General features: G+C 43.6%; 1 protein-coding gene across 5 annotated transcripts; it reads left to right on the forward strand.

Moving 5' to 3' along the window:
• Positions 1–253: 253 nt before the first annotated feature.
• TMEM245 (transmembrane protein 245) lies at positions 254–95,792 on the forward strand. Of its 5 annotated transcripts, none has more exons than XM_077269582.1 (18): positions 254–940; positions 6,543–6,660; positions 11,889–11,990; positions 14,562–14,675; positions 15,589–15,783; positions 28,734–28,903; positions 29,411–29,434; positions 40,275–40,379; positions 40,578–40,660; positions 48,472–48,562; positions 49,949–50,047; positions 50,417–50,548; positions 51,098–51,220; positions 54,135–54,280; positions 57,539–57,639; positions 81,465–81,639; positions 89,314–89,508; positions 93,000–95,792. In XM_077269582.1, the coding sequence occupies exons 1-18, from the start codon at positions 302–304 to the stop codon at positions 93,043–93,045; spliced, it is 2,658 nt and encodes an 885-aa protein (XP_077125697.1). In that variant the 5' UTR covers positions 254–301; the 3' UTR covers positions 93,046–95,792. The 5 variants fall into 5 exon arrangements, 4 of the variants coding, with proteins under 4 accessions (XP_077125697.1, XP_077125698.1, XP_077125699.1 ...); XM_077269583.1 differs by having other exon boundaries at positions 15,592–15,783; XR_013216914.1 differs by lacking the exon at positions 57,539–57,639.
• The last annotated feature ends 48,387 nt before the right edge of the window (positions 95,793–144,179 follow it).

Consider the following 144,179-nt stretch of genomic DNA (forward strand, 5'->3'; position numbering starts at 1 on the left):
GATCACTCTGTAATGACTCTATATAATACATGAGTTTCACTTTTTGTATTGAAGAACTGAAATAAATTAACTCTTTGATGATATTCTGATTTTGCGAGCTGCACCTGTAGTATAGAGCCGGCCGGTATATGCTCCTTTTTGCAGGAAGACATCGGCAAATCCGCAATAGCAGACTACTAGTCTCCCGCGCTTTCTCACGCAAGTGATCAGCTGTTGTGGGCGGGGCCTTGCACGGTCTCTGGTGGGAGGGGCGTACCGGTAACAGTCGGGCCGGGGTAGCAGTGAGCGGACGGCCTCGGACATGGCAGAGAATGAGGATTGTTCTCACGGCTCCGCTCGATCCTGTAGTCCCGGACCCGACTCCCGGTCTGGCACTCCTGTCCAGCAGAGCAGAGCGCCGCAGCCCGAATCCCCCGCAGCGGCCAGGCATCCCGCAGAAACTTCGTCCCGCAGCCCGCCCGCTCTGCTCCAGCTGCCTCCCGGGCTGCCGCTCCGCTTTGATCGGAACATCAAGCAGGCTTTCTACAACACCGGGGCGCTGCTGTTCGCGGCCGGGTGCTGCGGGGCGGCGGTGCTCGTCTACTTCATCCTGGAGGCCTTCCTGCGGCCGCTGCTGTGGGCCGCCCTGTGCGGCACCTTCCTGCACCCCTTCAAGCACTCGCTGACAGGAGTGTGCCGCCGCTGGCTGTGCCGCCTCCAGCGCCGGGGCTCCCCCATCGTCTTGGCGACTCTGCTGCTGCCCGTCAGCTTCGTCAACCACAGCCTGGAGGCCCTGGGGGAGTTCATTGCGCGCAGGCTGCGGGTGCTGGTCCCCGTGCTGGCCGGGGCGCCCCTGCTCTACCTGCTGTACATGGCCGGAAGCCTTCTCGGGGTGCGCCAGCTGCTGGCACATGTGTGCGGCCTGATCTGCGCGGCTCTGGACTACTTCAGCTCACTGTGGGTGAGGAGGTCACATGTGCCGCCTTGTACTGCACACTGTCTACGTACACCGAGGGTAGTGCGCGGGGACTTTGTCATGCTCACACTGGTTGCTATGAGCAACAGCTGAACACTATATTGGTGATGGGCTTACTAATAATCCTGCAGATGGTACAATAGGCATACCCTATAAAAGAGGTAGTCGGGGACCACAGGGGATCGAGCAATGTCTCTTCTCGTGGATGTGATATTACCATAGGGAGGGCTTTACGCCTCCGGGGACGGGAGATGTTGCCCTAGGGAGGGCTTTATGCCTCCGGGGACGGGAGATGTTGCCCTAGGGAGGGCTTTATGCCCCCGGGGACGGGAGATGTTGCCCTAGGGAGGGCTTTATGCCCCCGGGGACGGGAGATGTTGCCCTAGGGAGGGCTTTATGCCCCCGGGGACGGGAGATGTTGCCCTAGGGAGGGCTTTATGCCTCCGGGGACGGGAGATGTTGCCCTAGGGAGGGCTTTATGCCTCCGGGGACGGGAGATGTTGCCCTAGGGAGGGCTTTATGCCTCCGGGGACGGGAGATGTTGCCCTAGGGAGGGCTTTATGCCTCCGGGGACGGGAGATGTTGCCCTAGGGAGGGCTTTATGCCTCCGGGGACGGGAGATGTTGCCCTAGGGAGGGCTTTATGCCTCCGGGGACGGGAGATGTTGCCCTAGGGAGGGCTTTATGCCTCCGGGGACGGGAGATGTTGCCCTAGGGAGGGCTTTATGCCTCCGGGAACGGGAGATGTTGCCCTAGGGGAGGGCTTTATGCCTCCGGGAACGGGAGATGTTGCCCTAGGGAGGGCTTTACGCCTCCGGGAAGGGAGATGTTGCCCTAGGGAGGGCTTTACACCTCCGGCATCCTTGGGACGGGAGGTGTTGATCCAGTCCAGATTTATTATCACATAAGATTACACTAGTCAGATTTAAAAAAAAAAAAAAACTTGGCCCGGTCACTAAGGCCCCTTTCACACATCAGTTTTTTGCCATCAGTCACAATCCGTTGAATTTTGAAAAAAAAACGAATCCGTCACAGATTTGAAATACTGATGCGACGGATCCGTTTTTTTTCGCTGGATCCGACTAGCTGATCCGGCTAATTGGATCCTAAAAAAATAGGAGCATGCTCAGTTAAAAAAAAACAAAACAGAATCCGTCGCCGGATTCCATCATTTGACGGATCCGGCGCCATAGGCTTCCATTCTAGCAAACGACGGACTGCGACGGATCCGTCGCTGTCCGTTTTATCGACGAATACAAAAAATGTTACTATGTCCGGTGTCTCCGGCCGCCAGACAAACAATTTTTGACGGATCCAGCGAACGACAGATGAAACGTGAGGCCATCTGTCGCTAATACAAGACTATGAGAAAAAACGGACCAGCGGCTGCAGTCACCGGATCCGTTTTTTTCTATATTCTACGGATTTGCGACAGATGGCAAAAAACTGATGTGTGAAAGGGGCCTAAGGGGTTAAGAAGGGTTTGTCCTAGTAGTGAACAACCCCATTAAAGGGAACCTGTCCCCCCCCCAGGCGTTTTTAAAAGAGCCACCTTGTGCAGCAGTAATGCTGCATTCTGACAAGGTGGCTCCTTTAGTTCTGGGTGCTGTAACTGCCGAAATAATCCGTTTTGTAATTTGTTATAAATACCTTTTCTTCAGTCCTGGAGGCAGGCCTCCCCCCCCCCCCCCCCCCCTGCTGCAGATGCCACACAGCCATCACTCAAATCTTCTTGGTGCCGGGCGCCGCCTCCTCACCGCTGTTTTCAAATGTGCCGGCGCCTGCGCTCTTTTCCCCTGCCTTGGGCAGGCGCAGTGAGCGCTGCCCGTCTGTCCTCATATGCAGTCCAGCTGACTGCGCCTGTGCGGCCGCCCTGCCTCTGAATCCCAGCCCCGCAGTGACTTATGATTTATTCACATTGCGGGGCTGGGATTCACAGGCAGGGCGGCCGCACAGGCGCAGTCAGCTGGACTGCATATGAGGACAGACGGGCAGCGCTCACTGCGCCTGCCCAAGGCAGGGGAAAAGAGCGCAGGCGCCGGCACATTTGAAAACAGCGCAGAGGGGGCGGCGCCCGGCGCCAAGAAGATTTGAGTGACGGCTGTGTGGCATGTGCAGCAGGGTTGGAAAGGCCTGCCTCCAGGACTGAAGAAAAGGTATTTAGAACAAATTACAAAACTGATTATTTCGGCAGTTACAGCACCCAGAACTAAAAGAGCCACCTTGTCAGAATGCAGCATTACTGCTGCACAAGGTGGCTCTTTTAGTTTGAAACGACTAGTGGTTTGACGGGTTCCCTTTAAAACAAACTACAAACCCTATGAAGTAAGATTGTCCTAGAATCAATTACCAAATATTTCACTTTGTAAAAGCATAAACAAGTAAACGTTATAATAACTAATCTGATCTCTTTTTAACCAATTAAAGTTGGATTTTATTTGCAGTGTTGGCACTTCTATGCATGTGGCTGGCAAAGTGCCATGGTAGTTTAATAAACTGAACGCTTTACTTGTAGTTGCAGTAATAAAGTCAATTGAACTGGCCTCTTATTTCTTATCCCAGTATTTTCTATGGAACGCTCGCTACGAGACAGAGCCCTGTTTGTCCCTTTTGATGTACATGAAATCTGCCCTTACTTAATAACTATTTGGAATCGGGCAACACAAAGGGATAGGAGTGGGCAGCATTAAACTGTTTTACCCTTAGGATGTAAAGTTACAGCAGCTGTAAGAAACAAGTCAGACTAGTTCTGTGTTTTTTCTCCTCGCCAGACCGTAAAACCATCATAGATGATGTCCCATCTTAAATGGGTGCTTCTGGAAAAGGAATCAAAATTCCTAAATACACTGAATGTCATTTGCTAATTTAACGTTTTTTGTTACATACTCACTATAACACATTGCAATTTCCACCATCTTGTTTCATTGACAGAAACTTGTCCTAGAATGTAAATAGGACCGGAGCCTGTGAGCATGTGCGGTAGGAGGCTCTACTGCTGTGACCTGGAGATGATTTTGGTGTAGACAATCAAGGTCACTGCAGAGGAGCTGAATACTGCGCACACTCCTTATCTTTCTAGGACAGGGCGTCGGTGTAACTTGGCAGCCATTTTTGTATGTCTTAGGCCAGTCTCACATGTCCAGATATTTCCGGTACCGGAAATATCTGTGTCCATGTGCTCACGTGGCACACGTGCGGCAGCCGTGTGTACTGCCTGAGGACCGCCGCAAGAGAGATAGCGCTACAGTAAGCGCTGTCCCCTGCGTGTGGTGCTGAACCCGGCTTTCATCCCTTCTCTCCTGCTCGGCTGAAAGCAGCGCTAGCAGGAGAGAAGGGATGAAAGATCAAGGGGTTTTTTTTGTTTAAATTAAAGTTTGGGGTCACCTCCCACCCCCGTGCGCCCGCCCGCTTGAAGAGAAATACCCAACTCCTGCGATGCCTGCTCTCAGCGCCGGTAGCTCGTCCTGTGTGAGCGGTCACGTGGTACCGCTCATTAAGGTGATGAATATTAGTGACCCAATACGTCTTTTTACTTATTTGCGATATAAAAGACTATCATTCCCCGATGGGTGTCAATACTGTAGCTGTCAGCTGTACAATATAGCTGACAACTTGCTGCATCAGTCACGATTAGTGTTGGTACTTATGATAGTCGTTTAACCCCTTAAATGCTGCTGTTAATAGTGACTACAGCATCTAGATGGTTAACAGTGTGCAGGATCCGTCCTTAACCCCATTGGCACCCTGAGATACTGAGTGTGTGGTCCCTGATGTTTGCCGTGACTGTTCATGGCCAAATAAAGGCCTTAAAGGGAATCCGCCCCCCGGGATGTATATGACCTATTAATATGGGCATATAGGTAATAGAAATGTTACACTAGTCCTACCTGTATGCCTCCTATTAATGGTCTTGTGGAGAAATGATATATTCTGTCTTTATGCTAATGATTTCTTCCAGGTTCTGCTGCCCCCTGTCCTCATTACAATACTACCTCCCCTCCCATGCATGTCACTTATGTCCCTGGAATCCTGAACCCTACTCTCCCTCAGAAATACATACCTCGCCAATTATCGAGGCGCACACCCGGGGTCACTGGAACAGAAGTGGCCTGCGCAGAAGATCCCTGAATACAGAGCCCTTAGAAGGGAGGATGAGGTATGTATTTCTGAGGGAGTGCAGGGTGCTGTGCAGGATCCCGGGGCCATAGCAGACATGCATGGGAGGGGGGTAGTATTGTAATGAGGATAGGGGGTGGGGATTTCTTCCAGACATCGGAGCCTGGAAGAAATTGTTAGCATAAAGACAGAATATAGCATTTCTTCACAACTCGACCATTAATATTTGGCACACAGGTAGGCCTAGTCTAACATGTCTGTTACCTGTATGCCCATATCAATAAGTCATATTTCTCACGGAGGGTGACAGATTCCTTTTAAAGTCATATAGCGGCCTGTTCAGAAGTTACCAACATTTTAACGAAAAAAATACATTTCTTCATTCCAGTTGATGCAAAGTGGCATAACTCCTGAAAAGCACCAGAAGGGTTAGTAAACTAACTGAAAACAAATTTGAATCTATTGCTGGAATCTGTATTTAAAACAGGATCACTTTTGAGGATTTCCAATATATAGAACCCCCAATATTACTTCAAAACTAACAGGTCCCGGAAAAAATAAGTTTTGTAAATTTCCTTAAATAAATGAAAACTTACTACTACATTTTTAAACTTTCTAAAATGCTAACAAAATAAAACCACATTTTACAAATGGTGCTGATGGAAAGCAGACATGAGGGAAATGTTATTTATTAATGCTTTTCTGTGGTATGGCTATCTGGATTGAAGGGATAACCATTCAAAGTTTGAAAACTGCTAATTGTTTTCAATGTTTGTAAACTTTTATATTTTTATACATAAATGCAGAAAATATCGATATCATGCTAAATTTATCATAAAGTACAATTTCTCACAAAAATCAGTCTCAAAATCAATGTGATATGTTGAAACAATCAAGAGTTATTACCCCATAAAATGATACTGGTCAGATGTCAAATTTGGCCCGTTCACTGAGGGGTTAAGAGCGTAAAATAATTATCTGTTCAATGCCCTGCTAGTCATGTGATATCATGTCAGTCATGTGATATCATGTCAGTCGTGTGACCGCTGGAGATTGTCACTGATCTCAACAGTAATGCTTGAATACATGCAATGTGACTGCCAAGACCAGTGATGAGCTGCAGCCATAATGTCACTGATTTATGTGATGTCTTTGCTGGAGGTGCATTTGGGGATTAAATTGGCGAGTAATAGCTAATTTAACACATTTCTTCCTCTTAACATTTAAAAAAACAATCCCAGACATATTGAATGTGTTTAGCCATATACAACTATATACAAAGAAGACCATATTACGACCACTGTGTGTGAGGCTTTATTCTTTATCCTGCTGGTAAATCTGTTTATGTGCAGTAAATACACAGACATGCCTGGATAAAGCGCCGCTCCGCTGTGGCCATGTACGATGGTCACACTTTTAATGCTACCATTGTTCTTGTGACCCATGTGTACTGATAGTTGATTTCTTTTTAGATTTGGACGCTGGTTATTGGGTACGCGCTGGCAGTCTCATTTAAGTGGAATCCAGATACTCAGCGCTACCTTACTGCCTTTTCTATTCCTGTATGGCTCATACTGCTCTTCCACTTGGGTAAATATTTCAATATTTTTATTAATGTGCTGCTACCATGACCTTTTCTGTGAAGATAAAAAAACATCAGCATGTTACTGAACTATTTGGTGAAAATGTAAAAATGTGTAATATCAGCTACTGCTACTAATAATGCTGCTCAGACCAACAATAGAAACTATCAAACAGATCGAACAAGCATTTGGGCAACAAAACAACTAACTAAGCTGCTTTTCCAACAATATATCACCTGGCGATAACAGGGACTATGTGATTGAGGCTTAAGGGGCAGGGTATTCACAGTTAATCAGTATTATATTGCTATCATGTGATTCCTAAGATTGTTTACATGTTCTAGGGATCTGGCTGCCTTAGTAGTTAAAAGGGCAGTCCGGGAATATTATCATTTTACCTAGAATACGGTATATGTAAAAAATAACAAACTCTGCCATAGTCCTCTACTGACGCCCACCGGAATTCAGTGCAGGCCACTTTATAGTCTGCGCAGGAATCTGTGACGTCGCCATTCTACCATCTACTGGCTCACTATGCACTGTGACTGCCTGCAGCAGTCAGATAACTTGAGCAGCACATCACTGCGCAATGTCACTAGTTTTCTGCAGCCAATCATAGGCTGAAGCTGGCTGGTGGAACGATGACTTAACCACTTCCTGTCTCTGCATAGACCACAGAGTAATCCAGGAGCGTCCAGGTAGGCGCGTATGGCTGAGTTTGTTATTTTTTCCATATCCTGGGTTTCCTGGACAAAAGGGTATTTTTTATTTTACCCAGATAACCCCTTTAAAAGGGTTGTCTGTAGGGCCCTGTTTGAATTGTATTTCTGGCTTATTTCGTTGTATAGTCACTGGATACCGCTCCTGATGGTGCTTAGTGTGTTCCTCTGGATCAGTCTAATGTCCCTTCTTCCCCTTGTCTTTAAACTTTAACCCCTTGAGGATAAAATTGTAATGGACTTTCAGTATGTTCAATTTTCGTTCTCACTTTTTCATAGTCTTATAATGCCAGTAGTCATTATTTTTCTTCATTATAGCTTTATAAGGCCTCTTTTTTGAGACTAATTTTATTTGCCTCACAAAAGAGACAAACAAAAAAAGTGGCAATATTTGATGTACAGTACTGAGAAAAATGCTAGAAAGTAAGAATGTTTTAAAAACTATGTGTTAATAGTTTATTTTTATCACTGAACCAAATGAAAACTGGATGCACACCATTTTAGAAGGAACTTGCTAGGAAGTTGTTGTAAAAATCTTGGAGAGCTAATCTCAAATCTCATATGGATGAATCCTTTTTGTATAGTCATGTAATCCTTGACAGACTCGATTATGTGGCGATAAGGGTTCTGTGCTGGCCATATCATCACTTACAGGACTCCATGTTTTCCATTACACTACATTATTGAAGATAGTTCTCAATGACATTGGCTGTATGTTTTTGGTCGTCCTGCTACAGAATACTATTGGAGCCAACCAAATGCTTCCCTGATGGTAGTGCATGATATAAACCTATAAAGAGTTGTTTTCAAAAGCTCTTAAATGAAAAAATATATTCATATTTTTATTTTATCAACAACATGATAAAAATTAAAATTATTTGGTTTTAAAAACAGAACCACAATGGACAAAGAGATGACCTAACGAACAATATAAATGCTGGAAATATAGAGCAATCGGTGATATACGTTGCAAATAATTTACAGGAATGGGACATAAATGGGCAATGATGTAATTGTAAAATGTGATATAAGTACATGCAAGTTCATAATATACCAAGTGGTTAGTAGGTGAACAAATGTCAGTTCTACATGTATCATGCGTTACTTATATAGTGACATATGGATCAGGATATAAAACACAAAGTGCATAACTACCGAAATGATCCATTGTTTATCAAGATTAAAGTGCCATATCACATGAACATCATTCAACATTCTAAACATGATTGAATCAAGTGCAAAAATGAACCCATACCAGAATGTGACCGTATAACTGCAATAGTATCAGTCTCAACGCACATGTCGGCGCTGCCTTTTCAGGTGGTCAGTCAATGGTAGTGCATGATGTAATTATTTGCCTGAATGTCTTAGCATTAATGACATATTAATCATGTTGCCAGTTTTGAGCTGATGGCAGTGCTGGACATCTCATGATTTCAAAGGAAAGTAAGCATGATGTGTATTTTCATCTGATGCACTAAATTTCCTGGGCTGACCACTTCATCTACTGTGTTGAATGTTGCTTATTTCATGATGCTTTTTCAAAAGAGCTTGAACAGCACATATTGAAAACCAAATCTGATTTCAAATCTTTGCCTGGGACACACTATGTTGATGGAGTATAACTAATGTTGAAGATTGGCAGATCACAGACATGGCACAAAACTAAAGTAATTTCAAATGGCAACTTTCTGGCTTTAAGAAACACTAAAAGAAATCAAGAACAAAAAAATGTGGTAGTCAGTAATGGTTACTTTTTTTTAACCAAGCATAGGGGAAAAATTATGGAATCACTCAATTCTGACGAAAAAATTATGGAATCGCCCTGTAAATTTTCAGACCCAAAAATAACACCTGCATCAAATTAGATCTGCTCGTTAGTATGCATCTAAAAAGGAGTGATCACACCTTGGAGAGCTGTTGCACCAAGTGGACTGACCTGAATCATGGCTCCAGCACGAGAGATGTCAATTGAAACAAAGGAGAGGATTATCAAACTCTTAAAAGAGGGGAAATCATCACGTAATGTTGCAAAAAATGTTGGTTGTTCACAATCAGCTGTGTCTAAAATCTGGACCAAATGCAAACAACGTGGAAAGGTTGTTAAAGGCAAACATACTGGTAGACCAAGGAAGACATCAATGCGTCAAGACTGGAAACTTAAAGCAATATGTCTCAAACAACAGGAAATGCACAACAAAACAAATGAGGAACGAATGGGTGGAAACTAGAGTCAACGTCTGACCGAACTGTAAGAAACCGCCTAAAGGAAATGGGATTTACATACAGAAAAGCTAAACGAAAGCCATCATTAACACCTAAACAGAAAAAACAAGGTTACAATGGGCTAAGGAAAAGCAATCGTGGACTGTGGATGACTGGATGAAAGTCATATTCAGTGATGAATTGCGAATCTGCATTGGGCAAGGTGATGATGCTGGAACTTTTGTTTGATGCCGTTCCAATGAGATGTATAAAGATGACTGCCTGAAGAGAACATGCAAATTTCCACAGTCATTGATGCTATGGGGCTGCATGTCAGGTAAAGGCACTGGGGAAGATGGCTGTCATTACATCTTCAATAAATGCACAAGTTTATGTTGATATTTTGGACACTTTTCTTATCCCATCAATTGAAAGGATGTTTGGGGATGATGAAATCATTTTTCAAAATGATAATGCATCCTGCCATAGAGAAAAAATTGTGAAAACATTCCTTGAAAAAAGACACATAAGGTCAATGTCATGGCCTGCAAATAGTCCAGATCTCAATCCGATTGAAACTCTTTGGTGGAAGTTGAAGAAAATTGTCCATGACAAGGCTCCAACCTGCAAAGCTGATCTGGCAACTGCAATCAGATTAAGTTGGAGCCAGATTGATGAAGAGTACTGTTTGACACTTATTAGGTCCATGCCTGAGACGGCAAGCTGTTATAAAAGCCAGAGGTGGTGCAACAAAATACTAGTGATGTGTTGGAGTGTATTTTTGTTTGTTTTTTCATGATTCCATAATTTTTTCCCTCAGAATTGAGTGACTCCATAATTTTTCCCTATGCTTGGTTAAAATTTACAGGGCGATTCCATAATTTTTTCCTCAGAATTAAGTGATTCCATAATTTTTCCCCTATGCTTGGTTAAAAAAAAAAGTAACCATTACTGACTACCACATTTTTTGTTCATGATTTCTTTGTGTTTCTTAAAGCCAGAAAGTTGCCATTTGAAATGACTTTAGTTTTGTGCCATGTCTGTGATCTGCTTTTTTTTCTACAAAATTAAACAATTGAATGAGCATCTTCCAAGGCCGGTGATTCCATAATTTTTGCCAGGGGCTGTATATATGCTGCATAAACTAGTGCCAAGTGAAAATAAACACGGCCCTTCTGGCAAAACTGTAGAACCAAACGACAATGGTATACAGCCTCTGCATCTGCAGTGGTTCGCCCGATCAGGATATAACAACCAGGTTCAGTACGGTTGAACATAAACACTTCTCTGGAGCTGCCGATTCCAGACACACCGAACCCTGAATGACTGAGAAGGCTGTCTATTTACTTTCAAAATCCAACCCTGGAGAGGAGATAAGGTGTACAGCCTACCACCCGCTTTTCAGCTGTTCACTAAAACCCTAGCCCTTAAAATTGCTGATTAACCCATCTCAGCACCTAGTGTACTGGAGCAAACTTCTAGGTTTCAGATCACTGAAGCTAACAGCCACAGTGAAGCATATCTCCCTTGCAGTAGTTTGCCAGTGACTTTACCACTTTGCCATACTACCTTGTATGTTGTTGCTGTTCTCAGTATTGTCATGGTGTATGACCAGAGACATGACACTGTCTTCCACAATCTCATCTTTGTAGCAGAGTTTGGCTGTTCCTCACCTAGTTTTAAGTTGAATCTGTCAGGTCATTTTGGTGATGCAATAATATGCCGTCTTTTGATGGCATGTAATTTGTAATTTTTAATGTTCATAAACTTTTTCTGTACATGTAATTCTTATTCCCTCCACTTTTGTCCTCTATAAGTTTGTGAAGCTAGTGTGCTCTGCAGCTGCAAGTAGTCGGCTTGTTATGTGTTGCATGCCTCCTAGTCCTCTATATGCTAATACATCACTAAGATGTTCACCCATACTTGGTGCTTTAAACCTGACTTTGTCAGTTTGTCTCTGTTTCCAAAATCTCACTTATTTGTGGTTAAAGAGAGCTCGGTCCTCAGACAGGTCTAATTAACATACACAGAAGTACCACAAGTGCTCTATAATAGGATTACACAAACTGTTATCCAGCCATGATTATTGGATATTGGCTGCTAGGGGTAACTTTGCCGTGAACTCCTTCTGAGGTTCAGCAGTACAGACACCCATGCTGGCACACACCAGAATACATGCAAAAGTTGTTATAAATGATAGCTCCATGTAGATTTGTTCTGTGTAATGATATCAAACACTGTTATTTGCTAGTTATTTTTATGCTGTGAATATACTCTCTACTTATGTGTTGTATTTTGTATTCTTTTTCAGCATCTGTTGCTGGGTCTTGGAAGATTCCAGTTTTTCTCATGATCGTGTTCCTGATGACAGTGGGTACACTGCATGAGAAACAGTCTGTTCAAGGGTCATCGGGTAAGGAAATACAGAAACCCCAAATTGTGAATTTTTATTTCTTAAAATGATGCAAGCAGACTTTTCAAAGTGATTCACAGATAAAAATATTTGGAGATGACCATGGAGGTACAATCTATATGGTTTCCACTTTTTCTTTCACCTATCGTTATAGATCGGCAATAACCCATTCCCGGCCCTTCACTGCCTTTTCATATCCTAATGGTCAGTTCTATTAGAATGTGAAAAGGCAGTGAAGTGCCAGAGTTGTAGTAGAGGGAATTGAGTGCTGCAAGGGTTTGCTGCTCTTAAGTAACTCTTTACTTGCTATGGTTGAAGCAACTGCTGCAAATAGAGTGTTACAGCATGAGATTGCTGCCTCTTGTCGCGTCATCGGTTCCCTGCAGTGTATTTGTGGAGTGCTGTTGCATGGTTTGCCAAAGATCACGGTCTGCTATTCTGCCTGTCCATGTAACATATTATAAAAGTGTATAATCATTTATCCTGCAGGGTGAATGCCATATAAAACAAAATATAAAAAACCATTGCAGAATTGCAATTTCGTTAAATCCGCTTCACATAAAATGAAATAAATAACGTAGCCATCCCAAAAGAGAACAAACCTACAGCAGTTATGGAAAAAAGAGAGCTCAATACTCGGGAAAATGAAAAACTCATGGCTCCCTGACTGAGATACTTAAATATATATATATACTAGACTGTGGCCCGATTCTAACGCATCGGGTATTCTAGAATATGCATGTCCCCGTAGTATATGGACAATGATGATTCCAGAATTCGCGGCAGACTGTGCCCGTCGCTGATTGGTCGAGGCAACCTTTATGACATCGTCGCCATGGCAACCATTATGACATCTACGTCGATACTGTGCCCGTCGCTGATTGGTCGAGGCCTGGCGGCCTCGACCAATCAGAGACGCGGGATTTCCAGGACAGACAGAAAGACAGTCGGACAGACGGAAAAACCCTTAGACAATTATATATATATATATATATATATATATATATATATATATATATATATATATATATATATATATATATACTCCAGTTTAAAGGGGTTGTCCACTACATGGACAATCCCTCCAGAATTCACATGTTTCCCCCTTATAAATAACATTTATACTCGCCTCCAGTTGTGGCACCGTTCCAGCAGTGCCGGCACGGTTTCTCCTGGTGATCTTTTTTTCCAGATGTATGTGATACGTCTGAAGGCTGAGGTGTGTGAAGTGACTGCTGATAGGCCACAGGGTTTGCGTGATGCCATACTGTTACTCGATCGCCAGGAGAGACAGTGTCGACATCACTGGAATGGTTCTGGTGCCATAGGTGAGTATGAATGTTGGTATTTTAAAAGGGAGAGACTTGAGGATTGAGAAGAAGTTATCTGAACAGCCGACAGCCCCTTGAAGAATGCTCTTTCACAATTACTTGAATCAGAAGACCATGGGCAGTGACCTGTCTGGCTGCACTTGTGCCTCCTTAGCAAATAACTTCAATGGATAAATACTGAAGAACACCAACACAGATTTCTTAAAAAACAAACAAAAAAAACCCATATAAATTTAATCTGCATTAAAGTGCCATTATAGGCATGTATTAACCTTAAAATCCAAAATGATTAGTTTCTGATACCCATAACTTTTTTACATTTTTCTGTAGACCCCTACAAGTAGGAATTAAATGAGTTGTCCACTGCAGGATAACCCCAATAGATTTAATTCAGGACATCATATAAAACAAAAATCATGTATTTCCTCCTATTGCAGTGGCAAGTCGTACCTCTGTTCTAGGAGACTGATGTGAGGTTGTTGTGTCGCATGCCAGTCACAGCCAATGAGCACTCACTCGTCAACTGCAGCTCATCAATATTCCTTCAGGGCGCCCACTCAGTCGGCTTCAGCCGATGGCACAACAATGTCACATCAGTCTCCTGGAACTGTGGTACCGATCTCAATGGAATGGCACCGACAGTATACACTGTTTTTATTGTTCATGGGGTCTTGAATCCAATAAACAATTGTTGTAGTTATATCTGCATTTACACTGAAAGATAATCATGAACAAGTGTTCTTAAAAACATGATAATCTTTCAGAGTAAACAGTCTGCTGATCACCTGAGGCATGAGCAAAACACTTGTTGATTGGGTAACATAATATGCTCAATGCGCATAATTTCCTTTGGTCTGCCTGTGTAAATAGTCATTTAAGCAACCGCTGATTGTTAAAGGTTTACTGATCAGCAGGCATATCGTGGCGCCAGGCGGTCCTTGTATACCCACTCGTATTCTAAAACTACTGCTGCACTCCCAGAATTGCATCGAGAATATCGATACTGGTATCATTTGAGAACTATTCTGTGCTTTAAAATGCTGTGATCTAGTCCGTGTTTTCTTTCCACAGTAGGCATGTAAAGTTGGGATTGTATGCATACGTGTTTGTCAGTAATTACTAAGAATATGATGTGTGATTGTAGTACCTATGCCATGTATATTTTTCATTTTTAGACATTAGAGTACTGAGTTTGAGACATTTACATTGTAATTTATTTTTTTCTACTTTTCATTTGTAGCTACGGTACTTCCTGGCCAAATGATAACCATTGCGGCATCAACTATTGCTATGGCAATATCCATCACAGGTTTTGAGGAATACCAGGAAGAACTGACCACAAGACAACCTCCAGGTGACTGAGTACTTTGTTACATCATGACATTTATTGTAATGTTATAATCAGAAACTTTCTAAGAATATTATGTTTTGAAAGTATTAACTCAGTTTTCACCTTCCTGATCAGGACGATATTTCAAATCTGACATGTGTCACTTTGTGCTAAGAACTTTGGAATGCTTCCACATATCCCAGTGATTCTGTGATTTAGTTTTTTTTTCTGTGACACATTGTACTTTATTTTAGAGGTAAATATAAATCGATATGATGATTTTTTTTTAATGAAAATAACTGAAATTTGACAAATATTTTGAAAGGTTTGCAATTTCAAACTTTGAATTTTCTTCCCCCAAACCCCTTCCAAACATGGCCAGTTTCTGTTGCCTTTTCATTTTTTCCTCCCCTTCTTTTTCTAAGATCCATAACTTTTTTTATTTTTCTGTCCACATTGACATATTAGCTCTTGTTTTTTTTAGGATGAGTTGTACACCATTCATTTTACCACATAGTGTACTGGAAAGCGAGGAGAAAAAAAATGACCAGCAGTGAATTTGAGGGAAAAAAAAGATTACGACGATATCAAACTTGTCCATTATCTTTTATTTAAGTGATTTAAAAAAAAAACCGATGACTTATCAGCACAATGACTTATACAGCCAATCAAAAGTTGACATGTCATCGTTCCCTGTAACTTTGGCTCTTCATACTTGGTGGATCTTGGAAAATTAGTTGTGATTCCTACTATTTCCTTGACAACCTTCCATTTTTTAGGGTTGAGGCTGGAGCATGTCCCAGCGACTGAATAGTTTATATCAAGGACATATTCAAAATTGTTTTCTTTGGGACAAACCATAAATTCACAGAACATGTTAACTATGCTATGATTTATTCATACTGTAATTTTGTAATTTAATTTTTTTATTTTTCAGAAGAATTTGTTACAAATGAGACACCGACCACACCCAGTTCATTTTCATTAGGAAGACAAAGAAGTGATATTGGAGCATTTCTTAAAAAAAAGAAAACCAGCGACATCTATTTTGTTTTACTTGTATGGGCCATAGTCATTGTCCAGCTATGGCTTCATCTGTGGATCGTACAGCTCCTTCCAGTGCCTATTGCTGGTAAGCGCTATGACATAAAGTTCATCAGGAGCCAGACTCCCTACACCTATATTTTATAAAATGAATAAAGGGATAGTGGAATTCCCTTACTGAGCTGATAGTGGGACCTGGTGCTATAGGTAGATCATTGTTACTGTCATCTCTTGTAAGGTAATTTAGGCTCTAACTGTGAAGAGATAATAGAAAGAATAAATGTATCTTGGGCAATATGGGGAAAAAAAATCTTTTGTGAACTTGTCATACACCTTTGGATAGACCCTAAAAACCATGTCTGACACCCCAATTCAGGTTACGAATCGAGGCTGAAGCACAGATCAGTCAGCAATTTTTCACTCTAAACTTGTGATGTCCAGAATGACAACCTTCATTATCCACCCTTGACCAACTTTACACTTTTTTTTACTTCTTCCTTCAGTGGACTAGAATTCTTTCTAAATCAGTATGTAGAAAAAATCAGTCTAATGCTGGCTTAGCAGAAAAATACAATTGCATGTTTTATTTACCTAATGGTATAAAGGAAGGTGCTTTTTCATGGATTTGATATGACTTGCTTGTATACTTATGAAGTTACAAAAGCAAATAATAGCTGCCTATTTTCAAGTATAACTGAAAATGTATATACGTGTGTGTGTGTGTGTGTGTGTGTGTGTGTGTGTGTGTGTGTGTGTGTGTGTGTGTGTATACATATATATATATATATATATATATATATATATATATATATATATATATATATATATATATATATATATATAGAGAGAGAGAGAAAGGTGAAAAAAGAAGCACAAAATTAATTATAGGGTACAAAGCTTCCCAGGCATGTACCAATCCCAGTAAGTATATCCACAAAAAGTGGAAGCTGCACACCACAATAGAGTCAAATCGCGTGCAGTTTAATTGCCCATCTGGCGACGTTTCGTGTGTAACACCTGGACATGTTGATGCATCAAGCACACAAAACGGCCGTCGTCCGTCTGTGTTCCGCGCATTCCTCGGATGGTACAATAAGGGACTCTGGTCACACAGCAATCCGGTGAGTGCTGCATCATTTTCTTCAATTTTCTGAGCACACATATGTTTTTTCATGCAAGCACCACATACCGGTTGCAGTATATCGACTTTCATCAGCCCTTTAGGATCATATCTAGACATATACCGTAGTGTATTCTGAGCAATCCGTTGGTGCCGTTCACTTTTGGAGCTTTTTGGTTACCATAGAAATGGTTGAGGCAGCAAAGAAAACTACACTTTTATTAGAAGATGGACCAAAAAATAAACAATCTACTAAAGAAATTTTAAAATACTAATTTATCAATTACATGTGTGGCCACATGTGTTTTTTCGCTGGTTTGGCAGCTGGAAAATTTAAGACAAGGCACTTCTAAAGAGGAAATTTTTTCCTACTTTTCTGTACATAAAAAAACCCACACAGGCTTCCTTGCAGATGTCTCCCAAAGTTGGTGAGACCTGCAGCCAGAAAAGTGGTGTTGTCTTTACATGGCAATACCGATTTTCTGAAAAAGGGGATTTTTGATGCCATCTCCAAATCAAAACATTGGCCTATTCCATTCTAGGGGGAATCTTTATATATTATTCCTAAACACTTTTTTTCGGTGATTGCTTTGTATCTCTGTTCATACTGCACCCACACACATAAGGCTACGTTCACATTTGCGTTCGGCGCCGCAGCGTCGGGCGCTGCAGCGTCGCCGCATGTGTCATGCACCCCTATATTTAACATGGGGGCGCATGGACATGCGTTGCATTTGCGTTTTGTGACGCATGCGTTGCTGTGGTGCATGCGTCAGGGCGCAGAGAACGCAGCAAGTTGCAGTTTTTTCTGCGCCCAAAACCATGCAAAAGTGGACGCATGTGTCAAAAAACGCTGCGTTATGCATGCGTTCACATTTGCGTTGTGCGTTGCGTCGCCGACGCTGCGGCGCACAACGCAAATGTGAACGTAGCCTAAATGATGCACCATTTGAAAGGTAAACTTGCCCCCTTCAGCAAGAAAATAGCCAAACAAACCACACATCCATGATGTGATCACAAGAATACTGTTAACATTCATTTTCATAAATCCGCAGTAAGGAAAAATGACCTGCAGGTGGCACCACACTACCACAAAGCTGCTTACAAACATCACAAACAAATCCTAACATTTGCCTAGGGGGCTTTCCAGCTTGTTGAACTCCTTGCCCAACCGATTTCAGGCAAATGGAGGATTGCACACTTCACTGCAGGTGAGTCACATATGCAAACACATTTGTAAGCATGCACTGCCTATTCAATTTCACACTTGCTCCGTTTATACTCCACCAACACACACAAATGATACCCCAATTCAAAGGTCAAATTACCTGCAGTTGGCATTTGCCTTGGGGTCTTTCCAGCTTGCTGAGGTGCTTGCCCAGCCTATTTCAGACAAATTCGAGGATTGCACACTTCACTGCAGATGAGTCACATATGCAAACATTTGTAAACATGCACTGCTTTTTTGGTGATTATTTCGCTCCACACACACAAATAATACACCATTTGAAAGGTAAGCTTGCCCCCTTCATCAAGAAAAGACACAAACAAACCACGCATTTACAATTTGATCAATAAATACAGTTTAAACAGTTATTTTCAGAAATCTTGAGAAAAACAGTAACCTGCAAATTACCTGCAGGTGGCATTTGCCTTGAGGTCTTTCCAGCTTGCCGAAGTACTTGCCCAGCCTATTTCAGGCAAATTAGAGGATTGCACACTTCACTGCAGGTGACTCACATATGCAAACACATTTGTAAACATGCACTGCTTTTTCAGTGATTACTTCGCCCCACACACACAAATGGTGAGTCACATATGCAAACACATTTGTAAACATGCACTGTTTTTTCAGTGATTACTTCGCCCCACACACACAAATAACACACCATTTGAAAGGTAAACTTGCCCCCTTCAGCAAGAAAAGACACAAACAAACCATACATTCACGATTTGATCAATAAATACAGTTTAAACATTCATTTTCAGAAACCTGCAGAAAATAACAATAACCTGCAGGTGGCACCACAACCTCAAGACATTTTTTTAGCCTCTACTTATCAAACCAATTTATTGTATTACCAATCTACATATATAAATACCTCTCTGTGTTCATCATCTCATTAAATACATTAACATTTGACCAGCTTGATTTTCCTGAAGTTGCCTGCGCCCCCGACAACCAATGTGCGAAAATTTTGCACAGGCCAACTAGTGTTTTTGAATCAGCATTGGTGAATACTGGAGAAGGCTACAAATAAAAACAAAATCCCTTCCAGAGCCAAAGGCTTCTAAAACGTAGTTTTTCTTATGACAACCACTATAGTATTAGGGTAGAAGGAAGATGAAATGCTGAAGTTACACTGTTACATATTTTCAAAAGTTGTCAGGTTCAGTTATGAAATGAGCCATTTTTTAATTATTTTTACCTCTGAATTCAAATCTGACAATGAAAATTTTTAGTTTGTTCTTGTTCCTATAGTATCAAAGAGTTTTCATTTTACTTCTACATATAACTAATAAATCCAAACAAAACACAACCTATATGGACTGCACTTCCACTGTATGCAACATTCAAAAATCAAAAGGAAACAAGAAGCAGCAATTAGATAAAGATACACAAGAAACACCTATTTAAAACCATGCATAAAAAAGGTAAAGTGACAGAGACCCCAAATACGAAGGTGATCAGTGAGACCTTGTTTAAAGAATACACAAGTTAGGTCCTTAGAGTAATCCCATTATCATATACTAGATCCAAAGTAGTTGTTTATAACCTCTCAGAGGTAGATGTCTATGCACTGTGGTGATGGAAATATATATCATTCAGAATAATTTTTTTTTCGTAAAGATTATACATACATTATCTAAAGCAAATTTAAAAGGTTCATATACGAGTCCTGTTGCAGAAGGAGGACTTCAGTCTGGAGGAGATTTTCACCAATAAGAACTGCCACATGCCCACGGAGAAGAGAAAATTTGAGACAATATATATGTAACCTTTTAGATTACCCCCTTCCCAGGCTATAAACATCTACCCCCAGTTGTCGGCTTTCCCTCTGCTCGTTACGAAAATTGCGCAGGAGCCCATGACATTTTTTCCCAAAAAATAATCTTTTATCAATTAAATATATGTCCAATAATTTGCACACACACTGTGCTAATTGTATTTGTCACTGACATCTATATATCTACCTATTCTATTTGTAATTACTGTACACTATGTTCCAAATTATTATGCAAATGACATTTTTCTCTGATTGTCCTAAATGGTCGGTGCAAATGACAGTCAGTCTAATAAGTCATCACCCGTTAGTGTATACATTGAATTTTATTGAAGAAACCTCCCAATGATAACAGTATAATCTCTAAAATTAATAAAAACTCAAAATGCACTGTTCCAAATTATTAGGCACAGTAGAATTTCTAAACATTTGATATGTTTTAAAGAAATGAAAATGCTCATTTGTGGAATTTGCAGCATTAGGAGGTCACATTCACAGAACAAAAAAGCTATTTAACTCCAAAACATCCTAACAGGCCAAGTTACATGTTAACAAAGGAACCCGTCTTTGATGTCAGCCTCACAATTCTTGCATCCATTGAACTTGTGAGTTTTTGGAGAGTTTCTGCTTGTATTTCTTTGCATGAAGTCAGAATAGCCTCCCAGAGCTGGTGTTTTGATGTGAACTGCCTCCCACCCTCATAGATCTTTTGATTGATGATAATCCAAAGGTTCTCTATAGGGTTGAGGTCAGGGGAAGATGGTGGCCACACCATGAGTTTATCTCCTTTTATGCCCATAGCAGCCAATGACTCAGATGTATTCTTTGCAGCATGACAGCATGAGATAGTGCATTGTCATGCATGAAGTTGCTTCTGCTCCTAAAGGCATGTTTCTGCTTTTTATGCCATGTTGTCAGTCAGAAACTCTATGCACTTTGCAGAGGTCATTTTCACACCTTCAGGAACCTTAAAGGGCCCTACCAGCTGTTTCCCCATGATTCCGTCCCAAAACATGACTCCTCCACCTCCTTGCTGACGTCGCAGCCTTGTTGGGACATGGTGGCCATCCACCAACCATCCACTACTCCATCCATCTGGACCATCCAGGGTTGCTCGACACTCATGAGTAAACAAGACTGCTTGAAAAATAGTCTACATGTATGTCTGGGTCCACGGGTCCACTGCAACCATTTCTGCTTGTGATCACTGTTTAGGGGTCCTACACCTTAAGGTTTGAGGGACACCAAAGGCACCAGCAACTTCAAATAACTTTTTGCTGCTTTGTAATGGTATTTTGGCAGCTGCTCTCTTAATTCAATGAATTTGTCTGGCAGAAACCTTCCTCAATATGCCTTTATCTGCATGAACTCTGTTTCAGTCATAAATCTCTTCATAGTATGATGATTACTCCTAAGTTTTCGTGAAATATCTAATGTTTTCAAACCTTGTCCAAGGCATTGCACTATTTAACGCTTTTCAGCAGCAGAGAGATCCTTTTTATTTCCCATATTGCTTGAAACCTGTGGCCTGCTTAATAATGTGGAACATCATTTTTAAGTAGTTTTCCTTTAATTAGAATCACTTGGAAAACTAATTATCACATGTATTTAAGATTGATTTCAGTGATCCATTGAGCCCTGAGACACAATACCATCCATGAGTTTATTTGAAAAACAAAACTATTAAATCTTTATGAAACTTAAATCCAATTTGCATAATAATTTGGAACACAGTGTATGTAATCCATCTCTTCTATCCTTTTGGCTACTGCAGTGATTTTAAAGAACACGACAGATGAATTACCGGCTTTTCTTCTATCTTCTATCTATCTCTATATGCAATATAAATATATATACCGTATTTTCCGGCGTATAAGACGACTTTTTAACCCCTGAAAATCTTCTTAAAAGTCGGGTGTCGTCTTATACGCCGGGTATCGTCTTGTACGCCGGGTGTATATGGTGGGTGGGGGGGGGGAGTGGTCCTGATGACGACGAGAGGGCGTCTCAAAGGAAAGTGCGTGGAGTATCCCCCATTACCTCATCGTAGCGCTGCAGCGTGGGGTCTCTGTGCTGGGAGCGGCGGCTGCTGCTCCTCTTTGTGCCGCGTGGGTGCTGTGCTGTGGGGCGGCGGCTCCTCTTCTGCAGTGTGGGGCCTCTGTGCTGTGGGGCGGCGGCGGCGTATCTTCATGCAGTCAGTCGGGGCTCCTCCGGCATCTCCTTAAAGCCCGGAGGCCCCGCCAGCAGCTGCATTGCTGCGATGCGGTGGCCTCCGGGAAAATGGCTGCTGCTCAGATTCAGATCTCGTCTCCCGAGATCTCGGGACGAGATCTGAATCTGAGCATGCACCGCCCCCGGCGGCCATTTTCCCGGAGGCCACCGCATCGCAGCAATGCAGCTGCCGGCGGGGCCTCCGGGCTTTAAGAAGATGCCGGAGGAGCCCTGACTGACTGCATGAAGATCCGCCGCCGACCCCGCCCCACACTGCAGAAGAGGAGCCGCCGCCCCACAGCACCCACGCGGCACAAAGAGGAGCCGCCGCTCCCAGCAGAGACCCCACGCTTCAGCGCTACGATGAGGTAATGGGGGATAGTCCACTCACACTTTCCTGTGAGTCGCCCCCTCGTCGTCATCGGGACCACTCCCACCCAAAAGGCACATTAGTCACCGGCCCTATAAGACGACATACGGCGTATAAGAAGACCCCCGACTTTAAAAGAAGATTTTATATTTTAACTGGAAAAGTTGGGGGGTCGTCTTATACGCCCAGTCGTCTTATACGCCGGAAAATACGGTATATATATATATATATATATATGTGTGTATGTGTCACTGACCTCTATATATATATCTATGTATTCTATACGTATATATCCTATCTATTCTATTCTAACCGGTCAGTGTTATTTTAATGTACACCGCACATGAATTGCTGACATTTCAAAGGACACCGGTGCGTAAACATCTGACAGCACTCGCATGGTCCGTGCGGTGTCCGAGTTTTTCTCGCACCCATAGGCTTGCATTGGCGAGACTCGGTCGATCTACACGAAAAAATGAGAGAATACTGCGATTTTACACGCACGTAGAATACGCCCGAGAAAAACAGTGGTCCAAGTGCTATGCTATGTTTTCTCGCATATCACTTGTCCGTATTCTACGGTAGTGTGACCCCAGCCTTATTCTCTTACACGACTATCACGCTCTCACACAGAAAGCGGCAGTACTTTGCGTATCCACTTTGGAGACCAAGTAAGAGGCCAACCACCTATAAGTCACCACCGAGGGGCCACAAATGTTGGTCATAGTTCAGGCACCTCAACATCTGTTTCATGTCTTCATAGGTTTCTTTCATATTGACTGCATAACCAACTGGAATTTAAGGTAGTGCATTGCCATTAGTCCTGTTTTGGACGAATCGATGAAGGGCCTCCATTCCTCTGGATTATGGCTAATCTTCAGAGCTTCCATTAAACTTCTGATGTTGTTTCATGCCACAATATCGCACTTCATTAAGACGTATTGGACAACATCTTTATCACGGAATCCGAACATTGTCTCCTTGGAGATTTTACTACTGTAGCCTGGAACCTAAGAGCTCAACCTTAAACTTGGGCAGATCCAAATCTCTTAGGCTACTTTCACACTAGCGTTTTTTTGCATACGTCGCAATGCGTCGTTTTGGCGAAAAAACGCATCCTGCAAAGTCATCTGCAGGATGCGTTTTTTCCCCATAGACTAACATTAGCGACGCATTGCGACGTATTGACACACGTCGCAACCGTCGTGCGACGGTTGCGTCGTGTTGTGGCGGACCGCCGGCAGCAAAAAACTTTACATGTAACGTTTTTTTGTGCTGACGGTCCGCCATTTCTGACCGTGCATGCGCGGCCGGAACTCCTCCCCCACCTCCCCGCACCTCACAATGTGGCAGCAGTTGCGTGGAAAAACAGCATCCGCTGCCCCCGTTGTGCGGCGCTTGCACAGTATGCGTCGGTACGTCGGGCCATTGAATTGAATTGAATTGGCAGATTTAGGGTCTTCAAAACTTACATCTGGAAATTGTCTTGCTGTGTGTGCACGTGGCTGTTGTCCCTGGCAAAGGTGGCCTGTGGTTCCTGGTGGCTGGCAAGGTGGTTGGGGTCCCTGGTGGCTCTGAAAGTAAAAAGACACTTGTAATCTGCTATACACATTGAATTGGCAGATTTAGGGTCTTCAAAACTTACATCTGGAAATTGGCTTGCTGTGTGTGCACATGGCTGTGGTCCCTGGCAAAGGTGGCCTGTGGTTCCTGGTGGCTGGCAAGGTGGTCTGTGGTTCCTGGTGGCTGGCAAAGGTGGCGGTGGTTCCTGGTGGATTGGACAGGTGGCTGGGGTTCCTGGTGGGTCTGTAAGTATAAAAAATGTATAGTTATACCCACCCCCCAAACTCATCTAATAGATTTAATAACCACCCTGCTCAAATTATGTGAGCAATGTTCATGCAGGCCAATACCAACAGTTTTGAGAAACAAACCCAAAAACAAATAGATCCAAGGCACACCAGTTTTAGCTGGATTACCTACTTCAATAGTATGTGCAAGCTGTAAAACCATTTCCCCCTATCACCCCCCAAAAAAAACCCTCTTGTAAAATTGAAATTCCTACACACACATTCAAAATGTATTTATCACATATGTGGTTTGAAAATATCCCTTTAAAAATAACTTTAAAAAATTAAATTTCCCTTTAAAAAATTTTAGATTACCTTTTATCTTAAAAAATAAACCCTGAATCAACACAGTATTGCATGTGTAACCATTTGTACATACACCAGTTTAAAATTTACCTTTGTGAAATGATACTACGGACATTTTTTAGAAAATTTGTATTAATTCTTTTTTAATTTTCTTTTTTTTTACCATCACAATAGGAGCTAATAAATAAACAATAGTCCAGAGGGCACTGCACAAATAACTGAAACCAATTGCAGCAAATATAAGGATGAAAACCACTCAGTTCATCCGTAGAATAAACAATATAGAAATAAATATAAAAATATTTGCGCTAAAAATTCCAGTAAAATAAAATGAATAGAGACATAACACCGTATAGAACTTAAAAAAATCCTGCCATAGGTGCAGAAAAAGTATTACCTCCATCTTTAGTGCTGTATATGGGTGATATCTCCTGAATCCTAGAAGGTCCTTCAAAGGGCGTCGGTTTGATCTCACGTCACAGTTCAAATGAGTGTCCCAAAAAGGGATGAATAATAAGGTGCTGGGCAACTAGAAAAACTAAAGTGTGGGGGCGCCGTCCCGGCCGGTGACAGGCGTACCTCCCCAGCAAAGAGAAAAATCTGCCGTGCACAGGCAATACAGGCTCTGGAAAAGCACACCACACCTTCCTGAAGAAGGAATCAGAGATTCCGAAACACGTTGGAAAAGTGGTGTGGTGTGCTTTCCATAGCCGGTCACGTGATCCATCACGTGTCAGTGACGTCACGCAAGGTCCTGCAGCCAGGCTGCGCCTTGCCGACTCTATCTGAGGACAGAGCCTGTATTGCCTATGCAAGGCAGATTTTTCTCTTTGCTGGGAAGGTACGCCTGTCACCGGCCGGGACGGCGCCCCCACACTTTAGTTTTTCTGGTTGCCCAGCACCTTATTATTCATCCCTTTTTGGGACACTCATTTGAACTGTGACGTGAGATCAAACCGACGCCCTTTGAAGGACCTTCTAGGATTCAGGAGATATCACCCATATACAGCACTAAAGACAGACACAATAGGAGCTAAAATGCTCTTTATTTTAAATACAAGTACATCAACTGGAAATGTGTTCAACAATAAAACAAAAAATTTTTTTTACAGAAAAACAAAACACACACACAAGACACACGCTCACACACTGAAACCACATGCTGCACAGACCACACTACTTGATAAATACATCACAGTAAAAAAAAAATGCATGTGAAGTCACCGCACGTGAGTGCACGGACGCATGCACCCGCAATCACCCAGACGCATGCACGAAAGCACACAGGCGCATGGATAACGAATGCACACGCACAAAAGCACACAGGTGCAGGCATAACGCACGCACACACACACAAAAGCAACAGCCGTACGCAAACACACACAGATGCACACATACAAAAGCACACAGCCGGAGAAAAACACAAAGACGCACACACGCATGCACCAACACACATACGCAAAAATAGCAGGACTCAGGCTGGAGCTGGACGCTGGCTGTCTTCACAGTGGAAGGCCTCATGCTGGAGCTGGACTCTGGCAGGATGCTGGCTGTTGAAGGACAATGGCAGGCCACTGGCTGTATTCAGGTTTAGCTCTGGCTGTGTTCAGTAGTACGTCATACAGACACAAACACATGCACACGCACAGACAGACATGCACACAGACGCACACAAAAATGGCAGTTTTAGTACTCACACTGGCTGGAAGGCTGCAGCTTGAGGTTCTGTAGCTGGCAGGCCTCTGGACGCTGGCAGACTGGGCAGATGCTGGCAGGCTGTCTTCAGGCTGGCTGTCTGTCTTCAGGTTGGCTGCTGTCTTCTGTGTTCTTGCTGGCACATTTGGGGTTGAAGCCCCAGGCCTGGTTTATATAGATTTGGGGGTGTCTGGAGAATTGGCAACAAAATCCTGCTTCTGAGCATGCTCAGTGTAAAAAAACATATTGCAGCGCTGCATTCCGTCATACGACGTGTCCCGACGCATCCTGCGCCCATAAGCTTCCATTCAAGCCAACGACGCATGCCACAGGATGCGTCGCGACACGTTTTCCCGGCGCAGACAAAAAACGTTACAATCAACGTTTCTTCCAGACGATTTGTCGCCAAATTTCGACGCAACCGTCGCACGACGTACACAACGTGTGACAATGCGTCGCGATGCGTCGCCAATACAAGTCTATGGGGAAAAAACGCATCCTGCGGGAGATTTTGCAGGATGCGTTTTTTTCACAAAACAACGCTTTTAGACGTCCGACGAACAACGCTAGTGTGAAAGTAGCCTTAACAAGATTGTTCAGTTCACTTTGTGTTATAAGGTGTGATTCAGTTGAGGCTGCAGACAGAAAGTCTAGGTAGTGAGAAGAAGATGCTTCATGACACCAAGCGCCTTCCTCTTCCTTACTTGACCTGACTTAAAATGTGAAAATGTTCTGGTGCTTTTAGAACCGACAGTTCTTCTGTGTGTGGTATTGGGCGTATTGCAGATGGAACGTTTGGATAGTGTAAAGTCCACTTCTTTGAAACTGAGAAACATGCAGAAATAGCGAATGGTAGTTTGATCTTTTGGCTCCCTCCAGATCATCGGACTGCTAAAGGCTTACATTCCTCTTCCCATGTAACCACTGAGTAAGATGTGATGGACGTATATTGCACAGCTTATGTGTGGATCCCAACTTTTGTCCTGATCTCCTATTCTGCAGCCAAAATGCAGGTTGTAGGCTTTCCATATCATGGTAGTCAAGTTTCGCTGTTTTGACGCAAAAGTGACTACTACGCAAATGTAGAAAAAACTATCCGTTATATTAATGCAAGAACAAGGCATATCTGAAAAAATATATAGAAACATGTCAATATGATAAGAAATCCTAAAACTGTATACCTTACACAGAGAGCATTTATAAAAGTAGGTGATGCAACTGTAATTAGGATCACATGATGTGATTGCCGTTTTTTGATTGGTCACCCTAAGATGATGGAATACTGAAGACTCAAGTGACTAAATACAAAATACTGTATTTTATGCTTGAGAAGGCCATTTGGCCGAAATGTTGCTTTTTTTTTTTGTTTCCTCACTAGTGTGATGTTTTAAATATTTTGGAATTTTGGATGTTATAAAGATCTCTATGGTGCTTCTTATATCTTTCGATTTGCAAGAACGATAGGAGAGAGAATATCAGATTTTTACTCTGTGGTAAAACGTATCTTCCAATGAATGTATCTTGAAATCCATCAAAGAAAGAATTTAAAGGGAATCTGTCACCCCAAAATTTGCCCATAAGCTTAGGCCACTTGCATCAGGGGCTTATCTACAGCATTCTGTAATGCTGTAGATAAGCCACGGATGTAACCTGAAGGATAAGAAAAACAGGTTAGATTATACTCACCCAGTGGCGGTCCCGCTGCGGTCCGATCCTATGGGCGTCGCGGTCTGTATCCGGCACCTCCCATCTTCATACGATGACGTCCTCTTCTTTGTTTCCTGCCGCGGCGCCTGCGTACGCGTACTTTATCTGCCCTGTTGAGGGCAGAGCAAAGAACTGCAGTGCGCGGGCGCCGGGCAGTGCAGTACTTTGCTCTGCATTTCATAGGCATTTCTGAACAAATGTGTATTTTTTTTATTGTTTTTTTTTTAATCGGGCAGAAGGGTAATTTGAACTTTTTAAATTTCTTTTAAAAACATGTTTTACACTTTTTACTTGCTTCATCAGTCTCCTTAGGAGACTTGAAGCTGAGATGTTCTGATCGTTTGTTAAACACATAGCAGGGCTCCAGCAGAAATGCTCATCTGCTATAAACGCCGGCCACAGTGCTGCACTCATAGCAGATCAACAATGACCACCATTGGGGTCTCCTACAGACCCCCGGTTGTCATGCCAACCGCGCCAATCATGGGGCGCTGATGAGCGGAGTTGGTGAATCACTTCCGGCACGATCATGTTAAATGCCACTGTCAGAGATTGACAGCAGCATTTAACATGTTAACAGCTGTCATGTGCCGGAAAAGATGTGGGCTCAGCACAGGAGCCTGCATTAAAGGGGAAACATGACATATGCCATATACACATCATATGTTGTGACGTGGTCAAAACCCATTGTAAGCAAGTTTCAGAATAGCAGAACAAATGTTATGTAAAAACTCTGCTAAAGGGAACTAAGGTTGTATTTCCTTTTTGTATTAGTTTTTGCAGTTAAAAAGCTGGTGATCCACTTTGGAATCATTGGTTTTTTGGGGAATCGTTTTGGCTGCTGGTGGGAAGTGATTGAAGAGTTTGTGAGGGAACGTAAAGAAGCTTTGGCACCCAGACCAATTCGAGGACTGGGAAAATTTGTTCTGAAAGTTGACAGTAAGGTAAGTGCCTCTTGTTTTGTTCAGTGCACATGACTGACATACAGCATTCAAAATGTAGTTTTTATTTAGCTACATCATATATTAGCATATATTAATTCTTACTTATGTTCCTAGTCTAATGTTGTTTTTATTTCATATTTAAGTGCCACGAAAATTTGATTAGTGTTAATGCTTTTTGAAAAATTAAATTATACTCTATGTATGGAACTCATTCTGCAAATACAACATTTGTATATAATTTGTATATAAGTGCTACGTTTACATGGATTTTGGAGGTTTTACCATGTTGCACGATCTCTGTTATTGCCATCAATGTAAGCTTTGATTAGTGTTGTCATAGTAATATATAGCTCTCTCTTGCTATGTATTTGTCCGCTGTTACTTGTGTGCCCTTTTGTTTTTACCGCATTGTATTTGCACATTATTCACTAATGTTCTGCTGTCTTCATTTTCCTCCTATTTTCTCCTTGCCTCCTTTTCCCAATGCACTTTCTTGCCCACATAAAGATGTGGCATTGGCTTAATGAGCAGGTAAAGCAACAGCTTATTGAACTGTTTGTCTTCTGAAATAAGCTCATGTCCATGTGTTTAACACAAAGTGCTCACACACATCAAGAAGTGGCTGTGTATATGTATTAGGATGGCCAAACACTAGAGATTTTGGATTGCAGAAAAAGTGCTACTTTTGATCAAATTTTGCTGACCATTTTGTGACATTTGTGTATTTTACTCATACAGCTGCATCATATTTTAGAGTATTTTATAGATATTGTCATCACGGTCCCAACTGAGGCTCACAATCTAAATTCCCTATCAATATTTCTTTGGAGTGTGGGAAGAAACCCATGCAAACATGGGGAGAACATAACCAACTCCTTGCAGATGTTGTCCTTCATGGGAATGGAAGCCAGGACCTCAGCGCTGCAAATCAACAGTGCTAACTACTGAGCCACTGTGCTGCAATACACAATTTGATGTGTGATTGATACAAATCTTTGGCAGCTATCTATTGAGAGGTTGATCTGCCATATTGGACTTGGCCTTTCTCTGGTGCAAAAAGTTGAAAAGTTATATTCATGATGGAACAACAAATCTCCTAAATTGGAGGCCATAGTAAGTCCGAGATCACGGCAGCGATGGACAGTGATTTGTCATTTTACCCTTTGACATTATTTTTCAAGACATCCTTCACAGTCAATTCATAAATGAAATTAAAACGGTCTCTGAAATCAATACTGTATGGCCAGGTATAAGCTTTACAAACGTTCATTCCATGCCGTAACATTAATGTAACGCAATTTGCTCCTTTTAGTACATGTGCAGTAGCTGTCATTTTGTACAGAATTGACACAAGCATTGCTTTGCTATGCATCAGTTATAAAGGTGGCCATACACATTAAAGTTGCTAAATATCGATTTCAACCCCAAAAATTGTTAATCTGTTGAATTTTTTCAACAGACAGGCTGAGGACAGTCATCATCTCTTTTTGATAGTTTACCAGATGATCATTCTGCAAATGGTTGTTTAGTCATCTAATATATATGGCCACCTTAAAGGGAGTTTGTTATGCCCCAAAATGCATTTTCATTGGGCTATATGGTGTTTTAGAGGATTTAGCTCCAATAACAATCATACTTGCACTGTACTTGGTTCTTGTACAGTGCACGAGAAAATAACATTCAATTCTAAAGCAAAGTAGGCTTCGGTGCACCCTTGGCATGACCAAGAGTGTGGTGCGAAGTTATTCCTCTTGATTTACATATCGGGGCACTTCCTCCGTTTCTGATTGACAGTGCTCGCTTCCCAGAGTGCCTACTGGAGGTGTGTGGCCTTGTGCATTTTCCCTGTCTCCTGATGCTGCTGACTGCACTGATACTCGGAAGTGCAGGGAGCAGCATAAGAAGAAAAGAAACCGGGAGAAGACGCACAAGCTGGCAGCATTCAGGCAGTGCTGAGTCTGGGAAGCGTGCACTTTCAATAAGAGGTGGATGAAGGGCCTCAATATGCAAGTGAGGATTCATTATGCTGCATCAAACTCTTGGCCACACTAAAATTGCACCGAATCCTCCTCCTTTGCTAATAAATTAAAAGTTTTACAGTGACAAGTACAGTGATAGTAGTGTTGTTACAGGGATTACCTGCCCAACAACCAAGTATAGCCCATTTAAATTGCATTCTGGGGTGATGGACTCCCTTTTAGGGTATGTGCACACGCTGCGGATTTCGCTGCGAACCGCAGCGTTTCCGCAGCGGTTTCCCATAAGTTTACAGTACAATGTAAACCTATGGGAAACGAAATCCGCAGTGCACATGCTGCGGAAAAAACGTGCGGAAACGCAGCGCTTTACATTCCGCAGCATGTCAATTGTTTGTGCGGATTCCGCTGCGGGTTTACACCTGCTCTAATAGAAATCTGCAATTGAAAACCCGCAGAGGAAACCGCACTAGAGACCGCGATAAATCCGCAGTAAAAACCGCAGCGGTTTTGCACTGCAGATTTATCAAATCCGCTGCGGAAAATTCCGCAGCGGAATCCGCAGCGTGGGCACATGGCCTAAGGCTGCCTTCACACTTCACCAGCCCTGTGCCACTGAAGTCTTTCCACTGTGTCCTTGTATATTCACATAAAGGGGTTTTCAGGTTTTGGAATTCCCTTTCTTCATTGTACTTCCAGTTTGTTTGAAGTAAAACAAACTAATCTTCTATCTCCCCTCTCCGGTTACAGCTCTAAGGGTACCGTTACACTAAACGATTTACCAACGATCACGACCAGCGATACGACCTGGCCGTGATCGTTGGTAAGTCGTTGTGTGGTCGCTGGAGAGCTGTCACACAGACAGCTCTCCAGCGACCAACGATGCCGAAGTCCCCGGGTAACCAGGGTAAACATCGGGTTACTAAGCGCAGGGCCGCGCTTAGTAACCCGATGTTTACCCTGGTTACCATTGTAAATGTAAAAAACCCAAAAACACTACATACTCACATTCCGGTGTCTGCCACGTCCTTCACCGTCAGCTTCCCGCACTGACTATGTCAGTGCCGGCCGTAAAGCACAGCGGTGACGTCACCGCTGTGTTCTGCTTTTACTTTACGGCCGGCGCTCACAGTCAGTGCGGGAAGCTGACGGCGAGGGACTTGACAGACATCAGAAGGTGAGTATGTAGTGTTTTTTATTTACATTTACAATGGTAACCAGGGTAAACATCGGGTTACTAAGCGCAGCCCTGCGCTTAGTAACCCGATGTTTACCCTGGTTATAAGCGAACACATCGCTGGATCGGTGTCACACACACCGATCCAGCGATGACAGCGGGTGATCCAGCGACGAAAGAAAGTTTCAAACGATCTGCTACGACATACGATTCTCAGCGGGGTCCCTGATCGCAGTAGCGTGTCAGACACAGCGAGATCGTATGTATATCGCTGGAACGTCACGGATCGTGCCGTCGTAGCGACCAAAGTGCCACTGTGAGACGGTACCCTAAGTCTCCACTGCTGCTCCTAGTGTATGTTATTGTTTGCAGCAGTGATCTCTGGCCAACAGCACTGCAGCAAATATTCAGGCAGTGGGTAAGTGTGTCCAAACCGTTGTTTCCCACCACTTAGGGTATGTGCACACGTTGCGGATTCTCTGCGGATCCGCAGCGTTTTTTGCAGTGCAGAAACGCTGCAGATCCGCAAATGATTTACAGTACAATGTATATCAATGAGAAAAAAAAAATGCTGTGCACACTTTGCGGAAAATCCGCTGCGGAAACACTGCGGTTTAAAAGAAGTAGCATGTCACTTCTTTTTTGTGAATCTGCAGCGTTTTTGTACCCACTCCATTATAGAAAACCGCAGGGTTAAAAACCGCAGCAAATCCGCAAGAAAACCGCAGCAAAAACGCACAAAAAAACGCTGCGGAACCGCACAAAAAACCGCCGGTGCGTTTTCTGCCAGGAGAGGCAGAATCCGCACCAGAAATTCCTAAGCCTAATCCGCAACGTGTGCACATAGCCTTAAGGGGGTATTGGTGTACTCAGGAGAAATTGCACAACGAATTTTATAGTCTAATTTCTCCTGTTTCCCTTGTGAAAATGAAACATTTGGGGCTAATGCAACAATTTTGTGGGAAAAATGTATTTTTCTGTTTTCATGGCTCAGCGTTACCAAATTCTGCGAAGCACCTGTGGTTTCGAGGTGCTCACCGCACCTCTAGATACATTCTTTGAGGGGTGTAGTTTCCAAAATAAGGTCACTTGTGGGGGATTTCTACAGTTTAGGCACACCAGGGGCTCTACAAATGTGACCGTCCCCTATCTGTTCCATCCCATTTTGAGCTCCAAAGGGTATATGGTTCTCCTTCTCTTCCTAGATCTACTGTGTGTCCAAACAGTAGATTTCCACCACATATGGGGTATCGGCATATTCAGGAGAAATTAGTCAACAAATTATACAGTCCATTTTCTACTGTTTCCCTTGTGAAAATGTAAAATTTGGGGTTAAAGCAACATTTTTATGGGAACATTTTATGTTTTCTTTTTTCTTCCACCTTGCTTTAATCCATTTACCTCCCAAGGCTGTTTGCACCTACATGACCTGATTAAATTTTGCAATTCTGACCAGTGTCACTTTATGTGGTAATAACTCTAGAACGCTTCAACGGATCCCGCTGATTCTGAGATTGTTTTTTTCATGACATATTGTTCTTCATGATAGTGGTATAGAGGTAAAATTTCTTCGATATGACTTGCGTTTATTTGTGAAAAAAACGGAAATTTGGGGAAAATTTAATTTTTATGCCCTTAAATCGGATAGTTATTACATCAGTACAAATTTTGAAAACATAATATTTTTAGTTAGGAAGTTATAAGGTTTGAAAGTTGACCAGCGATTTCTAATTTTTTCAACCAGTTTTACAACTTACCATTTTTTAGGGACCACACCAGATGTGAAGTGACATTGAGGGGCCTAAATGACAGAAAATACCCAAAAGTTACATCATTCTAAAAACTGCACCCCTCAAGGTGCTCAAAAACCACATTCAAAAAGTTTATTACCACTTCACCGGAGTTAATGGAACACGGAAGGAAAAAATGAACAATTAACTTTTTGTGACAAAACTTTTAGTGGAAACCCCCACAAGTCATATTATTTACGAAACTAGACCCCTCAGGGAACTTATCTAGATGTGTGTTGAGCACCTTGAGACGACCAGGTGCTTTACATAAGTATATAACATTGAGCCATGAAAATACATTTTTCCCACAAAAATATTATTTATCCCCTGTTTTAATTTTCACAAGGATAGCAGGAGAAAATGGACCCCAAACTTTGCTGTGTAATTTCTCCTGAGTATGCTGATACCCCATATGTGGTTGAAATCTACTTTTGAGGCACAGTGTAAAAAGCTCAAAAGAGAAGAAGTGCCATATTGCAGTCCACATTTTGCTCGACTGTTCTGAGGGTGCCATATCACACTGGCAGAGGCTGTGAGGTGCCAGAATAGCAGAACCACCCATTTTACAAACTACACCTCTCAATGTATTCATCTAGGGATGTAGTGATCATATTGACACCACAGTTGGGTCACAGAATGTTATACCATTGGGCAATGAAGAAACAGATAATTAAATTTTTACCACCAAAACATTGTTTTAGCTCCACACTAGGAAATTGGTAAAAATTGTATAAAAATGTGTCCCGCAATTTCTGCTGAATGTAGAAATCCATATGTGGCTGTAGAGCAGGGGTGGGCAATTAATTTTCCCGAGGGGCCACATGAGACCATGACTGTTGTGGAGGGCCGAACTAATAGCTTGAAATTAATTCTACTCAATATTAATTAATATTAATTGTATCACTTAATATTGAGCATAATTCAGCATGCTGACACTCCCCTATATAGCTTTGAACCTCCCTACAGCCCCTTATATACAGCATGAGCCTCACACAGCCTACTACATATGTGGCATGAGCCCGTCACAGCCTCCCTATACACGGCATGAGCCCCACACAGCCTCCCTGTATACGGCATGAGCCCCACACAGCCTCCCTATTTACGGCATGAGCCCCACACAGCCTCCCTATACACGCAATGATCCCCACACAGCCTCCCTATATACGGCATGAGCCCCACACAGCCTCCCTATATACAGCATGAGCCCCACACAGCCTCCCCATGTACAGCATGAGCCCCACACAGCCTCCCCATGTACAGCATGAGCCCCACACAGCCTCCCCATGTACAGCATGAGCCCCACACAGCCTCCCTATGTACAGCATGAGCCCCAGTTTCCCCATATACTGCATGAGGCCCCACACATCCTCCCCATAAACTGCATGAGCCCCACACAGCCTTATATACAGCATGAGCCCCACAGTCTCTCCACATACTGCATGAGGCCCCCATATCTTCCCCATACACTGATTGAGCCCCACACAGCCTTCCCATGCCATATATTGTATGACAGTATACAGCCTTCACATAGCCTCACCATGTGCAGCATGAGACACCCATAGCCTCCTCATGTGCAGCATATCCCCATAGCCTCCCCATGTGCAGCATGACACCCCCATAGCCTCCCCGTGTGCAGCATGACACCCCCATAGCCTCCCCATGTGCAGCATGACATCCCCTTAGCCTCCCCATGTGCAGCATGACACCCCCATAGCCTCCCCATGTGCATCATGACACCCCCATAGCTTCCCCATATGCTGCATGTCAACGCATAGAATCCACATGTTCACCTCCATAGAATCCCCATATTCACCCCATAGAATCCCCATGTTGACCCCATAAAATCCTCATGTTCACCCCCATAGCATCCCCATGTTCACCCCCATAGACTCCCCATAGAATCCCCATGTTCACCCCATAGAATCCCCATATTCACCCCCATAAAATCCCCATATTCACCCCCATAAAATCCCCATGTTCACCCCCATAAAATCCCCATGTTCACCCCCATAGAATCCCCAATGTTCAACCCCATAGAATCCTCATGTTCACCCCATAGAATCCCCATGTTCACTCCATAGCATCCTCATGTTCACCCCCATAGAATCCCCATGTTCACCTCATAGAATCCCCATGTTCACCCCATAGAATCCTCATGTTCACCCCATATCACCCCCATAAAATCCCCATGTTCACCCAAATAGAATCCCCAATGTTCAACCCCATAGAATCCTCATGTTCACCCCCATAGAATCCCCATGTTCACCTCATAGAATCCCCATGTTCACCCCCATAGAATCCCCATGTTCACCCCATATAATCCCCAATGTTCAACCCCATAGAATCCCCATTGTTCACCCCCATAGAATCCACATGTTCACCCCATAGAATCCTCATGTTCACCCCCATAGAATCCCCATGTTCACCCCCATAGAATCCCCATGTTCACCTCCATAGAATCCCCATGTTCACCCCCATAGAATCCCCATGTTCACCCCCATAGAATCTCCATTTTCACCCCATAGAATCCCCATAATCATACACATGGAAAAAACAAACACACCACATACTCACCTTGGTCCCATTCCCAGGCGCCCTGCTTCTTCTGTTGCTGTCTCCGATGCGCTGACTCTCCGGCAGTACACAGCTGACGTGATGACCTGACGTCATCGTGTCAGCTGTTTCACACGCTGATTGGTGGAGGAAGTGGCCGGAGGCCCCTCCTCCACCAATGCTGACTGCGGGAGTCAGCGAGCGGGCAGGTACGGTGCGGCCCGCGGACCTCAGGTTTTCAGCCCCATGGCTGTCTCGGTCCTGCACTTTGCCCAGGTTTGCTATAGAGTACTGTTTAGTCATAGGGCAAAATTCGGGAGGAACGGATCGCTGTTTGAAAATATATATATAATATTATATATATTATTATATTATATATATAATAGGAGGCATCCTCGAGTGCAGAATTTTCTATAATAGTTTGTGTTGTGACGATTTTGACTTCATGGGTGTTTTCCGGAAACAAGTAGCAGTGGATGTTGCTGAGTCAAAATTGCTAACTGCCATTTTAGTGACAAGTACAGTGGGTACGGAAAGTATTCAGACACCATTAAATTTTTCACTCTTTAATTCATTGTTGCCATTTGGTAAATTCAAAAAAGTTCATTTTTGTTCTCATTAATGTACACTCTGCACCCCATCTTGTCTGAAAAAAAGCAGAAATGTAGAAATTTTTGCAAATTTATTAAAAAAGAAAAACTGAAATATCACATGGTCATAAGTATTCAGACCCTTTGCTCAGTATTGAGTAGAAGAACACTTTCGAACTACTACAGCCATGAGTCTTCTTGAGAATGATGCAACAAGTTTTTCACACCAGGATTTCAGGATCCACTGCCATTCGTCCTTGCAGATCCTCTCCAGTTCCATTAAGGTGGATGCTGAACGTTGGTGGACAGCCATTTTCAGGTCTCTCTAGAGATGCTCAATTGGGTTTAGGTCAGGGTTCTGGCTGTGCCAGTCAAAAATGGTCACAGAGTTGTTCTGAAGCCACTCCTTTGTTATTTTAGCTGTGTGCTTATGGTCATTGTCTTGTTGGAAGGTGAACCTATGGCCAAGTCTGAGGTCCAGAGTACTCTGGAAGAGGTTTTCATCCAGGATATTTCTGTACTTGGCCGCATAAATGTTTCCTTCAATGGCAACCAGTCGTCCTGTCCCTGCAGCTGAAAAACACCCCCATAGCATGATGCTGCCACCACCATGTTTCACTGTTGGTATTGTATTGGGCAGGTGATGAGCAGTGCCTGCCTGGTTTTCTCAGTACATACCGCTTAGAATTATCACAGAAAAAGTCTATCTTCGTCTCATCAAATCAGAAAATCTTATTTCTCATAGTCTCGGAGTCCTTCATGTGTTTTTTAGCAAACTCTATGCAGGCTTTCATATGTCTTGCAGTGAGGAGAGGCTTCCGTCGGGCCACTCTGCCATAAAGGCCTGACTGGTGGAGGGCTGCAGTGATAGTTTACTTTGTGGAACTTTCTCCTATCTCCCTACTGCATCTCTGTAGCTCAGCCACAGTGATCTTGGGGTTCTTCTTTACCTCTTTTACCAAAGCTCTTCTCCCACAATTGCTCAGTTTGGCTGGACAGCCAGGTCTTGGAAGACTTCTGGTGGTCCCAAAATTCTTCCATTTAAGGATTATGGAGGCCACTGTGCTCTTAGGAACCTTGAGTACTGCATACATTCGTTTGTAACCTTGGCCGGATCTGTGCCTTGACACAATTCTGTCTCTGAGTTCCTTGGCCAGTCCCTTTGACCTCATGATTCTCATTTGGTCTGACATGCACTTTGAGCTGTGAGGTCTTATATAGACAGGTGTGTGCCTTTCCAAGTCAAGTCCTATCCGTTAAAAACACAGCTGGCCTTCAATGAAGGAGTAGAACCATCTCAAGGAAGATCACAAGGAAATGGACAGCATGTGACTTATAAATATGAGTGTCTGAGCAAAGGGTCTGAATACTTATGACCATGTGATATTTCAGTTTTTCTTTTTTAATAAATTTGCAAAAATTACTACATTTCTGCTTTTTTGAGTCAAGATGGGTGCAGAGTGTACATTAATGAGAAAAAAAATGAACTTTTTTGAATTTACCAAGTGGGTGCAATGAAACAAAGAGTGAAAAATTTAAAGGGGTCTGAATACTTTCCGTAGCCCTGTATAGCAATGCAGGAGCATTGTTGTACCGTATAAACTGTCAGTGCTACAGACACAAGTTAGTTACAGTAGATCATGCACTGCTCATGATCTAACTAACTTGCTGATGACTGGATGTCACCATGATGACATCGGGTTACCATGACAACGAACTGGACACCGCGATTATGTTGCGGGATCTCAGATCCAAGGCCAGAGGGGCTTGCCTCTGCCTGCTCACTAAATAGTGTGACTGCAGCATTTAGGGGGTTAAAGTACTGTAAGCAGTGTGGGCACAGCTTCTGGCACTGAGAGCCAGATGTCAGAGGTCACAATTGGATGACTCCTTGTGGCGATCATCCATGCACCATGATGTATATACATATACTGCATAGGTTGGGAAGTCCTTCCCAATCATGACATGTATATATTCTGCAAATGTTGGGAAAGGGTTAAATGTGATTTGGTCCCTATAAAAAAAAAAAAAAAAAAAGTTGTTGTAAAAATGAGAAATCGCTGGTCATTTTGTAACCCTTCTAACTTCCTAACAAAAAAATATATATTTCAAAAATTGTTCTGATGTAAAGTAGACATTTTAGAAACGTTATGTATTAACTATTTTGTGTTACATAACTTTCTGGTTTAAGGGCATTAAAATGAAAATTGTGAAATTTGTATTCTCAGAGCTGTGAATGAACCAACCACCCCCCCCCCCCCTTCCCCGTGACTGAAACCAGAATGTTTCGGGGGAAAGGGATAAAGTCAATTTTCTCCCCCCAACGTTCAGCTTATTGCGGACGTACCATAGATTAATGGCATTAGTTTTATGGTGACAGGTTCCCTTTAACATATCATATTTTATAGCACTTGTGTTCTTACAATTGCTGATTTCTCTTTTTTTCTGATCTATGTAGAAACAGGAAGTCTCTTGTCCCTTCTCTTATCATTTCCCTCTTTAATTCCTGACCGAGCTACTCCGCTCCTCCCCCCCATCAGTATTTTGCAGTAACTTATGACTTAGACAGGGACAAATGACGTCTTGTTGCCCCATAGAACTTAGAAGGATTAAGCTGGTCAATTTAATCACGTGATGTTATAGACCTAATGGAAAAAGAGAAGAATCAGCTGGGTAGGAGGGCAAAACGACCAATTCTAAGTACACAGTGCTGTATAATACGATGATTGCAATATATTAATAGAATAAAAAAATTTGATGTGCCTTTTTAAAATGTAAATTACTAAAGGTATGAGTACCTGCTCTGCGCCAGTTTTATCTGAAATAATGGGGTAGATTTATTCAGATGTTACCTAATTTATGTTATTAACTGAAACTTGGCTTAAAACTAGTCCATACAGTTAGGGTGTGTGCCAAACTTGTCAGTGACACACTCCATGTAATTGATTTGGCCCACATTTCTAGTAGTGTGTTAGACACTTTTCCCGACTTGAAAACTATGTATTGAGGTGTGGAAATGATCTAAGACACATGATGACTCTAGTTCTGGGCATGTACATTAGTTTTTTGGCACAAATTGAGTCAGAATTTGGGTACATTCAGCCTATTACATCTACCCCAGTCTTCTAACTGTGGTTGCTGCATGGCCGGTGTTTTTAGTGAAGCCTGTCTTTTGTGTATTGCTTTGGATTATGTTTGTTTGTGTGCTACCTTAATTGCAACAAAGCAGAGCAGGAATTGTGGAAAATCATTACATGACTTGTTTTTTTCTTGCTGTTTCTGCAGATGATTGTTTGGTTGGAGAAAACTCTTGACAAAATAATAAGCATCTTTATTATATTCCTGCTTGTGATTGGCACTCTCCTTTTAGCCTTACTCTTAACAGCGAAGGTAACATTCAGCTTTTTTCAGAAAAAAAAAATACTACCTATGTACACTTATGTAACTAGTTTCTTTAACAAAAAAAAGAAAAAAACTTTGCCACCAGGAAGAAAACTGCAAACATTACAGTATTAATGTGACATGTTTATTCAGTTTGTACTTGTGTTTTGTTCAGTTTTAATTATTGCTTCTAATACTTTTCTCCAGGTACACGAGGAAAGTGTGCATATCATTGAAGTAACCAGCAATCTAATTAATGAGACTGTGTCCAATCATCCAGAATGGGCAAAGTAAGGAACTATGTGTGTACATTAACCCTTTAAGGACCAGGCAAATTTTCAATTTTTTGTTTGCATTTTTGCCCTTCCCTTCTTCCAAGAGCTATAACTTTTTAAATTTTTTCCTAGAGATAGCATGCTTGTTTTTAGCAGGACGACTTTAGTTTTGAATGATACGATTCACTTCACTATATATTGTATTGGAAAATGGGAAAACATTTGATGCCATTAAATAGCTCAGTGAAATAGTGAAAAAATCAATTACGCCATGTTTTTTTTTTTTTGCTTGTTTCTATGGCGTTCATTGTTAGGTTAAAATGATTTGGAACTATAACTCTTCCTGTCAGCACGAATATGGCAATACCAAACTTGCATAGCTTTTTTAGTTTTTTACTACTTTCATTTTTAAAGGGAGTCTGTCACCCCAAAAATCGTATATGAGATAAGGCCACCGCCATCAGGGGCTTATCTACAGCATTCTGTAATGCTGTAGATAAGCCCCCGATGTAACCTGAAAGGTAAGAAAAACAGGTTAGATTATACTCACCCAGGGGCGGTCCCGCTGCGGTCCGGGTCCGATGGGCGTCACGGTCCGGGTCCGGCGCCTCCTATCTTCATACGATGACGTCCTCTTCTTGTCTTCCTGCCGCTGCTCCGGCGCAGGCGTACTTTGTCTGCCCTGTTGAGGGCAGAGCAAAGTACTGCAGTGCGCAGGCGCTGGGCCTCTCTGACCTTTCCCAGCACCTGACCGTGACGCCCATCGGACTGGACCGCAGCGGGACCGCCCCTGGGTGAGTATAATATAACCTGTTTTTCTTACTTTTCAGGTTACATCGGGGGCTTATCTACAGCATTACAGAATGCTGTAGATAAGCCCCTGATGCCGGTGGCCTTATCTCATACACGATTTTTGGGGTGACAGATTCCCTTTAAGAGAAACTTGGGACAGTCTGCTGCCACTTGAAGGCTGACATTATTATTACATGCTAAATAAAAATTGGCTCCTCCCCAGCACCCTATACTTTCCTGCTAGCCTCAGGCTCCCTCAGTTTTGTGTAGTGTCAGTTGAAGACAAAGTCTGTCATAGGAAATTAGAGAAAGTGCGCACTCAGCAAGGTAGGTTGGTGCTGGCTGAACAGGACTAAGTCCTACTAAATAGTAGGAGAAATAGCCGCACTCATAGGTGAATAAATTAAAACAGTCCAAGAAAAATAGGCAAAAACGTATATATTCCTGATAACTACAAACACAACCTCCAATCTTCGTGCAGAGGCTCGACGATAAATTGCAATAAAGTATTGTATAGTAAAAATTCTATTTTATTGTAAACATTCAGAAAAATATATATGATTCAAGCTAGGGAACATACAAAGAGTGCAGGAGCATTGAGACATAAAAGAATTATCTGCACAGAGGAAATTGCACTTCCAAAAATATAAAAAGGACCAAAACATGCAGAGACAATCTGAAAAAATTCTAAGTCATGAATTGCAAATAAAGTGCATAGTGCATAATTCAAATATTAGAAATTATCATAAACTGTGCATGGGCTTTTGCCTGATCAAAAATAAATGTAATAAGTGCTACTGAAAGCTAATGTGAAGCTCATGGTGTTGAAAATAGTACAATACCTGTAAAGTGCTGAGTGCAAAAGAGTCCCTGCTGCCTCGCGCTCTCACCCCAACAGCGCCGTTTCGCATTATTGCTTCTTCATACACGCCCCCATAGTAGAAGCATAACGTGAAAACGGCGCTGTTGGGGTGAGAGCGCGAGGCAGCAGGGACTCTTTTGCACTCAGCACTTTACAGGTATTGTACTATTTTCAACACCATGAGCTTCACATTAGCTTTCAGTAGCACTTATTACATTTATTTTTGATCAGGCAAAAGCCCATGCACAATTTATGATAATTTCTAATATTTGAATTATGCACTATGAACTTTATTTGCAATTCATGACTTAGAATTTTTTCAGATTGTCTCTGCATGTTTTGGTCCTTTTTATATTTTTGGAAGTGCAATTTCCTCTGTGCAGATAATTCTTTTATGTCTCAATGCTCCTGCACTCTTTGTATGTTCCCTAGCTTGAATCATATATATTTTTCTGAATGTTTACAATAAAATAGAATTTTTACTATACAATACTTTATTGCAATTTATCGTCGAGCCTCTGCATGAAGATTGAGGTTGTACTCCTAGGTGAATGTAAAATGTGCTAAATTTTAGTTACAGTGGTCACCACACTAGAAATGTAATAAAAATAGATGATTCGAAGACAGCATAAAGCTAGCAATGTTTCAACCCAATCCTGAGTCTATCAATGTTATTGTGGTAGGCAGCCAGGGGTAAGTGCTGGGGAATTCCTTCAATGCTTTTGGATCGTGCGGCTCGTTGCCAGGGGACTGGGTAGAGGTTCCCCGTAGTGTTGTGACCTGTCTTAGGCTAGTTTCACATTTGCGTTTAAATCCGCAGCGTTTAAAACGCATCCGCAAGTGGTGGAAAAAACGCATATAAACGCGTACAAACGCGGCAGGTTTTTTTATGCATGCGTTGACGCATGCTGTTAAAAAACGCCGCGTTTGTACGTGTTTACATGCTTTTTTTCCTGCGTTTCGTTTGCGTTTATGGTGCGCATGATGAGAAATTTCACAAGAGAAAAATCAAGCCGGTAATTCAGCGCGGTATACAGTAAAATCACACTGACAGATTAGAATAGAGTAGATTTATACACATAGAATATGTATATATACTGTACATATATATATATGTCAGTGAGACACCTATCTTCTATATATATAATTGTCTAAGGGTTTTTCTGTCTGTCTGTCTGTCCCGTTTATTCATTCGCTGATTGGTCGAGGCCGCCTGGGCCTCGACCAATCAGCGACGGGCATAGCATGGCGACGATGATGTCATAATGGAAATCCCGCGTCTCTGATTGGTCGAGGCCGCCAGGCCTCAACCAATCAGCGACGGGCACAGTATCGACGTAGATGTCATAATGGTTGCCATGGCGACGATGATGTCAAAAAGGTTGCCTCGACCAATCAGCGACGGGCACAGTCGGAATCATCATTGTCCATATACTACGGGGACATGCATATTCTAGAATACCCGATGCGTTAGAATCGGGCCACAATCTAGTATATGTATATTTATATTTAATGCAGCGCTAGATAGCATAAAAGCTGCTAATTCAATTACCGGCTTCTGCTATCTCCTTCACAAACCCGACAGGATATGAGACATGGTTTACATACAGTAAACCATCTCATATCCCTTCTGTTATTACATATTCCTCTTCAGTAATGTAAGAAGTGTCTGTGTGTCAAATTTGGGGGCTCTAGCTATTAAATTAAAGGGTTAAATGGCGGAAAAAATTGGTGTGGGCTCCCGCGCAATTTTCTCCGCCAGAGTGGTAAAGCCAGTGACTGGGGGCAGATATTAATAGCCTAGAAAGGGTCCATGATTATTGGCCCCACCTGGCTACAAACATCTGCCCCCAGCCACCCCAGAAAAGGCACATCTTGAAGATGCGCCTATTCTGGCACTTGGCCTCTCTCTTCCCATTCCCGTGTAGCGGTGGGATATGGGGTAATGAAGGGTTAATGTCACCTTGCTATTGTAAGGTGACATTAAGCCAGGTTAATAATGGAGAGGCGTCAATTATGACACCTATCCATTATTAATCCAATAGTACGAAATGGTTAATAAAACACACACACATTATTACAAAGTCCTTTAATGAAATAAAGACACAGGTTGTTGTAATATTTTATTATACTGGTAATCCACCTGAAGACCCACGTTCTGTAACAAAGGAAAAATAAAAAAACAACAATATCTCATACCTTCCCTCGCTCAGGTCAAGTCCCACGAAGTTAATCCATCTGATGGGGTTAAAATATTTTACAGCCAGGAGCTGTGCTAATGCACTCGCTCCTGCCTGTAAAACCCCGGGTACTGAATGGAAAGCCGGGTGACCTGTAGTTACCTTGCGTCGCGGTGAGGCGCCCTCTGCTGGATGTCCTCATATGAACTCAAGCCTGGTAAAAGTTCCCACGCTCGAGTTCATATGAGGACATCCAGCAGAGGGTGCATCACCGCAACTCAAGGTAACTACAGGTCATTCCCCTCCAATCCATTAATTCCCTGGGTTTTTACAGGCAGGGACGGCTGCATTAACAGGCTTATGCTTGTAAAACTAGTTAACCCTTTCAGATGGATTTACAACGTGGGACAGAACGACGGAAGGTAAGGAATATTGTTGTTTGTTTTTTTAAACTTTGTTTCAGGTGACAAAGGGTCTTCAGGTGGATTAAGAGTCTAATAAAATATTACAACAACATGTGTCTTTATTTCATTAAAATACTTTGAAATAATGTGTGTGTTTTATTAACCATTTCGTACGATTGGATTAATAATGGATAGGTGTCATAATTGACGCCTCTCCATTACTAACCTGGCTTAATGTCACCTTACAATAGCAAGGTGACATTAACCCTTCATTACCCCATATCCCACCGCTACACGGGAATGGGAAGACAGAGGCCAAGTGCCAGAATAGGCGCATCTTCAAGATGTGCCTTTTCTGGGGTGGCTGGGGGCAGATGTTTGTAGCCAGGGGGGGCCAATAACCATGGACCCTCTCTAGGCTATTAATATCTGCCCCCAGTCACTGGCTTTACCACTCTGGCGGAGAAAATTGCGCGGGAGCCCACACCAATTTTTTCCACCATTTAACCCTTTAATTTCATAGCTAGAGCCCCCAAATTTGACACACAGACACTTCTTACATTACTGAAGAGGAATATGTAATAACAGAAGGGATATGAGATGGTTTACTGTATGTAAACCATGTCTCATATCCTGTCGGGTTTGTGAAGGAGATAGCAGAAGTCGGTAATTGAATTAGCAGCTTTTATGCTATCTAGCGCTGCATTAAATATAAATATACATATATACCGTATTTTTCTGACCATAAGATGCACTTTTTTTCCTCCAAATTTGGGAGGAAAGTGTGGGTGCGTCTTATGGTAGGGATGTAGCATGTGGGGAGGGGGGCAGCAGCGAGTGGGATCGCACTGTTATCCCACTTCAGGAGGCAGAAAAATGTCCCCACTGCCGGGAATCAGCGCTGGGGAAATCATGTGGTCCCGATGATTAAGTGCAGTGAATATTCATTAGCTACTCCCCGCCCACCTATCAGCTGAGCGGTGAGCCGGGAGCAGCAAATGAATACAGCACTTAAGCAGCCACACACATGGTTTCCTCAGCGCTGATTCCTGCAGCAGCTGGGGAGATCTGTGTGTCCGGGGGAGGAGGAGGCAGCAGCAGCAGGGTCCGGGGGAGAGGCTATCGCTTGTACCTTCCTGGGCGGGAGCTGAGTGCTGTGAAGTGTGCACAAGGAGGACCTGTGATGATGTCAGAAGTGTGCGGGCTGGAGCATCACATGGCAGCACAGAGCCCTCCCTCTTCTTGACATCATCACAGGTCCTTCAGACTCCAACACTAGAATCTGCTGGCTTCCATTACCTGTGCTGTGGAAAGGCAACAAGAGGGAGGGCTCTGTGTGTGCAGCCATGGGATGCTTTTACCTCACCACAGGCTGGCTGCCACAATTAAGAGGTTAGTCTTTCCAAAACACAATAAAGCACTCTGCCACTCCTTTAGTGAACTATAACTCCCAGCATGTCATAGGATCTGCAGGACATGCTGGGAGTTATAGTTCTCCCATGGGATTTTAAAGCAGCACTCCAGTGTTATTTTGCAGTGCTGGAGTGGTGCTTTCAATATAAGCCCTGTGCCCCCATTCTTATACTCACCCTCCAGCGTATTCATATAGTACTTCACAGACACCACACTGGTCCCGCAGCTTCCAACATAATAACATACTATTATATATAATAACACCACATATTATAGTATGTTATTAAATATTTTACCACATTTTTTTGCTTCAAATATTTTTTCCCTATTTTCCACCTCTAAAACCTGGGTGCGCCTTATAGTCCGGTGCGTCTTATAGTCCGAAAAATACGGTAGGTGTCTCACTGACATATATATATGTACTAGATTGTGGCCCGATTCTAACGCATCGGGTATTCTAGAATATGCATGTCCCCGTAGTATATGGACAATGATGATTCTGACTGTGCCCGTCGCTGATTGGTCGAAGCAACCTTTTTGACATCATCGTCGCCATGGCAACCATTATGACATCTACGTCGATACTGTGCCCGTCGCTGATTGGTCGAGGCCTGACGGCTTCGACCAATCAGAGACGCGGGATTTCCATTATGACATCATCGTCGCCATGCTGTGCCCGTTGCTGATTGGTCGAGGCCGCCAATCAGAGACGCGGGATTTCTACTGTGCCCGTCGCTGATTGGTCGAGGCCCAGGCGGCCTCGACCAATCAGCGAATGAATAAACGGGACAGACAGACAGACGGAAAAACCCTTAGACAATTATATATATAGATATATACCTATTCTATGTGTATATATCTACTCTATTCTAACCTGTCAGTGTGATTTTACTGTACATCGCATGCGTTCAAAAAAGCAACAAAACGCATGTGCTTAAAAACGCATGCGTTTACATTGACAGCAATGCGTTTTTTTTGTCGCAATCCTTGTGCGATCGAACTCATGCGTTTCCTGGCGGCAAATAGACGCCTCTAGAAATTAATACATGTTGCATTTCCGCGCCAAGCCGCAAATGACGAGACGACGCATGCTTCGGCAAACGCGGCAAAACGCGAACAAAAAAAACGCATGCGTTTTCAATGTTAAATATAGGAAAACACGACGCATGCATTTATATGCGGTACAAACGCTGCGGCCACAAACGCAAATGTGAAACCAGCCTTAGTCGTTAGTTCAGGCTTTAACCGTCTTTCTGTCGTTTAGCTGCATCCTGTTAAGGGTAAGGCCGGTTTCACACTAGCGTTTCTAGCGTACAGATCCGCATGCGTCTTTCGTACCTATATTTAATATTGTGTGTGCAGGGACATGTGTTGAATGCAGATGCTTCCCCGTGCGTTGTTTTGACGTGCCTGCTGAATGCAATATGTTGCATACGGCATGCATATCAAAATGACGCACTGGGACTCATCCACATAAAACGCATGTCCCTGCGTACACAATGTTAAATATAGGTACGTAAGACGCATGCGGATCTTAAGGAAAGAAGTACGCAGGCATATGCTGCGTATATAAATTCTAGTGTGAAACCGTCCTAACAGGCTGTAATTGTGCAGTCTGTAATATCTCTCGTCAGTATAGCCGGACCAGAGTACCTTGACATAGTCAGTGGTCAGGTACCGGGGCGCCGGTCTGTAAGCTGGCCAGCTAGCTTCTGCCTGCCTGTCCCATATAGCGCACATGACACATGGAGCAGAAGATAGGATTTCGAGTCTTCAGGCCCCCCCCTACTGTTTCTCCCACCGCCTTCTTCACTTTGATTTCTCCGTCCCCGCTACTTGTCTCTTAGGGTAGTTTGGGAATGTGGGGGCAGCTAGGACATGGAGGAGGGGCACTGGCCTGTGGGGTCCTACTTCTGAGCACAGCCGACAGCACAGGCTTCCGCTACTGTGTATGGCAGGATAGGCAATTCGCTGCTGTGGCGGGGTGCCTCTTTGGTCCGTCCTGCTGGCCTTTAGGGATCACCTCTACTCTCACTGTTTCTTCAGACTTATATGTGGCTTTTATATTCACTTTTTACCCTGTCTGTTATATGGTAGAATGAAAGCATTAGTTTTGTTTGAACTTGGACTATGTAGGAAATAAGCCAATGTATTTCTTTCTGTGTTATAATGCAGCTGGCTGCCGGAAGCACAAGTAATTCAGAAGGCTCTTAACTCTGCTGCTAGCAATGTGTATCAGTATGGCAGGGAGTGGATCACCAATAAGGTAAGCTTGTAGGATATGCCACATATTACATATGACATTTTCTTACAGAATGCGGACACAAGAAGAATTGCATCTGACTTAAATGGGTTGTCCGGCCTTGAGGTACAAGTCTGCACTCTGTGAATCCTCACGTCGCATGCACTGTGATTCTCCAGCCTTTGACTAAATATGTGGTTTGCTTACTTCCGGCTGCATTCTGACTAGATTGTGTCCGACCTCACTCAGTTCACTTGTATTGAGTGAGGGCGCACCCTTGTAGTCGGTATGTAACTGAATCACATACTTGTGGTGACGCGCCTGCTGCTCTCCGCACCGGAACCGGAGAATCCTCACATCGAGCAGTGTGATAGTGAGTGACATAGAATGACTACGTACTTGTAGCCTAAGGGCAGACAAGCGCGTACCTTTAGCACGGTACATTTCAGTTTTCGTCACCGGTACAACTGATGCATTGTGTTTGTTTTTAAAGAAAGCTAACTTAGAATTATTCTAATAAGAGGCCCTTAGGGGGTAAAGATGAGTATAAGGTATAGAAACCATATGCCAAGTTGTTGCTAATCTTTTCTTGTGTACACACGGAATTGTGATTTCAGTATGATCACAGCGTCATGAAATTTGCATAGATTTTTTTTATTTAAAGCATGAATAACCATTTAAGACTATGAGAGAAAAAAATGGTTTGTGTCTCCATTTTCCAAGTCCCATATTTTTTTTCTTTTTCCATCAATGGATCTATGTGAAGGCTTGTTCTTGTCACCTGATGGTTTTATTCATACAAATTTGGGGAACATATGACATTTTTAATCGATTTTATTCCATTTTTTAGGTAGGTTTGGCGACTGAGAAAACACTATTTTATCATTTATTTTTCTCATTCCATCTTTTACCGAATGGGTTAATGTTCTATTTTGATAGCTTGGACTTTACATCTGAGGGGATACCAAATATATTTATTTGTTTTAGGACTTTACAGCTGAGAGGATACCAAATATATTTATTTGTTTTAGGACTTTACAGCTGAGGGGATACCAAATATATTTATTTGTTTTAGGTTAATTATTTTCTATCAGTTGAGGGAAAGGAGATTCTCTATTTATTTAAAAAAAAAAATGCCATACATTTTCTTTTTATAACATAAATGCCGTAACATTACTTTTCTTGGCAATGAGATCGTGTAATTGGTTTCTCACTGAAAACAGAACTGAAAAGCCAGTCGGGGGGAGGGGAACAGCACAAAATGACTATGGTTACTGTATCATATTTTTATTTCAGGTTTTTAGCTTAATTGCAATAATTCCGAGAGCTCTGTGAACCTTAGGTTTCGTGTAAACTCCAGTGAGGATTACAATAGTTTTCTGTGGTTTCTAATGTCCATATTTCCTACAGCTACACAAGGTACTGGGGGAAAAGATGAACAATACAGCAATTATTGAGAAGCAAGTCCTAGAGCTTTGGGACAGACTGTACCACTCTTGGGTCATAAAGGTAACTCCTGTCTTAATCAATTGTAGGGTTTGCTTATGCATCCAAGTTGCTACAATAGGATATGTTTATCAAAACTGTTTATTAGACAATGGAAACTTAGACGGTCTTAAAACGTGCAAGATTTTTAGTCACATTGCACCAGCACTTTACCTTAATTAAATATGCCCCAATGTGTTTATTTGTACCATATACAGTTGATATTATTCATTAGCGGTATTTTATACATGCACGTATGCCATGTACTACTTATATGCAGCACATTTGTCTTCAGCCTTCAGTCCTGTCTTTATACAGTAAAAATCTATGTATGTTTTTCACAATTATAACTTGATAGTTTTATAGTAACTAACTTCCATCTGCTGTTGATAGAACGTGACACATTCAGGAAGGCACAAGGGCCACAAGATGACAATACAGCGCCAGAACAGTTGGCTGGGGGATATTTTGGACTGGCAAGATATTGCATCTTTTGTTCATGAGAACATTGAAACCTTTCTATCGGTAAGACTTGAGGCTGTTTCTCTCATGTTATCCTGTCATTGGTCATGTAGTCCCTTGTGGCTGTATGTGTATTCAATAAATAACTAACGCACCAAAGATTACAGTCAATGTGACGTACCATCCCTATACAGTGCATGCAGTCTTTAGCTCTTACAAGCAGATGGCCATTCAGTTGGTGCTGATGCTGGTCTTTACTTTGCATACACTGTCATCCTTCGCATGGATTTTATAAGATCAGATCATACTGTGTTATTAGGAACTTAGCAGATTGCCAGGGATTGAATTGTAAGAAGATGCTAGAGTCATGATGTAAGAAGAGTGGGTCGATAACCCAAGGCTTTCTACAAGTACCAGCTTCTGCTGTCCGACAACCTGGAGAACCTCAGATTACAGGCAGCTGGTGCAGAATTATTTTCTTAAAAACACTATTTACCCTTAGCACATTATTGCACATAATGACATGGATACTGCAAATAGCTGGTCTGAAAAAGGTATGGTTATTTTTTGGAATTATTGTTGATATTATTTTCCTTTTTCTATTACCATCAGATACTGGAGTCCCTCTGGATTGTGATGAGTCGCAATTTAAGTTTACTTTTTACCACAGTAACGACACTTTTTACAGTCATCATCTACAGTGGCACTGCACTCCTTAATTTTGTCCTGTCTTTGGTATGTGATACACTTTCAAGTTGTCTGTCTGTGTGCAGCAAAGACTATTAGTAGGGTTGTATTTGTCGTAGCCAAGCTAATTCTATGGTTATTCATAATCATGTTTGAGGCTTTTCACTGTACCCCCCATAAAACTAATAACCCCTTACAATATGCCCTAAAAGGACCTCTGAACTCCGGCAAAGTTTACCCTACTCAAGACACCCATCTATTAGATGAGTGATGCTGCAAAAAATCATGCTGTTAAAGCTTGGTATGGTCATGTGTGAAATGGTTGCAGATTCATTTACATGGATGCTATACAGTGCTGCAATGCAAATGTGGAGCCATCCACAACGATTTACTCTACACAAAAAAATTTTCTTATTACTTTGCATTTGAAAATGACACCTGTGCTACATCTCAAAAATGTTTCAAGCCTTGAACTCTAATGAACATAACATTGGGTAAGATTATTGTCTTTACAAGCGTTTTCTGTCATAAAATGGTACAGAACAGAGTACTCTAGCACTACTGTGTATAAAAAAGGATCATCTTATCCTGGTTTTAAACTTTATACCATTAAGTTAAAGAAAGTATAATTAAATGTAAACTGATCCTATCAGAACATCCATTAAAGAAACATGTTGGTGTTCAGTATGATGTTCCTGCTCAGTTATAAAGTACAAATAATCATGAAAACTACACATAAGCCCAGTATAACAGGCCTAGAAACACACTGTTATGTAAAAGCTGAACTATGAAAGAAAGGGAAGGTAATAGTAAAAAACAAGATCCTGGGCTGTGTGGGATATAGCTATCCTAGAAACATACAGTATAGTAGCCTTCCAATGAAGAACGGCCAGTATACTTTTTCCACTATTTATAAGACAAGGAGGAATCATCACCACTGTGCTTCTATTGAAAGTGAAGAAATGCTGCAGACGTTTTATTGATATTCGTATTGACGTTGGAGCTATGTTTTCATACAAGTGGTACAACCCTCATATTGTCAAATATACATGAGGCAATAAACAAATTACGTGCTAGAGTTGATGTTATTTGATATTGTACACTGCTTAAAAAATGAAGGGAACACTTAAACAACACACTGTAACTCCAAGTCAATCACAAGTCAGTAATGGTGTGGGGTGGCATTTCTTTGGAGGGCCACACAGCCCTGCCTGTGCTCGCCGGAGGTAGTCTGACTGCCATTAGGTACCGAGATGAGATCCTCAGACCCCTTGTGAGACCGTATGCTGGTGCGGTGGGCCCTGGGTTCCTCCTAATGCAGGACAATGCCTGACCTCATGTGGCTGGAGTGTGTCAGCAGTTCCTGCATGATGAACCGATTGATGCTATGGACTGGTCTGCCCATGCCCGAAATCTGAATTCAATCGAGCAGCTCTTTGACATCATGTCTCATTCCATCCACCAACTCCACATTGCACCACAGACTGTCCAGGAGTTGATTAATGCTTTAATCTTGGTCTGGGAGGAGATCCCTCAGGAGACCATCCGCTTCCTCATCAGCAGCATGCAACTGGAATATTTCATTTCAGCGATATTTAGGATGTAGTATTTTACTGTTCCCTTTATTTTTTTGAGTAGTGTATTATTAGTTGATTAACCACAATTCTTGTATACCTGTTAAGAGGTTTTCCCACTATCAAGGAAGGTACATTTTTAATAAATAGATCTTGAAATAAAAATAAGTATCACAATTGTATGTGTTAAAAAAAGTTCCTGTGCTGAGATAATCTTATAAATGGTCTCAGCACAGGAACATTGTTTTATCATATTCAATTGTGGAACTTATCTTTATGTGAAGATCTATTATTTCAAATGTACTTTGTTTGTAGCACAACCCCTTTAACTACATGCGGCCTTATTTTAATTGTCCAGGGGTGGTTTGCGTTGTACTCTGCAGTGACATTCTAAAGTGTCACTGTATAGTAGAGCAGCAGAATGTGACTGTGCAGATTCTGGAGTCTTTTATGACCTTCTGGGGGGCACAATATGTCAAATAAATGAAGAAATATAAACAAAGGCTCTAGCAGATTCCTTAAGCAATATGTTGAGGAATCTTTTGCATATTGGTCTGGGAAACCATCCAGTCAAATAAAATGAGATTCAGGAATTGAAATGACCCCAAGGACCCACCCACACCACCGTATTTAATATCTGATTGCACTATGACCAAGGTTAGTCTGTGGGCCCGTGCACATATTCGATTATTTCCTCGGACCGGGACAGTGTGAGGAAAAAAATCGCAGCATGTCTGAGTTTGATCAAATATTATGATCTCAGTCAACCATGCAAATGAACAAGTGCATGGAAAACATCAGGCTGCACTCGGATGACATCAACATGCAGTCCGATTTCCTTGCAGCGACACAATGGAGAAGATGAAGAACTTTTGTCCTCCATATTCTCCTCACAGTGCTCCAATTCTCTCATCCAAGAGAATCGGACCTCCCCATGCTGACACTGAGGAAACTCAGATCAAGGAGTCATTTGCATAATCGGCCAATTTTCTGTCTGAGCCTAGCCTAATGCTGCAGTTTTCTCATCAGGCTGCAGTCCCATAGTGCCGTCTGTAGACCCCCACATAGCGTCATGCACACTACATCTGTGCACGTATGAGCCCCATTGAAAGATAGAGGAAACCTTATACTAACCATCATAACATTCAGACCGCATACACTAGATTGCCTGGTGGAACCTAGTACATTTATCAGACTGGCATATGCTATGTGAGAAATTTGAATCCTTGGAGACATGTTTGACACTTTTTGACATCCCACTTAGATTTCCCATATATCCCATATTAGATTTTGTTTCAATAAGATTAGCTTGTATTAAATGGTTAGACATCTTTAAAATGACTCATTGGTTTGTGTGAACAAAGGAATCATTTTCTGCTATGTTTCAGGTCATTTTTCTCACAACGTTGTTCTATCTACTGAGCTCCAGTGATGAGTACTACAAACCAGTGAAATGGGTTATAAGCCTGACTCCCCTCTCTCAGCCTGGCCCGTCCTCCAATATTATTGGACAGTCCGTAGAAGAGGCTATAAGGTAGTATTATCCTCCAATCCATAACTTTATTTAGTAGCGGTAAGTTTCATTGAAAGCGCTCATTACTGAATGTCTGATCATATTGGCTATTATACTCCTCACTGCACAATCCACACGTAGCTGCAACCATCCAAGCCGAGGCCAAGACCATGGATGTGCCTGAGTGGGCAGAAGGCACCTCCACCATTACTCTTTTCCCGTCCCCAGCCGGTTTTAAAACTGTCTCCTTTTTAATTCCCGTATAGGTGGCTCTAGCTATGTATTTAAAGGGGTATTACCATTTGCAAGGTCATATCCAATATTTTGTAGGAGTAATAAGAATACCAAATCCCTCCAATTAGAGATGTATTATAGTTCATATTGTAAGCTATGTCGCGTACCCCATGGTCAGGGCACACAGTAGCTTAGTCATCCATAGTTAAGACCACTCATATAGTGACAGTTATTAGTGGTCGTAACCATGCACATGTGGTAAGCGACCTAGTGAATCAGAAGAACTATACTAGATTTCTTATTGGAGGTATTTGCTAATATTATTATTACACCTACAACATATTGGGATAGGATCTAGGAGATGGGAATACCTCTTTAATGGCATTTTCAAGCATAGAAATATATAGAAACTGATCTATAGGTGACTTAATAGTCACCAAGTGATGCCACCATGAATCAAAAGTAGATTTTTTTCATTTTGGTGATTGTGATGCACTTCTGTTTAGGTGCTGTGTAGACTCGCTGTGATGGGATTATCATGGACTACAGTTCCATGATTTATCTCCCCTCTGTCACTGCCTTTATTCCTATATACATCCATTCCCTTATATTACAAAGTGTAAGGCTGTCTTCACATGAGCAGTAGTCATCCGTTAGAATGGATGCAGTAGTAATCTGTTAATAAAGAATTTGTGCAGACACAACTTTTTTGTCCGCCTGAAACAACATAATTTCAACTGGATCCATTTTTTAAACATTGAAGTCTATGGAAAGTGGATCCGTTAAGTATCCATTTGTTTTTTCTCCCTCTTGAAATGGATCGGTTGTTTTCTTCATCCTTTTTCAAATGGATGATTACTTGAGAGTTCACATGTCCAGTAGTATGTGTTACATATTTATTTTCCACCGTCAGTAAGCAAAACACGGATCCTTTTAAAATGGAAGAAAAACGGATGGATATTTAAAGGATCCGTTTTACACAAACTTCGGTGTTTAAAAAAACGGATCCATTTGAAATCAGTTTTTCTCTTGCGGACAAAAAAGTTGTGACTGCGCAGCCTTTTTGTTACGGGATTACTGCTTGGTCTGTTCTGACAGATGATTACTGGACATGTGAACTTGGCCTAAGCTGTTGCTGTAATTACTTACTGACTGTCACGCATCACAGTCTGCTACTGACATTCAGCCTTCCAGACATCTACTGAACGTTAGGCAAAATATCATCCCCTTCCTGAGACTGGGAGGGAGCAGCGCAGGTAGTAGACCTCTGATGTGTGGCTTCTGGTACTATGTAACGGGGCAAAGAGGAGATTCCATAGGAAATAGCATGTGACTGCATGGGAAAATGACAAACGCATCTCCGCTACGGACACTACATTACTAAGTCACTAATAATACTGCACGTAAATCTATTATGCAATTATTAAAGCCCAGAAAACCTCTTTCAGCCCTGTCTGTGTACAGCACCCTGGCAGGTAATGCAGTTTTCTGGAGAGTGTTTTTTTTTTTTTTTTAAGAATTAAAAGTCATTAATCAATTCCATGCCGATCCAATGGTGTCCTGTTTCTCACCTGTCTCTTCTGCTTGGCTGCAGTGATGAAATCCCCATGACTATGACCACTGCAGCCTGTCATTGGTTGCAGTGGTACCCCACTGTAGCAAGTGATTGCATCTGTCTTATGTCCACGTGATAGGACTTCATCACTGGAGCCAGTAAAGACAGGTGGGAAACCAGACAACATGGAAACATGAACTATAAAGAATCAATGAGTGAAAGTTGTTAACAAAAAATAGCCAGCACTAGTTATTAATCTAAACGAATGATAAAATCTTAATCTCAGGACTATTTGAATAAGGGTTACTCTTTTCCTATTTTAAATACGGTAAATGGTCAATCAGAATTTAGCTTCTTTGATGCTCTAGTTTTTCTGATGTGTAGAATATTTAGGTGTCTACATTTTCTACCAGTACATTTAGGAAATATTTTATTTGCCATGGAAACCTTTGAATGATTTGGCATGTGCATGTTTGCATAAAAAGTCACCCCTTTCCCATTGCAGCATGTTCTTTTCCTGAATGATCCACGTCATTGTATCCTGCTACTCCTTTTTTTTTTGCTTACTCCGGTGGGGGTATTGCACATTACTAAGTTGCATGTTGTCTTGGTGCAATTTAGTGTGTGCGATATTTTCACATGAGTGTTTGCACGTGGGCCTGCTTGTTACTTGCTTTTTTTTTTGCGGTTGATGCATCTTATGATATCAGCACTGAACCCATTCTGCTTTCACTTTATTGCAGCTTTTATATGAGAAGTTTATGTATGTACACTCGCCTCAATATCAATAATTTAGTAATTTTTATGGTACACGCTTATTTGATAGTACATTGTGAGACTCATTTGGATTTCTCCACATTTCTTGTGAACTATCAGCTTCTCACCTGCCTATACTACATTCATAACACTATGCCTATTGCATTGCTGCCCATACAAGCTGCATAATCAGTTATGTAGCTTAATTATTATTTTATTTCTTTTCTGCTTGTCTGCATTATCAGGAAGTTGATTGATTGCAATTAGTCCTTGCCTATAAAGATGTGTCACATCTCCGCTTCTGTGTTTAGCTATAAAGGGATGTATTTTTTAAGGGAATCTAAAATAAATAATGTCTGAAAGAGCACAGAAAAAAATAACTTGCAAAATGTGCTTCACAGTGCAGGAGATGGACTGCTAACATTTGTCCATGTTATATACGGCTGTATATGTACACTTCTATGCAACACATTTCATGCATCTAGTCAATAAAGTCCAACTCGCTACCTTCTCCTGTCTAGTCAGTTACCGAATACTAAGTGTACATAGACATTCGAGCACTAAATATAGTACATAAAATAGTCCCTGAAATACTGATCCCTTTATATATCAATATACTTTATGTATATTTATATGTGAATGTATGTTACCTATATACATTATGTATACTGTCACATTTCTGCTGCATCTAGTTGGTATTTGGGTTATCTACTTGTTTTGTTCTTGATATTTAGGGGTGTATTTGATGCTTCCCTAAAAATGGCTTGCTTCTATGGATTATATACTTGGCTTACTCATACAGTCTTTGGGATAAACATTGTCTTTATTCCTTCTGGTAAGACGTTTCTTTTGTTTTATTAAAGTTGCTTTAGTAAAGTAATCCCAACCTGTGTGTGAATGACTACAATATGGTGGAGAGAGTTGTAATATGTGCTATTCAATCCTACCACAGGAGACAAAATCCTTTATAGTATCCGTTCATGAGACACCTACTTTTTATGGATTTTTTGGAAATGAATGCAAAACTAGATTAATTGTGGATGTCAAATTGCAGAATGTCCTTGCACAGAGGAGTTAATTTCTGAACACTTCCAATAGTAAAGAATGGTCAGGTCACTTCTTTTAGCCGCTTCGCTACTTTGGAAGCCTGAATAATAGATATGTTTATGGATCCATAATACAATATGGCCACTAAGGGTCTGTGAGGCTAAAGAAGGCAGTAGGGCTCCATACTGACAAAACTGTTATGCAGTAACACTGAAATAGATGCATAGTCATAGAGGGTGTAATCCACACCATATGGATTTTTAGCAATATGATCTATTACTGTGAGCATCATTTGATACACTTTATGCTACATTCTCATTAGCTGCTTATTATTTAGGCGTATACATTAATTATGGACTGTAACCCAGCTTATACCCTCCTCCTATCAGAGATATCAAGCTCAAATACACAGTGGGCAAAAGTTAAAAGCTTGGACAAAGTCATGGGCAAACATTGATATTTATTGAAAACATTTCTACAAGTTTTTCCTTATGATACGATTAACTTTTTTCTTATGGAAACAAATTTTAAAGGGTTGTTCCAATAACAAAGAACTTTTCAATAAATCTTATTGTAGAATGAAATAGTGGAATAATATGTTAAGTAACAGCAGAAAAAGGCATATGGCCTAATTGAAATATGTAAAAACGTGATAAAAATCCTTGAATGATACAGATATTAACCCCTTAGTGACCAGTGTCACTTTATGTGGTAATAACTCTGTAACGCTTCAACATATCCCAGTGATTTAGAGATTTTTTTTCATGACACATTATAAGGTTTGAAGTGACTTTGGGGGACCTATATATTGGAAACCTCCCAAAAGTGATACCATTTTAAATACAGCTCCCCCTGACATATTGAAAACTGTTGTCAAGTAGTTTATTAACACTTCAGCTGTTTTTCAGGGATTAATGCAAAGTGACATGACAGGAATGAAATAGTGTATTTTTACCACCTAAATGTCACTAACGTCTGAACAGGTTGCTACAGGCGACAGACTCTAAGGCCGCTATTTGGTTGTGAACTGCCATGGCAAACATCAGGACCACACAATCATGATTTCAGGGTGCTGATGCGAATAAAGAGGAATCCCCCACACTCTGATAACCCTTTATATGATGTAGTCACTATTGACAGCAGCATCTACGGGGTTAGACAGATATGGACGGTGCCAACACTGATCGTGGCTAATGCAGCAAGTTGTCAGCTATAGTGTACAGCCAACAGCTGCTGGATTGTCATCTGTATGGAGATGCTAGTCTTTTATGTCTCCGGTCAGTAAAAAGACATATTGGCGGTCATTAAGGGGTTAAATTATAATGCAAAAAGTCCCCAAACACCCCCACAGTGAATTCCTCCACAATACCTACTGTACCCTCCCTCAATCCCCCCCGACTAAGAATGGTGACCCCCTCAAAGTATGATTCTCCAACTGTAATCCTCACACAGCCCTCCATACAGTATAATGGCCACAAAAAGTGTTCCATACAGTATAATGGGACCCACATAGTCCTCCAAACAGTATAATGGGTCCACATAGTGCTCAATACAGTATAATGACCTCACATAGTGCTCCATATAGTATAATGGACCCACATAGTCCTCCATACAGTATAATGGGTCCATATAGTGCTCAATACAGTATAATGACCTCACATAGTGCTCCATACAGTATAATGGGCCCACATAGTGCTTCATACAGTATAATGGGTCCACATAGTGCTCTGCTCAATACAGTATAATGACCTCACATAGTGCTCTACACAGTATAATGGGACCCACATAGTCCTCCAAACAGTATAGTGGGTCCACATAGTGCTCAATACAGTATAATGACCTCACGTGGTGCTCCATACAGTATAATGGGCCCACATCGCGCTTCATTCAGTACAATGGGTCCACATAGTGCTCAATACAGTATAATGACCTCACATAGTTCTCCATACAGTATAATGGGCCCACATATTGCTTCATAAAGTATAGTAGGCCCCACATTAAAAAAAAAGTGCTCACCTCTGCCTGTTCCCCCGCTACTCCTGTCTCTTCATGGTGTCTTCAGATCCTCTGGACATGTCAGTACAACGGGCACATTCTAATGATGTCATTTTGCCCTCTGCTCTGAGACGTCAGAGGGGAAATAATTGGAGAGGGAGCGTCATCATTGATTTCAACTGTATCTGCCTCTAGGATGCGATATCTGATACAGTTAGATAGTTAGGCATAGTCCAATGACGTGCGGGAGACCCACCCAGCGTTGCAAGTCAAATATATTGCATCACTGGCCAAATATATTCACCCTGCAGGCCAGATTTGGACTGCGGGCCAGAGTTTGGCATATGTATCCTAGATGGATGCTGGAGAAGAATGGGTCTTTTGGATTCACTAGTTATGTGACAGGAAGTTACCCAGCAAGGTGACATTTGGCCTTGTTTACACTTTTTATTTTTACTCACCTACGCCATTCTGAGCATACTGTGGGCACCATGAATACTCAGTGTGAAGGTATTTATAGAATGACATCACTAGCCATGAGATATATTTTTTATGAATGGAAACCGTAGTCGATGTAAATACACTTGTAAATTATACAGTTGATGGATTATGATTCTGTTCACATATTACTTAGTTACATAATTTTAAAAAGACGTGGGTGTGTCTAGTTCAACCTTCCTCACCATTTATACATTTTTTGTCAACAAATTAACTATAACCCAAAATGTTTTGTGTACTGAGGAAATCATCCAGCCCTTTTTTAAAAGCTGCTATAGTGTCTTCCATTACTACCTCTTGTCCAATATAATAACAAAAAAGCCAGCGTCTCCGCTAAAATCTTGGCAGCTTTATTAGGCTATGTGCACACAATGCGGAATTAGTGCGGATCCGCAGCGGATTTTTCCGTGCAGAAACGCTGCAGTTCTGCACAGTGATTTACAGTACAATGTAAATCAATAGAAAAAAAAAAAGCTGTGCTAATGGTGCGGAAAAATCCGCTTGAAAACCTCTGCGGAACAAAAGAAGTAGCATGCTACTTCTTTTGTGCGGAACTGCTGCGTTTCTGATCCCTTCCACTATAGAAATCCGCAGGGGTAAAAAACACAGAAAGTCCGCATCAATTCCGCAACCAAAATGCACAAAATCCATATAAAATCCGCGGCAAATCTGCACCTGCGTTTTCTGCCAGGAGATGCAGATTTTGTGCGGAAAATTCTGCACCCCAATTCGCAACGTGTGCACATAGCCTAACACTTCCATTAAAGTCAGAGTAACAAACAGGACAGATTTCTGATGTTGATGTAAGTTGCTTCCTCATTTAAAAACATTAACACACTCCCGCTCAGTGACCCCAATAGAATTAATTGTATGCAAACAAGTGTAGTGGATCAATAAATTCAAATGTCAAAATATGTACAATATTCCAAAATATAATCCAGGGCTGTGGAGTCGGTAAGCCAAACCTCCTTCTCAGACTCCTCAATTTCCCTGACTCCCGACTCCACAACTTCGACTCCAACTCTATAGCACTGCCTCACTACTGAGCATGTACATAAAGTGCAGTACAGATTCATCTCAACTAAAAGTCTAGATCCGAAGATCAGTAACATAACAGACATTTATAGGATATTTCATAACTTTCCCAAATTCTTATGAATATATTAACAGCACACCCTGCATTGTACTACTGTACCCAATTTACTATATCTGTTTCTCAATCTATCCTGAATCATATATTGTTCAGAAAAAAACGCAGAATCTGAACAAATGCATTTAACACAAACCATTTTACCATAGGGGACGGCATTTAAAGTTTGTCTGGGATTACACCTTTCTACTTTTAGGCTATGTGCATGCAGTGTGGTTTTTATATGTTTTTGCGGTGGTTTTTCCGCACGGAAATGGGCCAAAAGCACTATGGAATCCTTATGCAAACCAATTCAATGACAATTCTAAAGTGTTGTTCACATGATCAGTAAATTTCTGTGCGTATTTGCAGTGTGTTTTTTTCTGCAGCATGTAAATTCTTTGTGCTTTTCTGCAGCGTTTTTCACCCATTGACTTCAGTTGAGTCAGTCAAATCCGCAGCAAAAATGCAGGTATAAAAATGTTTGCGGATTGGATTTGCTGAGTTTTTGTTTTGCTTTTTCCCAGCTTCCTAAGGTATTTCCCATGCTGTCATCTGTGTGACAACATGGGAAACACTGATGCGGTAATTTTTATAGGTGGTAACGATACCGCCGGTAAGCCTGTCAGTCAGAGCGCTGCGGGGTCATACTGTCAGATGTCAGCATGACCCCGCTGCTGTGACTGTGACTCGTGGTAACACTACCGCAAACTGTCGGTTGGACCTCTGCGGGGTCATGCTGTCAGATGTCGACATGACCCCGCAGCTGTGCTTTTGACCAGTAGCGGTGACCTGCAGTAAAAAGCTTACCGCAGGTCAGCAGGCGTGGGCTGATGAGACTACGGTTCCCATCGAGCTACATCTGCTGTCACTGATCACATTCAAATAAAAATAAAACCCCATTATACTCACCTAACACCAAATCCCTGATGCCCTAGTCTCCTAGAAATAATGTAAAATAATAAATCACCGTATACTCACCTGTCCACCGTAGTCCACGTAATCCTGAGTGTCCCATGGCGATCTCACTTGTGAGGAGATGTGACTGCTCTACCCGGCCGCCGACAATACACTGACAGGAGGTAATCGCTCCTGCAGTGTATCACTGAGCTGCCGTGAGAGAGTTCATCGGCGTTCATCAGCTGATCAGCTCCAGTGCTCTCCCTTACGGCATCGCTGTGTAAGGGAGATCACCGGAGCTGATCAGCTGATGAACTCCGGTGACCTCTCTCACGGCAGCTCAGTGATATACTGTGGGAGCAATTACCTCCTGTCAGTCTATCGCAGGCTGTATTTGAGAGTAGTCACGTCCGTGACATCACATTAGGATCGTCGTGGGACATTAAGGATTATCTTCTCTGCTGACAGGTGAGGAATATTGTGGTTTATTATTTTATTTTTGTTGCAGGAGAAGTTGGCGTCGGTGGATTAGGCTTAATGGTTTAATTAAGCTTCATGAAAGGAGTGTGTGTCATTATTTTAAATAAAGGACTTTATTCTGGGTGTCTGTGTTTTTTTATACAATATCACTATAGGGTTACTAATGGATAGGTGTCTTATAGACACCTCTCCATTACTAACCTGTGGGCTTGATGTCACCTGACAATGCAAAGGTGACATCAACCCCACAAATATGAACCCCACTTGCCACCGCTACAGGGCAAGTGGGAAGAGCGAGGCTAAGTACCATATTTGGAGCATCCCATAGATGCGCCTTTTCTGGGGCAGTGAGAGATGATGTTTTTAGTCTGGGAGGGGCCAATATCCATGGCCCCTTCCTAGGCTATTAATATCAGCCCGCAGCTATCTGCCTAGCCTTTGTTGGTTAGATGGTATAGGGGGACCTTATGTCAATTTTTTTGGGGTCCCCCTGTAAACTAGGCAGTAAAGGCTAAGCAAACAGCTGTGAGCTGATATTAATAGCCTGGAAACCTTTATGGCTATTGGCTCCTTCACAGAATATTAACATCATCCCTCAGCCATTGGCTTTCTCTCTGCTGGTTATTAAAATTACGCGGGAGCTCACTCAATTTTTTTTTTCATTTTTTTTCTTTAACAGTTGCTGTCTGGTGACAGCTGGTGATGAGCGAGTTTGCTCGTTACTCGAGATTTCCTAGCATGCTCTGGTGTTCTCCTAGTATCTTGGACGTGCTTGTAGAATGTTTATGTCGCATCACCTGCATGATGTGCGGCTGTTAGACACCCTGAACACATGCAAGGATTGCCTGTTTGTTAGGGAATCCCCACATGTATTCAGGCTGTCTAGCAGCTGCAAATCATGCAGCTGCGATAACACAAACATACTCTATGCCCAAAATACTCGGAGAACACCTGAGAATGCTCGGAAATCTCGAGTAACGAGCACACTCGCTCATCACTAGTTACAGCCTATGTATGTTCATTGTGTTAACACTCCTACATAGGCTGGTGACATTGTGTGTGTAGGTTTCTATGTGTTTGTGTTTATTCATCGGCTTAGTAATGAGGGTGTCGTGCTGACTCCTTTTCAATCCTAAGCCTAGAGCTAAGCGTCAATGATTGCTACTGACACCAAGCTCTAGTCCCATTACTCTGATGCCACTGCATCAGCATGAAAAAGGTGGTGTTGAACCAAGAAATTACAACACAAAACTTTTTTTTTTTTTTTAAATATCTTTGTTTAGCTCAAAAAAGCCTTTATTTCTGTACAAAAACTCATACAAAAACGTGGCAAAAATGGGTGTTTTTGCTGCAGCGTTTTTCCTGCCCCAAAAGATGCAGAAATCTTGCGAAAATTTCTGCAAGCAAATACAAATGTGCACACATAGCCTTAATGTTGTGTTGCCCACACAAGGTTTTCTGTTGTGAATTCCATTTCTCGGACTCCCTCCTGTGGTCATGAATGGTACTTTGGTTAGTTCTGCTCTTGGACTCCCTCTGGTGGCTTTGAGCGGAACTGCTGGTCTCTGAGGTTTGCTTTCTCAGCTGCCCTCGTTTATTGTTATGTTGGCTTCCCTATTTAACTCTACTCAGATCGTTACTTCATGCCAGCTGTCAATGTATCAGTATTGGTTCAGATCTCTCTTGGACTTCTCTGAGGACCTGTCTACTCCAGCAGAAGCTAAGTCCCTGCTAGTTCATTTGTTGTTACTGCTGCCTGAATATATTTCTTGGTACTGCTAAATTCTAGTCCAGCTTGCTATCATGATATTTCCTTGCTAGCTGGAAGCTCTGTGGTGCAGTGTTGCACCTCCACACCGTGAGTCGGTGTGGGGGTCTTTTTGCATACTCTGCGTGGTTTTTGTAGTTTTTTGTGCTGACCGCATAGTTTCCTTTTCTATCCTCTGACTATTTAGTGAAGTCTGGCCTCCTTTGCTAAAACCTGTTTCATTCCTGTGTTTGTGAAAAAGAGGGATAAGAGAAGTTCTGAACCCATTTTTTTTTCTTTGCAGTGTGTTTTGTCTCTCTTTTCCCCTTAATCTCTGGGTGGTTCAGGACTCAGGTGTAGATATGGATATTCAGGGTCTGTCCTCTTGTGTGGATCAACTCACTGCAAGGGTCCAAAGCATTCAAGACTATGTAGTTCAGAATCTGATGTTAGAGCCTAGAATTCCAATTCCTGATTTGTTTTCTGGGGATAGATCTAAGTTTCTGAATTTCAAAAATAATTGTAGACTGTTTCTTGCTTTGAAACCCCGCTCCTCTGGTGACCCCATTCAGCAAGTAAAAATTATTATTTCTTTGTTACATGGCGACCCTCAAGACTGGGCATTCTCCCTTGCGCCAGGAGATCCTGCATTGCTTAATGTAGATGCGTTTTTTCTGGCGCTTGGATTGCTTTATGACGAACCTAATTCAGTGGATCAGGCAGAGAAAGCCTTGCTGGCTTTGTGTCAGGGTCAGGATGAAGCGGAGGTATATTGTCAGAAGTTTAGAAAGTGGTCTGTGCTTACTCAATGGAATGAGTGTGCCCTGGCAGCAATTTTTAGAAAGGGTCTCTCTGAGGCCCTTAAGGATGTTATGGTGGGCTTCCCCACGCCTGCTGGTCTGAATGAATCAATGTCCTTGGCCATTCAAATTGATCGGCGTTTGCGTGAGCGCAAAATTGTGCACCATTTGGCGGTGTCCTCTGAGCAGAGGCCTGAGCTTATGCAATGTGATAGAACTTTGACCAGAACTGAACGGCAAGAACACAGATGTCAGAATCGGCTGTGTTTTTACTGTGGTGACCCTACTCATGCTATCTCTGATTGTCCTAAGCGCACTAAGCGGTTCGCTAGGTCTGTCACCATTGCTACTGTACAGCCTAAATTTCTTTTGTCTGTTACTTTGATTTGCTCTCTGTCGTCCTACTCGGTTATGGCATTTGTGGATTCGGGCGCTGCCCTGAATTTGATGGACTTGGAGTTTGCCAGGCGTTGTGGTTTTTTCCTGGAGCCTTTGCAGTATCCTATTCCATTAAGGGGAATTGATGCTACGCCTTTGGCCAGGAATAAACCTCAGTACTGGACTCAGTTGACCATGTGCATGGCTCCTGCACATCAGGAAGATATTCGCTTTTTGGTGTTGTATAATTTGCATGATGTGGTCGTGTTGGGTTTGCCATGGCTACAGGTTCATAATCCAGTATTGGATTGGAAATCAATGTCTGTGTCTAGTTGGGGTTGTCAAGGGGTACATGGCGATGTTCCGATGATGTCAATTTCTTCATCCACTCCTTCTGATGTCCCTGAGTTTCTGTCGGATTACCGGGATGTATTTGATGAGCCCAAATCCAGTATCCTACCCCCTCATAGGGATTGTGATTGTGCTATAAATTTGATCCCTGGTAGTAAGTTTCCTAAGGGCCGACTTTTCAATTTATCCGTGCCAGAACACGCCGCTATGCGGAGTTATATAAAGGAGTCCTTGGAGAAAGGGCATATTCGCCCGTCTTCATCACCGTTGGGAGCAGGGTTCTTTTTTGTGGCCAAGAAGGATGGTTCTCTGAGACCCTGTATAGACTACCGCCTTCTCAATAAAATCACGGTCAAATTTCAGTACCCTTTGCCTCTGCTGTCTGATTTGTTTGCTCGGATTAAGGGGGCTAGTTGGTTCACCAAGATAGATCTTCGAGGGGCGTATAACCTTGTGCGTATTAAACAGGGCGATGAATGGAAAACAGCATTTAATACGCCCGAGGGCCATTTTGAGTACCTGGTGATGCCATTCGGGCTTTCTAACGCTCCATCTGTGTTTCAGTCCTTTATGCATGACATCTTCCGAAAGTATCTGGATAGATTCATGATTGTATATTTGGATGATATTTTGGTCTTTTCAGATGATTGGGAGTCTCATGTGAAGCAGGTCAGAATGGTATTTCAGGTCCTTCGTGCTAATTCCTTGTTTGTGAAGGGGTCTAAGTGTCTCTTTGGAGTTCAGAAGGTTTCCTTTTTGGGCTTCATTTTTTCCCCTTCTACTATCGAGATGGATCCTGTTAAAGTTCAGGCCATTTATGATTGGACTCAACCTACATCTGTGAAGAGTCTTCAGAAATTCCTGGGCTTTGCTAATTTTTACCGTCGCTTCATCGCTAATTTTTCTAGTGTGGTTAAACCTTTGACTGATTTGACAAAGAAAGGTGCTGATGTGGTGAATTGGTCCTCTGCGGCCGTCGAGGCTTTTCAGGAGCTGAAACGTTGTTTTTCTTCGGCCCCTATGTTGCGTCAGCCAGATGTTTAGCTCCCTTTTCAGGTTGAGGTTGATGCTTCTGAGATTGGAGCAGGGGCTGTTTTGTCTCAAAGAAGTTCTGATGGCTCTGTGATGAAGCCATGTGCCTTCTTTTCTAGAAAGTTTTCGCCTGCTGAGCGTAATTATGATGTTGGCAATCGGGAGCTGCTGGCTATGAAGTGGGCATTCGAGGAGTGGCGACATTGGCTTGAGGGAGCCAAGCACCGCGTGGTGGTCTTGACGGATCACAAGAATTTGACTTATCTCGAGTCTGCCAAGCGGTTGAATCCTAGACAGGCTCGATGGTCACTGTTTTTCTCCCGTTTCGATTTTGTGGTCTCATACCTTCCGGGTTCTAAGAATGTGAAGGCTGATGCCCTTTCTAGGAGTTTTGTGCCTGATTCTCCGGGAGTCCCTGAGCCGGCTGGTATTCTCAAAGAGGGGGTAATTCTGTCTGCCATCTCCCCTGATTTGCGGCGGGTGCTGCAGGAGTTTCAGGCTGATAGACCTGACCGTTGTCCAGCGGAGAAATTGTTTGTCCCTGATAGATGGACTAGCAGAGTTATTTCTGAGGTTCATTGCTCGGTGTTGGCTGGTCATCCTGGCATTTTTGGTACCAGGGATTTGGTGGCTAGGTCCTTTTGGTGGCCTTCCTTGTCACGGGATGTGCGTTCTTTTGTGCAGTCTTGTGGGACTTGTGCTCGGGCCAAGCCCTGCTGTTCTCGTGCCAGTGGGTTGCTTTTGCCCTTGCCGGTCCCGAAAAGGCCCTGGACGCATGTTTCCATGGATTTTATTTCAGATCTTCCTGTCTCTCAAAAGATGTCTGTCATCTGGGTGGTTTGTGATCGCTTTTCTAAGATGGTCCATTTGGTACCCTTGCCTAAATTACCTTCCTCCTCTGATTTGGTGCCATTATTCTTTCAGCATGTGGTTCGTTTGCATGGCATTCCGGAGAACATTGTGTCGGACAGAGGGTCCCAGTTTGTCTCTAGGTTTTGGCGGTCCTTTTGTGCTAAGATGGGCATTGATTTGTCTTTTTCTTCGGCTTTCCATACCCAGACAAATGGCCAAACTGAACGAACCGACCAGACTTTGGAAACCTATCTGAGATGCTTTGTTTCTGCTTATCAGGATGATTGGGTGACCTTTTTGCCATTGGCTGAGTTCGCCCTTAATAATCGGGCTAGTTCGGCTACTTTGGTTTCGCCTTTTTTTTGCAATTCTGGTTTTCATCCTCGTTTTTCTTCAGGGCAGGTTGAGCCTTCTGACTGTCCTGGTGTGGATTCTGTGGTGGACAGATTGCAGCAAATTTGGACTCACGTGGTGGACAATTTGACGTTGTCCCAGGAGAAGGCTCAACGTTTCGCTAACCGTCGTCGTTGTGTTGGTCCTCGACTTCGTGTTGGGGATTTGGTTTGGTTATCTTCTCGTTATGTTCCTATGAAGGTTTCTTCTCCTAAGTTTAAGCCTCGTTTCATTGGTCCTTATAAGATTTCTGAAATTCTCAACCCTGTGTCATTTCGTTTGGTCCTTCCAGCTTCCTTTGCCATCCATAATGTGTTCCATAGGTCGTTGTTGCAGAGGTATGTGGCGCCTATGGTCCCCTCCGTTGATCCTCCTGCTCCGGTGTTGGTTGGGGGGGAGTTGGAGTATGTGGTGGAAAAAATTTTGGATTCTCGTATTTCGAGACGGAAGCTCCAGTACCTGGTTAAGTGGAAGGGCTATGGTCAGGAGGATAATTCCTGGGTTGTTGCCTCCGATGTCCATGCTGCCGATTTGGTTCGTGCCTTTCATTTGGCTCGTCCTGATCGGCCTGGGGGCCCTGGTGAGGGTTCGGTGACCCTGTTGTGAATTCCATTTCTCGGACTCCCTCCTGTGGTTATGAATGGTACTTTGGTTAGTTCTGCTCTTGGACTCCCTCTGGTGGCTTTGAGCAGAACTGCTGGTCTCTGAGGTTTGCTTTCTCAGCTGCCCTCGTTTATTGTTATGTTGGCTTCCCTATTTAACTCTACTCAGATCGTTACTTCATGCCAGCTGTCAAAGTATCAGTATTGGTTCAGATCTCTCTTGGACTTCTCTGAGGACCTGTCTACTCCAGCAGAAGCTAAGTCCCTGCTAGTTCATTTGTTGTTACTGCTGCCTGAATATATTTCTTGGTACTGCTAAATTCTAGTCCAGCTTGCTATCATGATATTTCCTTGCTAGCTGGAAGCTCTGTGGTGCAGTGTTGCACCTCCACACCGTGAGTCGGTGTGGGGGTCTTTTTGCATACTCTGCGTGGTTTTTGTAGTTTTTTGTGCTGACCGCATAGTTTCCTTTTCTATCCTCTGACTATTTAGTGAAGTCTGGCCTCCTTTGCTAAAACCTGTTTCATTCCTGTGTTTGTGACTTTCCTCTTAACTCACAGTCAATATACACTCACCGGCCACTTTATTAGGTACACCATGCTAGTAACGGGTTGGACCCCCTTTTGCCTTCAGAACTGCCTCAATTCTTCGTGGCATAGATTCAACAAGGTGCTGGAAGCATTCCTCAGAGATTTTGGTCCATATTGACTTGATGGCATCACACAGTTGCCGCAGATTTGTTGGCTGCACATCCCAAAGATGCTCCATACAAGGCAGGATGGATCCATGCTTTCATGTTGTTTACGCCAAATTCTGACCCTACCATCCGAATGTCGCAGCAGAAATCGAGACTCATCAGACCAAGCAACGTTTTTCCAATCTTCTACTGTCCAATTTCGATGAGCTTGTACAAATTGTAGCCTCAGTTTCCTGTTCTTAGCTGAAAGGAGTGGTACCCGGTGTGGTCTTCTGCTGCTGTAGCCCATCTGCCTCAAAGTTCGACGCACTGTGCGTTCAGAGATGCTCTTAGGCCTACCTTGGTTGTAACGGGTGGCGATTTGAGTCACTGTTGCCTTTCTATCAGCTCGAACCAGTCTGCCCATTCTCCTCTGACCTCTGGCATCAACAAGGCATTTCCGCCCACAGAACTGCCGCTCACTGGATTTTTTTTCTTTTTCGGACCATTCTCTGTAAACCCTAGAGATGGTTGTGCATGAAAATCCCAATAGATCAGCAGTTTCTTAAATACTCAGACCAGCCCTTCTGGCACCAACAACCATGCCACGTTCAAAGGCACTCAAATCACCTTTCTTCCCCATACTGATGCTCGGTTTGAACTGCAGGAGATTGTCTTGACCATGTCTACATGCCTAAATGCACTGAGTTGCCGCCATGTGATTGGCTGATTAGAAATTAAGTGTTAACAAGAAGTTGGATAGGTGTACCTAATAAAGTGGCCGGTGAGTGTATGTGGGGGGCTGCCTTTACCCTTGGGGAATTTCTCTGAGGCAAGGTTAGGCTTCTATTTCTATCTTTAGGGGTAGTTAGCTCTTAGGCTGTGAAGAGGCGTCTAGGGAGAGTTAGGTACGCTCCACGGCTATTTCTAGTGTGTTTGATAGGAGTAGGGTTTGCGGTCAGCAGAGTTCCCACTTTCCCAGAGCTTGTTCCGATTACTAGTTTACTCATCAGGTCATTCCGGGTGCTCCTAACCACCAGGTCCATAACAGTTTTCTATAAATGGTTACATAAAATTTGTGCTGTATAATATCCCCTTAACAAAAAAACCTTAATAAATATACATAATATCATTCTAATAATTAAAAAGGTTGTCTGAAGGCGAAGCATTTTTCCTTATCTATTTAGTCCCTTAATCTAATCTATTTTCTAATATACTTGTGTCATGACTCTGGTTTGAGACCCGGACCTGGATGAACCTAGCGTCGATCAAATTAACCCTGCCCCACTGTCCAGAAACTCAGAAATAACCACCTTACTTTTGCCCCAACGGATCTCAGACAGTAGGAAATAATTGTGACCTCCCCACACAGTAAATATGTACACCCGGGTTGTTAACCTCCCCACAACCTGGGCTCCTTAGTTTTCCGGTGGCTGTTTACGGTGAGCTAGGGAAGGACAAGCACTCACCAAATTAGCCTTTCTACCACAGTAAAAACACTTTCCCCCTGTACGCCGTAATTCAGTTTGATCAACAGAACGAGTCACACCACCCAATTGCATGGGTTCCACAGATTCCCTTTACCCTAGACCGCCCCCAAATTGGGCTATCTCTTTATATCTTTGGCGAAGACAGCGATTCACCCGGATAGCCAGAGACATGCCCGCCTCAAGGGAAACTGGAGTCTCATACAAGGCAAAGGCATCCTTCACCCTTCCAGATAGCTCTTGACAGAACTGGCTATGGAACGCGTGGTCATTCCATTTGGTGTCAGTGGACCACCTCCGATTCTTGAAGCAATACTTATCTGCCGGCCGGTCTCCCTGCTGAAGCGGACATAGCATGGACTCAGCCAGGGTGACGCTGTTGGGGTCATCATGTATATGACCCAGAGAAAAGAAAAAATTCCTCCACCGTCCGGAGCTACTGAGAGTCCGAGGGGAGAGAAAATGCCCATGCTTGCTGGTCATCCTGAAGGAGCGAGATTATTATCCCCACCCATTGCTCCAAGGTTCCTGAGGAGTAAGGATGTAACTTAAGTAGTTTACAGGCCTCCCTGAAAACAACAAACTTGTCACGCCTCCCAGAGAACCTGTCAGGTAAAGCGATCTTGGGCTCCACTAGTGGTTGCCTGGGAGTCACGGTCTGCAAACCTGATGCTTTGGAGTGCTGCAAAACAACAGTGCATAGATCTGCCACCACCAGACTGAGTTGCTGCAGTTGCCCTGTCAGAGCAGTGATAGAATCCATGGGGGATCAAAAAATGATTCTGTTGTCGGGTGTCCCGGGACTAGGGGCTCCTCCCCCCCCCCTAACGTTAGGCGCGTCCTAGCTATCTCTGTTTCTCGTTTTACTTCTAATGGTGAAGATGCCATGTACCTTGCAGATCTCCTGAATCTGCCCTCACTCTTTTCCCTCTCCCCACTTATGGAAGAGAGGAGAAGCGTAGTAGTATATGGTAGTACACCCACCAGACTATCAAGGTAATACGACCAGGGATAAAGAAAAATATAAATTATACAAATACACTTGCACAAACGACATAGGAAAACACCGGAAAGGATTGACACACAAACTAAACCACGCAAAGGTCTTAGATAAATCATCAAACGCTTTCTCAAACAACAACTCTCTTCCAAGTCCATTTACTATAGGAGAGGGGAGTGGTCAACAGTGAACAGTTGAGAGCCTTAATGCAGGTAAGCTTCCAGGAGCTTTCAACTGAGCAGTTTAAACCCTGCACTGCTACAATAAATCTGCATTATTTAATATTTGAAGGAGAAGAGCTTTTAGTCAGTGAAGGAGCAGGAGAAATCAGACAGTGCGGTCTTTTGGCTACTCTCTCGTGGTAAACCTGTGACAATGTCCTTTAAAAATTCCCTAACTGCACTATCTAACTAATTTTTTATTTTTCTCTACTTCCTGTGTAATGATGATTTGTTTGAGTATCCTAGCATGCACTGGGGATGCTCATAGAATCATCAGGGGGTCATAGGCTGGGGTCCCTATCACAGTGCCTGCCCCCTCTCTGTAACAAAATGTCATCAGTGATGTTCGTGTCAGGTGATAGTCCCTGCTCTGTCCTGGAGTGTCTCCCATGTGCTGTGTCTACCTCAGTGCCCTGTGCGATAAGCGCAGCGTCCAGTCTGCCTTCTGCTTAGCTGAATAGTAATGAGCCAGCAGAAGGGCAGTGTCAATATACTCGGCATGCAGGAGGGCTAGCGCTGCCCCGCAGTTGACGTCACTGGTTGCTGATGGGTATAGCGAAACCACTCTGCTGCTAGCTTATTACTATTCATCTAAGCAGATAACAAATCGGATGCCGCGTGCATCGCACAGGGCACTGAGGGAGAAACTGCACAAGGGAGTCACTCCGGGACCAGCTCCTGAAACGAGCATCACTGATGACCCGATGGGTCTCTGCGAGGCAATATACTCTACCAGCCAATCAGAGGCTCATGGAAGTGACGTAATGAGCTCCCATCGCTTGCACACTAAAGTTAGCTGCCGGCTTCAGAAGTAGACACTGCGCGGCAGGGAAGCGGAGGGAAGGTAAGTATTTATTTAAATCAGTGAGTATACTGTGCCCGTGGCCATACTACTACATGTATGACTATGGACTGTGCATTATATGATTGTCTTACCGCTGTTTCTAACATCATGTCCTCCCTCTATCTGAAACTGAACCTGTCAAAAACTGAACTCCTCGTGTTCTCTCCCTCTACTAACCTACCTTTGCCTGACATTGCCATCTCCGTGTGTGGTTCCATCATTACTCCAAAGCAACATGCCCGCTGTCTTGGGGTCATCCTTGATTCCGAGCTTTCATTCACCTCCCACATCCGATCACTGGCTCGCTCTTCTTATCTGCATCTCAAAAACATTTCTAGAATTCGCCCTTTTCTTACTTTCGACTCTGCAAAAACTCTTACTGTCTCACTTATTCATTCTCGTCTGGACTATTGTAACTCTCTACTAATCGGCCTCCCTCTTACCAAACTCTCCCCACTCCAATCTGTCCTGAATGCTGCTGCCAGGATCATATTCCTCACCAACCGTTACACCGATGCCTCTACCTTGTGCCAGTCATTATACTGGCTACCCATCCACTCCAGAATCCAGTACAAAACTACTACCCTCATCCACAAAGCACTCCATGGCTCAACACCACCCTACATCTCCTCTCTGGTCTCAGTCTACCACCCTACCCGTGCCCTCCGCTCCACTAATGACCTCAGGTTAGCATCCTCAATAATCAGAACCTCCCACTCCCGTCTCCAAGACTTTACACGTGCTGCGCCGATTCTTTGGAATGCACTACCTAGGTTAATACGATTAATCCCCAATCCCCACAGTTTTAAGCGTGCCCTAAAAACTCATTTGTTCAGACTGGCCTACCGCCTCAACGCATTAACCTAACTATCCCTGTGTGGCCTATTAAAAAAAAAAAAAAAAAAAAAACATAATCAGGTTCCTCGCATCATGTTCTCATACACTTAATGCAGTTAATAGCACTCTGTGTCTGTACTGCTACATACTTAGGCTGTTAACTGGTTCATGCAGCGTTACATGAACACCCGAGCCTTACACTATGGCTGGTCCAAATAACTAAAGCAATTGTTACCATCCACCTCTCGTGTCTCCCCTTTTCCTCATAGTTTGTAAGCTTGCGAGCAGGGCCCTCATTCCTCCTGGTATCTGTTTTAAACTGTGATTTCTGTTATGCTGTAATGTCTATTGTCTGTACAAGTCCCCTCTATAAGTTGTAAAGCACTGCGGAATATGTTGGCGCTATATAAATTAAAATTATTATTATTATATTAACAACAAACTTAGATGCCGCGCTACCAGGGGATGCTACTACTTTGTAGAGCAACACAAATAATGCAATAAGCAAATCCTAAGTTGAGTTACCTTGTGGCCGTCACTGATGTGTCCCCGTAAAGGCCGTGGGCTATTGTGGTAACCGTGTTCTCCGTGCTGATGAAAGCAGCGTTCCTATCCGTATGGATGTAGCTATTGCAATCCACCTCTTTGCGATAGCATTTAGTTGAAAGCCTGTCCATATCCACATAAATGTTCAAATCCAAAAAATTGACATTGGTATTGCTCGTGATGGGAGTAAATTCAAGGCCATAAACATTATCATTGAGACTAGCCAAAAAACTATGTATATCAGATTCCGTACTATCCCATATAAAAAGCACGTCGTCAATAAAGCGACGCCACATAATGAGGCCTTTACGTAATTGGCCATTCATAAAAATGCATGACTCCTCCCACAATCCAACGTACAAGTTAGCATAACTTGGGGCAAATTTTGTACCCATTGCCGTGCCCCAAGTTTGCAAATAAAATTGTTGGCAATATGTAAAATAGTTATGTGTTAAAATAAATTTAATGCTTTCAACAATGAACGAAATTTGAGTGGAGTTATAATCTTTATTTTTTATATAGCGCTAACATATTACGCAGCGCTTTACAGTTTGCACACATTATCATCGCTGTCCCCGATGGGGCTCACAATCTAAATTCCCTATCAGTATGTCTTTGAAATGTGGGAGGAAACCGGAGTGCCCGGAGGAAACCCACGCAAACACGGAGAGAACATACAAACTCTTTGCAGATGTTGTCCAAGGTGGGATTAGAACCCAGGACTCCAGCGCTGCAAGGCTGCTGTGCTAACCACTGTGCCACCGTGCTGCCCACGCAGTTATACGCAGGTAATAAGCGTAGAAAATGTTCTGCCGACTCGCAACCTTTATCATGATTGATGACAGTATATAAAGATTTAATGTCTAATGTACCAAGTACATAGTGTTCTGACCACTGGATTGTTTCCAATACCCGAATAGTGTCCCCCGTGTCTTTCAGGTATGCTGGAAGTAACACGGCGCATTTTTGCAAATGGACATCCACATATTTTGATAAATTCGCTGTTAAGCAATTGATCCCTGAGATAATGGGTCTCCCAGGAGAATTATCAAATTCCTTGGGGTGGATATCTTAGGTGAATATTGAGAGGAAATTTGGGAAAGAGTTATAATAACTAGTTGTGTAGTAATATCAAGGTCCATAGGCGTGGGTTGCACTGTGTGTGATATTGTGGGCGGTGTTGGATATTAAGGGGCGTTCCATTGCCATACATAGAACTTGAGAACGTGGCTATATAGCAGGGAAGGTGAGCAGAGTGGCCACACCTTGAGAAAGAGGGACGGTACCCTCGAAACGCGTCGGGATTGGCCCTTTGTGTATGTCCGTCTACTGGACAGGTGACGTCACCGCTATAGCCACGCCCCCCGCACACCACGCTACTGCACGGCGGCGTTATCGGCCGGGAACGTTTGCCGGCACTATCAGCAGCGTGCGCGCAGGGGTTTCTACAGACCGGGAGGACGCTCCCTTGTCTGTATAGTCTGAGGAACGCTGCTTTCATCAGCACGGAGAACACGGTTACCACAATAGCCCACGGCCTTTACGGGGACACATCAGTGACGGCCACAAGGTAACTCAACTTAGGATTTGCTTATTGCATTATTTGTGTTGCTCTACAAAGTAGTAGCATCCCCTGGTAGCGCGGCATCTAAGTTTGTTGTTAATAGCCTTTATTCAGTAATAGCAGGTGTACACACACCACCTGCATAGGTGCCTGCAGCTTTTGGGGGGGGTCACAGTTTCATTTTAGCGCCGGTGTTTATTCTGAGTATCCTATTATTATTATATTATTATTATGCTACATGTATGACTATGGGCTGTGCATTATATTACATGAATAACTAGGGGCTGTGCATTATACTACATGTATAACTAGGGGCTTTGCATTATACTACATGTATGACTTTTGGCTGTGCATTATATTAACTGTATGACTATGGGCTGTGCATTATATTACATGTATAACTAGGGGCTGTGCATTATACTATAGTATATGTATGAGTATGAACTGAGCATTATACTACATGAAGGAAAATGGGCTGTGCATTATAATACATGCAGCAATATGGGGACACATCATACTGTATGGAGGACTATAGGAATGCATTATAGGAGGAGGTCTATGGGCTGTGGATTTTACATTGCTCAAAAAAGAAAGGGAACACTAAAATCCTGCATCCTAGATATCACTGAATGAATTAGTCCAGTTGTAAATCTTTATTCATTACATAGTGGAATGTGTTGAGAACAATAAAACCTAAAAATTCTTAATGTAAATCACAACTAATATCCCACGGAGGTCTGGAGTTGGAATGATGCTCAAAAAAAAGTGGAAAATGAAGTTACAGGCTGATCAAACTTCAGTGGAAATAATTCAAGACAAGGAAATGATGCTCAGTCGTGTGTGTGGCCTCCATGTGCCTGTATGACCTCCCTACAATAGCTGGGCATGCTCCTGATGAGGCATCGGATGGTCTCTTGAGGAATCTCCTTCCAGACCTGGACTAAAGCATCCGCCAACTCCTGGACAGTTTGTGGTGCAACGTGACGATGGATGGTGCGAGACATGATGTCCCAGATGTGTTCAATCGGATTCAGGTCTGGGGAACGGGCGGGCCAGTCCATAGCTTCAATGCCTTCATCTTGCAGGAACTGCTGACACACTCCAGCCACATGAGGTCTGGCATTGTCCTGCATTAGGAGGAACCCAGGGCCAACCGCACCAGCATATGGTCTCACAAGGGATCTGAGGATCTCATCTCGGTACCTAATGGCAGTCAGGCTACCTTTGGCGAGCACATGGAGGGCTGTGCGGCCCTACAAAGAAATGCCACCTCACACCATTACTGACCCACTGCCAAACGGTCATGCTGAAGGATGTTGCAGGCAGCAGATCGCTCTTCACGGTGTCTCCAGACTCTGTCACGTCTGTCACATGTGTTCAGTGTGAACCTGCTTTCATCTGTGAAGAGCACAGGGCGCCAGTGGCGAATTTGCCAATCCTGGTGTTCTGTGGCAAATGCCAAGCATCCTGCATGGTGTTGGGCTGTGAGCACAACCCCCATCTGTGGACGTCGGGCACTCAGACCATCCTCATGGAGTCAGTTTGTAACCGTTTATGCAGACACATGTGTGGCCTGCTGGAGGTCATTTTGCAGGGCTCTGGCAGTGCTCCTCCTGTTCCTCCTTACACAAAGGCTGAGGTAGCGGTCCTGCTGGGTTATTGCCCTCCTACCACCCTATCCACGTTTCCTGGTGTACTGGCCTGTCTCCTGGTAGCACCTCCAGACTCTGGGCGCTACGCTGAAAGACACCGCAAACCTTCTTGCCACAGCTCGCATTGATGTGCCATCCTGGATGAGCTACACTACGTGAGCCATTTGTGTGGGTTGTAGAGTCTGTCTCATGCTACCACGAGTGTGAAATCACAGCCAATATTCAAAAGTGACCAAAACATCAGCCAGAAAGTATTGGTATTGAGATATGGTCTGTGGTCCCCATCTGCAGAACCACTCCTTTATTGAGTGTGTCTTGATAATTGCCAGTAATTTCCATCTGTTGTCTATTCCATTTGCACAACAGCATGTGAAAATGATTGTTAAACAGTGTTGGAAAGTTTGATTTCACAGAAGTTTGATTTACTTGGAGTTATATTCTGTTGTTTAAGTGTTCCCTTTATTTTTTTGAGCAGTGTATTATGATATAAGTACTACTTTTACTTACAACATCCATATAGAGTCTACAGCAGTTATTAACAAGTTATATAAAGCAGGATATGTGTTATCTTTTGGCATAATATATTAATTGTATCCACAGTATATCCTTTACAGCTGTGGACAGGATCAATGTCTTTTCACATAACATTGATGCTGGCGTTTTCCTGGTATTTATGCGGGGGTTGGTCCTACTGACCGGGTGTGATGTCTGTGCTATGGCATCTTGAGTCATACTGGGCAACACACTCCTTGCTCCCTTGTTTATGCTATGGGCTCCAATATCGCCAGTGGCCCGCCTGTTTATTTTGCGCACTTGCGCATGTACAACATGACACATGCAGCAGGGAAGCATGGTCATGTGCTCTGGCACTTTGCTATCTTAAGCTACATTGATAGTGCAAGCGCTGCCAGGCCATCTTCTGCGCCTGGGCTTTTGCGAACGCTGCTGTGCTCCTGTCATCTCCCACGCCTGCGTACTAGTTTTGGGCTGCATCTAGTGTTCAATTCGACCCATGAGTGGGGGTGCAATTTCTTGTCCTTATAGGGTGCCAACCTTCGCAAGCAGGAAGGTGCGCAGTAGGCTCTAGTATCGGGGACAGAGCATCCTTTTTCTACAGTGGCTTTTTGCACTGTCCAGCACCCGTCTCCAGGATATTTAGGTTCTTCGTTTAAGCCATTATGCATCTAATATTTAAATGAGAAATCATAATTTGATTCCCGCATTTGACTCTTTCATTTTGATTAGATACAGAGACTCTTCCTCGGTGTAACAAGTTTGAGGAATCATCAGTTCCTTTGGCACACTTCTATATCAGTCTCTGTTGTACATTTCCATGTTAAAACATTTTTTTGCAGCTGAGGTGTTCCATATCAGGGATACCATAGATTTTCATCTGTCCTTCATTCAGTGCCTTCAGAGTTAGCATGGGGACAGTCGACGAATGAGTCGAGGCGCCAACTCCTGTTACCTCCTCATAGGGTGCCAACCTCCGCAGTCAGGAAGGTGCTTATAAGACCTAGTAAGTAGAGACAGATCACCTCTCCGACATTATTTCAGTTAGCACTAAGCACTTTTGTACCTTTGCACTTTTTTCACTTTCTTAGGGCCTTTTTATTATAAGGGGTTTTTCTAGTATGCTGTCAGACACCCTTAGTCTGTCTTAATTTTTAACCCAATGTGACATGGCACCCTCAAACCAGTGCATCCAATATGGCGCTTCTTCCCTTCTGAGCTTTGCACTGTGTGTTAAAAATGTTTTTCGACCACATATAGGTATTGTGTACTCGGGAGAAATTGCACAACAAATTTTCTGGTCCATTTTCTCCTGCTAGCTTTGTGAAAATAAAAACTTTGGTCTGAATTAATTTGTGGGGAAAATGTGATATTTTTTTTATTTTTTTTTTTATTTTCACTGCTCTACATTATCAATTTATGTGAAGCAGCTGGGGTTTCAAGGTGCTCGCTACACATCTAGATTCATTCCTTGAGGGGTCTAGCTTCCAAAATGGTGTCACTTGTGGGGGTTTTCCACTGATTAGGCATATCAGGGGCTCTCGAAACAAGACATGACACCGCCAGACTATTCCATCAAAGTATGCATTCCAAAACGTCACTCCTTTTCTGAACCCTGCGTGAGCCTAAACAGTATTTTACTGCCACATATGGGGTATCTGCATACTCAGGCAAATTGCAAAATAAATTGTATGGTGCAATTTCTCATGTTACCCTTGTGAAAATGCAAAATTTGGGGATAAAAATCATCTTTGTGGGGCAAGTGTGATTTTTTTTTTTTTTTTTATATATTTATTTTTTATTTTATTTTCACCGCTCAATGTTGTAAACCTCTGTGAAGCACCTAGGGGTCGAAGGTGCTCTCCACATATTTAGATAAGTTCTCTGATAGGTCTAGTTTCCAAAGTTGTCACTTGTGGGTAGTTTCCACTGTTTAGGCACATCAGGGGCTCTCCAAACGCAACATGGTGTCCGCTAATGAATCCAACAAATTCTACATTCAAAAAGTCAAATGGTGCTCCTTCCCTTCCAAGCCCTGCCCTGTGCCTAAACAGTTTGGGGTCCTTTTTTTACTGTTACCCTTGTGAAAATAAAAAATGTTGGGTCTAAAGTGAAATTTTTGTGACAAAAAGTGAAATGTTCATTTTTTCCTTCCATATTTCAAAAATTCCTTTGAAGCACCTGAAGGGTTAATAAACTACTTGAATGTGGTTTTGAGCACCTTGAAGGATGTAGTTTACAATGGTGTCACTTTTGAGTATTTTCTGTCATATAGGCCCCTCAAACTCACTTCAAATGTGATGTGGTCCCTAAAAATGGTTTTGTAATTTTTGTTGTAAAAATTAGAAATCGCTGTTAAAATTTTAACCCCTATAACTTACCAAGAAAAAAAATAAAAAATGTGCTGATGTAAAGTAGACTTGTGATAAATGTTATTTATTAGCTATTTAAGTTAGAAAATTGCAAAATTTTCCAAGTTTTCACCAAACCTCCGATTTTCTCACAAATAAAGGCAAGTCATATGGAAGAACTTTTTACCACTATCATGAAGTGCAATATGTCATGAAAAAACATTCTCTGAATCGGTGGGATCCGTTGAAGCTTTCCAGAGTTATTACAATTGTAAAATGTGGCCTGGTCATGAAGGTGAAAACAGGCTTGGGTGTGAAGGGGTTAAAAAGAAAAAAAAATGTTAACGCTTGGAGCTCTACCAAATATTTTTCTGAGTTGCATGAAGGAAGTTTGGAGGCTTTTACTTTTTTTCTGATGATCAAGTGTTAATAAACCCAGTGTAGAGATTAAATGCTCTGCAATGGACATTCCTCCATTTCTTCTTCATTACGAATATATTTTGGAAGCTACAAAACTGGTTGGCCATCCTGAGTTAGCAAGTGGATCCTAGTACAGTCAAAGCCAGGTGTAGATTAGTGTATTTTTTGTTAAATTACAATGCCCCTATAAATAGCTGTGTTGTTCCATCTGAAACAAATTCCATTTATTGGAGACACATTGTCTGTGGCACATTTCTAATATATGATGTATTTTCTGTAGCACTTTCTGATATGTAATGGAGCATTTTTTAATTATTTTTCTGTACTTTCCCTGATATGCACAAGCTTTGGCAGCAATTCTTGGAGCTGTGCCTTTTCTGGGGACTTACTGGGCTGCTGTACCTGCTGTTTTGGACCTGTGGTTTTCTCAGGGCGAGAGCTGTAAAGCTGTATTGCTTCTTGTGTGCCATTTACTGCCAACGTATTGTGTCGACACTGCTATCTACTCTGATATATCTGGGTAAGTAATGAGGCTATTTCCAAATTGTCAAACACCATATATTAATCAATTAACCTGCTTTATTATAGCTATGTCATAGAAAAGATGACCTTACAGCTCCAGATTACCTATCATTTTTTATTTTATGCTCATCGTTTGGTTCTTTCCTGTTAAGGAGTTTCAGATACTGAAGTTGAGTTTGATTAAAGGGAATGTGTTATGTCCCCCATGCCCTCCAACCCAGCAGCATTCACTTATTCATGAGTAAATTCCCTGGCTAGTCAGCCATGTATAATGTTTTCCTGTAAAAATTAATTGTAAAAAAAGCACTTATAATGTCCCCATTTCATATGCTAGTTAGGGCTTTGGCTAGTCGACGGGTTGTTAGTAGTTCTAGACTAGTCAGCCCTCTTTCTATGTTATCAACCCCCTGTGGGCGTGAGACCATAATTTACAGGAGCTGTTGTCATCGCCAGCTCCTGCAAATCTTGCGTCCGCGCACCGCACATTTCAGCAGTGTCACTGCACCTCTGCAGCCGGGTATACGCTTCTTGGCTTTAGAGACGCTCTGCGCATGACTGGAAGTTGCCTTTTGTATTTCCGGTCATGCGCAGTGTGCCTCTGAAACCGGGAAGTGTACATATATCCCCTACAGGGGAGACAGGGCAGAAACTGAGAACAAGGATGAACTCTCATCGCCATACAATAAGAGAAAAAAGAATGGATATACCTGTGGCAATACATTTCTGTCTCCCAAATCATAACATTATGGACATGAAATTACTTGTATTAAAGGGTAACTTCAAATCGCAGAAAGACAGTAGAGTCTGGGAATATAAACTGATGACGACCTTTGACACTCTAAATGCAGGAATGAATGTGTCACACGGATTTATGTCTTTTTACATCAACTAACTACAACTAAGGAACTTGCCCATCAGACCATGTGGGGTCATCACAACAGAGACCCTAATCACAGGACAATAAAACAATCCTTATCTAAGAATTGGCCCAATATTTATGGACGTAACTGTTTATCACCCATGGTAATTCTGCTTCATGTCACCTGGCTTATCCATGGTTTTTTTTCCCCCTCCCTTTTTTTTTTTTTTTTTTTTATACTATGTTGTGCATAAATATGTGATTCTTCAGAATTTGTTTTAGTCTTTGCCCGATGAAGAGACGTATGTAGTCTCGAAAGCTTGCAATTTGTTACCATCTTTTCAGTTAGCCATTAAAAGGTATCAACCACTGAGGACTCTCAATTCTAAATATTTTTCTATCTACTGGCTAACACGGTACCAAGATATATTTCTTTCCTGTATCAGCTGAACTTTGAAATGTTGGTCAAAGTTGAGGTCATCTCGGACATTGTGCATTATCACTGTAATGCAAAAATTTGTGGATTACTTCAAATCGTTTAAAGGTCATAGCCATGCGGAACACCTGAGTAGTGTATAAAACATCCAACACATCAATATTGCCGAAGTTCTGGCTTTTTCTCTAAACCCATGTGAAGGACAAGGCCCCAAAACATCAGTTTTCCAGTTAAAAAATAATGAAGGGCAGTTTTGTGCCAAAAATTTTTGGGTGTGCAAATTTTTCTGGAAAAATAAATCACAAATTACCAAAAGGCAAATAATCTCTAACTAAAGACTATAAAATTTTTAGTTTTAATCAATACTATTAAAGGAAATATTAAAACTTGCACTGGTCAGCTTAGCATAGAGGACACTAATATGCTATTTTGTGGATTCACGTCCTATAAAGTGCTCATAGTCCTAATACTGTATTCAGTTTTAGGCGAATGGGTCAAGGTGTGACCGCTACCTATATACCATATCTATTGCCATAGCATAGTTTCACTGACTCGTGCTAATTAAAAATTGCCCTAAGCCTCCCCGACATGTTTCACCCGTATGACTGGCATCATCAGGAGATTGAGGCTGGAGAATGTTGCAGGCAGCACAACGTTCTCCACAGCGTCCCCAGTCTCTGTCACGTCTGTAACATGTGCTCAGTATGAACCTCCTCTCTCGTGAAGAGCACAGGGCGCCAACGTTGAATCTGTCAATCTTGGTGTTCTCTGGCAAATGTGAATCGCCTTGCACGGTGTTGAGTTGTACAGTACCTTTAGGGGTGAGGGCAATGACAAAATGCAAAAGTGACGAAAACAGCTAGAAAGGATGAGAACAGAGAACTGGTCTGTTGTCACCCACTGCAGAACCACTCCTTTATAGGTGTTGTCTTGCTAATTGCCTATCATTTCTACCTGTTGACTGTTCCATTTGCACAACAGCAGTAGAAATTGATTCACAATCATTGTTGCTTCATAACTGGACAGGTTAATTTCACAGAAGTGTGATTGACTGGGAGTTACATTCCTTTAAGTACTCCCTTTATTTTTTGATCGATATGTACTGTATATATACAGTATGTGTACATGTATTACGTGAAGCTGGAATGTAGTAGAGGACTATTTGATCACTACAGTGGGGAAGTTGACTATAAAGGCAATAAGGTGATGTCAGCTGAGCTAATGACGTAGAGGCACCTGTTGTCACATGGGTCTTCATATAATCTCTCCTATTCACTACAACATGAAGGGGACACAAACACAACAGAGAACATAGAAAAAAGTGTTTTGTTATTCACTTGAAACATTTTTTGTGAACATTTACAGTATACCTATTTAGAAGCTTTTAACAGCAAAGTTTGTGTCATGGCACAACAGAATAGTTTATTAAATGGGTAGTCTGAAACTATCATTAATTTTAATCATAAATATCTGTCTACATAATATAGCATTCTAATTACTTTGCTAATATACTTTAATTTAAAAGTCCCTACTGTTCCCTTTATATTTTGAATGCTTAATTTTTTTAACTACTACCTTTTCATGACATTTTGTTTGAGAATCCCCAGTGCATGTTGGGATACTCAAATGACCTGCTATCAGAGGGTAGAGGCTATGGTGACTGCCGCAGTCTCTAGCCTCTCTCTCCACCCTGAAACGAAGCATCATCCGTAACATCTGTTTCAGGGCCTTGGCAAGTCCTTGCTGTACTGAGCATGCTTCAGTTGTTACTTTGCATCATTACCGTATTTACTCGAGTATAAGCCGACCCCCCTAAGCAGTCATCAAAGCAAATGGTGGCTACTTTGAAGAACCTAGAATATAAGACATACCGTATATACTCGAGTATAAGCCGACCCCCCTAATTTTGCAACAAAAAACTGGGAAAACTTAATGACTCGAGTATAAGCCTAGGGTGGGAAATGCAGCAGCTACTGGTAAATTTCAAAGATAAAAATAGATACCGATAAAAGTAAAAATAATTGAGACCTCAGTAGGTTAAATGTTTTTGAATAACCATATTGAATCAGGAGCCCCATATAATGCTCCATACAGTTCATGATGGGCCCCATAAGATGCTCCATACAAAATACGCCCCATGTAATGCTCCATACAGTTCATTATAGCCCCATAAGATGCTCCATATAAAACTGTGCCACATATAATGCTGCATTTCAAGTTCATTATGGCCCCATAAGATGCTCCATACAAAACTGTGCCACATATAATGCTGCATTAAAAGTTCATTATGGCCCATAAGATGCTCCATATAACAATGTGCCACATGTAATGCTGATGCAATAAAAAAAAAAAAAAAAAAATGACATGTTAAAAATAATAGAAAAAATGGTTATACTCACCCTCTGACGTCCCAATCTCCTCGGCGCTGCACGCGGCGGTCCGATTCCAAAGATGCTGTGCCTGTGCGAGAAGGACCTTCGTGATGTCACGGTCATGTGACCGCGACGTCATCGCAGGCCCTGCTCGCACAGCAACCGTGAGACCGGACGGCTGCGTGCAGCGCTGAGAGGTGAGTGTATCATTATTTTTTATTTTAATTCTTTTTTTTTTTTACACAAATATGGTTCCCAGGGCCTGGAGGAGAGTCTCCTCTCCTCCACCCCGGGTACCATCCACACATGATCCGTATACTTCCCGCATCGTGGGCATAGCCCCATGCGGGAAGTGAGCGGATCAATGCATTCCTATGTGTGCAGAATCGCCGCGATTCTGCACAAAAGAAGTGACATGCTGCGGAATGTAAACCGCTGCGTCTCTGCGCGGTTTTTCCCGCAGCATGTGCACAGCGGATTGCGGTTTCCATAGGTTTACATGTAACTGTAAACGCAATGGAAACTGCTGCGGACCCGCAGCTGCAGAAACGCTGCGGTTCCGCGGTAAAAACCGCAACGTGTGCACATAGCCTAATACGTCATAGCGCCCTCTGACCTGAACAGTCACAGCAAAAGGATGGGGAAGACAGACCGTCAGTGGAACGCAGACAGGTGAATATGAAATACTCACCTGCTCCCGGCGCGGTCCCTGGCAGCTTCTCCCAGACAGATGATCTCCGGCGCCCGCAGCTTCTTCCTCTGTTCAGCGGTCACTGGTACCGCTCATTACAGTAATTAATATGCGGCTCCACCCCTATGGGAGTGGAGTACATATTCATTACTTTAATGAGTGGTACCACGTGACCGCTGAACAGAGGAAGAAGCAGCGGGCGCCCGGAGACTATGGGACGTGCAGGGCAGCGCCAAGAGCAGGCAAGTACGTGACAGTCGTCTCTCCCCCTCACCCGCCGCCAACCATGACTTGAGTATAAGCCGAGAGGGTAACTTTCAGCCCAAAAAATTGGGCTGAAAATCTCGGCTTATACTCGAGTATATACGGTACTTTCAATGCACAGTTACAGTGTGCTCTCTCATCAGCTCTGATGAGACGTGACAATCCGGTAAAAGAGAGCATTGTCAGTACACATTGTAATGAGAGAATCCAGCAAGCAGGAAAAGCAGAGACCACCTCCACTCGTTGGAGCAAATCAACAGACTTAATTCTGCTCAGTATTAGATGATAAGGATTAATATACATCAACAGTTGTTATCTTTCATGTGGCCCGTGGGAAAATTAGTTTTGCCTACCCCTTGTCTACAACATGGTTTTCGAGTTTCTTTAATCTCCTATTGGAGCCAGAGTGGTGGGAAAAGTTCCTTATTCTGCCGTTATTCTGCCACACTGTAGCTGAATCCCCCGCCCCGCACTGTTATTCATTATGCACAGTGCGGGGCTGGGGTTCCTGGGGAGCTGGGGAGCTTCAGAGCTGGGGAGCGTCTAAACAGCGCAGTGCGCATGCCCAGGAACCCCAGCCCTGCACTGTGCATAATGAATAACAGTGCGGGGCGGGGGATTCAGGTGGCCGCACTGACAATGAACACTGCGCAGGCCCCAGGCAGGCACGCACAGCGCAGGCGCCGGATTTCAGATGATAACAGCGCTCAGGGGGCGGGGACCATAGGCCCTGAAGAGATGAGTGACGGCAGTTGGGGGATTCATACAGGACGCTTCGGACCGCCTCCCGGTATAATATCTGGTATGTGTGGCCAATTTTTAAAACGCTTTTTTGAGGTAATAAATGAATCAAAAACTAAAAGAGCCACCTTGTTAGACTGCAGCATTACTGCTGCACAAGGTGGCTCTTTTAGTTTAGAACGGCTGGGGGGGGGGGGTGACAGTGGCCCTTTAAGCAGATAAAAGGCCTGGGGTTGATTTGAGGTGTGGTGCTTGCATTTGGAAGGTTTTGCTGTGAAGTAAACATGCGTTCAAAGGAGCTCTCCATGCAGGTGAAAAAGCCATCCTTAAGCTGCGAAAACAGAAAAAACCCATCCGAGAAATTGCTACAATATTAGGAGTGGCAAAATATACAGTTTGGTACATCCTGAGAAAGAAAGAAAGCACTGGTGAACTCATCAATGCAAAAAGACCTGGGCGCCCACGGAAGACAACAGAGATGGATGATCACAGAATAATCTCCATGGTGAAGAGTAACCCCTTCACAACAGCCAACCAAGTGAACAACACTCTCCAGGAAGTCGGCGTATCAATATCCAAATCTACCATAAAGAGCAGACTGCATGAAAGTAAATACAGAGGGTTCACTGCACAGTGCAAGCCACTCATAAGCATCAAGAATAAAAAGGCTAGACTGGACTTTGCTAACTTTGCTAAAAAAAACATCTAAAAAAGCCAGCACAGTTCTGGAAGAACATTCTTTGGACAGATGAAACCAAGATCAACCTCTACCAGAATGATGGAAAGAGAAAAGTATGGCGAAGGCGTGGTACAGCTCATGATCCAAAGCATACAACATCATCTGTAAAACGCGGCGGAGGCAGTGTGATGGCTTGGGCATGCATGACTGCCAGTGGCACTGGGTCACTAGTGTTTATTGATGATATGACACAGGTCAGAAGCAGCCGAATAAATTCTGAGGTATTCAGAGCCATACTGTGTGCTCAGATCCAGCCAAATGCAGCCAAACCGATTGTCCATCTGTAGTGTGAAACGACGACCAATGACCCAAAACATAAAGCCAAAGCAACCCAGGAGTTTATTAAAGCAAAGAAGTGGAATATTCTTGAATGGCCAAGTTAGTCACCTGATCTGAACCCAATTGAGCATGCATTTCACTTGTTAAAGACTAAACTTCAGACAGAAAGGCCCTCAAACAAACAGCAACTGAAAACCACCGCAGTGAAGGCCTGGCAGAGCATCAAAAAGGAGGAAACACAGCGTCTGGTGATGTCCATGAGTTCAAGACTTCAGGTAGTCATTGCCAACAAAGGGTTTTCAACAAGTACTAAAAATGAACGTTTTATTTAAAATTTTTGAATCTGTCCAATTACTTTTGGTCCCTTTAAAAACAGGGTGGCACATAAGGAGCTGAAACACCTAAACCCTTCATCCAATTTTAATGTGGATACCCTCAAATGAAAGCTGAAAGTCTGAACTTCAACTGCATCTGAATTGTTTTGTTTAAAATTCATTGTGGTAATGTCTATAACCAAAATTAGTAAACTGTTGTCTCTGTCCAAATATATATGGACCTAACTGTATTTTTTTACATTAATTACAAAAAAGTGATCTAATTATCAAAATTATAGCTCTAGACCAAAGCAACTTCACTAATAAAATATCATGCATACAATAAACAATTACAGTACAGGAAGGGAAAGTAAGTGAACCCTTGAAACTTATAACATGAAGATCCTCTGTAGCAGAAATGCCCTTCATCAAATGTTTCCTTTTGGTTAGTTGATTATAGTTGGCCCAAAGGTTATTTTTAAAAGAAATAATAGTGATAGCACAGCAAGTTGTATTTGTTCATTATGCAAATTTGTATTGTCCTTCTTTAGCTACATGAGAATTTTCTTCCTTTTTTCAAGCAACAGAAGTTTTTTCTATCTTTATTTCTTATGCATTTATATTTTTCTCAGCATTGCAGCCACTTATCACATGTGGCCAAAAAGGGGGTAAAGCACATGTATAGGCATACTCTATTCCTTCTTTACACTGCTGTATTGGTAGCCAGCATATTCACTAAATATTTTAGTAGCTTAAGGCAATAAGACTTTGATGTGGTGATGATTTCTGCCATTTTGTCATCAATATTAATGTCAAAGTGGCTTCTTTATGTTGTATTATAATATTTGGTATTATTGATAATTTTTAGGACACCACCACTACGAAAAAGGCAGTATATTAGATACTATCATGTGCCTACTGATTACCACTACAATGAATAGTAAAGGAACTTTACATTTTTGTTTCCTGTAATACAGAGGGGGTCATCCTTACTTAACTGGCCTTGCAGTGGCAGGTGGTGCTTATTATTTAGGACTGGAAGGAGCAATCATCGGACCTATTCTTCTCTGTATCCTTGTTGTTGCTTCTAACATTTACCGTGCCATGTTAGCAAGTCCAACTTCCACGTTACCCACTCCAACAACAACTCCGTGGCCTTTACTACTTCACAGGTATTACAGCTGAATTAATGCATAAAAATAGCTAAGGTTCTTCAGTGTCCATAGTGTGTTTTATCCTATTTGTTCACCTTAATTTTTGGGTAAATTTTGATGTATTTTTATGTGAAGTTCCAACTCCGTTACTTACACATTAAACAAAATCCATTATACAGTACTGTGCAAAACTATTATGCAGGTATGGAAAAGATGAAGCAACAAATAATGCTTTAAAAAATAGAAGTGTTAAATAGTTTGTTTTTTTCAATTAACAAAATTCAAAGTGAATGATAAAAGAGAAACCTAAATCAAATCAATACTTGATGTCACCACCCTTTACCTTCAAAATTGCATGAATTCTTTTATGTACATTTAAACAGAGTTTTCAAAATAATTCAGGAACGAGGTTCTAAAGTATCTTGGAGGACTAACCACAAATCTTCGGTGGATGTAGGCTTGGGCAAATCCTTCTGTCTCTTCATGATATTCCACACAGACTTGATGATGTTGAGATCAGGCTCTGTGCGGAGCAGATCATTACTTTTCATTACTTACAGAACTCGTTGATCTTCATTTATGTCACAAGTAACACATCATGGCAAGACCAAACATAGTAGGATATGTGGTAGCAAAGTCTCCTCGGCAAAGGCTTCAAAATAGACTGGGGTTTCAAGAAGTGCTGTTCTGAAGAAGTATGAAGAAATGGGCATCATTAAACATCATAGACTAAGAACAGCATTATCGTCATCTCAGAATTTGCCACTTCCACTAGTAGTCTGGTCAGAAGTGGACTTAGAATAGCAGACAAAAATCCATATTGTGACATGAAAACAAAGTTAAATAACTTAAAGGAACTTGTCACCGTGATAATGCAGTCTAATCTGCAGGCACCACTTTGTAGAGAAGGGGAGCTGAGTAGATAGATATATAGTTCTGTGAGAAAAGATTCTGTATAATTTTTTGTTTTCATCATTTATACCTCACCTCTTTCTGGGATTTTATGTAATGTGGGCAGTCCCATCAATGACTGACAGCTTTCTGTCTATAAGTGCATACAGACATAGCTGTCACTTACTGATGAGACAGCCCACTGGACCGAAAATCTCAGAAAGAGCACAGGATTAAATTATCAAAATACATGTTATACTTATTCCTTTCTCACACAATTATGTATTAATCTGCTCAAGTCCCCCTGCTGTATAACATGGTGCCTGCAGATTGGACTACATTTTTCTGGTGACAGGTTCCCTTTCAAGGGTGTATTCGGGACTTTATATAAAAAAAAATGTGTACCTAAGCACTAGCAGGAAGGTAATTGCAACTTACCTGCCTGTTGTCCACGGCGTCGTTCCTCCCCAGCATAGACTGCTCCTGCCGTGGATTCAGCTACCTCTGCTGACGTGACGGGCGGGACTTTTGACGTTATTCTGACTGACGTCTGGCTCAACCAATTAGTCAGCAGGGATCTGGCCGTCAATCAGAATGATGCTGGAAGTCCCGCCCTGTCGACAGAGCAGACTGGAAATGAAGCCTCTGTTTTGTAGACGTGATGTCGGCAGAGGCTTCTGAATTCCCGGCAGGATTCATTCTATACCGGGGAAGAACTGCACCATGCACAACAGGCAGTTAAGTTGCAATTAGGTACACAGTCCTGGATACCCCCTTTAACTATGCATGAAAACATAGGAACGGTAGTGCAGATATTGGCAGTAGGTGTTCTGGACTAATAAGTCAAGTTGTGAAATATTTTTCTGTAACAGAAAGCAGTTATTCAGCCAAACTCCTGGAGACCGGTACAATGAGTGCCAGGAAACAATGAAGCATGATTGAGGCTCTTTGCAAGTTTGGGGCTGCGTTTTAGTAAATGGAGTTGGGACTTTTATAGGGATTTTTAAAGGGAACCTGTCACCCCCAAAATCGAAGATGAGCTAAGCCAACCGGCATCAGGGGCTTATCTACAGCATTCTGTAATGCTGTAGATAAGCCCCCGATGTATCCTGAAAGATGAGAAAAAGAGGTTAAATTATACTCACCCAGGGGCGGTCCCGCTGCAGTCCGGTCCGATGGGCATCACGGTCCGGTCCGGGGCCTCCCATCTTCTTACGATGCCGTCCTCTTCTTGTATTGACGCTGCGGCTCCGGCGCAGGCGTACTTTGTCTGCCCTGTTGAGGGCAGAGCAAAGTATTGCAGTGCGCAGACGCCGGGAAAGGTCAGAGAGGCCCGGCACTTGCACACTGCAGTACTTTGCTCTGCCCTCAACAGGGCAGACAAAGTATGCTTGTGCAGGAGCCACAGCGTAAAGGCAAGAAGAGGACGTCATCCTATGAAGATAGGAGGCATCGGACCTGGACCGCGACGCCCATCGGACCTGGACCGCGACGCCCATCGGACCAGGACCGCACCCCCCCCCCAGGTGAGTATAATCTAACCTCTTTTTCTCATCTTTCAGGATACATCGGGGGCTTATCTACAGCATTACAGAATGCTGTAGATAAGCCCCTGATGCCGGTTGGCTTAGCTCATCTTCGTTTTTTCTCATAGAGTAGTATTAGTGCCGGATTGCACCTGATAGCCTCACATTTCATCCGTTTTATGCCGGATCCGTCCAAAATTATTTTTCCGGCTGTCGGAGAAAATGTACAGAGGAACGTTTTTTCTGTCCGGCGAAAAACTGCACAGCGTCTGATCCAGCAAAAAACGTATGAAACATGAAGTGAAATGACTGAATCTCTCTCTCTCTCTCTGGAACAGGAAGTCCAAACTCTATCCCCAGGTAAAAAAAAAAAAAAATTCAGATCCAGCAGAAAAACGGATCCGTCGCATCAGTTTTTCACAATTTGCAACGGATCCGTTTTTTTCAAAATTAGCCGGATCCTGCCTAACGGCTGAAAACTGATGTGTAAAACAGGCCTAAGACGTGAAGTCTACAGTAAGGCTGGAGTCACACCAGCGTATTATATCCGATGTGAGAGCATCGGATGTGATATGCTAATGACCCTTGGCTCCTGACCTACTGCGAGCCAGAGCCGAGAGTCATGCTACTGTGCGATGATCCTTTTGCACAGAGAGCATCGGAGCACAGCTGCGGAGTAATTTGTCCATCTCCTCTGCTGCCGTCGGCGTATATCGCACGGCACTCTGTTGAAATCCGAGTGCTGTGCGTTGTCACCCATAGACTTATATGGGTGCGAGTGAGCCGAGTCGATGGTTGTAACAGTGTTCAGTGCATGTACAGAGATATAGGAGTTTCTACTGCTTGTGTCTTAGTATATTTTCTGGGAGGGTACATCAATGAGTAAAACTGACACACAAACCAAACACTGATGAATCTGATTCTAAACACTGGATCTGTTTTTTGTGTACAAGAACAATCACTGATTACTGAATTAAGCCCTTATTCTGAACACATTGCATATATCCGCACAACGTAGCCGTAAATGGTAACTATGTCTGCATATCTTATCACATCAGAATGTTTTATTAATCTTCCCGTATTTCTTCCTAGGCCACTCAAAGAACCTCTTCCAGAGATGAAGCAATCATCTGAGTGATGAGACTTCTTGACTTTGTCTTCAAAGTGATGGCCTTTTTGTACCTTGTGTTGACTTAAACTGAGATGAATGTGACCTAAAGCCACCAAGGATTTTAATTCATAATGTAAAAATAGCAGTTTTTAAAAGTGTACTTAACACGTGAATTTCAAACACAAGGTTTGTTGATTGAATGAAGGAAAACATCCAAAAGCCTTACAATGTTAGAAAGAGACTTATAGTAGCCATTCACAGTTAAAGCCTATAATGGTAGATCTATTTAAAAGAGTTGTTTCATTAAGGTAACAAGCGATCTAAAAGGAGCGGCCCGTTGAACAGCTTTTACTTGCTTGGAAAGTTTTGAATAACTACAGCTTCACATGGTAATATCAAATGGCCAGGGGGCACCTGCTTTAGTAGGAGACACTCACTCATTTAGCAGCATTTTGCTCTGGCTTAAAGTCAGGGGTCCAAAATGGGATTCTACTCCCTTTCGAAGTCCATATGCCCAGTATCATAGAATGTGGAGATGTGTTAACTTAAAAGGGTTGTCGAACAGTAGACCGCCCCTTTTTAAATGCTTTCAATCTACTGAATAGAATAGAAAAAAAGCAATGCTTGCCTCCTGGACTGGTACCCCATCTGAGTGCTGTGTCCAGGTGATCCTGTGACTTTATTTATGTCACATGAATGCTGTACCCCATCAGGGTGACTCATAGACTGTAGCCTAAAGAGCAAACGTCACTCATGGGAACTGCATCACTCTTGTGATTGCCACCCAATGGAGCTGGTCCGGATGGCAAATAAGTTTTTTTTTGTTTTTTTTTAATCTTATTTAGCACATATAATCCTTACTGTACTTTTCCTATTCCTTCTTAATCCACAAATTCCAAAAAATGCATGAAAGCTTTTTTACCCCCCAGAAAACACTGTGTATAAAACCACCTAAAAAGGAATCCCATTTATATTGCCTTCTCTGAGTGCCGCATGTAACAGTGACATTCATGCTCATGTGAACGATGTGGCTTTTAAGCAGGTAGGAGGGCTTTTAAAGAGAACTTGACATCTGATGCATTTTGCCCAATCCACAGGCTGCATTAACTCAGGTCATGTATCAGCATCTGTAGAGCAGTGTCAATGCACTTGGACACTATAAAATCAGTGTATCATGGCTCATAGAATGCTAAGTGTTAATAAATGATTCAATATTCATTCTTAGATGAATTTGCCAAAAAGCTCACCATCCTCATCAGGACTGGGTATTCTGTATCATGATATATACAGATTATATTATTAGATCTGATGACAGATCCTCATTAAATTTGTACAAGCCAATGTAAATTTGCTCTACGTTTTACACTAAAATTTTAATCTTGCAGTAGAATATATGTGTTAGACCATAGGAGACAACACTCATTTGCAAAGTCCTACCCACTTTTCTTTAATGCTGTTAGTGACAAAAATAAAATGTTGCAAACTGTTTCCCGGAATAGCACATATCATAATTGGCTACTTATTTATGCCAGAAAACTGAATGCGCAGTGTAAAGTAGGTGATATATATAGCTTTTTAGGATATATAGATTGGGGTAACATAAGTAACTACTGAGAGTCACCGACTTATGAACATTGGACTTACATTGAACCCCTAGTTATGAACATTGGATGTTAAAAACAAAACCCTAATATATTCACCTCTCCAGTCGCCATCCTTTTCCTCTACTTTTTGTGGCACGTCAGGCATCTTCACTGTAGACCAGCACTTCCAAGCTACATTCCTCCCGGAGCTCACTGCTCGTCATAAGGTTGCATCCTTATCATAACATTATGATGCGGCCAGAAGTCCTGGCTTATAGTGGAGAGGCCAGAGATGCATCATGCCTTACGGCGGGAATAAGATGGCCAGACAGTGAGGTGAGTATTGGTTCAAAAAAATTAAACCTAATACCTCTCCATCTGCTCCCAGTGTTCACTTATATGGTCCATTTTTGTCCACCGTTGTGTGCCACTTCTCCAAGACTTCTGTCTGTGTCTTGGCCATGAAGGATGTCAAGACCCTATAGTAGTAACCTCCAAGGCCTGGATGTAACCATAAATCCTGGCCTATAGTGAAAAGACCAGAGATATGCCGCGTCAAACGATGGAAAGAGGACAGTGGGATGTCCGGAGTGGTGAGATGATTATTATTTTTTTCCTGGCCCTGTTTCAACTTGCATACATATCCAGGTTCCGAACAAAGTTATGGAACTTAGCTAGTTTATAGCCTAGGGACTCCCTGTATAAATTTATTCTCCATAACCCATATACCATTTTAGTTAGGGCTGCCTAAATCTTTCAAATTTTAGTAATGCGCATAATAGTGTATGTAGTTTTCAGGACTAAAATATTTTAACAAAAGTGAATTTCATATATCAAATTCTGGCTTTTTTTCTTCAAGGAAAAGAGGCCTTTTCAGTGGCCAACTCTCTTTTTGCACTTTATTAAACATTTGCATTTTTAAATATGCATAATTTATGATCACCACGTGTTTTATATATGTAGGTTGTATTTTATTGTTGAAAGAGCATTGATTTAGTTTGTGCAATGGAGATTGATGTTTGACAATGACCTCAATTTTCTAATATGGAAAGAGAAATCATTGCAGTGTTAACTTAATGCTTTAGGTAAAAAAAAAATCAGATGTTTCAATATCTCAACTTTTTGTGGTTAAAAAAAGTGTAAGCCTATTTTATATCTAAGAATAAAACACATCTTTAAATACTGACTAAATGTCCCTATTATTGGCGCGTGTTGATTTGGATTTACATTGAACTCACACCATTCACATCACAATCAGAATGCTTAATAACTAACTTTTTCGGTATTCGCACCAGTATGTCAAAGGGAACCTGTCAGCGGGATTGTGCTGAGAAAGCTACAGACAGTGTCAGATTGACGCCATTATACTGATTAAAATGATACCTTGGTTGATGAAATCCATCTTGTGGTTGTTTAATCTTTATTTTCAGTTTTGAGTTAATGATATATTCTTGCTGCTTGGCGGCCATTCATCAGTATGGCTTCTGACAGGTCACTGAACCTCTCAGTGACCTGCCCCCTATTTTACACAATGAATATTATATTTATTTTAAAAAAAATCACCTACTGCAGGCGGCGCCTGCACTGCAGCTTGATTGCATCTAAAAGGTGTATTTAATTTTTTTTTTTAAGGTATACATTAATTCCTTAAAAAAAAGTGGTGCCATCTTGCTAAAGAAAACAAAGTTGCCTCCTCCAAGATGGTGCTGCTTGCACAGTAGCATCTATTGGATCTCCAATAGCTTCTACTGCGCAGGCATTGGCAGCGTCATCTTACTAGAGAAAAAAAAAAGTTGTCTCCACTAAGATGGTGTCGGTCACGCCTGCGCAGTAGCATCTATCAGGAATCCGATAGCTGCTACTGCACAGGCGCCGCGGTGCCATCTTGGAGGAGGCACTTTCTTTTTCTCTAGCAAGATCGTGCTGCCTGTTCAATAGCAGCTATTGGATCGCTGATAGCTGCTACTGTGCAGATGCAAATGGCACTATTTCCAGACTGATGTGTTTTTTTTGTTTGTTTTTTTTTAGCAATTAATGTGTGCCATCAAAACAAAAAATACACATTATAGATGCAATCATACTGCAGTGCAGGTGCCTGCCTGCAGAAGGTGATTTTTTTTAAATTTTCAAATATATGTTATATTCATTATGTAAAATCGGGGCAGGTCACTGGGGGATCAGTTACCTATCAGAAGCCATGCAGATGAATATGCAAGCAGAGCACCCCACAAGCATATCATTAACGCAAAACTGAAAATAAAAAATTTAACAACAATCAGAAGACAGATTTCATCAACTAAAGTATCATTTTAATCAGCATAACGTCGCCAACCTGACACTGTAGGTTACTGTGCACAATCCTGCTGACAGGTTCCCTTTAAGTATGGATATATATGGAAGTCTCCTTTCATATTAAAAGTTGTAGTTAAGATTGTCTGCTAATATAACACCGTTTCCGTAAGTACTGTGGCTGAAGTCTATTTACAGCAACTTTACATTCATAGAATGTCTTCCAGTATTGCCCTATACCTGAACGCCTGATCGTTGCAGGCAATGACAGTCTCTGACAAGGAGTAAGCACACATCTTTATAAAATAATAGCACCATTTGTCAATATAATACTTTACAACTGAAGGACACAGTCACCAGAATCAATTACATTCTGGTCATGTCTGACACCTTTGCCAGTATAAATGTAGAATCCTTGTATTGTAATATTTGACGTAGCTTGAGATTTAGAGCTACACAATGTGAACACAAAAGTGCTTAATGTAAAGCATGCTTCAATTTTGTATTGTTTGTTACATTTTATTCTGACAAACAATTATTTTCTATTTCATGGTACCTTTTACCATCAAATAAACAGCACTGCTATGGGCACGATTTGTACACCAAATTTAGTGATTTTTTTTCTAGGGTGGTGGAAAGATAAACATGTTTTCACAGTTTTCTTTTTTTTATTCTATCCACAATGTATTTTGAGGGCACGTTATTAATAATTTGACTATATGGCATGTGAGATAATACACCTTTTAGTTGATTTTTCTTTATCCTCAGCAATGACAGACCTGAAATTTACTTTCAGAATTCGTGATAGAGAATTACATTTCCTCATTTCCACAGACTATAGGTTGATTTGTGTGGCTGTGTCCAAACATTTACAGGACACCAACAGTTTCCGTCATTTACAGAGCTGGCAGCCTTAAAGAGGACCTGCCACAAGGTCAAATATTTTTTTTTTATTCCTTCTGTTACCCAGAGTTGATTGTTTTTGTTTTTTAATTATTTTAGTACAGTTTCAGAGATATGGGGTACACCCAATATGTTAATTTTTATGGTCCTTACAAAGGAGGACATTACTTGTGTAATTACATAGAGAAACTTAGACAACCAGCTTTCAAATCGAATGTAATAACCTGTATAAAAAGTTCTAAGCTATAAGGTTCCTACAAAAAACACCTTTCTCGTTTGTTTTATTGGGGGACACAGTAATCGTGGCATTGTCTGCTGACACTTTTTAATGCAACTAATTATAAATTGGCTCCTCCTTGGCAAACTATACCTTGCCTACCAGCACCAGGCTCCTCAGTTTTCAGAAGTGTCAGTTGTAGGCAACTGAGATCTGAGTCTCAGACTTATTTTAGTCCTTTTAAAGCCAGGTTTGCCATCAACCTTTTTTCTTTTTCAGATTAATTGCTTTTAGGGTAAAGGTGTAATTGTGTACCCACGTAGTAACGGAAAGTACAGGCTGTATTGTTAAGTCGGTATCCTCTCGAACATTTACGGCTAGGCCATGTACCTTGATGTAGTCGGCGATCAAGTACTGGGACAGTGGTCTCTTAGCTTTGTGGCCTCCTGCCCGCCCACCCAAAAGACAAGTTGAAATCCAGAATGCCCCACTTTTTAGCCACAGGACCAAGCTTCTTCAAGACAGATGAGTTAAGTATGTGCCCTGTTTCTGATGTGTCTTTCACTGGCTACCCAGTTGTCGTTTGGCATGGTGACGACACCTTTTGCGGTGTCTGAGTCTCTGTTTCCTCAGTTTTAGCCATGCATGCCTCCCGGGACTTTTTTTAGTGTCCTCTCTCGCCTTCTGTCACCCTTTCTCCTCTCCCTCAGATCTTCAGTTGTTTGTCCCTGGGTTGGTGGGGGAGGATATGAGTGAGGAAAAGCTCCTTTCTGTACTGCTAAGGGTGCTTGTAGCTGTTGGGGTGGAGATAGTGCTTCTGTATGGTGGTGGCGGTGTGTCTTTGTCACATTAAGTGTTCAATCTTGTAGCATGTGTAAGCTCAAATCACTTGCAGTATGGGCAGTAGACTAGGATGTAGCCTTGCAACTATTCACACTCTATTTTACTTTTTACGATCAGTTCATTATGTGTTCTCACACCTCTAGCCAATCGGGGTTCACAGCAGGCTCTGCCAGCTCGTCAATCATTTTTTCCATTGTGTGTTTGTCTAGCCAGCCAATCAACATGGTCAGTGTGTACACACCCCTGGTCAGCACAGCTGGTGGGTTCATCCTGTGCCTGCCCTCTGACTATACAAAGCAGATAATTGACCCACATATGACCATGCCCCACCCTTCCTATTCCTGAATGAGACAGCACCATTTTTCATGGGTATTCACCTAGGATGGCTCTTCCTCCATTGCTTATCTGCTTGCTCCTCTCACCTGCACCAGCCGGCTTCGGCATCTTGTGTCACAATCCTGTCAGGGCCTCCCCGCTTTCCCAAACCTTAGCTACCATCGGACTGAGTAGGCCGTTTTGATGTTGGGGGACTTGATAATTGCAGAGTCCCAGCGGGTTCCGCTCCCTTCTGTCACCAGCCTATTTAATCTGTAGTCCCTGTGCCTTCTCTTGCATTCATGAGATTGTAGATCAGAGAAGACCGCACATTCTCGGCTATCCAGCCTGTCCTAGTATGCTTGAATCTGGGGAAAGGAAGGACCAAGCCTTAGCATATCATGCTACTGGTATCTCCTTCCTCTTTCGCCAATTTCCTCCAAGGCAACCCCCTCAGCTTCTTCCAGTGTGTGAGAAGGTGCCTTTCCCCCTGCATGGGTCCTGCCTTTATCTCTTCTGTATCATACACCCCGGAGGTGGTTGTTACTACCCTTACTACTGTGGCCACAGTCCCATGTCACATCCACCAGTGGGATAGTGTCAGTTGAGAGCAGAGACTGTTCAAACCGCATTGAATCTGGTTCGCCAGACTGCCTTGGTTACCCTTTGTTAAGCGCAGGTTTTTCAGAGGTTCAATCTGTGGTGATCTACTCTTCTGGCACAGAGGTCCGACTGCCTCTAGGGTGATCGTTGCTTGATGAATTAGATCAGACATTAGCGATGCTGATAGAGCAGATACCAGTGCTTCCCCCATTCAGGGTTAGAGCGCACTCTGTGTTGACTGCAATAGCTCTCCAGGCAGTTCACCAGGTATCAACCTTGCATTTCTGTAAAGCAGCCACTTGCTCATCGTATACTTTTTCCAAGGTTTACACTGTCCACACTTTTACTTCGGCAGATGCAAATCTGGGTAGTGAAGGTACTGCAGGCAGCAGTTGCTCTGGCGATCCCTTGAGCTGTGGTGGAAACTGCTTTCTGTAACGTTTTTCTCACCCGGTAAGATCAATATCATTTTATAACAATATAACGGTAGAAGAGTAAATTTTGGTTATTAAATCACCCTCTGCTTAGGCTGAAAAAAATAACTTGATTAGGTAGCTTAAAAGGATCAGAAAGAACAACAAAGATGAAATTCAAAGCCATGCATTCATAGCTTAAATTCATTTTCTGCACTATGGTACATAGCCAACTTGTCTGCATCAGCACATAGAAACCAGTCCTTTCAGATCTGAAGATTGAACTCGGACTCTGGCGGAGTGGGACTTATGTCATCTTTTACAGTGACTAATGTCTGGAGTTAGACTAATGCAAACTTCAAGAGAAATGAGCCAATGTTCAGGGATTTAATACCAACATATCAATCATTCCTAATTATTCCTTCATTTGGCACTGGTGGGGCATTCATTCAATTATTTTTCAATCTGTCTATTCTGTCTCATGACTGAAGCAAAAAATAAAGTCCCAAATTCCACATCTGTGCTTGCGTAGTAAGTTATCTTTCAAAACACTCCAATTAATACTAATCATTGAGATATTGATATGGTTTCAATCAGTTTATTATATAATATATTCAGTATATCCTTACTGTATGGATTTAGCAAAAGGTAATTTGTTGTTTAGTAAATGACCAGTTATTTGTTATTACTAGTGTTGAGCATTCCGATACTGCAAATATCGGGTATTGCCAATATTTTCTGTATCGGAATTCCGATACCGAGTTCCGATATTTTTGCGATATCAGAATCGGAAGTTCCCATAGTGCAATATGCACTACAATGGAGTGTGGGCTGTGCGTGGGCGGAGACTGCCTGTCTCTGTGCGGGCGGGGCCTGTGCGTGCCTGCCGGGGGGTCTGTGCGACCTGCCGGGGGGTCTGTGCGGCCTCTCGGGGGTTTGTGTGGGCCCGCCGGGGGTCTTTGTGTCTGTGCAGGCATCTTCCGATGGGACTACAAGTGCCTGCTACAATGACAGTGATTGACACATTAGCCAATGATGGGACAGTAGTAGTCCCATCATCCGGCTAATGTGTTGAATGTAAAAAAAAAAATACATACATGCTACATACATGCTACATACATGCTACATACATGCTACATACATACTACATGCTACATACATACTACATGCTACATACATACTACATGCTACATACATACTACATGCTACATACATACTACATGCTACATACATACTACATGCTACATACATGCTACATACATACATACAACATAGATACTACATCAATACTACATACATACTACATGCTACATACATACTACATGCTACATACATGCTACATACATACATACAACATAGATACTACATCAATACTACATACATACTACATGCTACATACATGCTACATTCATGCTACATACATGCTACATACATGCTACATACATGCTACATACATGCTACATACATGCTACATACATGCTACATACATGCTATATACATGCTACATACATGCTACATACATGCTACATACATGCTACATACATGCTACACACATGCTACACACATGCTACACACATGCTACACACATGCTACACACATGCTACACACATACTACATGCTACATACATGCTACATACATGCTACATACATGCTACATACATGCTACATACATGCTACATACATGCTACATACATGCTACATACATGCTACATACATGCTACATACATGCTACATACATGCTACATACATGCTACATACATGCTACATACATACTACATACATACTACATACATACTGCGTGCTACATACATGCTACATACATGCTACATACATGCTACATACATGCTACATACATGCTACATACATGCTACATACATGCTACATACATGCTACATACATGCTACATACATGCTACATACATGCTACATACATGCTACATACATGCTACATGCTACATACATGCTATATACATGCTACATACATGCTACATACATGCTATATACATGCTATATACATACTACATACATGCTACACACATACTACATACATGCTACATACATACTACATACATACTACATGCTACATACATGCTACATACATACTACATACATACTACATGCTACATACATGCTACATACATGCTGCATACATACTACATACATGCTACATACATTACACACATACTACATACATTTCATATATACTACATACATACTACATACAATACATTACATACATACAGACATACAGTACATATAACATAGAGTACATACTCACCATTTCTAAATAAATAAATAAACGGAAAATGTGCATGATTTGAATGTAAACATGCATGAAAAAATGAATTCGGAGGCCGGATTCATCATTTCACATATCCGTTTCATCCGTTTTTTGCCAGATCCGTTGCTGTGCGTTTTTTCGCCGGACAGAGAAACCGTTCTTCTGTATGTGTTTTCCATTCGGCGGAAACAGCTTTTTTGACGGATCCTGCAAAAAACGGATGAAACGTGTGGCCATCAGGCGCAATCCTGCGCTAATACAACTCTGAGAAAAAAAAGGATCCGGCGGCAAAAAATGGATCCTGCAAATGTGCTCGCAAGACGCATTTTTTACCCATAGACTTGTATTGCCGACGGATCGCGACGGATGGCCACACGTCACGTCCGTCGTGCAACGGATCCGTCTTGTTTTGGCGGACCGTCAGCACGAAAAAACATTCAAGTGAACGTTTTTTTGTCTGTCGCGTCCGCCATTTTCTAGAGCGCATGCGTGGCCGAAACTCCGCCCCCTCCTCCCCGGACTTCAGAATGGGAAGCGGATGCGTTGAAACACTGCATCTGCTGCCCACGTCGTGCACAAATTGCACAACGTGCGTCGGTACGTCGGCCCGACGCATAGCGACGGACCCGTACCAACGCAAGGGTGAAAGAAACCTTAATGAACGTTGAATTTAAAAAAAAAAAAAAAAAAAACACGGCGTGGGCTCCTGCGCAATTTTCTGCGCCAGAGGGGCAAAGCCGACGGCCGGGGGCCAATATTTGTAGCCTGCTATGAATATCAGCCCGCAGCTGTCTGCGTAGCCTTTACTGGCTATTACAATAGGGGGTCCCCCTATATTTTGTAGCCAGAAAGGCTACGCAGACAGCTGCGGGCTGATATTCATAGCCTAGAGAGGGGCCATGGATATTGGCTCCCCCCCAGCTACAAATACCAGTCTGCAGCTGCCCCGGATATGGCGCATCTGTAAGATGCCCCAATTCCGGCACTTAGCCCCTCTCTTCTGACTCCCGTGTAGCGGTGGGATATGGGGTAATAAGGGGTTAATGTCACCTTGCTATCCTAAGGTGACATTAATCCGGGTTAATAGCGGAGAGTATCCATTATTATTCCATAGTAGTAAAGGGTTAATAAAACACACACATTAGGAAAAAAGTATTTTAATAGTCTGCATTTAACCATTCTTACCATACTTCAGCGCCTCAAAAAAACGTAAAATAATAAACCGTATACTACCTGTCCGCCGTAGTCCAATTAACCCCTTTCTGCCAGCTGATGGAATAGTACGTCAGCTGGCAGATCCCCTGCTTTAAGGTGGGCTCCGGCGGCGAGCCCACCTTAAAGCCGCGACATGTCAGCTGTTTTGTACAGCTGACATGTGCGCGCAATGAGCGCGAGCGGAATCGCGATCCGCCCGCGCCCATTAACTAGTTAAATACCGCCGTCAAGCGCTGACAGCGGCATTTAACTAGCGCTCCCGGCCGCGCGGCCGGAAGTGCTCGCACTGCTGACCCCCGTCACATGATCGGGGGTCAGCAGTGCATCGCCATAACAACCAGAGGTCTCCTTGAGACCTCTATGGTTGTTGATGGCCGATTGCTTTGAGCGCCACCCAGTGGTCAGCGCTCAAAGTACACCTGCCTTTCTGCTACATAGAGGTGATCTGTATGTCACCTCTATGTAGCAGAGCCGATCGAGTTGTGCATGCTTCTAGCCTCCTATGGAGGCTATTGAAGCATGCCAAAATTTTTTTAAAAAAGTGGTTAAAAATATAAAAAAAATAAAAATTATATAAAAGTTCAAATCACCCCCCTTTCGCCCCAATCAAAATAAACCTATTAAAAAAAAATCAAACCTACACGTTTGGTATCGCAGCGTTCAGAATCGCCCGATCTATCAATAAAAACAAAGGATTAACCTGACCGCTAAATGGCATAGCGATAAAAAAAATCAAAACGCCAAAATTACGTTTTTTTGGTCGCCGCGACATTGCATTAAAATGCAATAACGGGCGATCAAAAGAGCGTATCTACACCAAAATGGTATAATTAAAAACGCCAGCTTGGCACGCAAAAAATAAGCCCTCACCCGACCCCAGATCATGAAAATTGGAGACGCTATGGGTATCGGAAAATCACGCAATTTTTTTTTTTTTTTTAGCAAACTTTGGAATTTTTTTTCACCACTTAGATAAAAAATAACCTAGACATGTTAGGTGTCTAGAAACTCGTAATGACCTGGACAATCATAATGGCAGGTGAGCATTAGCATTTGGTGAACCTAGCAAAAAAGCCAAACAAAAAACAAGTGTGAGATTGCACTTTTTTTGCAATTTCATCACACTTGGAATTTTTTTCCCGTTTTCTGTTACACGGCATGGTAAAACCAATGGTATCGTTCAAAAGTACATCTCGTCCCGCAAAAAATAAGCCCTCACATGGCCATATGGACGGAAAAATAAAGTTATGGCTCTGGGAAGGAGGGAAACGAAAAACGAAAACGAAAAAACGGAAAAAGCTCCGGGGGTGAAGGGGTTAATAACGAGTGTCCCACAATTATCTCCCCTATAGAACAGTGACATTGGGTGATGTCACTGCTCTATAGGACCCTCAGTGACACACTGACAGGAGACAATGGCTCCTGCAGTGCATCACTGAGAGGTTACTATAGTTCAAAGTCTTACTTTATGGCAATTGCTGCGTGGGTAAATTTCTCACACAGAAATGGCATAAAGTGAGACTAGGGACTATTTTTTTTACTGCAGCGGAGGTATGCAGTGCAGAAGGATACCTTCCTCCTGTCATTGTGTTCCTGGAGCCCCTGGAGAGCGGTCGCATTAGCTAATGCTGCCATTCTCCATGGGAGATCGTCGTGGGACACTCGTGGATTTCTGCGGACAGTGAGTATATTGGTTGTTTGTTATTTTAATATTTTTTACAGATGACACTGGCTTCGGGGATCAAAATGACAAGTAATGGTGAGTATGTAATCTATGTTTAATGTACTGTATGTCTATGTGTATGTATTGTATGTAATGTATGAATGTATTGTATGTATGTATGTAGTAAGTATGTATGTGGTATGTAGTATGTATGTATGTAGTATGTATGTATGTAGTATGTACAGTACAGACCAAAAGTTTGGGGACACCTTCTCATTTTAAGATTTTTCTGTATTTTCATGACTATGAAAATTGTACATTCACGCTGAAGGCATCAAAACTATGAATTAACACATGTGGAATTATATACTTAATTTCAGTTGTTTCACACTTTTTTATGTCATGTCTTATATTCTAGGTTCTTCAAAGTAGCCACGTTTTGCATTGATGACTGCTTTGCACACTCTTGGCATTCTCTTGATGAGCTTCAAGAGGTAGTCACCTGGAATGGTTTTCACTTCACAGTTGTGCCCTGTCAGGTTTAATAAGTGGGATTTCTTGCCTTATAAATGGTGTTGGGACCATCAGTTGTGTTGAGCAGAAGTCTGGTGGATACACAGCTGATAGTCCTACTGAATAGACAGTTAGAATTTGTATTATGGCAAGAAAGAAGCAGCTAAGTAAAGGAAAACGAGTGGCCATCATTACTTTAAGAAATTAAGGTCAGTCAGTCCGACAAATTGGGAAAACTTTGAAAGTGTCCCCAAGTGCAGTGGCAAAAACCACCAAGCACTACAAAGAAACTGTCTCACATGAGGACCGCCCAAGGAAAGGAAGACCAAGAGTCACCTCTGCTTCTGAGGATAAGTTTATCCGAGTCACCAGCCTCAGAAATCGCAGGTTAACAGCAGCTCAGATTAAATACCAGGTCAATGCCACACAGAGTTCTAGCAGCAGACACATCTCTACAACAACTGTTAAGAGGGGACTTTGTGCAGCAGGCCTTCATGGTAAAATAGCTGCTAGGAAACCACTGCTAAGGACAGGCAACAAGCAGAAGAGACTTGTTTGGGCTAAAGAAAACAAAGAAATGGACATTAGACCAGTGGAAATCTGTGCTTTATTCTGATGAGTCCAAATTTGAGATCTTTGGTTCCAACCACCGTGTCTTTGTGCGAAGCAGAAAAGGTGAACGAATGGACTCTACATGCCTGGTTCCCACTGTGAAGCATGGAGGAAGAAGTGTGATGGTGTGGGGGTGCTTTGCTGGTGACACTGTTAGGGATTTATTCAAAATTTAAGGCATACTGAACCAGCATGGCTACCACAGGTTCTTGCAGCGACATGCTATTCCATCTGATTTGCATTTATTTGGACCATCATTTATTTTTCAACAGGACAATGACCCAAAACACACCTCCAGGCTGTGTAAGGGCTATTTGTCCAAGAAGCAGAGTGATAGGGTGCTACGCCAGATGACCTGACCTCCACAGTCACCAGACCTGAACCCAATCGAGATGGTTTGGGGTGAGCTGGACCGCAGAGTGAAGGCAAAAGGGCAAACAAGTGCTAAGCATCTGGGAACTCCTTCAAGATTGTTGGAAGACCATTCCTGGTGACTACCTCTTGAAGCTCATCAAGAGAATGCCAACAGTGTGCAAAGCAGTCATCAAAGCAAATTGTGGCTACTTTGAAGAACCTAGAATATAAGACATAATTTCAGTTGTTTCACACTTTTTTGTTAAGTATATAATTCCACATGTGTTAATTCATAGTTTTGATGCCTTCAGTGTGAATGTACAATTTTCCTAGTCATGAAAATACAGAAAAATCTTTAAATGAGAAGGTGTGTCCAAGCTTTTGGTCTGTACTGTATGCATGTATGTAGTATGTATGTATGTAGTATGTATGTATGTAGTATGTATGTGGTATGTATGTATGTAGTATGTATGTACTATGTATGTATGTGATGTATGTAGTATGCATGTAGTATGTATGTGGTATGTATGTATGTAGTATTTTTTTTTTTTTTAATTTAACAAATTAGCCGGATGATGGGACTACTACTGTGCCATCATTGGCTAATGTGTCAGTCACTGTAGCAGGCATCGTCCGATGGGACTTGTAGTCCCATCGGACGATGCCTGCACACACGCACCGAGCCCCGGCAGCCCGAACAGAGCCCCGGCAGCCCGAACAGAGCCCCGGCAGGCAGCACAGAGCCCCGGCAGGCCCGCACAGAGCCCCGGCAGGCAGCACAGAGCCCCGGCAGGCAGCACAGAGCCCTGGCAGGCCTGCACAGAGCCCCGGCAGCCCGCTCATAGCCCCGGTAGGCAGCACAGAGCCCCGGCAGGCAGCACAGAGCCCCAGCAGCCGGCACATAGCCCCGAGACGCCCGTACAGACCCCCGGCAGCCCGCACATAGCCTCGAGATGCCCGTTCAGATCCCCGGCAGGCCCGCACTGACCCCGCCCGCACACACAGACACGCACAGTGTCCGCCCACGCTCTTCCCCCCTCCGGAACAGGATGTAGAAGCACAGAAAGGGCTTATTTAAATTCCGATATTTTTGTCCCATTGACTTGCATTGGTATCGGGTATCGGTATCGGCGATATCCGATATGTTTTGGATATCGGCCGATCCAATCCGATACCGATACTTCTGGATATCTGAATGTATCGCTCAACACTAGTTATTAGTAAATGTATTTGTTGTTACTAACTGACCAGCTACTTGTTGTCAGTAAGTGACCGGTTTAAAGGGAATCTGTCACCTCATTTTGACCCTATAAACTGAGACCACCGCCATCAGGGGCTTATCTTCTGCATTCTGTAATGCTGTAGATAATATAATGAGGAAGAAAGGCATGCCAGACCTATTGTAATAACAAAAACTAGGAGAGAAGTCACACAGCGTAGTGGAGATAGGATGGATGCAGGAAATGCAGATGTTGGAGCACAAGCCGCCATGACAGAGGAAACTAGGAATTATACCGCAGGAGAGTTAACAGAATTAGCTACCAGATACAGGCAGCAAGCAGGAGAGCATTTGTTAACCCCTTTCTGACATTGGACGTACTATCCCGTCGAGGTGGGGTGGGCCCATATGACCACTGACTGGATAGTACGTTATGCCCTTTAATGCGACACTGCGACTTAAGTCGCGGTGATCGCATTAAAATTCCGACGCCATCTTACCTTACGGAAGATGGCCTCGGCATCTTGGGGTATGGCGCCGCCCCCCCGGCCTCCCGATCACTGTGATTGGCTGTTCAATTCTGAACAGCCAATCACAGCCTTTCTCATTGTTTCAGCCAATCAGATTGGCTGAAACAGTGAGGTCCCAGGCTAGGATCGAGTACCGATGTAAAAAAAAAAAACCCCGGATTGGCGCGATCGACGATCACATCGATCACTCCAATCGCAGGGCACAGCGGCGGTGTTACCGCGCTGTGCCCTGCTTCTAACTACCTGCTCTGCAGCCTCCGGTGCCCTGCCTCGTGTGCCTCCTCTGCTCTGCAGCCTCCGGATCCTGCAGCTCTGATTGGCGCGATCGATGTGATCGTCGATCGTGCCAATCACAGGGCACAGCAGCGGTGTGACCGCCCTGTGCCCTGATGGTAACCTGCCGGTGACCTGCCGGTCACCTGCCTATGATCGGAGCTGGGAGCTCCGATCATAGGCTGGTGCCTAGCAACACCGGCGTCACCAGGGCCTCCTCCTCACAGGTCACAGCAGCGGTGACCTGTCTGACTGCTCTGCAGGAATCCTCACACTTGGTGAGGATTCATGCAGAGCGGTCACGCCGAAAGAGATCCCCTCCTGTGCTGAGACTTGTGGTGCCACAGTAGCCTGTGACACCACAATTCTTGCTAAAGAAAGAAGCCAGAAGAAAGAAGACAGAAGAAAGAAGAGAGACTAAAAAAGTAAGTGTTCATCCCCGATCCCGGCCCGATCTTACTTCACCCCCCTTCCCACTCCCCCCTCCACCACCACTTTGCGCCGCGTCCGTCCGTGCCCAAATTTAGCAGCCGCCGAGCGTTGATTGCTGATGCAGTACACCGATCAACACTCGTGCTCGCTTTTCTTATTCACCCCCTTAGTGCCGCCGAGCGTTGATTGGTGACGCAGTTCACCGATCAACACTCGTGCTCACTTTTCTTTCCCGCATCCCTTTGCGCGCACCCAGCCGCTGCGTCTAAACCCGTGCCTTTCTTTTCTTTTTTTTTTTTTCACATCCCCTTGCACGCACCCCGCCGCTGCGTCTAAACCCGTGCCTTTCTTTTATTTTTTTTTCACATCCCCTTGCGCGCACCCCGCCGCTGCGTCTAAACCCGTGCCTTTCTTTTCTTTTTTTTTTTTCACATCCCCTTGCGCGCACCCCGCCGCTGCGTCTAAACCCGTGCCTTTCTTTTCTTTTTTTTTCACATCCCCTTGCACGCACCCCGCCGCTGCGTCTGAACTCGTGTCTTTCTTTTCTTTTTTTTTTTTACATCCCCTTGCGCGCACACCGCCGCTGCGTCTGAACCCGTGCCTTTCTTTTCTTTTTTTTTTTCACATCCCCTTGCGCGCACCCCGCCGCTGCGTCTGAACCCGTGCCTTTCTTTTCTTTCTTTTTTTTTTCACATCCCCTTGCGCGCACCCCGCCTCTGCGTCTGAACCCGTCTTTCTTTTCTTTTTTTTTTTCACATCCCCTTGCGCGCACCCTGCCGCTGCGTCTGAACCCGTGTCTTTTTTTTTTTTTCACATCCCCTTGCGTGCACCCCGCCGCTGCGTCTGAACCCGTGCCTTTCTTTTTTCTTTTTTTTTTCACATCCCCTTGCGCGCACCCCGCCGCTGCGTCTGAACCCGTGTCTTTCTTTTTTTTTTCACATCCCCTTGCACGCACCCCACCGCTGCGTCTGAACCGGTGCCTTTCTTTTTTTTTTTCCACATCCCCTTGCACGCACCCCGCCGCTGTGTCTAAACCCGTGCCTTTCTTTTTTTTTTTCACATCCCCTTGCGCGCACCCCGCCGCTGCGTCTGAACCCGTGCCTTTCTTTTTTTTTTTTTTTCACATCCCCTTGCACGCACCCCGCCGCTGCGTCTGAACTCGTGTCTTTCTTTTCTTTTTTTTTTTTACATCCCCTTGCGCGCACACCGCCGCTGCGTCTGAACCCGTGCCTTTCTTTTCTTTTCTTTTTTTCACATCCCCTTGCGCGCACCCCGCCGCTGCGTCTGAACCCGTGCCTTTCTTTTCTTTCTTTTTTTTTTTCACATCCCCTTGCGCGCACCCCGCCACTGCGTCTGAACCCGTCTTTCTTTTGTTTTTTTTTTTCACATCCCCTTGCGCGCACCCTGCCGCTGCGTCTGAACCCGTGTCTTTTCTTTTTTTTTTTCACATCCCCTTGCGTGCACCCCGCCGCTGCGTCTGAACCCGTGCCTTTCTTTTTTTCTTTTTTTTTTTCACATCCCCTTGCGCGCACCCTGCCGCTGCGTCTGAACCCGTGTCTTTCTTTTCTTTTTTTTTCACATCCCCTTGCGCGCACCCCGCCGCTGCGTCTGAACCCGTGCCTTTCTTTTCTTTTTTTTTTTCCACATCCCTTTGCGTGCACCCAACCACCGCAGCCGAACTTTGATAAGTGACACGGTTCATTTATCAGAGCTCTCGTGCCTGCCGTTTTTTTTCACATCCCCTTGCACGCACCCCACCGCTGCGTCTGAACCGGTGCCTTTCTTTTTTTTTTTCCACATCCCCTTGCACGCACCCCGCCGCTGTGTCTAAACCCGTGCCTTTCTTTTTTTTTTTCACATCCCCTTGCGCGCACCCCGCCGCTGCGTCTGAACCCGTGCCTTTCTTTTTTTTTTTTTTTTCACATCCCCTTGCACGCACCCCGCCGCTGCGTCTGAACTCGTGTCTTTCTTTTCTTTTTTTTTTTTACATCCCCTTGCGCGCACACCGCCGCTGCGTCTGAACCCGTGCCTTTCTTTTCTTTTTTTTTTTTCACATCCCCTTGCGCGCACCCCGCCGCTGCGTCTGAACCCGTGCCTTTCTTTTCTTTCTTTTTTTTTTTTCACATCCCCTTGCGCGCACCCCGCCACTGCGTCTGAACCCGTCTTTCTTTTGGTTTTTTTTTTCACATCCCCTTGCGCGCACCCTGCCGCTGCGTCTGAACCCATGTCTTTTCTTTTTTTTTTTCACATCCCCTTGCGTGCACCCCGCCGCTGCGTCTGAACCCGTGCCTTTCTTTTTTTCTTTTTTTTTTTCACATCCCCTTGCGCGCACCCCGCCGCTGCGTCTGAACCCGTGTCTTTCTTTTCTTTTTTTTTCACATCCCCTTGCGCGCACCCCGCCGCTGCGTCTGAACCCGTGCCTTTCTTTTCTTTTTTTTTTTCCACATCCCTTTGCGTGCACCCAACCACCGCAGCCGAACTTTGATAAGTGACACGGTTCATTTATCAGAGCTCTCGTGCCTGCCGTTTTTTTTCACATCCCCGTTCACACACCCAGCATGCATCGAACTTTGATAAGTGACGCAGTTCACTTATCAGAGCTAGGGCCTGCTGTTTTAGACTTTTCCTTTCACAGGTATTTTTTTTCTCCCTATTTGCTTTTTTTTTCCTTTTAGCTTTTTCTTTTCAGAATAGTTTGCACCAAACACTATCCCCCCCACACGTACACAGTTACCAATAAAGTACACTCAAGCACCACACTTACAAAAAAAATGTCCCGTTCGTCCCAGCAGCGCTATTCAGCGGAGGAGGCATATTCTTTCCTTGCCTCCGACACTGATAGCGAGGGAGAGGATCCCACATTCCTTTACTCTTCAGATTCTTCATCCTCTTCCTCCTCCTCTTCCTCCTCATCTTTCTCCTCGGGTCCTGCGGAACCGCCACGCAAACGCCCCAGGACAGAAGATCAGGCAGCGCCCACTCCTGAAGATGAACCAGCGCGCCCCTCTTCGGACCTCAAATGGACCTCGCCCCGCGAAAATTATGAGCCACTGATTCCTGATTTTGTGGCAGAATCAGGAATCAAGTTTGACACCACCGGCCTCACAGTAATAGACTTTTTCAAAGTCTTTTTCTCAGAGGATTTTGTTAACCTCATGGTGGAGCAAACTAATTTGTATGCTCGGCAATTTTTGGAGCAAAACCCCGGTTCATCATTTTCTAACTGGTCTCCTGTAGACGCAGTTGAAATGATGCAGTTTTGGGGCTTGGTCCTCCACATGGGGATCGTGAAGAAGCCAGAAATTCAGCAATATTGGAGTGTTGATATGTTATATAACACTCCAGTGTTCCGAATGGTCATGGTTCGGACGCGTTTTGAGGCCATCCATAAGTTCCTACATTACAACGATAATGCACGGTGTCCCGCACGAGATGACCCCAATTTTGACCGTCTGTTCAAAGTTCGGCCGGTCATCGAACACTTCAGCAAAAAGTTTGCTGAAGTGTACGTGCCCCAAAGGGACATCTGCGTGGATGAGTCCTTGGTTCATTTTAAGGGGCGGCTCAGATTCCGTCAATACCTGCCCAACAAGAGGGCCAGGTGCGGAATCAAACTCTACAAGCTGTGTGAGAGTACCTCAGGGTACACCTACAGCTTTAGAGTGTATGAAGGGAAGGACAGAAGGATTGAACCGCCTGAGTGTCCTTCCATCCTGGGAGTGAGTGGGAAAATTGTGTGGGATTTGGTGCACCCACTGCTGGATAAAGGTTATCACCTCTACACCGATAACTTTTATTCCAGCATCCCACTCTACAAATCCCTCTCTGCGCGAGGTACCGCAGCCTGCGGTACTGTCCACAAAAATCAGAGAGGCCTCCCGAAGACGCTACTTGGGCAGATGCTCAGAAAAGGTGAGAGCAAAGCCCAATGTAGCGACCACCTGCTGGTGGTCAAGTACAAGGACAAGAGGGATGTCCTTCTCTTGACCACCATACACGGTGATGGCAGTGCCCTCAGCAGTGTAAGGGGTACCTCTACACAGGTCAGCAAACCGGACTGTGTACTGGGGTACAACAAAAACATGGGGGGCGTTGATCTCTCTAATCAACTGCTCCAACCGTACAGTGCTTTGAGAAAGGCCAAGGTGTGGTACAAAAAGCTGTCCATGTACATTGTACAAATGGAAATGCTCAATGCTTTCCTGCTGTCACGATGTGCATGCCACACCGATACGTCGTACCTTCAGTTCCAGGAGGTAGTGGTTAAGGCCCTGATGTTTGGCACGAGGGAAGGAGCGGGACCCAGTGCTTCCGGAACTGAGGGTGCTCGTATCATACCAGGTCAGCATTTTCCGGGGGTGGTCCCGCCAACTGATAGAAAAGGTAAGCCACAAAAAAGGTGCCGAGTGTGCTACAAAAGAGGAGTACGCAAGGACACCATCTATCAATGCGACACCTGCCCCGACAAACCTGGCTTGTGTATGAAGGATTGCTTCAAATTGTACCACACCTCCATGCACTACTAATTTACTTTACAGGAACCAGTAGATTAGTTCCAAAGAGGGGACACATCTAAGTAAGTTCCTTGGGGCTCTAGGTTCCAAAATGATGTCACCTGTGGGTTTTTTTTTTTTTTTTACTGTTTAGGCACATCAGGGGCTCTGCAAACGGAACATGACGCCCTCAGACCAGTCCATCAAAGTCTGCATTCCAAATCGTCACTGCTTCCCTTCTGAGTCCTGGAGTGCCCAAACAGTTTTTTCCCACATATGGGGTACCAGCGTACTCAGGACAAATTGGACAACAACTTTTGAGGTCAAATTTCTCCTGTTACCCTTGGGAAAATAAAAAATTGGGGACTGAAAGATAATTTTTGTGGGAATAAAATAGAATTTTTTATTTTCACGCCGGGCGTCATAAACTTTAGTGAAGCACTTGGGGGTTCAAAATTCTCACCGCACACCTAGATAAGTTCCTTAGGGGGTCATGTTTCCAAAATGGGGTCACTTGTGGGGGGTTTCCACTGTTTAGGCACATCAGGGGCTCGCCAAACGCGACATGGCGTCCGATCTAAATTCCAGCCAATTTTAGCTTGAAAATGTCAAACGGTGCTCCTTTCCTTCTGAGCCCTGCCATGCGCCCAAACAGTTGTTCCCCCCACATATGGGGTATCAGCGTACTCCGGACAAATTGGACAACACCTTTTGGGGTCCAATTTCTCCTGTTACCCTTGGGAAAATAAAAAATTGTGGACTAAACTATCATGTTTGTGGAAAAAATAGGATTTTTTATTTTCACACCCGGGCGTTATAAACTTCTGTGAAGCACTTGGGGGTTCAAAGTGCTCAACACACACCTAGATAAATTCCTTAGGGGTCTAGGTTCCCAAATGGGGTCACTTGTGATGGGTTTCCACTGTTTAGGCACATCAGGGGCTCGACAAACGCGACATGGCGTCCGATCGAAATTCCAGCCAATTTTAGCTTGAAAATGTCCAACGGCACTCCTTTCCTTCTGAGCCCTGCCGTGCGCCCAAAAAGTGGTTCCCCCTCACATGTGGGGTATCAGCGTACTCAGGACAAATTGGACAACAACTTTTGAGGTCCATTTTCTCTTTTTACCCTTGGGAAAATAAAAAAATTATTGCTGAAAGATCATTTTTGTGACTAAAAAGTTAAATGTTCATTTTTTCCTACCATGTTGCTTCACCTGGTGTGAAACACCTGAAGGGTTAATAAACTTCTTGAATGTGGTTTTGAGTACCTTGAGGGGTGCAGTTTTCAGAATGGGTGTCCCTTTTGGGTATTTTCTGCCATATAGACCCCTCAAAGTGACTTCAAATGTGAGGTGGTCCCTAAAAAAAATGGTTTTGTAAATTTTGTTGTAAAAATGAGAAATTGCTGGTCAGCTTTTAACCCTTATAACTCCCTACAAAAAAAAATTGTTTCCAAAATTGTGCTGATGTAAAGTAGACATGTGGGCAATGTTATTTATTAACTATTTTGTGTCACATAACTCTCTGGTTTAAGAGCACAAAAATTGAAAGTTTGAAAATTGCAAAATTTTCAAAATTTTTGCCAAATTTCAATTTTTTTCACAAATAAACGCAAGCTATATGAAGAAATTTTACCATTATCATGAAGTACAATATGTCACGAGAAAACAATGTCAGAATCGCCAAGATCCGTTGAAGCGTTCCAGAGTTATAACCTCATAAAGGGACAGTGGTCAGAAATGTAAAAATTGGCCCGGTCATTAACGTGCAAACCACCCTTGGAGGTAAAGGGGTTATCATGGATTCTCAGGTTATGGGATCATGGGTCAGATACTGTATTTCTGAATAATCAAGAAGCTATAGGAATTGGTAGTATTGGTATTGATCCTATGGTACATCTAAAAATGAGACGTGCAAGGGACACTGCAGAGAATTTTTCCCTATTGCATTTGGTGAGGGATTCTGTGGCCCAAGAGTATGACTCTCCTATTGAATTAATACCACAAACACGATGGGAGTCTCTTGCAGATGGAGTTCAGAGACTGAGAGAAATCGCATGCATAGGTGGTATAACTCGCAATCCTTTGCCAGTTTTGAATGATCACTTTGCTGTTGTTGAGGATTGGAAGGGACCAGATGCTGCAATATTGACAGTAATGATGAAGAATAAGTTCATAGAAGGTGCACCAGCTGCTTACAAATCCCCATTATTTACCATGTTCAGTGTGCTTATGGGAAATTCCACTACTGTCCATACAGCATGCAGTTTAATTTCTCAGTTATCTGCTCTAGAAAAAGCAAGAGAGTCAAAAAATTGCACAGTAGACAGAGTAGATCAAGAAAGGAGAAAAGAGGATGGTACCCAAATTAGAAAGAGCAGGAAGGAGTTGTTTTGTGACCTGATAGCAAGTGGAGTTCCATTCCAGGTGATAGATGGGATCTCTACTAGTGACCTGTTCAGAAGATGGCAAGATCTGAGGAGAAAAGGCAAATTGCAAAATTGCCAAATTCCGTTTTTCCGTGTTCGTTTTTCGCTCCCCTCCTTCCCAGAGCCATAACTTTTTTATTTTTCCGTCAATATGGCCATGTGAGGGCTTATTTTTTGCGAAACAAGTTGTACTTTTGAAGAACGTCGTTGGTTTTAGCATGTCGTGTACTAGAAAACGGGAAGAAAAATTCCAAGTGCGGTGAAATTGCAAAAAAATTGCAATCCCACACGTTTTTTGTTTGGCTTTTTTGCTAGGTTCCTTAAATGCTAAAACTGACCTGCCATTTTGATTATCCAGGTCATTACGAGTTCATAGACACCTAACATGACTAGGTTATTTTTTATCTTTGGTAAAAAAAAAATTCCAAACTTTGCTTAAAAGAAAAAAAAAATTGCGCCATTTTCCGATACCCATATTGTCTCCATTTTTCATGACCTGGGGTCGGTTGAGGGCTTATTTTTTGCGTGCCGAGCTGGCGTTTTTAATGATACCATTTCGGTGCAGATATGTTCTTTTGATCGCCCATTATTGCATTTTATTGCAATGTCGCGGCGACGAAAAAACCGTAATTCTGGCGTTTCGAATTTTTTTCTCGCTACGCTGTTTAGCGATCAGGTTAATGCTTTTTTTTAATTGATAGATCGGGCGATTATGAACTCGGCGATACCAAATACCGTATATACTCGAGTATAAGCCGACCCGAGTATAAGCCGACCCCCCTAATATTGCCACAAAAAACTGGGAAAACTTATTGACTCGAGTATAAGCCTAGGGTGGAAAATGCAGCAGGTACCGGTGAATTTCAAAATTAGAAATAGATACTCCATACCGTTCATTATGGCCCCATAGATGCTCCACATAAAGCTGTGCCATATATAATGCTCTGCACCGTTCATTATGGCCCCATAGATGCTCCACATAAAGCTGTGCCATATATAATGCTCTGCACCGTTCATTATGGCCCCATAGATACTCCACATAAAGCTGTGCCATATATACAATGCTCTGCACCGTTGCCCCATAGATAGCTGTGCCATATATATAATGCTCTGCACCGTTGCCCCATAGCTGTGCCATATAGTGCTCTGCACCATTGCCCCATAGCTGTGCCATATAGTGCTCTGCACCGTTGCCCCATAGCTGTGCCATATAGTGCTCTGCACCGTTGCCCCATAGCTGTGCCATATAGTGCTCTGCACCGTTGCCCCATAGCTGTGCCATATAGTGCTCTGCACCATTGCCCCATAGCTGTGCCATATAGTGCTCTGCACCATTGCCCCATAGATAGCTGTGCCATATAGTGCTCTGCACCGTTGCCCCATAGCTGTGCCATATAGTGCTCTGCACCGTTGCCCCATAGCTGTGCCATATAGTGCTCTGCACCGTTGCCCCATAGCTATGCCATATAGTGCTCTGCACCATTGCCCCATAGATGCTCCACATAAATCTGTGCTGCTGCTATAAAAAAAAACAAAAAAAACACATACTCACCTGTCTTGCTTGCAGCTCCTCGGCGCCATTTTCCCGGCGTCTCTCCGCACTGACTGATCAGGCAGAGGGCGGCGCGCACACTATATGCGTCATCGCGCCCTCTGACCTGCACAGTCAGTGCAGAGAGACGCCGGGAAGATGGATCGGCGCCCGGCGTGTGGAACGAGGACAGGTGAATATGTCATACTTACCTGCTCCCGGCGTCCCGCTCCTTCCCCCGGACAGCTGGTCTTCGGTGCCGCAGCCTCTTCCTCTATCAGCGGTCACCGTTACCGCTTCATTAGAGAAATGAATAGGCGGCTCCGCCCCTATGGGAGGTGGAGCAGCCTATTCATTTCTCTAATGAGCGGTCCCACGTGACCGCTCAGGGGAAGAGGCTGCGGCACCCGGAGACAGTGGGACGTGCAGGGGGAGCGACAGGAGCGCCGGAAGCAGGTAAGTATATGACAGTGCTCACCCGCCGACCCCACCACCGATCATGACTCGAGTATAAGCCGAGAGGGGCACTTTCAGCCCCAAAATTTGGGCTGAAAATCTCGGCTTATACTCGAGTATATACGGTATGTGTAGGTTTGATTTTTTTTTTTTTATTGATTTATTTTGAATGGGGCAAATTGGGGGGGGGTGATTTAAACTTTTATATTTTTATTTTTTTCACATTTTTTTAACTTTTTTTTTTTTTTTTTTTACTTTTGCCATGCTTCAATAGCCTCCATGGGGAGGCTAGAAGCTGTCACAACTCGATCGCCTCTGCTACATACTATGCAGCAGAAATGCAGGTGTGCTATGAGCGCCGACCACAGGGTGGCACTCAAAGCTACCGGCGATCAGTAACCATAGAGGTCTCAAGGACCTCTATGGTTACTCTGCAGAAGCATCGCTGACCCCCGATCATGTGACGGGGGTCAGCGATGCGCTCATTTCCGGCCGCCCGGCTGGAAGCGCCAGTTAAATGCCGCTGTCAGCGTTTGACAGCGGCATTTAACTAGTTAATAGCGGCGGGTGAATCGCGATTTCACCCGCCGCTATTGCGGGCACATGTCAGCTGTTCAAAACAGCTGACATGTCCCGGCTTTGATGCGGGCTCACCGCCGGAGCCCTGCATCGAAGAGGGGGATCTGACCTCAGACATACTATCCATAACTATTTTTTCTTTGTTTCTCATTCTTTCAAATTTGTATGTACTATGTTTGGTTTTAAAAGGAACTATTTTCTCCTTTCAGTCCACCAATTGTTGGATTGGGGGGTGGGGGGGTGTAATTAACCTTTTGTTTTGTCTGCAGGAGTGAAAGAAGAAACATTTGGCCATTTAATGAGATTACAAATAGTTCACTTTTGCAGTACTAAATATTTTTGTTTGACTGTTATTTTTGAGTTTTCACATTTTTATTTTTTGGGAGCTCCCGTGCATATTAGGTTTAGAAAAACGTACACGTTAAAAAAAATTATTTTAGTGAAGGCTTGTTTGTTAATATCAGTCATTTGTTCTTGATTTGTATCTAAACTTGAGTACAGTATTAGCAGGCAATACAAATGTGTGGGTTACCCAAAGTGTGATTTTATTGGTTTATATGTAAATGAGAAACTTTCCTGCTTACTGAATGAATGCATTGGTGAAGTCAGGGACAGTGGGTGGATGTAATGTGTTATGATGTAAAAATTAATTTGCTAGAATTGGGTTAAAAGCATATTGGTTTCGGTTCTGTTTTTCGTGGAAATATTTAATGATACTGATTTTGACTAGTATTAACATAATTTTGTAATTTTGATTGACATGATTGTGCTAGTAATTATGATCATCATTATTATGCAAATGTGAATGACATGACTTTGATGCATTTGATAACTGGTGTTTAATATTCTGGAGGTATGATATATTTCAATGTATAAGTCCAGATATATATATATATATATATACACTCACTGGCCACTTTATTAGGTACACCATGCTAGTAACGGGTTGGACCCCCTTTTGCCTTCAGAACTGCCTCAATTCTTCGTGGCATAGATTCAACAAGGTGCTGGAAGCATTCCTCAGAGATTTTGGTCCATATTGACATGATGGCATCACACAGTTGCCGCAGATTTGTCGGCTGCACATCCCAAAGATGCTCCATACAAGGCAGGATGGATCCATGCTTTCATGTTGTTTATGCCAAATTCTGACCCTACCATCCGAATGTCGCAGCAGAAATCGAGACTCATCAGACCAAGCAACGTTTTTCCAATCTTCTACTGTCCAATTTCGATGAGCTTGTACAAATTGTAGCCTCAGTTTCCTGTTCTTAGCTGAAAGGAGTGGTACCCGGTGTGGTCTTCTGCTGCTGTAGCCCATCTGCCTCAAAGTTCGACGCACTGTGCGTTCAGAGATGCTCTTAGGCCTACTTTGGTTGTAACGGGTGGCGATTTGAGTCACTGTTGCCTTTCTATCAGCTCGAACCAGTCTGCCCATTCTCCTCTGACCTCTGGCATCAACAAGGCATTTCCGCCCACAGAACTGCCGCTCACTGGATTTTTTTTCTTTTTCGGACCATTCTCTGTAAACCCTAGAGATGGTTGTGCGTGAAAATCCAAGTAGATCAGCAGTTTCTGAAATACTCAGACCAGCCCTTCTGGCACCAACAACCATGCCACGTTCAAAGGCACTCAAATCACCTTTCTTCCCCATACTGATGCTCGGTTTGAACTGCAGGAGATTGTCTTGACCATGTCTACATGCCTAAATGCACTGAGTTGCCGCCATGTGATTGGCTGATTAGAAATTAAGTGTTAACAAGAAGTTGGACAGGTGTACCTAATAAAGTGGCCGGTGAGTGTATATATATATTTCTATAATATAACGGTAGGAGCGTCACTCAGTCCGAAGCCTTTATAGACTGCGCAAGCGCGACGCTCCTAGCATTAGATTATAGACACAGAGTCCGTATTCAAGAAAAAATGGCACCAGAAAGCGCAGACTGCGCTGGCGCCGAAATCTGCGTCACAATCCTGCCCGTATCACTTAGTTTCCACCCCTACAGCATCCCCACGCCTCCTGATTCTGGCCCATAAATGTCCCCCTGCTCCCGGAATCAGGGGTCGTGGGGACACGGTGGACACGATCCCGCCTTCATGACGTTGCAGCAAGTCATGCCACAGCAATTACTTACGCCCCCTGATTCCGGCGCATGAATGTCCCCCTGCTCCCGGAATCGGCGCCTGCGCAGTCCACGCTTTCCGGTGCCATTTTCTTGAATACATACTACAGTGTCTTCAAGAAAATTGCGCCGGAAAGCGCAGACTGCGCATGCGCCGATTCCGGGAGCAGGGGGACATTTATGAGCCAGAATCAGGGGGCGTGGGGACACGGTGATCACAATCCCTCCCTCATGACATTGTGGCAGTTCATGCCACAGCAATTACTTACTTAGGCCCACTGATTCCAGGGCATGAATGTCCCCCTGCTCCCGGAATCGGCGCCTGTGCAGTCCGCGCTTTCTGGCGCCATTTTCTTGGATACTGCAGTGTGTCTTCAAGAAAATGGCACCGGAAAGTGCGGACTGCGCAGTTGCTGATTCAGGGAGCAGGGGGACTTTTATGGGCTGGAGTCAGGGGCCGTGGGGACACAGTGGACATGATCCTGCCCTCATGACGTTACTTACATACATCTGAAGAGACACTGCACGTGGACTGCGCAGGCGCCGATTACTGCGTCACAATCCTGCCCTCTCATGATGTCGTGGCATTTCCGCCCACATTAATGATTTTGTTACAGATATCAGGAGCATGTGTAAGAATATCTACACTATACAATACATCAGCAAAGCTACCAAGTAATTTTCTAAAGAATTTGTAGCACACGTCTCTGGAGCAAGGCAGCCACTTTCGACTCAATACCGCCACAGTGCCTGTTGCCATCACTGATTAAAATGGGGGCGCAGGATGGGAGCAGCACATGACAGGATGGGGACATAGGATGGCAGCAGCGCATGGCAGGATGGGGACGTAGGATGGGAGCAGCACATGACAGGATGAGGAACATATACCAATATAAATGCTCGCCACCCGGGCGTGGAACTGGTTCAATAGCATATATATATATATATATATATATATAATTGTCTAAGGGTTTTTCCGTCTGTCTGTCTGTCTGTCTGTCCTGGAAATCCCGTGTCTCTGATTGGTCGAGGCCGCCAGGCCTTGACCAATCAGCGACAGGCACAGTATCGACGTAGATGTCATAATGGTTGCCAAGGCGACGATGATGTCATAAAGGTATACTACGGGGACATGCATATTCTAGAATACCCGATGTGTTAGAATCGGGCCACAATCTAGTATATATATATATATATATATCTATATATATAATTGTCTAAGGGTTTTTCCGTCTGTCTGTCCTGGAAATCCCGCGTCTCTGATTGGTCGAGGCCTGGCGGCCTCGACCAATCAGAGACGAGCACAGCATGGCGACGATGATGTCATAAAGGTTGCCTCGACCAATCAGCGACGGGCACAGTCTGCCGCGAATTCTGGAATCATCATTGTCCATATACTACGGGGACATGCATATTCTAGAACAGAGGTCCCCAACCTTTTTTGCACCAGGGACCGGCTTTAAGCAAGACCAGTTTTCCATGGCCCGGTGGGGGTGGGGCAGAGGCGGGGCTTTGGTCATATGGGAGTGGGGTTATGGAGGGATGGAGCTTAGTGCATACTTATCATATAATTATGACATTTATAATGAGAATGTGATTCAAACTGATTCAATGTGATTCAAACCTATAAAGCTGTGCCTTATATATAGTGCTCTGCACCGTTGCCCCATAGATGCTCCACATAAAGCTGTGCCTTATATATAGTGCTCTGCACCGTTGCCCCATAGATGCTCCACATAAAGCTGTGCCTTATATATAGTGCTCTGCACCGTTGCCCCATAGATACTCCACATAAGGCTGTGCCTTATATATAGTGCTCTGCACCGTTGCCCCATAGATGCTCCACATAAAGCTGTGCCTTATATATAGTGCTCTGCACCGTTGCCCCATAGATGTGCCATATAAAGCTGTGCCTTATATATAGTGCTCTGCACCGTTGCCCCATAGATGCTCCACATAAAGCTGTGCCTTATATATAGTGCTCTGCACCATTGCCCCATAGATGCTCCACATAAAGCTGTGCCTTATATATAGTGCTCTGCACCATTGCCCCATAGATACTCCACATAAAGCTGTGCCTTATATATAGTGCTCTGCACCGTTGCCCCATAGACACTCCACATAAAGCTGTGCCATTGCTGCTGCTGCTGCAATAAAAAAACAACAACACATACTCACCTGTCTTGCGTGCAGCTCCTCAGCGTCCCATCCCGGCGTCTCTCCGCACTGACTGACCAGGCAGAGGGCGGCGCGCACACTATATGCGTCATCGCGCCCTCTGACCTGCACAGTCAGTGCGGAGAGACGCCGGGAAGATGGCGCGACGCCCGGCGGGTGGAACGAGGACAGGTGAATATGTAATACTTACCTGCTCCCGGCGTCCCGCTCCTTCCCCCGGACAGCTGGTCTTCGGTGCCGCAGCCTCTTCCTCTGTCAGCGGTCACCGGCACAGCTGATTAGAGAAATGAAGCTAGGTGTCAGCGGCGCCGCGGACCGGCTGAAAAACCCCAACGGCCCGGTCCTGGTCCGCGGACCGGCGGTTGGGGACCTCTGTTCTAGAATACCCGATGCGTTAGAATCGGGCCACAATCTAGTGTATATATATATATATATATATATATATATATATATATATATATATATATATATATATATATTTTACACATATTTTATTTAGTAGTTAGTTATGATCTAGATTAGAAATATCTGTTTGCTAACGTAGAAAATTTCAAAGGTCGTTCTGGGCACAGTAAGTGGACCAACAAACCTACAGTAATTTTGTTTTATTCATTTGATGAAGGGGTGGAGAATCAAGCCACCAGGACTGTGAATATATCATGGACTGAGTATCTTGGACCAAGTTAATCTATCTTGGACTGTTACTTTGGACTGAGTTTACCTCTGCCAGAATTTTGGAACTTTTTCAAGTGTGACTTTGAATTTCACTTTCCCACGGTGCAGGCTGTATCTGTGCATATGCTGCAAATGTCCAATTGAGTTCTAAGACCGCACTCAGATGCTGCTAAGCCATCACCAGGGTGAACCTCAGAACCGCCAGCTGATGACAAGTGAGGGGAGAACTAACCCTAGGAGCTTTTGCATGAATCCAAATGGCATATAAAGTGAGGCCCTGACCAGCTGCAGCAATAGAAGATGAAGGGACTCTTATGTGCAGCCATGGACGCCTGCACTCCCCTCACCCATTGCTTTGAAAAAACGAGGGGTTAATGTCATAAAAGGGCAGGGACAGATTACTTTTATGAGTCTGTTCTTTGGCTATCCAGGGAAAGCAGTGAAGTCATCTTGGCCTTTAGGCAATGATGATGAGGGCATAATAATCCCCTTGCTTTCCCTGCACCAGAGACCAATCTAGATTTGTGGTCTAAGGGTACGTGTCCACGTTCAGGATGGCCGGCGGTATCGTCGGAGCGGCAAAGCCCCGCCCCCTTCTGGGACTTGATGATGCCAGATGTGTTCACTGTACACATCCGGGATCATCGCACTCCTCGCATAGGGCCCTGTGTTATTCCTTGCGGTAGACGTTCCTACAATCGTACAACGGTCACATGTGCGTCATGGCTAGAGAGATCGCAAGCAAGGAATTAGGGCTGACAATAGGGTGGAACAAAAAAGAGGGTTTTGCAGCAATTTATAAAAACCAATGGTGCAAATTGATTGGCCAGAGCAATGGACGACAGCAAAGTGGGGGCAAGATCCAGCCCTATGGGAATTGTTTGCGGTAGTAGCAGCATTGGAGATATGGGCCGATCAGTTGAGAAACATGAACATTCGTTTCCAAACAAAAAATGCGAAAACAGCGAGGAGTCTAAATCACATGTCTTCTTCATCCTTGCCCATACTAGCTCTCTTGCGCCGGCTAGCGCTGATATGCCTTGAAAACAATATATGGTGTGGGGCCACCGTGGTGGCGGAAGTAGATGATAATATCATTAACCCACTGTTATTTTCCAATTGGCAGGCTTTCAGGACCCAGCAGCCCAACGCGCAACTCCGGGGTATTCGGTGTCCACTGTCCCTGTGGGACACAGTGGCCAATCATTGATGCCCTTAATCTGGGCCTCTGTTTCACCAGCTACCTGGCAGGTGTATGGTAAGGCTTGGGAGGAGTGGTGCTCAATAATTCAGGGTAGGCCAGTGGATAAATGCGACCGAGCACGAAACGCGGTGACGACTGATTTTCTACTACGGTTGAGGGAGGACGGGGCGTCGGGCACCTCGGCTCAAAGGAAATTATCGGGGCTAGCATTTTTCTTTCAATTATTGGGTTGGGTAGACATAACTAAGTCCTTCTGCATAAAACAAGCCATTAAAGGTTGGAAAAGGCTGCAGCCAAGCCAAGAATGTCGCTGCCCCATTTCTCTGAGACTACTGCATGACCTGATTTCGATATCCCCGTCAGTCTGCTCATCGCAATATGAGGCGGCCCTCATATCGGCAGCTTTTGCGACTGCCTTTTTCGGAGCACTGCGCATTAGTGAATTGCTACCGCGGTTGAAAAACACGTCGGAAGGAGGCCTAATTAATGAGGACATAGTTACATGCAGCGATGCCCTGTGCATCAGGGTTAGAAAATCCAAATGCGATCCCACCGGTAGGGGCGCATGGGTCCTGGTTAATTCTACAGATGGCCCAGTTTGCCCACTAAAAATTGTTAAAAGCTATGCCGTAATAAGACACGCAAGTATATTTTTCTTCACTCATACAGACGGGTCCCCTCTGACCAAGTACCAATTCCAGGCAATGTTCAAGCTATGCTTGGAAAAAACCGGCGCAAATCCAAAGGAGTACGGAACACATTCGTTCCGGATCGGGGCGGCAACAGAGGCAGCTAAGGCAGGAGTGTCAGAGGCCGAAGTGCAGAGAATGGGTCGTTGGAAGTCCGCATGCTTCGCCAGATACATAAGACCTGATTTGCTGAATTAACATATGTTGTCTCTTACAGGGGTTGAAGTTTGGGTTGTAGGAGATTCCTACGTATACTGGGCCGAAGAGAGGGCCAAACTGCGGCAACAAATCTTTACCTCCAGGGCATAAAAGTTAACTGGAGGGGGGTATCAGAGGCCTCCAGTGGAAGCAGGTGTTCAAGGAGATGGTTGGCATAGCAAGGATGGCAGAACGCCCTGTGATAATGGTGGTACACGCGGGTGGCAATGACCTTGGAAAACAAAAGGTGGCCGAATTGTACAAATGGGTGACAACTGATATGGATCGGTTCAGCTGTCTTTTCAGGAACATAATACTGGTGTGGTCGGATATAACACCACGGGCCGTATGGCGAGGAGCAAGAGATGAAAAAAGCCATAGAGCGGACAAGGGGTAAATTCAATGCTCGGATTGGAAAATATGTGAGAGGAAGAGGCGCTATCGTGATTTGTCACCAGCAGCTACAAGGGGATAACACGCCACAATTAAGACCGGACGGAGTTCACCTGACGGACATTGGCCTCGATATTTTTTTGTATGGTTTACAGGATGGGGTTGAACAGGCCCTAAGGTTGATTGGTGGGGTCGGAGTCCCGCGTAGGTAATACATGGGATCCTCCGTGGCGGAAGAAGCGGAGCAGGGCAAAGGTCGTAACCGCTCGTTGGGCCAATTCCCCTGTCGATCACGGACAGGAGCTCGGCACGAGCCGCCCGTTGCGATATGTAATTGCCTTTCTCTGCTTATTTAATTAATAAAACTGTGACCGACCTGTTCAACCCACCTAAGACTGTGTGTGTTTCATTACGGGATTGATGGGAGGGGGGGAAGGCACTGGTTACGACACCCAGGTCTCCACAGTCTGACTTCTACCATAATGATGTAATGTATGTAATGTTATTTTATGGTTTTTAGTGACTGTGTATTTTTTTATTATTTATTAAGTAAAAGTTTATTCATCACAATAACCCATTTCTGACGTTGGGCATAATAATACGCCCATGTTGGAATCCCTCCCTTTGACATGGACTCCGGCACTGAGCTCACATCTTAGGCTATGTTCACACTTTGCGGTTTTTGCTGCGGATCCGCAGCGGATTTGCAGCTGCGGATCCGCAGCAGTTTTCCATGCAGGGTACAGTACAATGTTACCCTATGGAAAACAAAAACCGCTGTGCCCATTTTGCGTTTTTCCGCTTGAAAATCCGCGCTGATTTTCTGCGGAAAAAAAGAAGTAGCATGTCAATTCTTTCTGCGGATTCCGCAGCGGTTTTCCACCTGCACCAATAGGAAAGTGCAGTTGGAAACCCGCAGTAGAAACCGCACAAAAACCGCAGGGAAAACCACCGCCGTTTTGCACTGCGGGTTTTACAAATCACAGCTGACATGTGCCGCTAACAGCCGCGGAAGGGAATAGCTATCCTTCCGCAGCTGTTAACCACCCGGTGGTCAGCGCTCATAGCAAATTTGCTACACACAGGCGATCTGATCATCGCCATTTGTATAGCAGAGGCGATCAGACAACTGCAGCTTCCAGTCTCCCATGGAGACTATTGAAGCATGCAGAAAGTAAAAAAAAAAGTTTTTAAAAATATAAAAAAATAAAAGTTCAAATCACCCTCCTTTTTCCCCATTCAAAATAAAACAATAAAAAAATCAAAATATGAACAGATATGGTATCGCCGCGTTCAGAATCGCCCGATCTAAAAAAAGAATTAGCTGGATTGCTAAACGGTGTAATGAGAAAAAAATGCAAATCGTCAGAATTACCTTTTTTGGTCGCTGCTACATTGCAATAAAATGCAATAACGGGCGATCAAAAGATCGTATCTACACCAAAATTACATCAATACGTCAAAACGTCAGCTTGGCGCATAAAACATAAGCCCTCACCCAGCCCCAGATGAAGAAAAATGGAGACGCTACAGGTCTCGGAAAATGGCGCTTTTTTTTTTTTTTTTTTTTTTTTTACAAATTTTGGATTTTTTCACCACAATTTTTAAACTTTGAATTTTTATGCCCTTAAATCACAGAGATATGTCGTGCAAAATACTTAATAAGTAACATTTCCCACATGTCTACTTTACATCAGCACAATTTTAGAACCAACGTTTTTTTTGTTAGGGAGTTATAAGGGTTAAAAGTCGACCAGCAATTTCTCATTTTTACAACACCATTGTTTTTTTAGGGACCACATCTCATTTGAAGTCATTTTGAGGGGTCTATATGATAGAAAATACCCAAGTATGACACCATTCTAAAAACTGCACCCCTCAAGGTGCTCAAAACCACATTCAAGAAGTTTATTAACCCTTCAGGTGTTTCACAGGAATTTTTGGAATGTTTAAATAAAAATGAACATTTAACTTTTTGTCACACAAAATTTATTTCACCTCCAATTTGTTTTATTTTACCAAGGGTAACAGGAGAAAATGGACCCAAAAAGTTGCTGTACAATTTGTCGTGAGTACGCTGATACCCCATATGTGGGGGTAAACCACTGTTTGGGCGCATGGCAGAGCTCGGAAGGAAAGGAGCGCCATTTTACTTTTCAATGCAAAATTGACTGGAATTGAGATGGGACGCCATGTTGCGATTGGAGAGCCCCTGATGTGCCTAAACATTGAAACCCCCCACAAGTGACACCATTTTGGAAAGTAGACCCCCTAAGGAACTTATCTAGATGTGTGGTGAGCACTTTGACCCAACAAGTGCTTCACAGAAGTTTATAACGCAGAGCCGTAAAAATAAAAAATCATTTTTTCACAAAAATGATCTTTTCGCCCCCAATTTTTTATTTTCCCAAGGGTAAGAGAAGAAATTAGACCTCAAAAGTTGTTGTGCAATTTGTCCTGAGTACGCTGATACCCCATATGTGGGGGTAAACGACTGTTTGGGCACATGGCAGAGCTCGGAAGGGAAGGAGGGCCGTTTGACTTTTCAATGCAAAATTGACTGGAATTGAGATGGGACACCATGTCGCGTTTGGAGAGCCCCTGATGTGCCTAAACATTAAAACCCGCCACAAGTAACACCATTTTGGAAAGACCCCCTAAGGAACTTATTTAATGTGTTTTGAGAGCTTTGAACCCCCAAGTGTTTCACTACAGTTTATAACGCAGAGCCGTGAAAATAATTTTTTTTTTTTCACAAAAATGATTTTTTAGCCCCCAGTTTTTTATTTTCCCAAGGGTAACAGGAGAAATTGGACCCCAAGAGTTGTTGTCCAATTTTTCCTGAGTACGCTGATACCCCGTATGTGGGGGGAACCACTGTTTGGGCGCATGGCAGAGCTCGGAAGGGAAGGAGCGCCATTTGGAATGCAGACTTAGATGGATTGGTCTGCAGGCGTCACGTTGCATTTGCAGAGCCCCTGATGTACCCAAACAGTACAAACCCCCCACAAGTGACCCCATATTGGAAACTAGACCTCCCAAGGAACTTATCTAGATGTGTTGTGAGAACTTTGAACCCCCAAGTGTTTCACTACAGTTTACAGTGCAGAGCCATGAAAATAAAAAATCTTTTTTTCCCACAAAAATGATTTTTAGCCCCCCAAATTTTTATTTTCTCAAGGATAACAAGAGAACTTGGACCCCAAAAGTTGTTGTCCAATTTGTCCCGAGTACAATGATACCCCATATGTTGGGGTAAACCCCTGTTTGGGTGCACGGGAGAGCTCGGAAGGGAAGGAGCACTTTTTTACTTTTTCAACGCAGAATTGGCTGGAATTGAGAGAGGACGCCATGTCGCGTTTGGAGAACCCCTGATGTGCCTGAACAGTGGAAACTCCCCAATTCTACCTGAAACCCTAATCCAAACACACCCCTAACCCTAATCCCAATGGTAACCCTAACCACACCCTTAACGCTGACACACCCCTAACTCTAATTCCAACCCTAATCCCAACTGTAAATGTAATCCAAACCCTAATCCTAACTTTAGCCCCAACCCTAATCCTAACTTTAGCCCCAACCCTAACCCTAACTTTAGCCCCAACCCTATCTCTAACTTTAGCTCCAACCCTAGCCCCAACCCTAGCCCAAACCCTAGCCCTAACCCTAACCCTAACACTAGCCCTAATCCTAATGGGAAAATGGAAATAAATACATTTTTTTAATTTTATTATTTTTCCCTAACTAGGGGGGTGATGAAGGGGTGTTTGATTTACTTTTATAGCGTTTTTTATATCGTATTTTTATGATTGGCAGCTGTCAGACACTAAAAGACGCTTTTTTATAGCAAAACGTTTTTGCGTCTCCACATTTTGAGAGCTATAATTTTTCCATATTTTAGTCTACAGAGTCATGTGAGGTCTTGTTTTTTGCGGGACGAGTTTACGTTTTTATTGGTAACATTTTCGGACACGTGACAGTTTTTGATCACTTTTTATTCCGATTTTTGTGAGGCAGAATGACCAAAAACCAGCTATTCATGAATTTCTTTTGGGGGAGGCGTTTATACCGTTACACGTTTGGTAAAATGGATAAAGCAGTTTTATTCGTCGGGTCAGTAGGATTACAGCGATATCTCATTTATATAATTTTTTTATGTTTTGGCGCTTTTATACCATAAAAGCTATTTTATAGAAAAAATTATTATATTGGCATTGCTTTATTCTGAGGACTATAACTTTTTTATTTTTTTGCTTATGATGCTGTATGGCAGCTCGTTTTTTGTGGGACAAGATGACCTTTTTCAGCGATACCATGATTATTTATATCTGTCTTTTTGATCGCGTGTTATTCCACTTTTTGTTCGGTGGTATGATAATAAAGCGTTGTTTTTTGGCTCGTTTTTTTTTTCTTACGGTGTTCACTGAAGGGGTTAACTAGTAGGACAGTTTTCTAGGTTGGGTCGTTACGGACGCGGCGATACTAAATATGTGTACTTTTATTGATTTTTTTTTCATTCAGATAAAGAAATGTATTTATGGGAATAATATTTTTTTTTCTTTATTTAGGATTTTTTTTTTTTTTTTTTACACAAGTGGAATTTTTTTACTTTGTCCCGGGGGGGGGGGGGGGACTTCACAGATCACTGATCTGACAGTTTGCACAGCACTCTGTCAGATCGGCGATCTGACTTAGAGCGCTGCAGGCTCACCAGCGCCTGCTGTGGACCCGGAAGTAATCCCTACAGGACCCGGATGCAGCCCCGCGGCCAATTTGGATCCGGGGCCTGCAGGTTAGGAGGTAAGAGACGCTCGGAGCAACGCGATCACATCGCGTTGCTCCGGGGGTCTCAGGGAAGCCCGCAGGGAGCCCCCTCCCTGTGCTATGCTTCCTTATACCGCCGGAACACTGCAATCATGTTTGATCGCAGTGTGCCGGGGGTTAATGTTCCGGGGGAGGTCCGTGACCGCTCCTGGCACATAGTGCCGGATGTCAGCTGTGATAATCAGCTGATACCCGGCTGCGATTGGCCGCGCTCCCCCCATGAGCGCTGCCGATCGCGCTGGACGTACTATCCTGTCACTGGGAATTAAGTCCCAGGTCACCTTGACAGGATAGTCCGTCCAATGGGATTAAAGGGTTAAAAAAAGAAAACAAACAATTCCAGAATTGCTGATTTTTGTTCATTCTACCTCCCAAAAATCAGAATAAAAAGTGCCCAAAAATGGTACCAATAAAAACGTGAACTTGTACCGCAAAATAGAAGTTGTCACATGACTCTGTTGGCCAAAATATGGAAAAATTATAGCTGTCTAAATATGGCGATGCAAAAACTAGCTTTTGCAATAAAAAGTATCTTTTAGTGTGTGACAGCAGCCAAGCATAAAAAACGCAATATAAATCTGGTATCACTGTAATCGCACCTCCCAAAGAATAAAGTCACCTAATCACTTATACCACACGAGAAATGGCATAAAAAAAAATAAAACCAATTCCTCACCTGCTGTTAATTTGTTCATTCTGCCTCCCAAAGATTGCAGGAAGGCTCGGCTCACTTATTCTGCGCTCTGCACTGAATGCTTACACCGGGGTTTCTGTGTAAATATCTGAAATACGTGGTTCAGATGGAACCCTCCAGCAAAAGACTGCCTATAATGAGGCAGATGGAGGCACTGTGGATGCTGTCTAACCTGTGATCCGATGATGTCCTTTTTTAGGCGTGCAGGAAAGCTAAGCCGACCACCATTTTTGCACTTCTGAAAAGGACAACGCTGAACAGATACCAGACGGCGTTCAGAGTAACTCTGCTGCCTCCATATAGTGAATGGTTCCCTCAGGGATTTGATGTGTCATGCCACTCAGAGATTTAGATGGAAACCCCAAAGTAAGTGTTCAGCGTAGAACCCCGGACAAATGCTACCCTAAATGTTATATAAAATGTTCCCAATAAAAGCTTCAACTCAGGCAACAAAAAAAAGCAAGTCTCCCCTCAGGTCTGTCATTGGAAATAGGGGGGTTTCCATGTTACTGGTAGTATAAAGACTCTGGAAAAACTGAAAATGACTCCTCACCCCTCAAAAGAAATTCAGCAAATACTGTGCAGCCAAATTTCAATGAGCCCAAGTGTGTCTAAATTACATTTAGCGCCCACATGTTTGGCATTTCTGTAGTTATGAGAGCCTGCCTAATTTACAGGTATGTGTCTCCAGAAGCATGAACTGGATATAATGTACTGGTCACCACAGCATACTGGTCACTTCAATATACTGCTCACTACAATCGCAGTTTGCAATTTTCACTCAGCAACATCAACTACTGCTTGTTTCTGGAAACCACCCATGAAGTCAAAATTGTTACTACACCTGTGGATAGATTCACAAAGGGGTATAATTTACAAAATAGGGTCACTTGAGGAAAGATTCTGCTTTTCTAGCACTTAGGGGCTCTGTATATAGAGTCCAAAAATTATTCTAGGAAAATCTGCTCTCCAGGAGGCAAATAGTGTTCCCTGCCTCCTAAGTCTCGCCGTGTGGCTAAGCCGTACTGTACATTCAACAGAAATTGTTGGACAAATTTTGGTGCTGTTATTACCCATTTGCCAGTATGTAAATGTAAAATGTGGAGCAAACACACACAATCTTGGTGGTAAAAATATACCACCAAGATTGTGTGTTAGCCCCAAATTTTAAATTGTCACACTGGGAAATGGGTAAAAATGGTACCACAATTTCTGCTGAATGTAGAAATACCCCATAGGGTCCTGGTCGTTGCAGTAATGTCATTCTTCCACCAGGGGGAGTGATATTACGTCTGAAGGCAATAAAGGAGATCTCTTTACCAGATATTACAAACAACACAACACACTTCACACTCCAGTCCACCAGGGGGAGCTATGCTCCTATTTATTAGGGCACTCTTCACAATTAGGTAAAACTGGTGGTCTGGATAGGAAGTTAGGCAGAAGCAAGCTGGGCTTCACCCAGTAAGCTGCTATCTGAGCTCCACTCAGGTAGTGGGTCCCTGACAGGGGTGCGATCCTTTCAGAGGCCTAGACAGAAGGCCACGGAGCTGCGCCTGCCCGACGTGCGGCAGCATCCTAAGAAAGAGACATTGGAAGAGAATTGTATTGTAGAGAGTGAGAAACGAAGTCATAGCAAAAGTAGAGGAAATCAGAAGGAGTTCTGCCCTGCAAAAGACTGCCTCCTTTCTGAGGCGCAGGATCCGGTAGCCGAAACACTGAGGGAGTCATCGTCTCCAAGCCTTGCTCCTGAGACCAGCAGGACAGCTAATTCCATATTAGTTGCCCGGCCCATACCCAGGAGGCATGGTGGCAACTGTGGGGGCCAGGGCGTGCTAGAGTCCCTGTAAAAAGTCTCAGGCTACCAGTCATACGGGTTTGTCCTATCCTTACCATCAGGGGGACAGAGAGAGAGAGACATAACATCTAAAACACCAACATCAGTTGTGAGGACCTTACCGAGACGCTCAGCAGGAAGGTACTACAACACCCAGGCGCTAGAGCAAGGCTACTGATTTCCACCTGGATAAGGGGACTCTGGATTTGCCTTCAGACTGGCCGGACTCTGCCTGCCCTGTGATTTGGTGCACTGGACTGTGGATGCTGAAGCCTTCAGTAAAGGTAAAGAAACTGCAACCTTGTGTCCTCGTTCTTCACTGCGCCTCACACCATCCACCATCTACACCTCTGGGAAGCCCTGGGGATACACTTCACCTGTGGGAAGGTATACCATCTAGCTGCCATAACATCACCCCAGTGGACCCCTCACAGCAGCGTCGGTCACCCTGAACGAATACCACAGGTGGCGTCACGAACATTATCCCTTTAAAGACCTTTCCCCCTTTTACAACGGACGTCCCTAGGGCCACGGACCGGGTCAGCCACCGTGACATCACCACTGAGAACCGAAGGACCCGGTACCGAGTACCCCATAGCCCACGGGGGCGCTCCAGATGTACATGTTGTTTGTAATTAATTATTTCCTGTTTCTGTATACAAAATAATTGGACTTGACATTAGGTGGGGAGATGATGTAATGGTGGGAATATGTGTTTTATATTTCTTTTATATGTATTTTATGTAAAAAAAACAGTAAAAATAATTTGATTTAACAGTTGAAACCTATGTATTTTATTTTAACCTGCACAACACAGAATAATATAGTGATTCAATATAGAGATCCAATATAAAAATTAATTAATTTTAACCCCTTTCTGCCAACTGACGTACTATCCCATTGAGGTGACCTGGGACGTAATTCCCAGGGACGGGATAGTACATCATAGGCGATCAGCTGCGGTCACGGGGGTAGCGTGGCTGGGTGTCAGCTGATTATTACAGCTGACATCTGGCACGGACTGCTCCCGGCACATTAACCCCCGAAACACTGCAATCAAACATGATCGCAGCGTTCCAGTGGCATAGTGAAGCATCGCGCAGGGAGGGGGCTCCCTGCGTGCTTCCCTGAGACCCTCGGAACAACTGGATGTGATTGCGTTGTTCCAAGCATCTCTTCTGTCCTCCTCCCTACAGGCCCCAGATCCAAGATGACTGCGGGGGTCCTGCAGGGTCCTGCAGGGAGGTGGCTTGCAAGCGCCTGGCAAGCCTCCTGCACTGCCTGTCAGATCACTGATCTGACACAGTGCTTTGCAAAGTGTCAGTGTCCCACCCTGGGACAATGTAAAAAAGTAAAAAAAAAAAAAAAAAAAAAAAGAAGAAAAAATCCTAAATACGGAAAAAAATATATTGTTCCAGTAAATACATTTATGTAAGTAAAAAAAAACAAAAAAAACAATAAAAGTACACATTTATTATCGCTGCGTCTGTAACAACCCGACCTATAAAACTGTCCCTCTAGTTAACCCCTTCAGTGAACACCGTAAAAAAAAAAACCAAGGCAAAAAACAACACTTTATTATCATACCGCCGAACAAAAAGTGGACTAACACTCGATCAAAAAGACAGATATAAATAAACATGGTACCATCTTGTTCCGCAAAAAAAGAGCTGCCAAACAGCATCATCAGCGAAAAAATAAAAAAGCTATAGCCCTCAGAATAAAGCGATGCAAAAATTATTATTTTTTCTATAAAATAGTTTTTATTGTATAAAAGCACCAAAACATTAAAAAAATATAAATGAGGTATCGCTGTAATCGTACTGACCGAAGAATAAAACTGCTTTATCAATTTTAACAAACACAGAACGGTATAAACGCCCCCCAAAAGAAATTCATGAATTGCTGTTTTTTGTTCATTCTGCCTAACAAAAATCAGAATAAAAAGCGATCAAAATATGTCATCTGCCCAAAAATGGTACCAATAAAAATGTCAACTCGTCCCGCAAAAAACAAGACCTCACATGACTGTGGACCAAAATATGGAAAAAATTATAGCTCTCAAAATGTGGTAACACAAAAACTATTTTTTGCACAAAAAAAGCGTCTTTTAGTGATTGACAGCTGCCAAACATAAAAGCCCGCTATAAATAGTAAATCAAACCCTCCTTTATCACCGCCTTAGTTAGGGAAAAGTAATAAATACATTTTTTTTATTTTTCTATTTTCCAATTAGGGTTAGGGCTAAAGTTAGGGTTAAGGCTAAAGTTAGGGCTAGGGTTGGGGCTAAAGTTAGGGCTAGGGTTTGGATTACATTTACGGTTGGGATTAGGGTTGAGATTAGGGTTAGGGGTGTGTTGGGCTTAGGGTTGAGTTACAATTGGAGGGTTTCCACTGTTTAAGCACATCAGGGGCTTTCCAAATGCAACATGACGTCTGATCTCAATTCCAGCCAATTCTGTGTTGAAAAAGTAAAACAGTGCTCCTTCCCCTCCGAGCTCTCCCGTACGCCCAAACAAGGGTTTACACCAATATATAGGGTATCAGCGAACTCAGGACAAATTGGACAACAACTTTTGGGGTCCAATTTCTCTTGTTACCCTTGGGAAAATAATTATTTGAGGGCTAAAAAATAATTTTTGTGGGAAAAAAAGATTTTTTTTATTTTCACGGCTCTGCGTTCAAAGTTTTCACAACACATCTAGATAAGTTCCTTGGGGGGTCTAGTTTCCAATATGGGGTCAATTGTGGGGGGTTTCTGCTGTTTAGGTATTTCAGGGGCTCTGCAAACGCAACGTGACGCCCGCAGACCATTCCATCTAAGTCTGCATTCCAAATAGCGCTCCTTCCCTTTCCTAGCTCTGCCATGCGCCCAAACGGTGGTTCCCCCCACATATGGGGTATCGGCGTACTCAGGACAAATTGGACAACAACTTTTCGAGTCCAATTTCTCCTGTTACCCTTGGGAAAATACAAAACTGGGGGCTAAAAAATAATTTTTGTGGAAATAAAAAATATTTTTTATTTTCATGGCTCTGCGTTGTAAACTTCTGTGAAGCACTCGGGGGTTCAAAGTGCTCCCTACATATCTAAATAAGTTCCTTAGGGAGTCTAATTTCCAAAATGGTGTCACTTATGGGGGGTATCACTGTTTAGGCACATCAGGAGCTCTCCAAAGCGACATGGCTTCTGAGTCACCCACCAGGACAATGGGGATACTCGGTACCGGGTCCGGTTGCACTTAAAGGAGATGTCACGGTGGTTGCGACCCAGTCCGTGGCCCTGGGATACTCAATTTAAAGGTCTTTAAAGGGTATTTTGGAATAAAGTTTATTCGTGACGCCACCTGTGGTTCTTGGTCAGAAGGGACCAATGCTGCTTAAAGGGGTCCTCTGGGGTGATGATGATGCAGCAAGATGGTGATGCTTCCCACAGGTGAAGCGAGGTCCCCAGGGCTCCCAAGGTGTATGGCAGGGATGGTGGGTTGCCGGTAAAAAACGGAGGACAAAGTGTTGCAGTCTTTACCTGGTTTACTGATGGTAGCAGGCCTCAGTCCAGGGTACCGGCAACAGGTGCAGAAGGAGTCCAGGTAGCCTGAAAACAAGTAGAAATTGCCTTGGTAGGTCAGGTTGGCAGCCTTCCACTATGCGCTGGTTTTCTGGTCCCTTGCTCCCTGTAGCTTGCTAGCAAGGTACCCCTTTCTCTCTCTCTCTCCTGTCCTGGGACAGTACCTGCACGGTAGGCAACTTGAGCTGTTCTCTTGGGGTCTCTGACACGGTGACTCCAGGCTCTCTCTGCTGCTGTACCTCAGGTATGGTATGGGCAATTAACATTCAGTCTTATGCCCTCCGGTTCTACTGTGGACCTTGCAGTTATCCACAATCTCGGGCTCCCGGTGCCCGATTTCTGTGCTCTGGCTCACAGGAGGCCCAATTGCAGCCTCCTTAAGCCCTAATCAATCCTCAGAGCTCCTTTCCTGTCTTTTGTCCCTCACAGACTGTCTATCTCCTCCTCCAGACCAGGATGGATATCAGGAAAGTTCCCCTCAAACAGGGTTTTGCGCTCCCCCTTCTGGCCTGGAGTTAGAATGTGTTGTGTGCACAGCTTACCTGCCAAAGGAATCCCACTTGTCTCCAGGAATGGCACTACCCTCCCCGAGAGGAAGGCAGCATCACTGTAGTACCCGAACTCCTGGGGTGCCACACTTCCTATCTCAATTCCAGTCAATTTTGCATTGAAAAGTCAAACGGCGCTCCTTCCCTTCAGAGCTCTGCCATGCGCCCAAACAGTGGTTTACCCCCACATATGGGGTATCAGCGTACTCGGCACAAATAGCACAACAACTTTTGGGGTCCAATTTCTTCTGTTACCCTTGGGAAAATAAAAAATTAGGGAGAATTCTTTTTTGTGAAGCAATATGATTTTTATTTTTACAGCTCTACAATATAAACCTCTGTGAAGCACTTGGTGGGTCAAAGTGCTCACCGCACATCTAGATAAGTTCCTTAGGGGGTCTAATTTCCAAAATGGTGTCACTTGTGGGGGGTTTCTACTGTTTATGCACATCAGGGGCTCTCCAAACGCGTCATATCTCAATTCCAGACAATTTTGCATTGGAAGTCAAATGGCGCTCCTTCCCTTCCGAGTTCTGCCATGCGCCCAAACAGTGGTTCCTCCCCCACATATGGGGTATCTGCGTACTCAGGACAAATTGTACAACAATTTTTGGGGTCCAATTTCTCCTGTTGCCCTTGGTAAAATAAAACAAATTGGATCTGAAGTAAATTTTTTGTGAAAAAAAGTTAAATGTTCATTTTTTTTTTAAACATTCCAAAAATTCCTGTGAAACACTTGAAGGGTTAATAAACTGTGATGTGATTTTGAGCACCTTGAGGGGTGCAGTTTTTAGAATGGTGTCACACTTGGGTATTTTCTGTCATATAGACCCCTCAAAGTGACTTAAAATGTGATGTGATCCCTAAAAAAAATGGTGTTGTAAAAATGAGAAATTGCTGGTCAACTTTTAACCATTATAACTCTCTAACAAAAAAAATTTTGGTTCCAAAAGTGTGCTGATGTAAAGTAGACATGTGTAAAATGTTACTTATTAAGTATTTTGTGTGACATATCTCTGTGATTTAAGGGTATGAAAATTCAAAGTTGGAAAATTGCAAAATGTTCAAAATTTTCCCCAATTTTTCGTTTTTTTCACAAGTAAACGCAGGTAATATCAAGGAAATTTTTACCACTACCATGAAGTACAACATGTCACGAGAAAACATTGTCAGAATCATCATGATCCGTTGAAGCGTTCCAGAGTTATAAACTCATAAAGGGACAGTGGTCAGAATTGTAAAAATTGGCCCGGTCATTAACGTGCAAACCACCCTTGGGGGTACAGGGGTTAATGTTGGGTCCCTGTGCAGCGCCCCAGAGTCCTGGTCGTTGCAGTGCTGTGGCTTCGCCGCTAAGGGGAGCCATGGTACGTTCGATGGCACCGAAGGAGTTCCTCCAATCAGGTATCACAGACACCAATATGTTTCACAGCTGGGCCTCCGGGGGGAGCTAAGGGTGCTATTCATTAGGCCACTCCCCACCATAGTGGGTAAACTGGGGGTCAGGCAGGAAGTTAGACAGAACGCTGACGGGATTGAACGGAGCAACACCCTGTGGCAGGGGGTGTTGTGAAGGGAGAGACTGTAGGGTCTCTGCCAGGGGTGGGATCCTGGCAGAGGCTTGGCATTGAAAGAACGTAACGGGTCCGCGCAGGCTCCTGGAAGCGGCGGGACTCAAGAAAGGACTAGAAGCGAGATAGATTGTGCTGAGTGAGAAACGAGATCAAGCAGAAGGAGAATACCAGCAGGGGTTTTGTTGAAAGAGGCAGCACCCTGCTGAGGCGCAATACCGGTGGCCGGAACGCCGAGGGAGTGGATTAGAATACAGCTTCAAGCCATACTCCAAACAGCGGCAGGACAGTCGGTCTCAGGCGGGCTGTCTACCACATATCACCTATGAAGTCTTGGGGGGCAATTGCGGGAGAGGGGCGACTCTAGGGTCCCGGAAGAACTCCAGGCCTACCTGACAAACGGGTGCCATTCCAACCTGAATACAGGGAAGGGGTGGATTACAGAGGAACATCAAATCGAGTTGTGAGGGAACTTAAGAAACAGACACAACCGTTGTGGGGTTACTTTCCGTGAGCACAGCAGGGAAGGACTACAACACATAGCGCTAGAAGGAAGGCACAGATTTCCACCTGAGAGGAGAACTCTGGAGGTGCCATTGGACCGGCCGGACTTGCGTAGCCTGGTGAACCGTGTTCTGGACTGAGGACTCAGAGATCTCCAGTAAAGAGGTAAAGAGACTGCAACCTGGTGTCCTCGTTATTTACCGCGACTTACACCCCACAACCGCACCGCTCCATCGCTACCATTACTACCACCTATTACACCGGACGTCCCCCACTGACGGACAGGGCCACGGACCGGGTCTAGCCACCGTGACAACCCCGAGACTGAGAACTAGAGGCCCGGCTCCGGGTACCCCTCGGCCCTGCGGCGGTGCGGGGGCGCCGCAGACTTGGCGTCACGAACAGGATCTACTTAAGCCTGAAGAATCAGGTCATGTGTGCCTAGAGACTGTGATTTGTTGTGCTTGGACTGTACTTTATTGTAAGACTGTGCTGCGCCATTAGCCGCCAAAAGTTCCCGCCAAAAGGCGCCGCCATTGCTACACCCAAGGGGAAGGAGGGCGTGTTATGGGCGGAGACTCCCAGTGTGGCGCGAGAAATGGCTACCGCCCCCTGCACTTCTGGCTGCAGAGGAATGACCTGCCCCAAAGCAGAAGAGAAACACCCCTTGATATGCAACGGCGAGAGGCTGGTGACGAAGAAGCCCGACCTCAGAGAAATGGCGGAGTTAGGTGCATGCACTGCCAGCGACTATCAGGTGGCGATGATGAACGGCGATTGCCTGAGCGAGGAAGAAGCGGTTCAGGCCTGCCTTTCTTCACCGGAGATGGACCGGAAGCCTGCGGATCCGACAGCGAAGCTACGTCCACCAATCCCGACCTCGGAGTTAGAGGAGGAGGAACCACAGCAAGCGGAGCGGAGTCCGAGCATCCCATTGGAGGAGCCCCGGTCCGGGCTGCAGCCGACTCCAGCGTCCTCGTTAACGGACCAGAGCGACACCGATGGAACCACATTAGGCGCAGGTATGGCCGACGTCCCTGCTCCCCTTCACGAGCCCGCTTCTATGACCCACCTCCATCTCAGTAGGGAGCGACTTATCTCGGCAGGGCTAATGGTGCTATCCCCCGATGATCTGGGGAGGATGGTGCCACCGCTGTCGACCGGAGTGGGGAAGCCCGTGGATGTGAGCTTAGATGGAGTAGTTCTTCGGTGGGACACCCCCTGGTTTAGAGCAGATGGATCCCGGGAGAACGGGTCCACCCTTGCGGTGCTTACATGGGAGCAATATAGACAGTGCTTGATTCTGCAGTGGAAAGGACGGAAAGGAGCTGAGTCGATGGGCCCATCGAAAGTACAACAACCCCCCCCGGCATGGGATGACGGAGACGCGGTAAGGCGGGGCACTGGGTTGGCCTACCATGTAAAAAGGGGGTGGGGCCTCATACACGAGCCGGGACTGGATGCTGATGTTTTCGTTGCGCATTGTAACGTGAGGGCTCCCTGTTGTGGCCGAAGCGGAGAACCGTTACAGAAGGGGGATCCTGTGACCTACAGCCGCCACTTGAACCCACTTGGGTGGTATGCACGGAATGTTCGGCGGTGTATGTCTGGACCTGCGGCACCTGCAGCCCCAGACCTGGTCCCGGGGGCACCCGAACTTGTCACCATCGCAACGGTACGCCTAGTAGCAGCCCCGGAATTGGCCAGTCGGGTTCATCTGCATGTTCGAACCGCGGATGCTGGCGCTGCAGTGACCGGGGCCCCAGAACCCAAGCCACCAGAAGAAGAATAAACCTCGATACCATGAAAATGTAAATAGTTGCTACTTTATTGTTTTAACTGTTCCTGTTGCTGCTAGACCCGTTCAGGGTTAAAGGTGACCCCTTTGTTGACCCGGGGTCACTGTTGTTTTCCTGAAGTTTATACAAGTTTTAAAGTTACACAAACTGCAGAAATCATGGACTGTGCATGATTCGAACTCTCTTTTGTAAATAGTTTGCACCTTCTTAAAGGTGCTCCCTACTGGTTTTAGCCAAAGACACTTTGCGAAGATATTTGCCCTATTGGTTTGAGCCAAAGACACTTTGTGAAGATACCTTTCCTACCGGTTCTAGTTAAAGACACTTTGCGAAGATACCATACCGGAACCTTTGCGTGGGCTGGTAGGCTGAGAAGACGAGCTACCTCAGAAAGACTTGGTCCCCTCTTAAAGGGGATGTGTGAAATTGAACTTGAGAAAGATACTGTTGCAGAAGAGTAATGTGATAATGAAGCTTGAAAAAGAAATGTAACTGTTTTACATGCTAAGTTATATGTGTTGAATTTGTTGAAATGTGAAATCTAAATAATGTTTTGCAGAAAGAAAAGATGCAGAGAGCCCGTAGGGGTAGAGATAGAGATCTGCATAGCTGAAAGTAAGGAAGTAATGATGAAGGTGAGGATAGAAGGTCAACCCTGCGTCCCCATAGAAAGTTACTTTGTTACTAAGGACAGAAGGCGAACCCGTAGGGGTTAGAGAGTGAGTCCTTAAAGGAGCCGAGTAGAGCGGGCTCAGAGTTCTTTAAACGAAAGGAATGTTATGTCTATACTATGTATAGTAGCGAAAGGCAGTAGGCCCTGGCTGAACGGGGCGGTCCTGTAAAAGAAAGGAGAGGCAGTAGGTCTGGTGCCATAGGGACAGGCGGTCCTGCAGGTTCAAAGTAGGAGAATGTGAAGTTACCTTACCCTGTAATGTGATTATAGAAAGGCCTTTGGTAAACTAAGAGTGTATGTTTCTTAAAGGCAATGTTAATTTATTGTTCCAGAATTTGCACTAAGTAGAATACCCGGTTGGGTAACAGGAGTTATGCATAGCCTGTAATTTATAATGTTGACCATGTTTGTAACGTTAAAAGTGTCCTCACCTCCCATAAAGGGAAGCCTGTTCAAGTATACTTATCGTTTTGCACTCAACAAAATTGTATGTCTTTTTGCTAATCTGTATTGTTGTTTTTCTTCCCAGTCCCGGAGTACTGTGTTTAACCAGGGGGGAGTGCAGCGCCCCAGAGTCCTGGCCGTTGCAGTGCTGTGGCTTCGCCGCTAAGGGGAGCCATGGTACGTTCGATGGCACCGAAGGAGTTCCTCCAATCAGGTATCACAGACACCAATATGTTTCACAGCTGGGCCTCCGGGGGGAGCTAAGGGTGCTATTCATTAGGCCACTCCCCACCATAGTGGGTAAACTGGGGGTCAGGCAGGAAGTTAGACAGAACGCTGACGGGATTGAACGGAGCAACACCCTGTGGCAGGGGGTGTTGTGAAGGGAGAGACTGTAGGGTCTCTGCCAGGGGTGGGATCCTGGCAGAGGCTTGGCATTGAAAGAACGTAACGGGTCCGCGCAGGCTCCTGGAAGCGGCGGGACTCAAGAAAGGACTAGAAGCGAGATAGATTGTGCTGAGTGAGAAACGAGATCAAGCAGAAGGAGAATACCAGCAGGGGTTTTGTTGAAAGAGGCAGCACCCTGCTGAGGCGCAATACCGGTGGCCGGAACGCCGAGGGAGTGGATTAGAATACAGCTTCAAGCCATACTCCAAACAGCGGCAGGACAGTCGGTCTCAGGCGGGCTGTCTACCACATATCACCTATGAAGTCTTGGGGGGCAATTGCGGGAGAGGGGCGACTCTAGGGTCCCGGAAGAACTCCAGGCCTACCTGACAAACGGGTGCCATTCCAACCTGAATACAGGGAAGGGGTGGATTACAGAGGAACATCAAATCGAGTTGTGAGGGAACTTAAGAAACAGACACAACCGTTGTGGGGTTACTTTCCGTGAGCACAGCAGGGAAGGACTACAACACATAGCGCTAGAAGGAAGGCACAGATTTCCACCTGAGAGGAGAACTCTGGAGGTGCCATTGGACCGGCCGGACTTGCGTAGCCTGGTGAACCGTGTTCTGGACTGAGGACTCAGAGATCTCCAGTAAAGAGGTAAAGAGACTGCAACCTGGTGTCCTCGTTATTTACCGCGACTTACACCCCACAACCGCACCGCTCCATCGCTACCATTACTACCACCTATTACACCGGACGTCCCCCACTGACGGACAGGGCCACGGACCGGGTCTAGCCACCGTGACAACCCCGAGACTGAGAACTAGAGGCCCGGCTCCGGGTACCCCTCGGCCCTGCGGCGGTGCGGGGGCGCCGCACCTGCATGCTTCCTCTTCCCAACAAGGATGCTGACATGCTCACCACCACGACAGCCCAGCTGCATCTCCTGTTTTGACTTCTGCCATGGCTTTTAGGTCTCAGGGCCTTTGGACATCATGCAGATCTCCTGGAAACCGCTTAGGGCATGTGTGCACTCCCCTCTTAATGGCACAAAAATTGACTGGCACTTCCAAACTAGCGTGAACAGGTGCCAACTAGGAG

This window comes from Ranitomeya variabilis, chromosome 6, assembly GCF_051348905.1.
Source record: "Ranitomeya variabilis isolate aRanVar5 chromosome 6, aRanVar5.hap1, whole genome shotgun sequence".
In the NCBI taxonomy this organism is placed as follows: domain Eukaryota; kingdom Metazoa; phylum Chordata; class Amphibia; order Anura; family Dendrobatidae; genus Ranitomeya; species Ranitomeya variabilis.

What these genes read in the sequence shown, in the direction of transcription:
- TMEM245 (XM_077269582.1), top strand. Translation starts at nt 302, where the DNA reads ATGGCAGAGAATGAGGATTGTTCTCACGGCTCCGCTCGATCCTGTAGT. An exon ending in GACCACAAGACAACCTCCAG is followed by an intron (nt 14,676 to 15,588) that starts GTGACTGAGTAC and finishes TTTATTTTTCAG; the next exon opens with AAGAATTTGTTACAAATGAG. An exon ending in TTCTGAAAGTTGACAGTAAG is followed by an intron (nt 28,904 to 29,410) that starts GTAAGTGCCTCT and finishes GCCCACATAAAG; the next exon opens with ATGTGGCATTGGCTTAATGA.